A 138615-nucleotide genomic window follows, 5' to 3' on the forward strand; every position below is an offset into this window, starting at 1 on the left:
CACATTTGTATTTGTATTTATTTTTTTTTAACCTTACCTCAGCTCACCTTGTATCCATTTGCATCTATTTTAGATGTGGCAGGTATAAACCTGAGCGGTCGAACGTACAGCCTGAGATTGCGAGGCTCTCTTATCAAATCTAGTGGAGGGGAAGGCGATTGAGTGGCACCATCTGCCCGCTCGACGCTGGCACTCTTGACGACCCCAACTTTAAGAGTGGGAGAGAGTGTTACTGGCATCCTGACAAGGACTAGGTAAATGTGTGTGTGTGTGTGAGTGGCTCATAACGATAAGCTATGAGTCACCCTCTGATAGCTAGAAGGAAGGAGTCGTGGCAAATGGAGACCTGCAGACAGAGTTTACTCAAGATCTGCAGCTGAACTCCTCCTCTCCTTGTGCCTTCGAATAAACAGTTTTCTCTTTCTTGTTTTCATTCCACACGTCCGTACACTGTTGCCTTCCTTCATTACAGTCTCACTTTTGTAACCAGCTCACACGAGTTTTAAAGGACCGCAACACAACATTTTTATCTCTTGAAATGTTTTTCTTGTGCTTTCTCAGATCAGAAGCACAGCAAGATGCAAAAAAAACAAAAAAAACAAAACACGTGCTTGTCACATTCATGCACTCAAACACACATGCACAATCTTTAAATAGACCTATGTGATCACAGAGCACCACATTGTAATTTTTGTGTCCTACTCTCCATCTCACAGCTGAGGAGAGTTCAGGCTTTAACTGATACTTGTGCAACCTAATTCAATTCAACTCTTTTAATTTGTCGAGCTTTGACATTGAATTTTCTACATGGTCGTTTGGGAGCTTTAGTTTGTTGTAAAGTACGACTTCATGAAGGTGGCAAATCTCATTTCTCGCTTCCAGCTAGATAAATATTGGTATCCATTTCTACACGCTTATCACAGGGTTGTGCCCTTTCTTGTTTATGCTCTGTAGATGATTGTTGTAATAAATCTGATGGCAGTAAAGAAGAACTGCAAATATCTAGAATGCAATCTGCTGCTGATCATGATGATTTTTTTTGTATAGCAACCTTAAAATAATATCTGAAATATCTTCAATCTGAAGAGTCACAGAAGTGATTCAGAAAAATATATCGGGACAAAAAGTGTAGTTTGTCTGTGAAATGTAGCGTAGTGGTTTTATATGTGGAGCGGTCGGGTATTGTACTACAACTTGAACAAGAATGAAAGGACGACTCACCCGTGTTGTTTACACGTGCGTCCGTGCAACAAACTACTATGTAGGAGAGAGACGATAGGACACAAAAACAGCACCGTGAAAGGCAGAATGGAGCAAATGTTACAACAAAGTAGCAGTCTGAGCAAACTGAAGCACTCCCAAGATGGCTCGTTTCAGTTTGACTGATGCGAGAGCTGAGTGAATGACTGGCAAGCAGTGAGTCCTCCATAATTACATCTGTGATTAGGAGGATTATGTGCTCCCACAGGAAAAGGCTATATGCACAGACCTTACACTGCACGTGAGGCCACAGTCCGTAGATTCATCCAAAGGATATGAAGTAATCCATAAACACGACAGGATCATTTTGATTCGCGTTTGGGGATGTTTGACCACCGTGTTTAGAGAAAAATGATACTGATGGATGCTCTGTAACTATTTTCACTTACAACTGATAAAAAATCCCCCCCAGACAACTAGGGAATCAATGAGGAGTAAACATCTCGCTGTGTTTCAAAAATACTCACAGGGAAAATATCTTCTCACCTCAAAGAGTTTAAAAGGGATTCCAACGCTTTTCTATTTTTATTTTTCATCCGTCGACTGATGAAAGATGTGTGTGCAGACAAGCCTGTGAGACTCTGCTCAGATATGACACTTTTGTTTCAGTTGGAATTTGAGGGGAAATTACTTCAGAGCATTAGTATTCAAATGTTTTCAGCCTGTCTGATTGCTCTGATTTGGCATCAGCGGCTGAGTGAAAAGAGTGGAGCTCTTCTACGGGCAAAACTTTCACCGTGTAAATCTGATGTTCATTACCAGAGGACATAAAGGATCCCTCTGAGCAGAAGATGTCTGGGTAAATCCTCTGCAGCAGATTTTTTTTTTTTTTTTTTTTTTCATCGTGATGGTGACCACCTGACTACCATCAGGATTAGGAGAAGAAAAGGTTTGGGATATTTTACTGTGTTTGTGCTTGTTCATGCATAGGTTATCCTTCATCACGCCAACAACGGCCTTCAAGGGTTTTTCCTCAAACTGAGTAAACACTGTTAACACCGGCTAAACCCCTACACCTGTTCATACACAGAGCACACACACACACACACACACACACACACACACACACACACACTTCAGTTGAAAGTCTCTAGTGAATTGATTTGAATAGAGAAATATAAGAATTATTATAATATATTTATTATTTTTGGACTTATTATAATGTACGCTTCCTGACCTGACTTCCAATGTTATGTGCAAATGACTAACTTAACTTTGAACCTTAAAAACTAAAAGATGAATAATTATCACATTATAGGAGAGGAGCAGAATGTCAGCACCGTTTCATTTATCTTTTATCTTTTTGGTGTAAATGACAATATCAGAACAATCACAATAATGTTTATGAATGCTGAATTTACATTATCACTATCACTGCTGTGCTTAATGATCACACACTACTTTTAATCACAAAATTATGTTCACATGTCCGAATCTTTAAGAAACTGTCAGAGGGGGGGGCGGGGGATCATTCTTGGCTTTAGCTGCTCATAAAATACGTCAACAAAAAGGCTGTAATCTGTGATGAGGGAACACAAGTCCCCCACTGCACCAATTTAATGGGGCAAAAGTCAACAACGTTGTGAACCGCTGCTCCAACCCGCAACTGTGTCCTCTGCTGAAGGATGTGGGGAGTGATGACATGGTTCAAGTCTGACTCAGAGCTTAATAACAGCCCTTCTCTCTATCACTGTTCAAAGTGTGGTCTCTGCAGAGGCATTTGGCACTGGCCTCTCATCCCGATTCGCCGGGGAGAACAGCTTGCTGACACTTGTGCCCTCACTGCCAGCCGCTCGCCCCAGAAGAACCCTCTGACTCATGGGGATGTGCCGCTGCTGGCATCTGCATGTGAGAAAATGGCGCATTACTAAAATGTATTTTAGATGGGGGGGGGGGTGCTGTGGTCTGCTGGCCTCAGGCCCGGTGTCGCTGATAGACTCACCTCGGCTGAGGTTTGGCAACATGTTGTGGCCCAAGCTCCTCTACTTACTCCTCCTTTATTGCTCAGGTCAGCAAGACATCAATGAATCAGTCCATTTGCAGGCAGCTGAGACAGAAAGGTGAAGAGATGTAGAGGTGGCTCCATAGTCATGTTGCCAGGTTGTATTTTTCCCTGATATTATCTGCTCCGGCTGCAGGGGATTTGTTACAGTTCTTGTCAGCTGTCCTATTTTTATTTATTTACCTGCACCAGCTTTGTTTTAAACGCTATTAACAAACAAACTCCCTCAAAAATGTGACATAAACAGCTTATTTGTGCAAATAAATCAGGTTTCAAATAAAGATAAATCCTCATAAACCGGGCGTTTCTGCATGCACAGATCTTTGAATTAACGTTTCACATCGCCCCAAATTTTACAACCTTCCCCAATCTCCACACACTCTGCTTCAGCTGGGATGACAGGACCTTTAAAACGTACACATGGAGGTCGCTGTTCATTGTGGTTATTAAGCCTGAGCCCTCATCTGAGCAGGAGGCAGGCTCCAGCTCATAAGCCACACTCCCCGCTGCATGTTAAGATTGACAGATGGTCCTCACCGTGTTGGTGGAATTGTTGAAGGCTGTTCCTGTGTAAACCCAAAAACCGGCTGCATTTTTGGCGATGTGTCACTCGAAACTCATTTTGAACTTGCGATGTCATGTGTAACCACAAGCACACTTTTTTTTCATGACTCAGCTCTGCAGAACGTTTTAAGCGGTCTGTAATTTTAGCTTTGGTTCATTCTCACAGCTCTGATCGCACTAAAAAAAGTTGTGAATTTGGAACCTACATTAGATAGAAACAGCTCAACGTCAGCGCTAGCATTGCTCTGCCTGCAGGACGTATGAACAGCGGCTTACGTAAATGCTCATTTCATCAATTCTTCAAAAGATCGCAATATGTTTGGACTGATTTTCATTCACGTCTGCATTAAGGTCACAGCCTTCAAGGCCTCACCCTCGTTCTGCCGCCACATCACGTTACCTTCCTGTCTCATTAATTATCGTGAATGTCTTTTCCTTTTTGGGGGAATATCCAACATTAAGAATTATGGAATTAATTAGAAAACATGGTTTTTTTCCCCTCTATTAAGATAAGCAAAATAATTGTATTTGTTAACTCCAGGCTATTCACGGTAAGTTGTAATTCCTTCTGCTTTGCGATAACAAAGCCTAAACGCTAAATAAGCCTTGTTTCAGCTCGGCCAGTTGCACTTTAATTTGCTGTTAGTGTAGCCACTGCACCGATGAGACCGATGAGTGGTGTAAGCGAGACGGCGGCTATTTAAAGGCGTCTCGAGCCATCAGGGGATGTGGTGAGGAACAGCACCGTTGAAGCACAGTGAGTCAGACACTGAGCAACAAACCTGAAGTCCTTCCAATCACACAAACATGGCCGAGTGTTTTCTTTGAATGCAGCTGTGAGTCACGTTGAGAGAATTCCTCATCTAAACAGAGGGCTGATATACTAAACAGAGAGAGAGAGTGTGTGTGTGTGTGTATTTGTACATACGTGGGCGTCATCAGCTTACTTTTCTTTCGATTGGATGGAAAAGGTGAAACATACAACCACCAACCTGCAGAGAAGAACCACATGAGTATTTGATATCTCCCGTTCCTTTGTCTTCTTGAGTTATTGTGGCGTCCGGGTGCAGCTCCCCATCTTCTCTGCTGTCCACGTTTTTGTGATTATGTCTGAAAAATGACTTCCAGCAGAGCTGTTGCATGATGGTTATAGTGGAGGATACTACCAAATGATTTTCAGATTAATTCTAATCTTATACAGTATTTTTTAAGCGTTTTTAAGTTTTTGAAAGAGTTACACAATCACACTTCAGAGGGAACAACACACCATTGCTTCACCCAACTCACGCAGGGTTTTTGCTGCCAGGGCCAGATTCTGTCTGCTACATCTTGTTTTGTTCAACTCAAAGTCTGCTGCTCAGAGGGGATGATTAATCCATAATCAGAGTGCTCTTAAGTTATTTTTCTGTCCATTGACTAATTATTTCAGCTGTAAATATACAAATGGTTTGACTACACGTGTAAAATGAGAGTAAACACTCAGAGGCATGTTTGTTGGCTTACCGCTGATGTCTTGAAGTTGCAGCCTGTTAGATTTTTCTGATTGGGCAGCACCTGTGGATAAAAACACACAATGTTTAAGAGGCTCGCTGAGCAGCTGCTTTTTGTGTGTCCATCTACTGTGCAGGCAACAAAAACTGATTGTTGTTGTTGTTGTTAACGCTCATAAAAATTGTCAATCAAAAATAACTTCAGCCATCGTGGTAGGTCATGCTGCCAACCAAACCATATTGACAAACATTGGTTTTCACAGCAAAAGCCGCGCTGTTTGAATGTGTTGAATCCATTTATTTATTTATTTATTTATTTATTTAGTTCAAGCAGCTTATATGACAGCCAATGCCAACATTAGCTACACAAACTGCTGATCTTACAAGGCCAACAATGGTTGTATAACTTGCTTTGAACTGATCCAGTTCAAGAAATTAGTTCACGGTAACTGATGAAATACATTTGGATCTATTTTGAAATGCTTTTTAGATTTTTAACTGTCATTTACCGATTTGTATCAATGTGACAACTCTGAGGGAATGGCAGACTGTACCAAAGCCCTTTGCAGGGCAGATTAAAAAAAAAAAAATCTGGATCATCATCCATGCTTCACCGAAATACATATAACTTCAGAAGTTCGTCTGATAGGCTGTAAAGAATTAGCCAGTTCGATGAATACGAGGGTCATCTTAACATTAGTCTGAGTCTGAACATAAGACAACGACCTAATTAGTCTTCATTCAGATGTTTCATGTGTGTTGAAAGCTCAGTCAGTAACGTTACCGAGCAGGCACAGTTTACTTGACGTTGACAATGATGAGCAAACAACGCCAGGCAGAAGAAATGTTTTTCTTCTATTTACGGATTAAGTGCAAGATTCAGATGGACAATCCTCAAAAACTAAGTTTGCTTCACCACTTTGTGAAGCAGTATTCTGTATTGGAGGAGCGTCTCTGCAATCCACAGCATGTCGTATGATACAGTAAAAATCACCCACAATGCATTGCTTTCGAATTCTAATGAGAAACGGTATGTTACTGCCAAAGTTTTTTTTATTTTATTTTATTTTTACAGCCATTTGTAACTAATTCCTAACACCCACAGCTGGGTGCTAATGCGACTGGGATCCGTTTCTGCAGACTAAGCAATGTTTAATCTTCTAATCACCTAAAGTTTTTATTTGTATTTTTTTTTTTTTTTTTTTTATACCTTCTGTGAGAACACACAGTCACTTGACTGGTATTTAAGGTCCACACAAATACTGGAGGGTCAAACTAAGGTGATTACCTGAGAGTGAGCATTGCAGTTTTACTTTTTAACCACTTTCTCACCATATTAAAATAATGTTTACCTCATGTCGTCTTGGGGTACTCTAACAGTGAGGTTAACTGCTGGTTAATGGCTCTCCATGAAAGGTCAGAAAGAAACACTGGAAAAAACATGAAACGTCTATTCAAGCACAGACTGATCATGCTGTGCAAAGACTTTGCACAACTTGGCTTTTAGAAACGACCCCATTCAAAATAAATGAATGTTTGATGCTTGACCTTAATGGAGGAAAGCCTGTGCCTGAATGTGCTTTACTTAAATGGATGGTTCCTTTTAATGGACTTCTCCTTTGGCAGATGCTCATAATTTAAATACTGCGTGGCTAGTTGACAGAAAATGATTATGCTTTTTTTTTTTTTGTTTGGTTTTCCGGACAATCAATCAATCAATCAACAGAGCAGGTAGGCTGTGGATTCTGTTTTCACTGATATAAGAGGAACTAAAGTCTTTTCTTTCCTACCACAGAGAAACTTAATTGAACACTCTCTCTCTTACCCCCCCTCCCCGTTTCTGTTTCTCTCTCCCTCTCACCCCTCCCTATCTCACTCTCCCCTCTCCTCCCCCTCCCCCCTCCTTCTCTCTCCCCCTCCTTCTCTCTCTCTCTCTCTCCCCCCTCCTTCTCTCTCTCTCTCTCCCTCCTCTCTCTCTCTCTCTCTCTCTCTCTCTCTCCCCCCCTCTCTCACCTCCTCTCTCTCCCCTCCTTCTCTCCCTCTCTCCCCCCTCCTTCTCCCTCCCTCTCCCCTCCTTCTCCCTCCCTCTCTCTCCCCCCCCTCTCTCTCCCCCTCCTTCTCTCTCTCTCTCCCCCTCTCTCCCCCCCTCTCTCACCTCCTCTCTCTCCCCTCCTTCTCTCCCTCTCTCCCCCCTCCTTCTCCCTCCCTCTCCCCTCCTTCTCCCTCCCTCTCTCTCCCCCCCTCTCTCTCCCCCCCTCTCTCTCTCCCCCCTCCTTCTCTCTCTCTCTCCCCCTCTCTCCCCCTCCTCTCTCTCCCCCCCCTCTCTCTCCCCCCCTCTCTCTCCCCCCCTCCTCTCTTTCTCCCCCCCCCTCTCTCTCTCTCTCCCCTCCTTCTCTCCCTCTCTCTCTCCCCTCCTCTCTTTCTCTCCCCTCCTTCTCTCCCTCTCTCTCTCCCCTCCTCTCTTTCTCTCCCCTCCTTCTCTCCCTCTCTCTCTCCCCTCCTCTCTTTCCCCCCCCCCCTCTCTCCCCCCTTCCCCCCCCCTCTCTCCTTCTCGCTCTCTCTCCCTCTCTCTCCCTCTCTCCCCTCCCCCCCTCTCTCCCCCCCCCTCTCTCTCCCCTCCCTCTCCCCCCCTCTCTCTCCTTCTCTCTCTCCCCTCCCTCTCCCCCCCTCCTTCTCTCTCTCTCCTCTCTCTCTCTCTCTCTCTCCCCCCCTCTCCCCCCCCTCCTTCTCTCTCCCTCTCTCTCTCTCCCCTCCCTCTCCCCCCCTCCTTCTCTCTCCCTCTCTCTCCCTCTCCCCCCCCCCTCTCTCCTTCCCTCTCTCCCCTCCCTCTCCCCCCCTCCTCTCTCTCTCTCTCTCCCCTCCTCTCTCTCTCTCTCTTCTCTCTCTCTCTCTCTCTCTCTCTCTCTCTCTCTCTCTCTCTCTCCCCCCTCTGGGCTCCACAGTCCGGGATCTGGATCACAGGATTTGTGGCGGAGGCGGAGGCGGTGAAGGAGTCTCCTCAACACAACAGCTCAGGTTGTCAGCTGCAGCAGTCCCGCACCGGCGGATCCCGCATGGAGATACCACCGACCCCGCAAACATGCACCTCTGAACGCCTGCAGACGCTGTCTTTTGTGTTTGTAGCCTGAGGGGGGGGGGCAAAAAGTCTGCTAGATCACTTTCCTGTTTCCCTGCTCCGCCGAGGTGAGCCGAGCGTCTAAGGATCCCCCCTCCCTGCTCTTCTGCTTCTTTCGGCCAGCCTGTGTTTTTTTTTTTATTTTATTTTATTTTTACATTTTTATTTTTTTTTTTATCTTCCGCCTCTCGGTGCTTTTTTTTTTTTTTTTTTTTTTGGACTTTCCTCCCAGTCAACCTGCTCTCCCAGCACCCATGAATTCAGATAAAAATGTGTACCTCGGCAGAGACAAAGGCATCATGCGGAAGAGAGCGTTGCTCCTTCGGAAAGGTTGCAGCTTCGAGATCACCAGGTAGGTCTCCTCTTTTCTGATGTTTGTCTGGGACAAGAAGGGCCGATTCCCCCCCTCCCAAAAAAAAAAATACTAAATAAAAATGGCCATACCATCCCTTCACAAACTGCACCCTCCCGCACCAGAAGTGGCACTTTACGTGAGGCCGAGCGGTGAGTTTGCATTGGGCGTCTTTCACCTTGTGGATTGGTCATTAATCCGGGATCTGGATCTCTTTGTGTATCCCTAATAGAAGGCAGTCACCCAATTCCCAACAAGATCCTGATTTCTTTGTTCATCTTATCTGTTTATTGTGCGTTCACATCTCTGATTGTAGTGTGTGTGTGTGTGTGTGTGTGTGTGTTGGGGGCTCGTTACGCACGGATCGTCTGCACCTGCAGTGTTGACAGGGCTGCTTCATGGTTGTCAATCATGCTTTTACAACCAGAGTCAAGTGTTGATTGGGCACAAAACCCCAGAGCTGCCCAATCCTGTGCAATGCAGTGTTTAATTTGTGAAATTTCACCCCCCCCCCCTCACCAAAAAAGAAATACAAAAACCCAAAAGGATCACCTGCTGGTGTGTCTTGCCATCAGAGCACCTGTGAGTTCACGCAAAACACACAAACATCCTGGAAGGCTTTTTGGTAGAAGGTGGACCACACAATGTGCAGCTGAGGCGACCTCTGTCTGGGGCTCAGTTGGTTGTTGGTAACCCCCCCCCCCCACCAAGTGTTCACCTCCAGCATGTGGGTGCTTCACCCGCTGAGCTCCCTGCGTGCTTCCTCCATCACAAGTTTGTGCACTGTGGTTTGGTAAAGTAAATATTTGGTAAAGGCTTTTACTTACCTACTGATGTCACACCGCTTCCTCCTCCTTTGAACAACCATCAAAAGATTTCTGGATTATACGCCTACAATTTCTCTAATGAAGAGGACCTTTGATAATCTTAGAGGTGCTTCTGATTCATGTGTCGCTTACTGTCTACTCAATGAATTACCTGTGAAACACGCACTATGTTTTATTGTTGGTGGTATAAGCATTTTATTTAGTTAGTGTTGTTTGTTTGTTTTTTTTTTTAGCTTTTGCTGTCATGGCTGTGTTATTTTGGACATTTACCAATTAATTTGTGACAGGTTTAAGATAAAAATTGAGCCTCAGCCTAACATTGGGTTATAATTATTTTAGTTTGGCTGGAGAACAACATTAATACAAAAATAACTAGTCAGGTTAAAGGTACAGGTGAAAAATGTCCATTCGTAGAGCACAATGTGACATTAAACCCCAGCAGTGGATGATGGAAGTCGTTATAATTAATTTTTATTCTAGTAACTCATGATTGATGCCGAGCTTGATTTTTGCATTGTATTGGCTGTCCTTTCCATGAATTCCTGCTCTAGTCAGATTAGCTTCTCCTTCTCACCTCCACTCTAATTTCCTGCTATTTCAGACAATCTACGGAGTTTTGCAGAAGCGCAAATTTACTCATGAGTCTTGCGTCATTACTCTGTTGATCACTTTGTCCCAGCACGTTTGTGTGTGTGTGCGACGGTGATGTCCTCTTTAGACTGCCAGGTCTCCCTTTCCAAACCCTAACCCTGTATTCAGAGTGCATGGTGCAGTTTAGTGCCAAGCACTTACTTTCAAGTTACACATCTTATCTAATTTGCTTGATCTGGCCTGTGCAGCGAGGGGAGGTCTGTGCTGTGGGCCCAGACTCACATCGCCAGGCTTCCTGGCAGACTGTCTCTCAGACACTAACAGTTGAACAGACAATCAATCTGAGCCGGGCCTGAAGTGCTGCTGCGTGGGGAAATAGATTCTCCACTATACTGAGGAGATATGAAAGACACTCAGCTAAAGGGCTGCTACTGAGGAGGCAGTGCTGCAGTGAGGCATGGCCACACAGACCTAACACATTTGGACAGCTTCATAAGGACACACACTGTATGTTAGAAGGCGGCTTCCACGTGCATATGTGCACACACACGCACACACAATGGCTGGAGTGTTCCCATATGTTTGCCTGTGGAGGTATGTCATGAGGTGGTGTTCATATGGTTATTGATCTGCCCCCTTTTCTTCCTCAAGGCTCCAGACACAGAATGCGTTCTCTCTAAGGGAAGTGAATTGATTCATCTTTTCATCTATAAAATGTTAGATTACAAAATATGTGCCAAATGCTAACATCTTCAAATGTCACGTTTGAACCAACTTGCCGCTTAAAACCACGGAAGACAAATGTATTCTCACAAATGAGATGCTGGAACAAAGAATTGCTGTATAATGAACTTTAATTACTTTTGCATCAATGGCTTCAACAATTTATTGTTAGAGCTCGCAGACAAAGACCAGAATCTATTAGTGAAATCCAAAACCTTAGGCCAAAATGAATCAGGCTGATCTATCGCAACCTCCTTTAAGGCTTAGCAGTGAATGTGCTTTAGGTCAACACATCACATCACATTAGTATTTCTGACCATGTTTTGGATGCCGTTTTGTTGTGGCTAAGTCTTATCTGACAGAGTCAGCAGCCTGCCAGTTGGAAGATATTCTCAGTGACAGCAGAGCTGCGAGTGAAAGCAGAAAAGTTGAACAAACCACTAGAGCTTATTGTTGGGCAACTTCCCTGCTGGTTACAGATGCTTGGTGATCGCAGGTGGTTGCACGTTTGTTCATGATTTGTAGCTGATGTGGCCTACATATTTATTTGTCTATGAAGCTACGTCTACGTTGTTTTGGGTGTGTGTCTGCGTTTGCCAGTTTTGCACATCAGAGTGTGTTTACAGGTGCGGCACAAACCTCCGAAGCCTGCTCTGGATCTGTGCCTGAGGCTGCGTACGTACAGTCCTAATGTAACAGGCAAACCTCCAAATGAACTGTCAGTGTTCAAGCTGCGTTGTGGGTGAGGAACTTTTTGACAGGCAAGAAGAAAGCATGTAATTAAAAAAACAATAGAAACGAGTGGGGCATTCTTTGAGTTTATTGTGATGTTGCATAAGGATGTGCACACACCTCTGAAGCTCTTCGCCCTGGAGTCTTGATAGAAGTAAGTTTGAGTGCCCTCCAGGGGCAACAAATCCAAACCTATTTAGTGTCCTTTTCCATTATTTTCCCCAACTATTGAGGCATCTTTCTCCATCAACTCTTCCTGTCACTGAACTCTTGGCTCTGGCTCTGGTCTCAGACCTCGTCCAGTCAGCCTTGGTTAATTGTGTGTGAATAAGATTAATCTACACTGTGACACTTGAAGGAGCCAAAAAAGAATTGGCTTGTCTTTGACTGCGTGCTGGCAGAGCAAACATAAGTATGAGAGACGGAGCCAGAGAGTCAAGAAGAGGGAGAACCATGTGAATGGATGCTCCTACCGGGCATTTCGGCGTACCGGCGAACTCACAAAACCCCTGACCAACGGAGGAGGACGTCTCCTCACTCCCAGTATCAGAAATTACAAGAGGTCAGCAGCAAGCTTTCTATGAATCCAGCATCAGCAGATTCTGCTGCGGTGGAAACTAACCTCATTGTGTGGAATCTTTCGAGCACGCTTGTCAGTACATAACAGAACATTTGTAGTTCATTTAAGGAAAGGCATGCACTGGCAGGGAGGAATTGCCACGAGAGAGAGAGAGAGAGAGAGAGGGCGAGAAAAGGCCAATTTCTCATCATGCTAAAGCGGGGCAGAGTGTGATTAGAGCATGTCGCTGCCGTTTGACTTTGTGGCTCAAAATGAACAAACGTGTTCAGATAAAGAGCCTGTTTACAAATTAGGAAGGCAAGATAAGGTTTGACAGCGTGGATTAATCAGGTTTGATTAATGTGTGCTGCTCATTAATCAGTCCACTGCGTTTACCAATGTAATCCAGCTCCTCCCTCTTTTTTTTTTTTTTTTTTACCATCTGTACCTCCGTTCACCTGCTGAAGAAGAAGGAAAAAAAAAAAAGTTCCAACTTCCTCCTGCAACCTCAGCCACACTAGCAGAGAAAAAAAAATGGATCCTTGACACGCTGCAGCCTCTGAAACTGACAGTCCTCTCTCATGCTCTTTTCTGCCCTGAACGTCTCACTTCAGAGGTGCTTTGAGTGCCTTTCCTTTGAAACGCTATCAGCGTCTTCATTGACCTCGCCCTGCTGCCAAACCCACAATGTTTTGTGACTACAGTTGCCAGGGGTTGTGCTGTAGCTTGCCGCTTGTTTGATTGGCAAAAGACTGGTTCCAGATGTGAATGAAGGGCACTGTGCTTTGTAAACAAATGGATCAGGCAGTATTGAATGTATGTCTTTAAAGTTAAAAGAAAAAAGAAAAGAAGGAAATATGTACCAGGGTTGTGGTTTCCTGGTGAGCCTTTTACAGTAAGCTTCAAAGCATTGCTTGTATGAAGAGCATGTGTTTTCGATGTCAGACATGTTTTTTTGTGTTTTGAGAGCTAAGGATGGACTGACTGACTGTACATGTAGCGATGGGCTCTCTAACAAACAGTGAAAGTAGTTGCGATAGGCTGAGCTGCTGGGGTCTCCCCCTGTGTTACAGTCTGCCATAAAGCTTCCAGCAGCGAGCTGAAATGATGGACCAGCTGACATCTTTGCTGACTCAAGGTGCTTGTCTGCTTTGCAGAGAGTGAAAACATACATTAGGGACAGATCTTCTTTACTGGACGGGAGGACTTTCAACGTTGTGAATGCAACATATCTGGGATTTGGACTTGGTTTATACACTGAATGGCCGATAAAATCGTTAAAGAAATAGTTTATAGGTTCATCTGAAATGAAAACGGTCATTAATCTTTTCTTTTAGTTATTATGTTAAACATTCTTCTGTGTCAAAACTCTCCACCCAGGAAAACTGAGTTTGATATGAAAAATGTCTTCCTTTTAAAATGATTAAATGATGATCACAATAATTCCACTGTGATTTACCGTAAGTCGACTGATCTAATAGGTTCACAGATTGCTTTCACATTGATGGTGCAATATTCACTTGTCTGATTTCCATAGAAGGTTGTAGCTGGGAAATTGAAATAAGGGGCACAAGGCCGGTTCTGCTCTGCTCAGCCGTACAGTGAGTCCCCTCAGTGAGGTCTGATAAACACTGGAGTGTAATCACTCCCATATGTGGCTGCATAGCTCAGCACAACCCGGCACAGTTCAGCCATGCGCACAACGCAGCACACCAGGCTCATTTAGACAGAAAAATAGACTCAAATTACGAGAAGAAAAAAAGAAATGCCAAAAAAAAAAATCCCTTGCTTGATTACAGCCCTATGTAAACTTTTACTCTTGGAGGGGAACATCTGCTTCCATTTAGGGCTTTAAGACACATACCTACACATTAAGATGCACTGTGCACTGCTTCAGGAAAACTTTGCTGGCTGGAAAAATATTCCCCATTATAGTCGCCTGGAATAAACCCAGCACAGTGTACTTAAAGCTGGGCATTGGTTGTGATGCAGCCTGCTCGAGCTCGGCCGCAAGCCATATACATACAAGACTCAGATTTACAGAAGTGAATGTGTGTGTTGACGTGAAGAGGAAAGGTGCAGGGTATGAAAAGCTCAAAGGAACGCCGCACAGTGTGGGCACCATTTGTGTGTACACTGTGAGTAGCTTCACACCAGCCCACTGCCCCCGTCATAACCCTTAAAGAGCCATCCGGAAGAGACAGAGGAGGAAATGGAGTCTGTGAAGGGTTACTGTTGTACATTTTTACCCTGTGGTTTTCAGGGAGGCCGGCCAAAACCTCGTCTTGGTTAAAGGGTGAGCAAGAGAAAGAAATGATGAACGAGATGGTAGAGCTGTTTGAAAGTACAAGTGGAAGCATCTAAGATGGCCATTTTTTTCACCGGGGGTTCTTAAGATGTGGCTCAAATGAAATAGTCTACATCATTTTCATTTCGGAGACTTTTTGGTATGTTTTGGTTCAGATGGAGAGACAGTTCCGTCACCCCGAGCACACTGATAAACAGTTTCCAACTGTGAGTGAAAGGCCTGACTTAGATGCACAGAGACATCAGGAAGTCTTTTTGATCCTCATTTATAAATACTAATATTTTTATAGATTGTAATGTCTCGGGATATGTTTGTGATGCTTCAAAGGACGCGCTGAAGTGTAACGGCGCGTTTAGTTTAGGAACAGCCTTTCAGAAAACAGAGTGACGTTTGACAGGGTGGTCAGAAAAACAAAAGTTCACCACCTCTGTGAGTGCATGCTGCCACACATCGGTGCTAAACACTGAAGCCGGCGTGCTAACTGAGGTAGAGTTGCATGGTGATAGTAAGCAGCTCTAATCTTCAATCTTTTACCTTCTTGGCACGCTAACGTGTGCTAATTGGCACTAAACACAACGTGCAGCTGATGGGAATATGATTAGTTTTGCGGTCTTGTACAAATGAATTGGAACATGTCTGACCCTGATTTCAATCAAGCCAACCATCAATCAAATGGAGACAACAAGTAAGAGACAGGGAATCACCCGGGGGTCATCATCTGGGGTGATATCATATCATATATAGTAACAAAACATCTCTGACAGTTTATGCTGTTGACAGTTTTTGAAACTCTTATGAGACTGAATTATAAATTTGATGTTGAGTCGCTCATGTCCCTCTCATTTAATTGTGATGAAATTTATAACCACAAGAGGGCAGACTCTCCCTGTATAAACACTGTTGTAGCCAGTTAGTGGGAATTTAACTGATGAGTTCACATTTGTTATCTTTTCATATGTATCGGTTTACTTTGATTGAGAAATCTGATGGGCCGAAGTGATTGTCGAAAAATTGACAGTAAGCAGTTAAAAGTGAAGAATTGGCAGGCCTTGTATGTTGGTCATTCACGTTTCCTCTACGAGGACTGAGTGCATTAAGCAGCAGTGACATTTATGTGGAGAGCAGGTGGGCTAAGCTGTGAGTTTCATTCAGACACACACAACAAGCTCGCTGTGTCGTGTATAACAATACACAACGTGGTCATAGTGCACAAATACAAGCGTATCCCTTCATCAGCACTCATATAAAAACAGTAATCAGGACTGAAGTGCATTGTCCCAAAAAAGTGCACGTAAGCACGCACACGTAGCCTGAGGGCCAAGGGGCAGAGTGGTGTCCAGGGCCGGTCTGATCGTTACACATGAAAGGTTAATTGGCCTGATCGCTTTTAATGAGAGCACCATCATAAATCGCTGCAGCCTGACATGGTGACATTTCACAGAGGCCACATGGTGACCTGCTGGCATTTGGGATGCTCTAGAAACAAAGCAGCCAAGGTCTGAATCCAAATCATCCGCATGTGCTTGTGCGTGTATTTGAATTCATGTGATCGTGTGCGTAAAGGAAAACATGTGAGCTCGAACTAACAAAGAACAGAAACAGCAGATTGATTCTTGTGAAAATGTCTCTTCACGGTGATTTGAGAAGTCTCTGGTCTCTATAGGATCATTATTTGGATTAGTTATTTTTAGCTGAAGCGTTCACAGCTAACTACAACTGATGTAAAAAGCCCACAAATAAACAATAGTTGAGTTATTACTTCGCCAAATGAAGCCTTCCGTCGTTAGTGCTTCCTCTCACAGGTTACATAGACGGGGACAAAGCCTCTGGCATCATATCAGGTCTATGGATTTGCATGTCATACTGAATGTGTGTGACTGATGGAGCTCCTGTTGGAGTATGTGGAACATTTTGCATCCTGCCGTTTGCATTATTGTCCGTATGTGTTCTTGCTCATTTCCATACATCCATACGCAGATAAATGATTCCCATTGGACTCGGGCTGATCTGGAGTCAGAAAGTGCACGTCTAATGACGCTGCACCCTTTAACACACACAGAGTACTGTTTATGCTGCGCGTGGGAAAGGCGCCATGGTGAGACTAAAGGGTCGGCGTGCCAGCTGTCCAGAGAGAAGGCGCCGTATAGCTCTGAGGGATTAGCAAAAAATATTGACTGGAGAGCTCCTGATCTGCATCATGAGCTGAGGATATCCCTGTGAGTGCTCATGCATACACACAAAGACTTTGTGTACCTGGGCAACACAACCACCAAGCAACGTGGACTGTAAACCCACACACCTACATTTATAGCCTGTTCTTTGAAGATGCATCTGTCTGGGGAATGCAGAGCCTGGGATAGTTGATCACGGTCAGGTCCCACACACAAAAACGCACACAGGTTGAAGATTGACACTTTTAGATTGTACTTCACTTCCTAATTGAGCGCTGAAGCAGAAACTATGAACTCATCGGCTTTGTTTTAGCAGCACTCAGCAAGATGGTGACACCCAAATGAGGTGTTTGGGAATATCATGACACACACTGCAGTCTGAATTGAGTTCATACGTGAGCAAATGGCACAGCGGTGGGAATAAAAAGACTACATTCAGCCTCATTAGTATTTGGATTATTGTGAATACAGCTGGATCACTAAACTGGTGGAGTAAAAAATTACTCCACACAAAGATGCCGTCAACTGTCATTTCTTTCTTTTGAAGTCAGGGCTGCGTTCTCTGTTTCACGTCACATCATAAATTAAAATATCTGCTTATATTCATCATCAAACTTCAGTGGATTTTATTTCATAAAACATTTGCAGATAGGATTTTTATGGTGCAGTGATGATCTCCATGTTTACCAGCAGCCTTCTACGTTCTTGCCTTTAATGGTGAAGTCGTGACACGCTATGCAGTCACCAAATTACTGTTTACTGGAAGTTTAATGGCTAAACATGATACAAACAAAACCGGGCCCCCATTTAAAATAGCACCACTAGTGGTGACACGCTCCACAGGGCACCTTTTTGAATTTTAAAATAGCTTTCGCAATCCTTCAATGTTTTATCATATTTCTTCTTGTGAATACCAGTTGTCATTCCAGGTTACAGTTTCAGATTTACAGCATTTTACCACACTTAAAAAAAAAAAAAAAAAAATCCACAATGAAACATCAGATCCAGGCAGAGCTGTAAGAATTAATTCAGGTCAGTTCAATCTATCTGTGCCTCAGGGGGCAATTCCAGGTCTATGAAGCACACATAAACAACTCACCTGCACTTTTAAAAAGAGATCTATAACAGTCACCGAACCACAGCTGGTCAACAATGTCCAACAAGAGAAAGATTCATATAGTGAATTTTCTTTTTAGTTTCAAACTTAGTCAAATAATCTGTTAGTTACCAGAGAATTCTTAAAAAAGAAGAAAAAAAAGTTCACGCTAAATTCTGAATAGGCTGTTTTTATGATAGTAAATTATTGATATATGTTTGGATTTTGAACTGTCAGAGTAAAATAACAGTTGAAGCCAAATAAAATTATCTAAATGGTCTTCAGATGTGGTGATTTGACTCGAGGCACCAGGGAAGACACAAACAGATGCAAACACAACCGCCCCGTCTACATTTTTGGAAGCAGTAGCTTTGTAAGAAATCGGTGTATTATATTCATCCCCTGCAGCGGACTGTTGTTACATTACATCAGTTCTTTCTCTCATAATGCTTTCACATTGATAGCTCAGAAACAGGAAGTCGTCCCCATTTGTACTTCCCTTGTTACATCCAGAATTAACAATCGGCCGTTGATAAAAGCGAGAAGCACTTATGCAAAGGCAGCGGAGGCCAAAGTGTGACAAGGCGCGTGTGTGTGACAAAGTTGTGTTAATGCAACATGTATGAATGTGTGTGTGTGTGTGAGATCAGCCACAGGGGTCTAATTAGAGGTGGGAGTGTTCAGATATCTCAGGTTGGACGGTGGTAACTCGATGCTTGGATGCGAGAAAACAAAGGTTTTTATTTTCAGTGGTGTTTCTCTCGCTTCGGGCTGCTGCAGATTCCAGCTGCAGAGCTATATTTAAAGGCACATCCACATTCAGACAGAAAATGAAAGAAAATACTACGTCTGTTAGTAGCTTTAGGTGTTTTCCTGTGGTGTGGCGTGCCACAGAGGGGGGTTTCTACTGATTAAAAATGGATGAGCAGCTGAGTGTCGTGTAGCATGGGCTGAGCATTCCTGCACTCTTTCATGCTGTGTGTGTGTGTGTGTGTGTGTGTGTAGGCTGAGCTGGAGACACAGGCTTTGGCTGGGCTATTGTGAAGGTATCAGATTTGCCTAAGCTCATGTATCACCTGCTATTCTGTGCATGTGAGCAGAGTCTGAAGAGCTACAGGCCCTTCCTGACATGTTTTTTGCCATATTCCTGTTTTCTTCACATGCTCATCGCTGCTCACTGCACAAATTGACAAGTGACAAATGCTGTCTTTCTGGTTTTCCTTCCCTTTCCACTGCCCCCGGTATTCAGATCCTCTAAAGAATATGGCAGCGGGGTAATAAATGCTGCTCTCAGATCTCGGCATGTGTTGCTGTTTCGCCCGGGACTGACCAGAACGTTCAATAACGCTGGGAGCTAATCAATAGAAGGTAGAAAAGTGCATTTTGAAGACATAAAAAAGGAGACATGGCGCAGGGAGGTTGGGTGAATGAATGAATGACCTCATCTCTGCCGTGACCTCGCGTTGAGTGGGATTATGGGTAGACCCTCGAGAGCGCATAAGAGCGATTGATTGGCGAGGATATGAGAGGCCAAAGAAACACAAAGATAATTTTCCTTTGAGGCGAATGATGTTAAATTAGCACGCTTTAATCACCATTTGTACAGGCAGTGTAAAGTGTAACTAATTGCTTCAATCATTTCCCAATGCTTCATAGAGCAGTTGCAATCCATTAGAGCACCATTTGGGTTGCCATGTTGTGGAAGGATGCCTGATTGGAGTGTCGGACCAAAATCAATCAAACAAAACAATGTATTAATATTTACAATTACAGACTCAATGGCTCGGTAACTTACCAACACCGCTAAGATCAGAGTTGATTACAAAAGTGTTAAACAGATGAGTTCACTCTTGAATTAGCAGCCTTTATTAATATGGGGCTGTTAAGAGGCAATAAACACCAACATGGCAAACCCCCAAACTGCTATTATCAAAGTGTTATTATTGATCAATTTAGGATTCATTGATGTTTTGCCAGTCAAACATCAGTTATATCTTATAAAGAGGTAATTTAGGAGCGATTTTTAAATAAATCAACACACACACACACACACACACACACATTATGATAATTGGACCTTGAACGCATCCTGACATCACTTTACACTCCGGGATACTGTCACTGTCCAGCAGCTTCCCGTAATTTAAGGTGATGCAACAGCAAACTAGAGGAAAACAAGGCGATGGGAATAATCTGAATGGTGCCTTTTGCTGTAGCTAAAAAGTGTGTGACTTGAAATGCACGACTGTGTGTGTGTGTGTGTGTGTGTGTGTGTGAGAGAGAGGGGGGGAGAGAGAGAGAGAGAGAGAGAGGGAGGAGGGGACTTAGAGCACAGTAAACACAGCTCCTATGGCAGAGCAGCTCCGCTTCACCATCATGTTGTGACCAGTTGCGCGCATCCAGAGCAAAAAAAAAAAAAAAAAAAGAAGAGCCGGATCTCCAACCGGGCTCAGATCAGCTGCTGGTGTCGGACTTTGCGCCGCAGTGATGCTCCTGAGCTCGTAGCCGGAGGAGAAACAGACGGGTGGCGGAGGAGGAGAGGAAATAAAACAAAACAGAAGAGGAGGAAAAAGACGCCGGCTCGTTGTTGTCGCCTTGTCCGCCGGACTGACATCGCATGGGGACATGAACAGTGCGGATCCAGCCTCTAACAAACTGTTGACTTTCAATCAGCGGTAAAAAAAAACAAAAAAACAAAACAACAACAACCAAACAAACAAAAAACTAAACAAACACAAACAAATCCTACCTGTTACCTGTGTTTTGTGCATGCCAACCTGTCATCTGTTGAATGCGTGGCTCCCTTGCAGCACACCTGCTGTGCTGTCTGAAACAATCGAGCGCTTTTCATACTTCAGTCCAGCTTATCTTGTGTATCAAGTGCACGGCTTCATTTGTGTCTGTGCTGCGTTTGTTCTGAATCCACAAGTCTCCGGTGTGGAAGTGTTGACGCTCCTCAGCGGACTCTTTGAGCCACATCAGCTTTTAATTAATGAAAGCACAGCTCTGGGTTTATTGTGTTTCATCAGACTGGGTGGTTCATCCCTTGATTATTAATTGAGCTTTCTTTTTTTTCACCTCTCTCTCTGAGAGGACACACATTTACAGTATACACACGGAAGGTGGTGAATTATTCATGTCATGTCTCTCAGTTCAATGTAGACTGTGTTGGGGGGGGGGGGTGGACATGCAGCTCTTGGCAGTGTGTGACAGGACTGATGTGGCCGTGCTGAAGGCTAGTATTTGGCTTCAAGTGTGCAGCTGAGTTCAGATGTGGTGCAAGGTTACTCTGTGGTAGCTCATTTCCAGCCTCTCGCTGTCGATGTGTCCAAAAAATGCCACCGCTGCAGCAGCTGCAGCCAGTTTTGAGGCATCGCTGGGAGCATGGAGCTGCAGTGACACTTGAGATCATATAGTAAACATACAGCTCATATGCCACAGGCACCCTGTCTGTGTTGGAGAGATTGGGAACACAGAGAGAGAGAGGTGGGATGAAAGGGTGATTTCATTAACCGTCCCTTTGTCATATTGCTGTTATGGCTTGTTATGGCATGAATTGCCCCCCCCCCCCATTTATCACTGTAGCAAAATGGCTGTGACTTATTAGTGAATGAGAAGCTGCGGTGGAGAAGTGTTTGATAGCTCGGTGTTTGTTTGTGTGTGCCGTGCATGCAGTTCACCGAGCTACACATGTAACATCTGTTTGTTATTTTCTTGCAAATCAGCCTCGGTGCCTGCATACAAAGAGTTCAGAAGTTTTCAAGCTGAACCTGTTATTCATGGAGGAAAAATGTTGCAAGATCAACTCAAATATCATTTGAAATGTAAATCTCACGACTGTGAAGTAGGAGCCACTGCTGAAAATGGTTGACTGACATTTAAATAATTCAGATGTAGTTGCCACATGTGGATGTGCTCATACATTGGAGCGTTTCTGCCTTTTTTATGCTTTTTATTTGCACTCCCAACAGTTTAGCGTTTGCTCTTGCTTCTACACCTTCTAGCGTTAAAGGTTTTTTAGGAGTATTTTTCCTTTCTGTCGAACAAGATTTCAAAGAGAGCCACTTTATGGAATGATTTAATTCTATAAAAACTCACACATCATGTGATGTAACAGATAAAATGCCCTTTTTTTTCCTTGAGCAGCACAAGGAGGATTTGTATGACTGCAGGCAGTTTGATTTATACTTCACATTTTACTGTATGGAGCCTTTCAGTGGCCACTGTCCATTGCCTTGTGACAGAAACCACAATTTGTAACCTTTCCTGTACTCCATTACTGAGGGCAGCAAGTTGAGTAATGAATATCCATTTTAGCTATTTCTCTTTGGTCCAAGCTTTCAAAGTCATTTTTCTTTGGCTAAGAGCCATTATGCTACTGGAAAGTGGATATCTGAGCAGTCGGGGTGCATAGTTCAAGTTATGATTTCCAAACACAAGGACAGCTTTGAATGCTGGATAATGGCTTCATCTGTATATCTTAAAACACGTCGGTGTCAGCGTGCATTATAAGGGCATGCTTGTCTATACATAGTTATTATCGCGACAGGAAAGAGGCTGCAGCGTGGCTGTAGTTTGGTACAGCTTTGGGCTGACTGCTGAAGTTGATTCGTCCTCTGGGAAACACCAATGGCTAAGCCAAATTAAATGGCAGTCTAACTAGTAGTTGTGGAGACATTTCAGTGTGGGCTTATGTGGTAGACTGAACAATGACACCATCTCCTAGGGCCATATAGTTAACATATTTATAACATGATATGAAATCAAAATCTAAAAACAAGCAACTCATTTTACTCCTTCAATTTAGTGTCAAAGTGGAATCTTTAACAGGACAACCACTGATTTCACTCTAAAGATGATATGTTTTTTGTTGATATTGTTGCTTTGACTCCTTGTACACATTGTACTTGAAATCTGGATGTGTGGCTCGGTTGTTTCTCAGCAGACTTGAGGCACGGTACTCCCTTGGCCCGTTTCACCTCTTTAATAGGTGTCAGCATCGCTTGAATTTTGCAAATCCATTTGGTTTGACAGAAACCACCCTGCATTGCAAACGGCTCTTAGTTCACCACAGACTACACCTCCCACATGTGTTAAAATATCTTTCATTTCAAAAAGAGAAAAAGCTAAAATTGGACATTGAACAGTTCCCCATGTAAACAAAGAAAAATTCTCACCCTGGCAGCAACACTTTTCCTTTGGGTATTATCCAGCCAAGTGTTGAAGTCTTGGGAAAAAAAAATTGTGTGCACCAAAGTGACTACTTCGATTCAGATATTAACTCCAGCCAGAAAGAGGAAATCATTTAAAATCAAGTCTATTCAACAAAACATCTCTCTTGAACCACAGCCACTTGAGATTTGCTACCAGTGATATCTACAATGCTATGAGAAAAAGCACTTAAAATCTATTTAATTCATGTGCCATTTTTTTTCTTTTCAAATATATATATAAACCTTTTATTGAATGACATTAGCTTCACTTGGAGATGGAGTGATTTTCATTAGGCAGGTGGGTGGGATGGGTGTCACATAATTACCCCCTTACCATCTACGATCCTTCTCATGAGCAAGGAAAGGTGAAGGCTAGAGAAGATGGTGTTCTGGGTGCCGGGATGCAAAAAGTGTTTAAGTTAGGACCTGTGATGGAGTATGTGTTGGGAAGGTGATCACAACAGAACCCGACCCAGCCGCCAAAGTAAGCAAGCAAACAAGCGGGAGGAAATGGTGATGGATGGGCTACCTTGTTCTACAGATGCACTTTAAAACGTCCTTTAAGCTTGAGTGTACATGTATGTGTTAACAGTCCCGCTTTTCCTTCATCATTTGCTCTCCAGAGAGAGAGAGAGAGAGAGAGAGAGAGAGAAGGCTGACCATAGAGGGAAGGGTTTGGGGGACGACGGAAGAAGAGTAGGGGTTGTGGTCTGGAGAGAATGAGGAAGCAAAAAAAACACACAAGTCGTATTACCACTCAGACGATTATACTGATACTAGATGTTCTCGGTGTATTCCAGTAACTTCCCCTTAACCGTCCCTTTAAACAGATGCTACATCAAATGCTCTGCAACACAAGGGTTGACACCACGAGCTAGCATGCCGCACAGATGACACAGCCTCGGTTTTCACGCAGCTGCAGTGTGACAACCAAATGAAATGCACACAAAATTTCGGTGCTGTGGTCTTTTGTCGCACACAGATGTGCAAGGTGCCATATCTGCTCCATTGTGAGTGTTCTCTGTGCACTTGTGGAGATATAACCTCGCATTTTGATTTGGGAACAGTAGCATACAGCCACCTGTATGGCACTAGTCTCATCTTTCATTTCCAGTGTTCCCACATAAATGACTCTTACCTTACCTTGGCACTTAGCAATGGCAAGACTTTTGCTTCTCTTATGACTTGTTCTTTAATAGGATTTAAGCAGATTCATCTTACATTTTGTCTCCCAAAGAAATCAGATCCTATTAAACGAGCGCTCTGAAGACGCTGCTGTTGTCCCTGGCTGTGTGTTAGTCAGATTAATTGATCATTTTAGAATAATACCCCAGCTTCTTCTCTCTGTTTAATTTAACTCTGACTTTAGGCCTTTCACAATCCTATCAAGTGATTCTTGCATATGGATCGGGCCGGATCGATAGTAATATGATTATCGTGACTGAAGATAAGGAGTGATACATGGATTGGTGGTGATACATTGGCCAATTCCCCGCCAGTACATCGAAACAGAGTCTCCAACAAAGTTCTCGCTGGGTCATTGCACTGCAATTAGCAATGCATAGCCTACCGTAGAGGCTGATGGAAGCAGCTACAGTAGCAGGGTTCTGTCTGAAGATGTCAAAATGCTCATTCAAAAAAAAAAAAAAAAATCGACTCCTGACTGTAACTCTATAATTTATGGTCAGACATGAGAGAGGTGTTGCTCTTAAAATTTGATACATTCAGGATACGTTCAAATTTTCTGTATCTACAGTTATTTTATCAGACACCTGAGAACATTCAGAGAAAACATTTTCAGCTGTCCTGCTAACTCTCATTTTCTGTGTTTCTGTCTGCTGCGTGCGTGTCACTTTCTTTTATATATGCACTAGTCTCTCTACTCTGTTCCTGCATTTGACTATTTGACCAGTAGTCAGCTCTCCCAGACAGTCTCCATCTATCACTCGGGTCTAATTCAATCAGGAACCAACATCTCAATCAGAACTGGGTTCCTGCTCCCAGCAAGTCGCCAATGCCACACCGCCAGTCCCGTCACACCATCTGAGACACAGACAGGAGGAGGCAGAGAAAGAAAGAAAGAAAGAAAGGGCAAGAGCAAAAAAAAAAAAAAAGAAAAAGAAAAAACAACAGTTTTAACAAAGTGTCCATGAAGAAGAAGACAAAGTGAGATAAGGAGACTTCCGGAAAGCAGATGCTGCCCCTTATATATGAGTGACGTGACCGCTTATGTGCATTTGTGTAGTGTGATGGAGGACAAAAAGGCCGTTTGCCTGACCATGTGTTTGTGTTACAGCTCTGCCTCGGAGGACCTCGGCTGCAGGCGTGGAGACTTCAGCAGGAAACACTATGGTTCGGTCGAGCTGGTGAGTCCCACCCACAAGGCACTCATCTGTTTGCTGCTTTCTTTGTGTTATCTGTGTGTGCTTCTCCTCATCCCCCCTCTTCTTTTCGTTACCCCCCCCCCCCCCCCCCCCCCACTCGCTGACTCTTTTCCTCCTCTCTGTTGGCATGGATGGACAGCAGAAGGGGGGCTGATGAGTCATGACGTATTGGGTGTGGTCCAATGATTTGCCTATGCCAGCGTGGATCACGCTGGGTGCTCCACTCGCAGTGATGCACGACTGGGGGACAGCTGCCTGTTCAGCCTCCAAAGTTCATTTGTTTTGTTTTGACACTGCTGGTGTAAAGCTGCTGCACAGCGTGTGTCTTGGTGGTTGATTACTAAGCTGTTGAGTCATTGTTGCTTTGAGAGAGTATTTGTGAGTGTGCATCCCTCCGCTGTGAGCCTGTGCATCCCGATAGCCCAGGGCGACAGGAAGTCCTCGAGTTTCGCACTGCGATCGTACTTCCTACCAGAGGCATGTTGTGGGTTTGTCCATAAGTGCTGCACACCACGCGTGTGACTGATTAGTGTTGAGGAGAAACCACAGGCCACCTATCAGCACTGACAGACTGATACTACGCACAATACCTCGGCGTGTGTCTGCGACTGTGCGATGTGTGGTGTGTGTTTGGAAAAAGGGAAAAAGTAGTAACCAAACATTGTGGTGGGCCGGAATGAGGTCACTTATTGCCTTGATACTCAAAGCGTCCTCGTCAGGGAGCAAATGTTCCTCTTTTGCACTTCTCGTGATGAGTTGTTATATCAGGTCAGCTGTGTCTTCTCACCTTCATCATCTCTCGGTAGTTTTGCTGTACAGCTGTACGATGCTATAAGAACAGAAATCACATATATCGCATTTCTTCTTCCTGCAAATACCAGAATGCTAAGCAAAGCTAACTGAAAGGTGCAATTGACATCGACTCAGAAACCACAACCGCTTTTATTTTAACTAAAAATAAAACCTTTCTAATATGAGTCTGCTTTTTTTTTTTGGGGGGGGGGGGGGGGTTGTAGGCTTTGTGGTCTGTTTGACAAAGGAGTTGAAAATGAATGACAGACCTCGGTAAACCCAGTTTGATCCTCAGAAATAACCGCAGGGAAGATAAGCACATAATGCCAAGCTTACATTTTAATAATTATCTTTGTTCTTGTCAATTCTGCGATTCGTGCTGTCAAAAGCTTTGTGTTTCTGTGGGAGGCTTTTTTTTGTTTGTTTGTTTGTTTGTTTGTTTGTTTTTTCAAAGGTTGAGGAAAGAGTCTGTGGAAATTCAGGTCTAGATGCTCACTTCAACGCAAACCATCATCTTGAACTAAGCCTAACCCAAACCTTAGTTTTATTTTTAAATCATAAACAATTTGAGCAAACAATCAAATTTGTGGTTTGGATTGTGTGACGTTCGACTCATGCTGGTGCTTCGGCCTCACGCATGGTGACCGTGGTAGTGTGATGTTAGTGAGCAGAGCGATATCTAACAGAGATAACTCTGCTGAGGTCAAAGCTCTCGGGCATAGAGGTGGTTTAACCTTCAGCGGCTAAAACTGCAACTCGTCCGATTTCATTGCCCTACTTAATAGGACATCCAAATGTAGTTTTTCATCTGTTTAGTTTTAGTTTTCTTGCATATAGTTTTTCATGTATTTTCGATTATAATGCAAGTCAATGCACTCAGAAAACCAAGCCAATGGGACACTTGTAACTTTGTGATGTCACAACAAACAAGTCCTTATCTGCAAATATTTTTTTTAATTAGAGCACTAAAATTACACTGAGGTACTTTTTGGTACCTGAAACTGTAAATACGTTTGCTTTTATTTATTTAAATAAAAACAGCCAAAGTGTTGACTATCTTCTTATATTAATATTTAAATAAAATCTGACACATACCAGAGCTGGTGTGAAAAAAGCTCAATTTATATATTAGGCGTGAAGAGAAATAGGAAACTAAATCCAGGAAAAAGCAGAAGACACAGCTTATCATTTTCATACTTCACCTTTCCGATTTCACACACCGCCTATAAAGAAAAGTTAACAACCACAGCAACCCACCCAGTTCTTTATTCCAACTTCACTTGGCTCTTATTTGTGTCGTAAGTTTGATTCCAGTTTATTCCAGAACATGTTTTTTAAAGTCTCGGCACACGTTGGACACTCTGATTTGAAGCAGGGTCGCCCTAATAAGAGAGACCAGCAAAAGCAAAGTCGTGACTCATCTTGTCTGTTTGTTTTATTTTTGGCAACATGGAAGCAGCGGCGGCAGTTACCAATAAAGATCAGGCTCCTCCACAAATGGCACTGTGGCCATGATTCACTTTGGTCCACACATACACAAAAAGCAGCTACTTTTGACGTTGTAAGAGCTGTGTAGATTGAAGTTGCACTTAAATCCACTCATATAGAGCTGCCAGACTGTTTAAGGTTTTAAACAAATTTAATAATCAGTCATACTAAAAAGTTAGTAATTAGACTTAATTGTCTCTCACAGAGTTATCTATCTGTTAATAGGCAAGGTGTGTGCCGTATTCACATTTTGTTGCCATGTCAACATTTGCTAATTAGCAAGACGAGAGATAATGACAGTAGCTTTGGAGGAGTTTTGACGCGATGATGATGTTGCGATGTTTGAATTTTTACAGTTCATTGTTCATCTTCTACAGATCATGACTGTTATTAAACCAAAATGAAAGTACTTGCAGTGAAGGAATCATCATATTTGATTAAAGTGGGAATCAAACGTTAAGGCTAAGTTAACTGTTTTGTAGGATAAGTGAGAACAATGGCCTGTTGGTGTTATGAGAGGAAAATGCACCTTTACTGGTAGAAAATCACACACCAATCCAAGCTAATGTCAACCTTTTTGTGATGTGGGATGAAAAGTTAAAAAGGTTGATCCTCTGACTTACTCCTCTTCACTCCACACCCAGTAATTGCTGAGATATTTTAATTTAGTTTACATAATATGTTACTTAAACGTACCTTAGCATCATCAGCGGCTCAGGCTGCTCATGCACTCACAATCTGATATTTTCAGGACAAAGAAAGTGAGAGGGGAGAGTCAGTGATGTTTGTGTGTGTCTGTGATGTTGTCTTGTAAGTGCCGGAGGGCCCTCTTGTTACATGGAAAAAAATAAGAGACAAAGCAGGAAGTTTAATTCACTAAATACACCAAGGACTAAAGAAAATCAATACCATGCTGCTGTTACCAGACAAACACACACACACACACACACACACACACACACACTGACCATCAGTCCGTATTACATGCACAAAGGCACTCCAGTCAACACATGTGAGGTTCCTATTAACCTCTGTCCGTCCCAGCTCACACACACACAGACTCGTCTGCACAAATGAGCAAACAAATACTCATTGATGGCATGTCCATATACAAATAGAGACAAACATCGCAAACGCAAAGGCATCTCCCTCCCCGTCTCATCACTTTATCCAGTGACAAAGTCCGTGGTCCATTTTCAAAAGCTTGTGTGTTGTGCATTAAAGCTGAGGCCGACAACAATTAAACCCATTTCATCCTGACAATACAGTTTGGAGAGCGCCGCGCTGATTTTCCAGTCATTTGAATCGTCCTTATTTGAGGCCAGGCGATGAAGGCGGTGACGGTTCGTGGAGACGTGGATGCTGCCTGTCTCCAGAGGTGTGTGTTTCCCGCACCGCACGGGAAAATAACATGTTGGAGGCATCGAGTATGAGGCCCCAGTTCGCGTGTTGATGTGTGTGGGCAGGTGCATTTGTCTCACTCTGTGCTGCTTGGTGCACTGCAGTTCACAGAAATGACTGCAAACAGGACTACTGTCAGACACGGTGTGTGTGTCTGTGTGTGTGTGTGTGTGTGAGATGAACACTGCTGAGAGGTTAGCTGTCAGTCCTACACAGTAACTGGTGAGCAGACGTCTCCACTCCCAGCTGCCCACCAGTGTTACTGTCGCTACCTCGGAGGCTTCTTACAGCTCCGTCACACTGAATTTATTCCCGCTCTCAGCGTGTGTTCATCTCGCTCCGTGTGTTACGTTAAAACCAGACTATGTAACTTTGACCGATGTCGTTTAAGTCACGAAGGGGAACAGCCAGTTTCTGTGTTTATCTGCTGCGGGACTGTCAGCTCCACATCAGCAACATGTACATAGCCAAGATCTAAAGCTGAACCAGGAAAGCCTCTGAGTGAAAGGCCTTTGACACGTAAAGGTATGATTGTACTATGACGCCATGACAATGACAGAGAATGGTCGACAACTTGGACAGTTTGATCATCAGTTCATCAATTCTCTGGCAGTCGTGTTTCTCATCTTGGCTTTGGAACATTTTTAGCCTGATGTTATACTATTTTCGAGGAAGCCAAACAACAAGCGGCAGTGGAGTAAATAATTGGCATACTAAATTATATTCAGTGATAAAATGATAGTTAGTCAAAGTCAGAAATTTGCATATGTGCCTCATCCATCCAGAATTTACTGCTCCAGTGATTTCAAGGCGTGTGGACACACGTTTTCTGAAATGTTGCTGGTTTGAACAGTAATACACACAGACGATTGTTTCAGTGTGTTGTGCAGATATTATTAGTTGCCCAGATGCACGCAGAGACACACACTTTCAAACTTCAGCACAATTTAGCAAACTCTCCCAGAAGCTGCTGATGAAATTAGCTCACGTCTGCCTCTGTTTACTGTCTCCGTGACTAATGATCATATAGTTTTCGGAGAGACTGTCTTTGCGGAAATCTCTCTTGGCCACACTTCTTCCACACATGGATTGTTTTCTGATGAACTTGATGGTTTGTGTTTGCTGAGGTTGTAGGAGTCAGTCACAGCTTAAATCTGCTCCATCATTACTTGATTTAAGTTTTCCTTTTTTTTGTGTGTGTTATTTTTATGAAAACGCAGATATCTTGGTGACATCTGTGCTACCACCTCTGTCTTACTGTCCGTTAAGGTCTAACCAAAAAAAAAGTACAGTGTCACATTGGAGGTTTGCAGCATCAGTCAACTTTGTAAAAGTAATTTTGAAAGACCTTGGAGTTTTATGTCACAGTGGGTGCTTATCCAAACAACCTAAGATAAAGCTCTCTCTCTCTCTATCTCTAGCGCTTGTCTCTCCATCTGTTCCTCCTCCTCCTCCTCCTAATTTCTCAGATACATAACTAATCGTCTATTAAGGCAGCTGATGCATGGTAGTCTGCCGCTGTGATCCGAAGCCTCGCTGCAGCATCTCCACACTCTTTAGGGCCCTCATAGCTGCTGCACCCTAACAGCGAGACGTCTGGGTGGGTGGGTGGCCCGGTGCCTTCAGTTTCAGTCGTTAGATTAGTCATCACCACTGTTGCTGTGGTATAAATAGGCAGATATTGATGTGTTGCTGTTGTTGCTGGATGGCTGTGGCTAGATTCGCCCTAGCCACAGGCGTTGTTAATGCTAATCAGGTGCAGCGAAAGGCTGCATGGCAAAAAGCCACCTTAGAAAAGTTGTTTGATTTACATTTTCACCTCTGATTTTCCCCTTGACAGGTACTTGGATGTAATTTCCCATCACCAGCAATATCATGCACTGTACAATATTATCATTGTACTGCATGAGAGGTCTTTTCCACATATGTGCTGTGCAGTTCCATGTTACATTTACTTATCTAATCACACCAAATTTATCCATTTGGTCCAAGTGGTATCACTGAGGAATAAATTCATTCAAGTATTAAGATTATTATTCATTTTCTGTGTGTGTCAGTGTAGTGTCAGTAAATTGCAAAATAAGACTCACAACCTTCAGCAAAATGATCCAACTGGCAATAATAGTCTTAGTGTCCAAATCCTGATATAGCTTGTTCTTCTGTGCCAAAGAGCCCCATTCTTATCCAAAAAAAAAATTAAAAACACAATGGACGTTGGTGCACAGAGGAATCAGGGCTTTGATACACAGTCAATATTTGTCTTCTCATGGGATTTCTGAAGAAGAAATAAAATGCAGAACATCATCATCAGGCATCTTTTTTTGAGCAGAGTTCAGTTTAGGTTCCCTGTTGACATCAACAAAATGAGGTTCCTGTAAATCTAAACTCAAATAAAAGCAAACATTTTACAACCGTGTGCTCACCACCAGAAATAGTGTGTGTGTGTGTGTGTGTGTGGGCTTCATAATCCACGAGTGAATGAAATGCCATCCCACATAGAAAATAATTGGAAGAGGCAGAAAGCAGAAAAGGAAGACGGTGTTTTGTATTTGCTTCTCACACGCAGAGATTTCAACTGACACGCTGACACATCCTTGTCTAAATTCAGCCAATGTAGTATTTCGGTCCTGGACTGTCTGAGTCATTGAGTAGCCTGTGAGACACACAGACATTTTCGTTCATCCAACACTCAATTTCTCTTTTCTATCAGCACAGCCTTTAATGCTAACTCTCCTGAACTCATGTTACACCCCCCACCTGAACAAGTGGACGCACACAGATACTGTATTGCACATCGTGTCTGTCTTAAACAAAACACATATGGTATATTTGTCACTCTAAATTCATTTTGGTTCTACAACTCGGTAGCATTGAACAAAAATAAGCCTTTAGTTTTTACTGGACACCTGTCACTCATTTATTAATCTGCTGTACCCATAATAACCTTTTTAAGGTCCTGTGGCCAAAGTAAAGCTTTGCTGTGAGAATGTTAGAAGAGCAAGCTTGCACATTTCTTTCTTTATTTTTCAAGGAGACCAAAAGTGTCTATTTGAGTGCATTTGCTAAGCTTCTGTACTGATGATTTGGAGATTCACGCTGATCCGAGCTGAGTCACAGAATCACGTCCGTGTCCCTTTTAAATGCTTACTCGTTCCTTTTTCCTGTTCTGGTTCTCAAACACTTTCTGCCTGCTCTTCTCCTCCCATCTTAACTTTGTCCGTCATTCATACGTTCCCTCTGACCGTGCACCTGCCTCTCTTTACCTCCAACACCCCCTCCGCTGCTTTCCTCCTCACCGTCTGCTGCTTCTTCTCCCGCAACGCAGCCCACGCCTCCTGAGCTTTGCCTTCCTGCAGGATTGTGAGCGTGCATGAACGAACCCACTGATGACATCAATTATCTATCAGCATTCACAAAAGTATTGATTTAATACCTCAATACACACACACACACACACACACACAGGCCTCTCTGCACTGCGGTGCTCCTTTGTCCTGTGAGCCTCAGGGAAAAGCGGAGCTCTCTGAGTGTGCCCTGAGCTTGATTGTGTTTGTGAAATGTTAAAGTCATGCCCTAAAATGGGAGCTGTTTAAGTATGTGTATAAGAGTGTGTGTGTGTGTGTGTGCGCGCGCTCCGTTTATAAAGCTCCAGAGTCTCGGCCCGGTGCTCTTCCCGTGGGCTTACGCATAGTGGAGCCGGCTATTATTCTTTTATCATTTGGCTTTTCGCTGTCATTACACATCGCTCTCTGCCTCTCTCCCCCAGTGGCCTCATCCCTCATTCTGTCCCTCTCTCTATACATTTGATGTCCCCTCTCTCTCTCTTTTTTTTTTTTTTTTTTTTCTCTGCCTCATCCCTCCAGTGGTGAGGTGTTTTATGGGCTGTTTGTTTAAGTGCGGAGACATAGCAGGCTCCCCCCTTCTCCCCTGCTTCGCCGCCCACAGGGAATCGCCGGAGTGCAGCTTTTCCCTCTTTGCACCTCTTCTGTTGCATGATTTAGAAGAAGTGGCTACGTGATGCATACATGTGTGTATGCAGACACGCACACACACACACACACACACACACACACACACACACACTCCCCTGAGCGCTTAATCCATCCCTTCTCCTGCCATTTTTCATTGCTTCACCCCCAAAACAGGAAAAAGTGTATTCGCACACAGCAACACTTACCTAAACGTGCATTTAATACTAAGTGGCACCCCCCCCCCCCTTTTCTCACTTGCTGACACACACACACACACACACATGTACAAGGAAGGCAGAGCATTGCTGTGTCTGAACGCCGCATTGGTTTCCCCTCTGTTATCCTGCGATTGGACGGTTAATGTTGCAGGAGGCAAGAGAAATGGAGGGAGATAGAGGCCTGTAGCTTCAACGTTCTGCACACACACGCTGTGATCTTAACGGATTAGCACAGCCCATTCACTCACACATGAACACATGCACATACAAGCTCCACACCACCACATCAGCAAGCGTGCAGGAAAATATGTGTTTTCAGGGCCATTAATATGCATATGAAAGGAAGAGCAGAGAGAATTTTCCTAAGACGCAGCCAATTACTGCGCCGAAACCTCTGTCGTTTATCAGAGCTTCACACCTGCAGTAAACATGCTCGGCTCTCTAACCTCTGGACTGTGTTATCTCATTATATACAGTGTACCTCGGGGAGAAGGTGCAATTGCTTTACTTGTGAGCATATTTGGGCTGGAATATTTTCACAATATTGATGTTTTATGTAACAGTATTGTTCAATCGAATGACGTGTGTTTAAAACGATGTTTTACGGCAGAGAAAAATCACTTTGCTGTTGAATTTTAAATGCATTGTGCATGGAATATGAACAGGATAACTGCATTTTGTCTTCTCAAAAATAAGATCCCACTGAAGGCCAATTCAATCTCTGATATGATCAATTAGCCAATCGACTGAGAAATAAGGTGCAACTGTTTTGTCAATCAATTATTGTTATTTAAAGTTGATGTGATGTCAGGATTTCTTCCTCTCCGTATATTGGGGGACTTTGTTTATTTATCGGAGTAGCATTCTGGCAAAACAAGACATTTTAAATGCAAAATACACATTTTAAAAGCCAGTTCTTGCCAGGAATTAGTCAGGTAATAAGTAACAGGGGAGTCGGTGAACGGAAAGCGTCAGGTGGCTGAGAGGAGGGAAGAGCTGGAGCTACTGGAGTGCAGGAGGGGGTGGCACGGTCTGATCTGACAAAAGGGTTTGTAACGTGATTAATTTTCTTTTTTTTTCAACAAAAACACAAAGGCATTTGGAGAAATATAATTAAATTATATTCCAGAACACCATGTGCTGTGTTCTCCATTGATTTTTATTTTTTTTAAGAAACTGCTGAGAGGAAAGAACAGACGTATGGACTAAATGAAAATGGAGCATATTTATGCGTGACAAGGTCTCAACATGAAGTTAATGTATGTGCCCGTTTGACCAGTGACCGGATCCACGCAGCACTTCTAATCCCGCAGCAACAGGAATGCCTATCAGATTTAATTTAGAATGAAAAATGAAGTCACTGCGACAGTTATTAATGATTTTAGTCAGAGTGAAAAGCTCTTGCCTTACATCCTCATTCAGCCACAGGAATGCTTTGAATGGACTTTTACCCCCCCCCCCCCCCCCCCCCCCATGATGAGCACACTCTCATCCCTCGCTCACTCTCTCTCTGTACTGTCTGACATGATCTAATGAGTTTTCTGAAGTAGGCCACGCCACCCACTCTTCAAATAAACAAACGCTGGTCCCCTGTTCAGACAGCCATTCACAATATGATTTTAATTATCTATCATTGTCCGGAGCCTCCATTCTAACTCAGTTTATCTATCAGGGATAATGAGCATGTTTACATAGATGGTTATCTCATCTCTGTATCACCTGTATTACCTCAACATTTACTGAGGTCAGACTTCACCTTTTATCATAAAGCAGATTGTTACATATATATATATATATATATATGCAATGCAATAATATATATATGCAATAATATATATATATATATATATATATTATTGCATCATCAGATAACTGAATTTTCTTCAGTATTATTATTTTTCATTGTCTTTCACAGATGAAATACTGCAAAACGAAATGACAGAGAATGACTAAAAAGTCTAATAAATCACGCCAGCCTGCTTTTCCTGTCTCCAATAAAGGTTTATTTGCGTTTCTAAAATCACGGTGGTTGTTGTCAGCCTCTCAGATACGTGATTTCCTGCTTTGTGTCTCTTAGATCATCATAAACTGAACGTCATTGCGTCAGACAAAAAAAGATGAATGTGACCCTGGGACATAAGAAACTGGGATGGGCATCGCTATTTTCGAATATTTTATGGACTGAATGATTTATTGCTAATGAAAGTAGTCATTAGTTAGTTTTATTGTGTCTGATTGAACATCTTGGAGGTCAGTCCCTCTTTCTCCCAGGAGCTTCCTTTTTTTTTTTTTTTTATCCGCCTCTTGCTTGGCTCCTACAAGCCTTTGTATGCCATCTGGACGCGTCACAGTGTGTGAAAGGACACACAGAGCCCTTTTCTAAATTTACACATCGATGAAGCAGAGATGCCCCATCGCTGAGGGGAGCAAAATACAGTACAACAGTGAAGAGGTGGTCAAAGAGCGAAGGGCAAGGATGCTGAGGGGAAGAGGTAGAAGTGTGAAAAGATGAAAATGGGAGGGGAGATGGTGTTTTGTTGCCAGGCAACAAAATCACTCAGTGTGATGATGCTGGGGGTTAAAGGGGAAAAGAGGATGATGAGGAATAGACTGAAGAAGGTTCTGCAGCCACTTTAAGGAAGAAAATAAGATGATAAATAAATCAGTCAGAAACATTTAACTCATTGTTTGTGTTGAGAAATCAATATCACATGTGACATATTTAACTGTACTGTTCATTCATTCTTCTTCTACCACTTCTGTTTCTGGGACACGGGGGGTTCTGGAGTCATTCCCAGCTCACACTAGGCGAGGGCGGGGTCACCCTGGACAGGCCGCCAGTCCATCACAGGGCCAACACACAGAGACAGACAGAGACCAACAACCACTCAGACCTACGGACAATTTAGAGTCATCAATTATCCCAAACATGATGTCTTTGGACGGTGGGAGGAAACCCACGCAAACACAGGGAGAACATGCAAACTCCACAGAAAGGCCCCAGGCCGGGAACTGAACTCTTAATTTTCCTGTTGTACGCGCACCACCTAGAAAGATGAAAGTTGTAAAAAAAAAAAAAAAGTAAAAACACACCACTTCCCCATCCGCCACATGTTAACATGAATCATTCGTCAATTAAACCAAGATTTAAAAAAAAATATCTGTGTGGCCTCAACATTTACAGGTCTACAGTATGAATATGTAACTTCTCTTATTTCCGGCATATTGCACACCTCCACCAAATGCAGTTAATGAAAATGAAGGGAATAGTTGGACATTTGAGTGTATCAGAGATAAATGAGAGCATTAAAATCATCCTTGTCCCTGTCTGATAAATATTAGGCGTAGCTTCAAGTCTGGAAACGGCTAACCTGGCTCTGTGAATTACTCCGAGATTCTGTGACCTGGAAAGATGACGTGTTTTCTGCGAGGCAAAACCTGGATTTAAATCCAATAAATCCAGCAGTTGCATTTCAGCATAATTTCAACCTGCAGTACCTTTTAAAGACACAAACTTCAGCCTGATAACGAGGAGATGATGAGAGGTGAGGGCTCGCCAAAGTTACTGTAATTCCCCTGAAGTGGTGAAGTAAAATATCAGTACAGACTAATTTGCAGAGGATTGCTGAGCTCAGAAGAGTTCTTTCCTCTTTCTTGTCAAACTGTAAGCAAGGAAGCGGGTGAGCGTGCGCAGCCCTCCCCCAAAATATGGAAGCATTTCTTGTCGAAGTTGTACGCAGTTGCACAAGATCGACTCCGCTCACCTCGCTTGCCCTCTCTTGTTTCGCTCGCTCTCCCCCTATCATTAACTGTCCCATTTCACTCTCCTCCAGTGCTGTGGTACAGAGGTGAGTCAGCAAGAGACAGATAATTGGAGCGATAAGTAGAGGGTGGCAGATGAGAGAGTGAAAAAGAACATTCAAGAGATTTTTACAGGAAGAGGAATTGAAGAAGTCATTACACAGACTTAAATAATTATTGATGTTAAAAAAAAAATGCAGAGCTGTTGGTAAAGCATGCTGCTGTTGTCACATGGATGTGATGTGTCTGCCACGGTTCCCCTTTTGTGTGTGATGGCAGCCAACTCTAACGTACGTATGACCTGCTTATTATTGTCTGCCACAAGTCATGGTTTGTCAGGTGTCCAATTTTAAACATGCCCCCCCCCCCGCTGGTCTTTCTTTCTCTGTCTCCCTCTCAGCTGATTTCCAGTGACGCAGATGGGGCTATTCAGAGGGCAGGACGCTTCAGGGTGGAGAATGGCTCATCAGATGAGGTACGCAATATAATATAATACACTTTTCTTCACACTCATCCGCTCAGCCCTGTCTTACTCTGACTAACTTCAGAAAATAGAGAGCGAATGATGCACAGGCATGTTTTACCCCCCCCCCCACGCCTCTTTCTTTGAGATCGGTCCAAAAAACTGAAAGCTTCTGTAAAATTGGTTTTGTTAAATCATAATAACAAATTAGTCATTTTTAAGGCTACAATAAGTTATTGTTCTGTATTTTATGTTGATGAATGCCACAATATGGTTGTCTGCAGCAGCTCGCAAAGGTGCAACTGATTGTTGTAATAATAAGAGAAGTTGTAAATAATGTACAATATTTTAAGTTAAGTTTAAAGATGATTCATGTCTGTTTCAGCCCCTTTCCCAAAGATACAGTGATACACATCCTAGCATTTACTTCCTCCAGAACTACTTACATTATGATATTTGATAACATGTGAGAGTAGCTCACAGTGCCACTGCTTTGTACAGTGTCTGACTCCCTGCACTGTATATTAATCTGTACGACTGCATTGTGTAGCAGCATTCTGCAGAGAAAGCTGCTGCGACTCAAGCTGTGACCATTGTGTTGATTTTTGTGTGTGTGTGTGTGACAAACAGACTTCAGACTACACTCCAGGAACCTGGAGGAGAACCGATGTCCATCTGGAGAATCCAGAGTACCACACCAGATGGTTCTTTAAATACTTCCTTGGAAAAGGTCAGTGCTACTCTGCTGTGCTCTGTTAAAAAACAAAAAAACAAAACACACACACACACATGACTTGGTGTGAGACGGAGAGATAAACTGAAGGGGTGAGGGCGAGGAAGAGCATTTAAACTGGCTCTTAGATGCTGCAGAAATAAAATATCTTCTCCATTTATTCCCCAGTCCACAGGATACTTCTTATCTTATGAAGTCAGCCTCGTTTTCATGCTGCACTGCTCTTTATTCAAGGCCAAAACTCGTTAGCATCCAGCCATATCCCCACTGAGAGTCTCAACGACACTCTAATCCCATACACCACCAAGGGAGGAAGCCCGTGGAGGACACAGCCTCAACACACAGAGCAAAGCTTTGCCTCCAACAGATAGCACATTTAAGATTGGACAACGGGCTTCTGAGATGAGCCCGGCGCTGTGCGGCATGCTAGCAGGAGCCAGAGATTGTTCAAATATACATCAGAATTCGTCACCTGTTCTTTAATTTCTAACCATCATCATTTTATGGTCCTCATTAGCACCCTGTCGGTTCTCAGACTCACAGCCAGGTTTCCTTTTCTGTGGCTCAAAATCAGAAAGAGACCCCTCAGCTGAAAGGTTGAGATAAAGCAGGGAGTCTGACATGGATGTGAAAGAAAGTTAGACAGCAAAAAGCCAGCGATGGGAAGAAAAGAAATGCATTTTCTCCTCTAGCCAGGGTCATGTTCTAATCATGCTATAGCATGGGCAGTTTAAAATGAGCCATGTCTCCAGAAATTTGGCTCAGATCTGTTTGGACTGCAGCTGAGCCATCTGTGTCTCACAGCCGGAGCAGGCCTGACTGCATCGCGTAACACAACACATGATGAACTCCGGGGCCAGTTATCCTAATATGAGTGCTTCCTGTCTGACAAAGCAGCCAATACAATCACTTGAAATCTGAATTTCCTCATGATTAGGTGAATAATAATGAAATATTTCATTCTTGTTTGTTTCCATGTTGTCTTGCATTAGGCACAAAAGTAATTCCTGATTATAGACACTTAGCATGCGCTTTCTACTTGTATGGAGAAAAAGCTGAAGGTGACTAAACTAATAAGTATGTAAATGCAACCCAGTCATGCCGATTGCTGCACTGAAGCATAAAAGCAGGTAATGGAGTAATGGAAACCAAATGGAGAAAGAGATTGCGGAATAAAGAAAGCATAAGACGAAAAGAAAGAATTAGATGAGGACAAAGGAAGGGACGGCAATGCAGGCAGAGATCCTGCACCTAATTGGGTTTGCAGGTCTGTTGAGCATTATTTTCTGAGGATGTTTCCCTGTCAACCAAAGAGGCAAAGGCAGGAATGTGCAGTTCTGCTGCGGTGTTGTCAGGAGATCTTTGTGCCCATGTTCAAGACCTGGAGATGTGGGGGATAAATGAAGAGCAGACAGAGAATAATGAAGGACAGAGGGGGGAGGCGGAGAAAGACATGACCTGACGGAAAGGATGAAATAGACTGTTAACAAACAAACGCTGTAGAGAGAACGGGTGCAGAAGGGAAAAAACAGCGACGGTTTCCCCAGTCGTCTGATGTTTTGTCTTTGACATCCACACATTAAATATTGAATATAAAACGTGTGTGCTTCCCTCAGTCCACCAGAACTACGTGGGCACAGATGCAGAGAAGAATCCTTTCTACCTATCAGTCGTCCTCTCAGACCAGAACAACCAGCGGGTCCCCCAGTACAGAGCCATCCTCTGGAGGAAGACGGTGAGTTCACCAGCTGCGCCCGGTGCTAGAAACAGATCCTTTACTGAAGCAGAAATAACAACACAATCATGTAAAAAAACACAAAAAAACAAACTGCATTACAAGAAAAAGCTCTGCTTTAGGAACGGCATTCAAAGTTTTTCTGCAGAGCTTTTGACCTCTACTAGCATATTATGCATAATTTGTGTGTCCTAGCTTTATTTATCTCACGCATGTGCAGGAGTGTAAGAACCACAGGTATCCACAGCACAGTGTAGTTAATGGCTTCACAGTAAAAGAGCTGGTTATGTAAGAAAATGGCTTCTGAGACTGGAATATTATTAGATATTACTTTTAAAGCACTGCTAATTCTAATGCATCAACTCGTCAGGATGGAGTAAATAAAATCCTTCGTTGTTTCTCTTTGGGCATCAAAATGAAAGCATGTGAGAGACAATGCGCTATTTCTGTGGTACCCACCGGCTACTGGGGAATTTATTGTCTATTGTGTTTTATTTTTGTGAAATCTTAATCTCAAAAATGATTTGAGTATAGTTTTCAAATGAACGCTGGCGGGAAGGAATATAGCCATCCATGAGTTGGAGTTGGAGTTGAGCAGAAGTGCAAAGTAGCATGAAATGGAAACATACAAGCGAAGTAGATGCGTCTGACTGTACTGTTCTGTACTGTGCATTCATTGTTTACAGTTTAGCTTAATCAACTAAAGAGCAAATCTGTTTCTCTGGTGTCATCAAAGGTGGATATAATATATCCTACGTTGTTGTCTTTTCTGGTCTTTGAAATGAATGTGGTAGGCTCATTAACTTTTGTGTCGTAGCTTTAATGCTAAAAACATTCATTCGTTGAGCGGACACTTGTGCTTATGTGGGAAAAGCTAAAGGTGGATCTTTTAAAAGGGGCAGCCAGTTCTTGACTGTGCTATGAAGGAAAATACCATAAATCCTGTCAGCAGCAGTTTTAACGTGGCGCAGGAGGGAATTCTTCCGCAATCAAAGAAGCTGCTGCTGAAGCCTTATTTACACACGGCCACAGATTCATCACACAGTTGTAGGTGACACTCACTCTGCGATCTGAAAATGAGAAGGCACAAGATGGCATCTTCAGGGAGTATGCTACTCCACTTTTGACTCACTCTGTGTGTGTGTGTGTGTGTGTGTGTGTGTGTGTGTGTGTGTGTGTGTGTGTGTGTGCGTGTGCGTGCGCAAGAGAGAGAGAGTGCGATGCATGTTCATTATTGTGTGTTTATGGTGTGGTGACTCAGCTTCATGGCCAAGATAGCCCAGATCTAATTTTGGCCTGACTGGCTGATTAGGGAGGTGCACCTCCGCTGCCTGATCACATTGATTTGTCTTGTTTCTGTCAGACTCTTTAACTGGTACAGGATGTTGTTGTTGCTGTTGTTGAACAGAACAAGTTTAATTTGGTTCCCTGTAATTATTTCATGAGTAACTGAAAAATATCCCGAGTGCTGTGAGCCTCCTCAACAATTATACAGAGTGCGCGACTTTGTGGAGAGTTTGCAGATGAGCAATTTACAACCAAGACATCATATGTAAGACGTGTTGAAAAGAGATTTCTGATCAAGCGAGGCCTCAAAAGAAGCTGTGCTAACGGTGTGTAATCCCTGATCTATGTCATTCTCATTCGCTCAGGGCACTCTGAAGATCAGCCTTCCCTACAGCCCGACCAAAACACTATCAGTCAAGTCCATTCTCAGGTGAGAGGTGCAGCCTGCAGCAGTTAGTTCACTTTCTCCAGTACATTTATGAGAATGAATTCTGCTGGTTATCTTATGACAGCACTGGAACATTAATCCTTTCATACAATGCGTGTGTCACCCAGACACATCGATACAGTATGTCATTAAATAACAGTGTTTGCAACAAGATGATGGTGTGTTTGCTATTTTAATCATTATATATAATGATTTAATGATTTAATGATTTAATAATTATATAAATCACACTTATATAAGGAGTTGAAAGACTTGGGTTTTTTTTTTTTTTTTCCATAAATAGTCTCCAAGCAGTTTGGTCTCAAAATATGTACAACATGGATGTATGTGTTTCTGTTAGCAGAGTGCACTTGATGATATCTGAATTCTTCCAAATCCTTCGTGAATTATTTTTAGGTTGTTTGTTTACTGAAGAATTAAGGCTGTTTGGGTTTTTTTGTTTTTTTTTTACCTTTCTTTATAACAAATAAAATAAATAAATAAATAAATAAATAAAAAAGAAGACGTAGTTTGGCGAAGTGTATGTAACACCGGACCATACAGAAGGTGTTTAAAGTTACCAAGGCTGGACCGTAGCAGGATATAATGAGATGCATGAAAGAGGAGCCTGGAGATCATACATTACAGTCCTCAGGGTGAACAGCATCACAGAATGAGTGCAAATGGTACAAACAGGATGAGAAATCCCCTGTATCAGGTCTCCTTTTTCTCTCCAACCCTTCGGGCTATTTGTCTTCCATTAATCCTACACGTCGATATCTTTTTGTTCATCACGACTTCCTCCACTCTCCCCTTTCCTCCTCTTCCTCCTGTCCTTTCTCCCAGTGCAATGAACATGGACAGGTTTGAGAAAGGCCCCAGGGAGATCCTGAACCCGGAGATTCAGAAGGTGAGAGCAACACCGGAGCTTTGGTCCGCTCTTTATGAAAAACACAGGTCTATTTCATGGCAGGCACCTGAACTCTCTGGTATCCTCAGGCTGTGTCTGTCTTCCTGCAGTGCTTATCAGTGTGAATAATAATAATAATAATAATAATAATTATAATGATGTCCGCTTTCCTCAGGATCTGCTGGTGCTGGAGGAACAAGAGGTATGAGATGATGATGCTTTCTGCGCAGCAAAGTTGAAGCTACTTATTTTAAGCCCCTTTGTCAGGTTTTGTTTTGTGTCGCTTTCCAACTGCCTTCACACACCCACATATCACAACAGATAGCCACTTGTTTGGTTCTGTGTTGTGTTTTTATCTGTATTGTTTTTATAGGAACTGCAGATGTGACATATTTAACCACATTTGTTGTTTTGCTGTAATTGTCATTATTCTCTGGACATATCTTGTCTTATTCTTAGGGAACTTGCAATAGCTATTAGAACATGATATAAAATGCATTCACTGTCATTAAATCATAATTTTTAATCAAATGCAACTTTTTTTTTTTTTTAGGGTTCTGTCAACTTTAAATTTGGGGTCCTGTATGCCAAAGATGGGCAGCTCACAGATGACGAGATGTTTAGCAACGGTAAATCTGTGTTTTTTGGCCGTTTTCTATGTCCAAAGGGGCTAGTTTGAAATGGTGAGCTAGATGACAGCATCAAGACAACGCTCACCACTGTCTGTTCAAAATGTAGCTGCAACCACGAGAACATTAGCTTAGCATGCAGGCAGGAAACTGAAGGAAACGGCTCTTGGCTCCAAATTTATGTTGATCGGACAGATGTGAGACTGTTTTCCAAAGTGTCCCTTTCCCTAAAGAACACATAACAATACACAACTGTGTGTGTGTCTTTCAGAGATGGGGAGTGAGAGCTTTGAAAAGTTCCTCAATCTGCTCGGTGACACCATCACGCTGCAGGGATGGGCGGGATACCGTGGAGGGCTAGACACCAGGAGTAAGAGAGCGCTCGTCTGCTGAATCACATTATATTTGCATCATTTTTAAAAATGCATGCAGTCAAATATACCAACGTTCTTTCTCTCCCTACTTGTGTTTCTGTCCGTTTTGATCTGCAGATGACACTACAGGAATCAAGTCCATCTACACAGTGTATCAGGGCCATGAACTCATGTTCCATGTGTCCACCATGTTACCCTACTCTAAAGAGAACAAACAGCAGGTGGGCGGCCGTGTAGCTGTGCAATGTCCCATTCATTGTTTTTACTCTTTCAAATATTTTGTCATTAACTAAAGCAGGTGGGCAAACTTTGGGCACGATATCACTAGAAGATGGAAAAATAGTAATGCAGTAGATGTCATCACTTTTCAAAATGTTTCTGTAAAATCTTGACGCCTTCTTGCAAACACAGACGTGATGTGTCCGTCATCATTGTAGTTTAACATGTCATAGAGAGTGATACAAAGAATTTAAAGCTGACATTAAATGTTGCCGTTATCGAAAGATGAAATAACTGTAACGTGGAATGAACCCACACATAAATATCACCCTTTTCACTCAGCTTTATGGAGCTTTTCAATAATAAAACCAACTCATTGTTTTGTTTTCACCCCTTGCAACATTAGTGCTGCAGCTCACTCTCACTGCAGGAAGCAGTCTGGGGAAAAAGCTCAGATAAACACACTGAGCACTTCCCTCCCAGGGCCGGACATAGTCAGCAGCGAGCTTTAGGAGTTAAACGGCAACATATTTCTTTCAGTTGTTCTAAGACAAACTGTGGCTGCTTGATGGAAGAGGACAGGTGAAGGCAGGCTAACTGATATTATCTGTGAAACTGTAACAACATATACTCAGTCTTGTGTGATCAGGTGGCGAGACAATGAACAGTGAAAGCAAAATGACCCAGATACGTTATACAAAACTGTTTACAAATACATTCACCCTAACAACTCTGTTAGTGGTGAGAAGTGGCCGTGAGCTGCGGCGAAAGAAATTCCTTTAATCCTGGGGTAGCTGTCTGTTTTTCCTCCTTACTCTTTGTCTCTCCTTTGTGTTGTCCAGGTGGAACGAAAAAGGCACATTGGAAATGACATTGTTACCATAGTATTCCAGGAAGGGGATGACGCATCGTCGTCCTTCAAACCGTCAATGATCCGATCCCACTTCACCCGTATCCTTCACATGGACAGTGACTGTCAGAGAGATGAAGTGGTAATCAGCGACATGAGCTATGCCCAGAGAACGTGCACGTCAGCCCTATAAGACAGAAGGCATCTGGACGTCTCTTCTATATAACCAAAGTTTCCTTTACTTTGACTTTCAGATATTTTTGCATTAGTTAGGTATAATAGCCAGAATGACAGTTACAGGTAAGTGGTGTCATAAAACTCAAAAATAAAACTCACTTTAAATGCTTTTGAGATTCCACTGAAGTTACTTTTCCATGATGTGTAATGTGTAAATGTTTTTTTTATCTCTGCTCTCTGTCACAGGTTGAAGATTTTCTCAGAGGAGAGTGTTCCACTGTTTGGACCTCCTCTTCCTTCTCCGCCTGTATTTACTGATCACCACGAATTCAGGGACTTTTTATTAGTCAAATGTAAGGATAGTTGGAAAGAAAAACTGCATGTGAAAATGGTCAAGAGACTGTGTTTCAGATCAGTGTGTTTCCTGAACCAGTTTTTTTTTTTTTCATCTCCACCAGTAATCAATGGAGAGAAAGCCACACTGGAGACGCCAACGTTTGCCCAGAAGCGTCAGCGGACTCTTGACATGTTGATCCGCTCGCTTTACCAAGACCTCATGCCTGACCTGCACAAGGTACAGCTTCAGACTTCTTTTAGTTTTTGGCCTTCCAAAAAAATACATAGCACTTAGTTCTCCTCCACCTCCTCCTGGTCACCACAGTCACTGGCAGCGACTGTAGACACTGCTGAGCTTTGCTCTGCTGTGTTCCACTGCAGCCCTCGGTCTGCCTCTGCATACTGCACCACACTGACTGGATGCTACTGCAATGCTGACTTTCTCAGCAGGACTCTCTCTCCTCACATCACTTTTGTTCTCATTTCTCTTTATTTTTTTTTGTTTTGTTTTGTTTTGTTTGTTTTTTTTTCCCCTCCTTTCACTGTTGCTTCTAACACAATGTATTTCTAAATGAGTTTCACTCGTGCTGTTGTTACCCCCTGCCAGGGTCAGTCTCTAAGACCCCTTTCTGCTTTCTTTTTGCCTCCATTTGTGTGTGTGTGTGTGTGTGTGTGTGTATGAATGCAACATTTTGGCTGTTTGTGTTCCATGTTTAGGTTCCATTTTCTCCCCAGAACATGTTAAACCGGCGGTCCTTCAGCGACGTGCTGCCAGAGTCTCCGAAATCAGCGCGGAAGAAGGAGGAGGCGCGGCAGGCTGAATTCGTCAGAATAGGGCAGGTAAAGACAACAACAACAACACACACACACACTCACCAAATTCAGACCCCAAACAAACAAGAGCTCTGCAGCAAACAGCCCAAAATACTATACCCAGCTACACGCGCCGACAAAGGTGGGCGTGGACACACACAAACATCATGGACAAACACACTTCATCACCTTGGAAGCACACATGTACAGTTAACAGATTACTGGCACAACTGGGCAAAGTAGCACATATTATATAAATAACCAGTGAGGGATGTTAGAAAAAAATGGTCATATCTTTTATAAAATATCTGTATTGTGACCCTCTTACTGTACACAGACCTTCAAATGTACTAAACTACAAACAGCAGTGTACCATCTTTCCCTCTGTGGGATAATATTAACTATAAATTTAAGACAAATACAGAATGCACAGCCTTGGATGGTGTTTAGAATCTCTAGCAAAAAGATCGGGCAGTCTGCTCGTGGCCTGAAAGGGAAACTCACCCACTGCTGCTACCTGTAAGGTTGTTGCTTTGAGTGCACGGCGATAGCTGAAGGTGACCCAGATGGGTGGATCAAAATTTTTATCGCCTCAGATCCTCTCTCATCTGGAAGGTGTCAGCTGGACAGAGAGACTTCAGTGAGCCAATCTGCCTGAGATTATGAGGATGAGCGAAAAGAGAAAAGGGGAAGTGTACAGTTTGAATTTGAACAGCAAGTCAAAAAAATGTAACATTGAAGAGAAATAACAGGAAAAACTCTGTTGGATGCCCACATTATAATATTTACATTACAATCAAACTATCAAATACAGATACTCACGATCTGTGAAGCAGTACCCCCTACAGACTAACCTAAATCATCAAATGAGCTTTAATGAAAGCAGTTTTTGTTTGCTGTTTTTTTTGTTTTGATTTTATATATATATATATAAGATAATAGAAACAAGGAGTAGAAGAATGAGAAAAACATAAAGTGACAGTGATAATGATAAAGTGGAATGTAAATGTAATTAGCCCAGAGTGCAGATTTTTTTTGCAGCGACAGAAATGTGTTGTGCAGTCTGATAGCTGCTGGAATGAATGACCTGCAGTAGCACTCCTTCTTGCACCGCGGATGCAGCAGTCTGTCACTGAAGGAGCTGTGCAGTTCACCCACTGTGTCCTGAAGCGGGTGGGAGTGGTTGTCCGTGATGGATGCCAGTTTGGCCAACATCCTCCTCAATGGAGTCCAGAGAGCCGTCCGGGACAGGTCCGGCTCTTCTGACCAGCTTGTTGAGCCTCTTCCTGTCCCTCTCTGAACTTCCAATGCTCCAGTAAACCACTGCATAATAGATGGCAGGGGCCACCACAGAGTCGCAGAAAGTCCTTAGCAGAGGCCTGCACACTCCAAATACATATATACATATATATTTCCGTACTTTATTGCACATGTTGGAGGGGTCACAGAGTTCGGTGTGAGGTGTACAAATTACTTCATAGTCCAAGTAGTCATATAATTCCCTCTAGACTGACAGAATTGATCAGCTTCTATTGTGGCAGACACTTAAGATTTCAGCTCTAATCGGGATCTAAATTCACAGCAAGACACATTCCATGGATTTCCTGTCCACGCTGAAGTACAGCACGGTGCTGTGAGACTTTCACACAGACTTATCAGCGGCAGTGCATTTCTACAATTTTGACACACCACTTAGCAAAAGTGGAGTAAGTGTGGTGGCAGGAGAAGCTGCAGCCACCTTTGGGGGGGGGGGGAGAAAAGAAAAAAAAAAACTCTTTCATTGGTGAGTCAGATCCATGATGAAGTCATTCAACAGCTATAACGCCCGTCAGACAGTCAAGTGAACTGGACACCGTGATGCAATGATAAGAACAGGCCTTGGAGTCCAGCAGTCATTACCGGGCTGATGTAATTGCCATTACACTTCTGCTCTGTGTGCTGATGTAACAATTATATAATCATACAGGAACGAAGTCTGAAAACAGATGAGAAAAGAATAGCTCATAAAGCATCCGTGGTGCCGAACCTCGAGGATCTCTGGCATTTTGGAAGCAATTTCTGTCAGGCTGGTTGGGAGATACTGGACGGTCTTCAAGTTTCCAGATTCACATTGACTAAAATTTTGCAACATCCTACCTGCGTGTCAAACCTCCTGTCAGAACGTCTTTGGTCTGTAAGAAGGGCCCCAAATACTGGCAGAAGAAATTGGGTCAGCAATGTGTGTCCTTTTACAGAATGAGTCCTAAAGATGCACGTTTATGGCGCTAAAGTAATTCCGTCTCGTCCTTCCTTTATTTGTTATCTTTGTTTGCCAACCCTCCTCCTTCCTCATGTTCCTGCCTGTCTATTCCGCATAGCTTCTGTTGTTTCTGCTATTCTGTGCTCATAAATACAAAGCCAAGGCATCGACACATTGTGCTGTAAAGCATGAAAACAAAGGAAGCCATACATGTCGAGCCATTGATTATCCAGTTTTGTAGAGACGAGGCTTTCATCCTCAACTGCACCGGCTCTGTGTGCGCTCACTCATTGTGTGATGCGCATTATACACTGTGGTTTCATGTCCTCGTGGATGCCTGATAGGTCAAATATGTTATTTTCTGATGCTTTTTTTTTTTTTTATTTTGCTGAAGGAGGCGTAGAGCACTAAAAAGCTGTTGTACTTTACAGGTCTATAGATTTTATTATCTTAAGGCTGACTGTGCAATTTGGATCAGAACTGCCAACCTGATCAGATAGTCGCTGATTGAACATTAGTGTAGCTATCTATTCCTTATTTTATAATTTCATTTTACAATTAATTAATAGTGACACTTTTACTCCACCTACAGCAGCTGCAGCAGTAATATTAACAATATAATATCATACACACTGATGTTTTCATGGACAGAGAGAGAATTTGTACTTTTTGCTCTGAATGCAGGACCTTTAACTCAACGGTTTAAAGCACATTTTTTTGGTGTCTTTACTTAAAAAATACAAACCCAGATGCCATTTCCTTCTGTAGGCTCTGAAGCTGAAGACCATCGTCAGAGGAGATGCCCCAACCAGCCTTGTCACCACCGGCCTGTGCAGAAAAGAGGCGAGTTTCCAGCAAATCTTCCTCTTCACAAGTCATTTAATCTTTTAGTGAACCCCGAAAATCGTATTTTTTAAATTCATTATTTAAAGTATTCACACAGCTGCTGCTGAACCAAGCAACATCAGGCCAATACCAGATTTTTGGGTCAATCAAATCAATATGTTAAGATATCAACAACAACAATATATCAGCCAATTTTCTTGTATATTTTTCCCACAGACACAATTTTAAGATATCAATACCATGCACAGAGAACCAAGTGTTGATTAACTCTGTATGCATGACTTGCCATTCTCATTTAATACTATGTTTTTGTTTTATTTATGTCGGAGCTGATGGATAAATGAAATATCCATGTCTATGTCTAAACCTACATGTCCCTGTGTGTGATGCAGCCATGGGAGTCCCAGTCCTTCTGCAGCACGTTCCCCTATGAGATTGTGTGCGCCGACTCGTGGGGTCAGTCTCTGCTGGTCGCCACCGACACAACAGGGGTCATGCTGCTGGATGGTGAGGTCATCCTAATCGATATCTCCCCATGTCCTCTAAAATAAAGCCACCCATCCATGTCCATGTCAATACTGAGCTCAGCAGAATGCCAAGGCCACCAGCTAACATGATGATGATAATGATGTTGTCCACATTTCAGGCCCTGATCCAGCTTTAGCCAACGCTGGTGAGTGCCACGCAATATGCTTGCTTCTTTACAAATGTTTCAACCTGAGTTTAATCTTTCTCCAATTTAATTAGTCTTCTTATTCAGATGTGCGTGTCATATTTCAGAGGCGCAGACGCTTCCTCCAGTGCATGTGTTTGACAAAACCATGGCGGTGAAGCAGATGCACGTTCTCGAGCCTCAGGACCTGCTTATCACCAGGGCCGACAAAGGTAGACCGAGACCACGAGATCCAACACCACATCCCATTCAGTCTATTTTTGCTGCAGAGCTGTGTTTGGCGTAAACGGTCTTCCTTGTTATTCCTCATCCTTGCTTTTATTTCATTTCTGTCATTTCTCTGTGCACCCTTTCTTCCTCCATTAGTCTGGTGAGCACATTGATCACTCGCTGCAAGCTAAGGAAGTTGACCTATAGGGAGCCGATTCCCCGCCGAGGTTGTTTGTGCGGGCCATGACAATGAGCTCGACAATGAGAGCGGAGACTCAGATGTGCAGGCAGACAGATAAAGAATGAAAAAGACACAAAGAGCACATTCGAGGAAGTTTCTGTGTACAAACAAGCCACTGTAGGATTTGCCTCATGTTTGCTCCAACCATGAGAGCATGTAATTAATTAGCCTGTTCAGACGATTAGCTAACTCTAACATTGACAAACATGGTTGACTCGGTTTTGATAGTGATTATGGGATGCCAGTAGAAACATTTGTCATGACTTTGTGTGGGCTTTGATAAAGCTTCTGAGAGAGTATGAGCCCTAAGAAGCCTCTTAGTATCCTCCTGCTGTGAGAGACTGTTGTCTGGCCATGGGAAGAAGTTTAAAAAAAGAAACTGCTAATTAACCTTAATGCAAAACCATTTTTTTGTTTTGTTTTGTTTTGTTTCCAGGAAAGGACGCTCGGATCTATGTGTTCAGACTCAGCATGCTCAAAAGAGGCCTGGAGGAAAGGCAGCTGGTCAGAAGCAAGTGTGACAGTCGGGAAAATAAACTGGAGAAAACTAAAGGTACAACACGAGACATGCAACAGTGCAAAGAGGGTTGCACTCGCATTATTTCTGACAACGTACAAGCACAAGGCAAGATGTCCAGAAATCCACAAAAAAAAAATTAAATTTAAGTCTCTTTTAAAAGCTCCGTGGTCAAACAAGCCAAGCAAGCAAGTGCCAAATGCAGTTCTTTGAATGGCCACTTGAGTGGCGTTAACTCCCATAACTCAAAATGCTCAAAATGTTAAAATGCTCAACTTAGCAGCAGAAATAAAAAAATAACAAAACCAGTTACTGAAATAACTTTCATTATCTAATGCAAATCGTGAATGACAGGAAGACGTTTTTGTTTGGTCAGAAGATAATAACATTTAATTAGCCTAAAGTAGGACATTGTGACATCAATTAAAGTGGCTTTTACAGTCCAAATGCACGACCTTTGACCCCGCTGCTGGTATCATGCCAGCTGTTTGTGGCTGCATTGATCTGTGGGACAATGCCAGGGAACAGCACCTGCTGCACAACACATGTCTAATGTACTGTACATCGTTTTCATTCTCTGCGCCTGCTCTCTCTCTCTCTCCCAACCCAACCCCCCCGCCACCTCCTCCGCCACCTCCTCCTCCTTTCTGTCTCAGGCTGTCATTTGTACTCTATCAACACCCACCACGGCTCAGAGCTGAGGATAGTAGCAGCCATCAGGAACAAACTCCTCCTCATCACCAGGAAGCAGCCGCGTTTTGAAGGCTTAAGCGCCGTCGCTCCGGGAGCAGACTCACCGGTGGAGGAGTTTCAGTACATACGGGTACAATAAACTGCTTTCTACATTTCACCTTATTCCTTTCTTCACTTTTAAGACATTTAACGGTTTTCTACACTTCCAGGATTCCCTTTTTGGCCACTATGACCCTGTGGTGTAATGTCAAAATGCAGTGAACTTTGGGTAATCCAATCAGGCCTAACAGACTCACCGGGAACACCCTTAAAAGGCTAAATCTCTGATTGAGCACACTGGGACTGGGCCACAGCAACATGTCCCAAAGCATTATGGGAGATGTAGATCCAAAATTGACTGAATGAAAGTGAAAGACTACACTGAAACATCCTTTCTGGAAATATGTCCGCTAAATTAATTAAACTAACGTGTGAGCACTGAGGTTATCGACTGTCATCCATTCAATAGGAGATCTGTCTGTGCGACCCTCCGGTGGTGATGGCGCTGGTAGACGGCCCGACGGGGGAAAATGACAATATAATCTGCGTGGCCTACAAACATCAGTTTGACCTGATCAATGAGAGCACTGGCGATGCCTACCGGCTACATCATGTCGACGCCAACAGGGTGAGGCACACGTGCGCACGCATACGCTCATGCAAACCCTGGTTGTGGGATTTTCTATTATTATTGTTTTGTTTTGTTTATTTTTTTGGGGGTGGGGTTTGCTTCCATTGATGCTGAACACAACTAAAACCTTGAGCTGACCCAGTTAGTGGCTTTATTTACCTCTCTGATTACCAAGCGGCTTCAGTGAATCAACACGTTGTCATTCGCAGCCACCAGCTGGGGAGGAGAGGGAGGATAGACGAGAAGTGCACAGGCTGGGAAATGAACAGCTGTTTTAACAAGCCATCTTATTCTGCTTTAACAATTTGTTCTTCCAAAGATTAACCACAGCGAGTAACAAACTGTTGCAGAAACATATATTGTCTCTATGGTTACCTGCTACCGTATGTGGCCTGACATTTGTTAAAATAAAAAAAAAAAAAAAAGTCTCTTGTGTCTGACCTTTAGATTGAGTCCACTAAACTGACCTGTTCTTGTCTGCAGGTAAATTTTGTAGCAGCCATTGATGTGTATGAAGACGGGGAGGCAGGTCTGCTGTTGTGTTACAACTGTGAGTCTTCCGTTAACTCTGAGCATTTCGGATATTATCTGATTCAGGTCTGTCCGTGATGTCAAAGCCGAGCCCTAACACAATGCTCCAGAATATTAAGAACAAAATATCCATCTAATTCATCTTTTGTCTGTATTTTTTATTTTAATGTCTGAATAGTAGGACAAATAGCTAGTTACAATTAAATTATCTTATTCACATTTCCTTTGCATCTTTTGCAGACATTTGTTACTATAAGAAAGTTTGTCCGTTTAACGGCTCCACGCCGATGATCCAGTCCAACACCTCCGACTTCCACTTCAGCTGGAACCAGATGCCCAATGCAATTGGTAGGTTACCACGGCAACAATGCTCGAACCCCGCCCTGCCCATGCTGCTGGCCTGGCCAGAGCTTGCTGTTGCCATGGAAACACCATGCCTAGCTACAAGCATCCAGTTAGCCTGTGTGATTACTTCTGTTTGTATTTATGTGTGTGTGTGTGTGTGTGTGTGTGTGTGTGTGTCTGTGCATGTCATGATTAATGCAGAAGGTGATGAAGAGAAAAAACAATTGGCCCCTCGCCTCAGTGATAACGACACACTGTTAAGCTGCCATGCATCCAGTAATTCGCTCTGTTTAAACACACACACACACCAAAACAAGCAATAACGAAGAATCAAATAAAAAATAAGGCTCGGTGAAAATAAAACAACACGGTCACAGATCAGTGTTGCCTAGTTTTCTATTGAAAGTATTAAAACCCATTCATGAGGTGAAGCTGTTTACTCTCCGGCCTTCGTTGTGGTTACAATAAAAGAGGTTATACCACCTTTATTTTGGTTGCTGCTGTGACTCAGTATCAGAAAGTCATGAAAGTCAGCTAGCTGGTTGCTAAAGTTAAATAGAAAAAGAGACATAATGGAGACTGACAGTTAACATTTGGTATTTCTTTCCACCTCTGAGGATACCTTGGTAGAAATGAGATGTGATGCTGAACTTTGATGTTTTTTTTCTACACTGCCAAGTAGACAGCTAATAATGCTAATGAAAGAAACGAATTCAGCCTAAACGGATTAAGTTGCATTATCTATTATTACTTTTCAAAGCCCAGGCCCATAGCTCAGTGGTAGAGCTGAATGCTGTGCATGCAGAAGCCCCCGGGTTCAAACCCCAGCCACAGCCAGTTCTTAGTCCAGATAAATGTGGAGGGTTGTGACAGGCTGTGCCACAATAATCATGCAAGTCATGGAGATGACTTTCTGTTGTGACCCTGAACAGGGGAAAAACCAAAAGAGGAGAAAAAAAATAAAAAATCCATTGCTTTTCAAGTTTATTATCGCTGACATTAACTCAATTTCATTTTATGAATGCTGTTGTATAAACTAACCTGTGATGAGATTAATAGAGATGATCTAGACACTGGAATAACGGCTGTGTATTTTAATTAAAAAAAAATCTAATTTAAATCCAATCCAAACCAATTCATTTAGAGCAGCAACAACAAAAAAAAATGTGGTTCATTAATTGTTTGTCATGCACATTCATATGCCCTCTACATTTCAGTCTGCTTGCTGATTGTCCTCCTTTCTCCATTAAAACACTTTCCTGATCAACATTATGAGATGATTTTGTGTAAATATTGTGCTCATAATTTATTACACTGCCCTCATGTGGCCAAAAATGCATGCATGCTAATTAAAGTTTTGATATTTGCAGAATAGATTAAGCAATCATTTCCATATTCAGCCATGATTTCACTTCAGTCCTGCACAGTCAGCCAAAGCGTATTATTCAGCAGCTCTTCGGGCTTTTATTGGCACATTCATATCCGCTCTATCAGGTGCAAGTTGTCTTTTTTCACTCTGAGTGCAAATGCCAGATTTTCTTCTACTTCCTCCCACCCTGTGCCACAAACTACTGTTGCCTCGGACGGGTATCTAGAGGCCCTCGGAGAGAAGCTGTTTTTGCTGCAAACGTCATCGGCTAATGATGACATTTCTAAATGCCATATTCTGCCAAACTGTTAAATGTCTCGTTTTGAGGGAGTTGAGCAATTTTTAAAATGCGTAAAGTGGCCTGTTCGTCCAGGTGGACTCACCATAGTCTGCTCTCGTGATCGGTTGCTGCCTCGTTTGTCATATGTGTCCGTGTTTGTGTGTCTTTGCAGTGTGTGCATTCCCTTACATCTTGGCCTTTACAACGGACTCCATTGAGATCCGACTGGTGGTCAATGGTAACCTTGTGTACACAGCAGTGGTCCCAGAGCTGCAGCTGGCAGCTTCACGGGTCAGTATGATTGCCATCTAGCACAATATCATGTACATGCCCTTCTTTTGTCAACAATGTAAACTGCAACTTTTGTCAATAACCCATTTCCTTCATGTTTTATTGTTCCATGCCCGAAGCTGGTGAGAGGCTGATAATTGTGTTGTAGAAATGCGTTATTTGTGTACCTACAGTGCACTAGTGTTCACTATAGCAGGAGCCCCTCCAGGTTGAGAGTGTTGTCAGTGCTTTCAGGCCACGCTGCGTTATAGAAGTAGCTGTCTCAGCGCTCTCATTTCAATCAATCTTTATTACCCCAGTGGGAAATATGGCTGGCAATATGCATGGCTACAAAGCAATAATGCACTCATAAATCATACGCATAGATAATTTAAAACAGACCACAGTGCACCTAGCGTCAAATAAATACATCTTCATCCACTGTTCTTATTCAATCTCTTCAGCCCCCCCTCCTTTTTTTTCTCCTTTTCATCTTTTACCTCCTTCCATACTTTCTGCCTCTTCCTTCCTAATCGTTCCTGAAATGATCTAATTCCCTCTGGTATCTCCTGTTTGTTTGTTTTTTTTTCCCACCCACAGTCAGACATCTATTTTGTTTCGTCAGCTCCGGTGAGCTCAGCCTCAAACTGCAGTTCAAGAGACACCAGTTCCCACAGTTCCCCACAGACGCCCACTGGCTATGAGATGCCCGTGTTCCCTTCGCCACTTGGTGATGGTAAGCCTTAAGGAGCAAATGTGCTTCAGATGGTGATGGTGTCAATACCGAAGGTTTTTAAAATGTCAGTATTGCCAGCAGACCTGTTTGACATTGGGTGCTTTTGCTCGCCCAGAGTTTGAGCTCCATTTACAAAGATCTTGCTTCAGCAGAATGGATCATTGAAGCCTTTCACCTTCATTGTTATTGGTTAGTTTTCCAGAGTTGAATTATGTGTTTATGTTTAACGACTCCTCAATGAATGTTACCTTAGGTTTTCAGACAGCTGCACCATTCGTTATCGCTGATTCTTTTCCAAAGCCTCCAGATTAATATGGAGCCTTTATATGCAGCTTTTTGCCTCCATTTATTTCGGTGCAGAGTGAAAATCAACTTGCAAATGCCAATTTCCTCTATAACCTTAGAGATTATAGTCATTCATCACTATCAACAATCCAAAGCCACAAAGAAATGTCCAGACGTTGACAACAAAGAAACAAAATTGTCAAATGAGGAAGCCATGTCTGTTATAACTTTGGCACAGAAGTTTGCATAAATACAGGATTAAGGAAGCTAGTTTAACTTTGAAGAGGAAGTAACATTTAATTGCTTCTGTTTTATCCTCATTGTCAGTTTGCACATCAAAGTCGTTTAGATAATTTATAAATTGTTGGAGATTAGATACATGATAGAGAAACATGCAATATCCACATCAGTCAGCAAAGCCTGATATCCATTTGTCCGTCCCTCCGTATTTTCTGATGTCCCACAGCCTATTTGTGGCTTCCTGATATTAACATGCAATGCTGTTTTTAAATGGCTAAAACGGGTGGACGTTGTGCCGAAGCAAATGTTACTCAAAAAATCATTCAGTGATGGATTATTACACGGGCTGTCCTCTGGTGAGCAGGACAGTGTATGTGGGATTACTTTATGTTCGTTCATTCATTCATACACATGAAGGAGAATGTCAACCGGAGTATCAGAGCAGCCCGCCGGTACGTTTTTAACAGTTTTTAAACAACAATGGAACTCCAGGGCAAAGACGAGCAAGCTGCTATCAGACTGTGGATACAGAGACAGTATTTATTATTATTTATGATTTCTTTGGCTGAAACATGCAAAAACATTATTATGATCTTTTAGATTATTAACTTAACAGCAAAGTACAAGAAGAGGCACCAACTCATCACTTATATGTCTCTTCACCTCCACTGCTACCACCGTGGAGGAGACAATACTCGTCTTCAGAGGACACGGAAAGCTTTCGAGAACGATAAAGGATCAATATGAGCCCCTCCCTTCCACCTTCCAACAACACTTAGCTCCCCTCCTCCATCTTTGCTTGTATATTTGACCATTCAGAGTAACCCCCTCCTCCACGACTGACCTCTTCCAGAATTGAAACAAGTGTCTGAATGCACAGCTGTTGCTTATGTCGTCAGTGACTTTCGGGTTTGTCACTCGGCGTGAACCAACAGAACGACGGCCGATGGCAATGTCACTTTCTCTTTGTGCGTTACACTTTTTGTAGCTGTTAAAAAAATGACACAAAGTCGAGCTCAGATGCATCCCGGCAATTCTGACAACTGCAGCAAAGGACAAAGCTAGAAGAAAACAATTCTCTTGCTCTTAGGGCTGGTCTGGGTAATCGTGTCCCCGCGAAGGGAATATCATTTTCTTCAGATGCTGCAGATGCAGATGCTGCTTTGTGTGTGCGATCCTACATGTGTGTACTGTGTGCGTGTGTGTGTGTGTAACCCTGTTCTTCATCCCTGGTTCAGATTCTATACGGATCCCCTATGGTACCAAGCTTTCCCTGTACATGTCTAAGGATGCCGAAGGTACTGCAGGATTTTCCCACAACTCAAGTCCATGAAAAACGCTCATAACGGCGCCTCACTAACATGCACGTGCTCCCAGAGTGTATCACCCTGTCTGCTCCAAGGCGGCATGTTGACTTGAACGTTGGTTGAATGTTAAGTGAACATTATGTCTTCCCCATCCCCCGTTCTGTCTTAGATAATTAAAGCACTAGGGCAAGCAGAGGATGAGGGGTTGGTGGGGGAGTTGGTGTGCTGGAGTGTAAAGTTAAAAAGTGGGGAAGAGGGAATAACGGATCAAGGATCAAGGATAGAGGGTTTTGTTTTTTTTTTTTTCATTTATCGGAGGAGGAGATGCAGAAGAGGTTTGCATGAGCATGACAGAGAAGGGAGGGGTTGTGTACAAGCTGGAGGTTGGGAGAGAAGGAGGGGGGGGGAAAGGGAAAGAGGGAAGGAGAAGACACGTCTGCCGCAGCATGATTTACAGATTGCACTGTCGCCATGGAGACTTTTGTCAGCCCTCTCTTCGATCCAAAGTGGTTGTCCAAACAGCACTGCCACAATCCGAGGGTGAGGGAGGGGGGAGGTTGGGGAAGAAGGTGCTGACAAAAATCCCATCCTCTTAACTGCCTGTGCACCTGGTGTATCTGCTCCTCGGGGAGGGCTTCATCTGACGTAATCGCATCAGTAATGTGAACAAGAACCTGTTACTGATGTGGCTGTTAGCCGCCACCTACATCCACTGGCTTCAAATTCAACTTCAATTAGCGCTGAAAACACCCCCTCATATTCATATTTATTTCCTCCGCCAGTGTGATGGAGCATGACACTTCCCCAGGTCCAGAAACGCATGTGGAATGTATCGATCTCTGTGATTATGTATTCCACATGACTGCATGCTTTGCCACATTTATTGCCCTTTTTTTTTTTCTTTTTTAACTTGTTTTTTGTTTTATTTTGTTTTGCTGTATGACAATGCAGGTACAGGAAGTGAGGATCTGTAACAACACTGACACAGTGTACCTGTCAAACATCAGCAGTGGCCCTCTGTTTTTCCTCCGTGGCTCTTTACTTACCTCTCACCTGCTGACATTTCAGATGAGAGTGTCGTCTTTGTGCAGCGCAGCCTTCACAATGATTTCAGTCTCATCCATGACACCACCAGCCTGCCTCAATGGAGCGGAGTGTGGCCGCAAAACCGCAATACTGCTCCCCGGTGGCACGGCTGGAGAGCTGCAGCTCTGCCTGCAGATTGCGCCCTTTTGAAAAACTCCAAACGCTCATTTAATGTTATGTAAAACAGACTTTAAGCGTTTTCAGTCTCCACTGAATAATAGATGGTTTTCTCTAAACGGCTACAACTCAACGGTTGTATTGCATTAGCTTTCTGTAGTAAGGATGATTAAGTTTTAGATCAGATGCTGTTGCAGTAAATAGGACTATTAATCACTTTAGAGCGTGTTTGTTTGAATATGGGGGGTTTGAGTCTATTGTATCAGGTCATCAACTCCCATATTTGTCCCAGAAATTCCGTTGAGTGTGTGTGAATGAGGGAGATTTAGGGCTGATATAAAGTCAGGATGTTTTCTTATTTCAGTTCAGTCACACATTTTAAGGCATCTATTTTCCAATTTATTCTTATTACAGCTGTGGAAGATGATGCTGTTGCAAACATATCTGTTTTAAAATCTTTCTTTGCTGGTGCATTCAAGGACTTTTCTTTTTCAATGACAAACCTACTTCACAATAACCTGAGATGTTTGCTTGCTGTTTGTGTTGCAAGTTTGATTTTCTGAGATAGCAGTCAGGCACATGAGAGCAAAGCTTCGATTGTAAGGTCCTCGAATGCACCACGAGAGGAATAGTTTGACATTCTGGGAAACGTTCTTGCTGAGATTTGTGAGAAGACTGAGCACCACTGTTGTGTCTGTACACTACATATGAACATAGAGGTTGTGCTTGAGTTTATCTTGGAATAAAGACTGGAAACAGCAAACCTGCTGTGGCCTAAAGGACCCTAACAAAATTCATCTGCCAGCAAAGCTTATTAATGATCATGTTCTCTGATCCATACATAAACTAAAGTGTTTTGTTGTTTTGTTTTTTTTTTTACTGAGTTTTAGTGCTGGTAGCTGTATTTTCTCAAATTTGGGGCAAAGCCAGCCTACTTTTAGTTTTCGTGCTAAGCTAAGCTAACCCCCTGCTGGGCCCAGTTTCATATGAAGCATATGGACCAGCAGGAATGCTATACCTCCAAGTCTCAGCAGCAAACGTTGGCGCATGACCATATTTCCAAAATATCAAACTATTTCTATAAGAATTTACGAAATTCAAACTGCATTGGCATAGTTTAAAAAAAATACAGCGATGACAATGTTCAGTTGCTGCAACGAAAGCCTGAAGATAAGATTTACATTAGATCCATTTTTGGCTAATACTTGTAAAGACGCCGGTGCTTCGGGCCGTACATTTCCCATTCACTGCCCTCCTCTCCCCTTTTCTTTGTCTCCTTTCCCACGTTCATTCCTGACTTTACTCCCCTACTTTCTCCCTTTTCCCATATCTTCCTCACAGGTGAAGCAGCGTGTAAACACATCTTCAAGATCCCTCTGTCTAACTTGGTGGGCCGCAGCATCGAAAGACCCCTCAAGTCCCCTCTGGTGAACAAGGTTCTGACGGCGCCGGCCCCCGCCATTGTGCCCCCGACTCCTCTCATCTCTGCAACACATTCGCTTTCCCTGTCCCGCATGGAGATCAAGGAGATCGCCAGTCGCACGCGGAAGGAGCTGCTTGGTAAACTGGAACATCCAATAATAATTTACTTTGTTTTAGTTTTAAAGTAATCGGCGGACGCTGTGCCCGCTTTGTTGCTTTCAGTCATATCAGAAGATCTAGAAGGTCTGCATGCTAAATACAAGGCTGTTTCCAGTAAAAATTTAGCTGAGCCGAGCATAAAGATTGAATGTATGTAAAGGTAACAGAGGCCCTTCCAGCACTATCACCTCCAAAGCCCACCAATCAGCAGATTGTACACGAGGCCATACCTGGATGGAGAAGCAGGAAGTCCAGGAAGCTTCTGCTCCCGTTCAAGGTTTCTTGTGCTTACAGTCTTAGCAAACTGACTGCCAGCTAAGTGTGCTAAGCTAAGAGTGCTAAAAAAGAAGGGAAGTGCTTTTTCCAGATATCAAAAATATTCCTTTAAGTCATGCCCAATTCTGTTATCTCATCCAATTGAAGGCTTGACAGAGGAACCAAGTGGAAAGTCAGACAGTGGAACAGTGAAACAGAGGAGGATGAGCAAGAAGAACACTGAAGAAGAGCCCAAGGCGCGAGTACTGACGTCAACAAACAGCGACAGGTGACCGTAGCAGATTCGACAGCAGCGGCACATCTGACTGTTGTAAAGTGTTGCAACCTAATTTAGCAGGAATCCTACATCCTGTATTATCTTTCTGTCCACTGCAGGTTAGCCTCAGAGTCTATCGACGTTGACCTGGACGTCCAGCTGCAATGTTCGTCCAGTTCGGAGGCCGAGCCAGAGAAGGTGATGCTGCGAGCGGAGAGCCCGCCCCTCGCCAGCGCGTTTGCCCTCACAACATCCTTTGAAGAAGATGTCCTGGACCTAAAGTGAAGACAATCCCATCGTGCACTTCTCTGCCCACCCACTCCTGTACTGTCACCATTACTTTATAGTTTGGGTTGGTTTGTTTTTAAGTTGTTGTTTGTTGGATCCTTTTTTCCTCCATTGTCCTTTCTTTTTTTTTTTTAAATATCCTTGTATCTTGGGTCTCTCCATTCATCGTACTAGATGGGTGCAGTGGGAGTTCGAGGCCGTGTCTGTGTGCGTGTGTGTTTTCCGTGAGCAGTCCCTCAGCCACTGTGTGTTGGGTGTTTGTGTTGCCCCCGCAGCAAATAACCCAAAGAGGCGATGAGGTTGTGTAAGATGCCGTGGTTTATTCAGAGTTCTGCAACAGCTTCCAGAAAAAGCTATTGGTTTGATCCCAAACCACAAACTGAATGTAAATCTACACACCGAGGCACGACTAAAGTCTCTGCGTTCACGATGCCCTCGGAAGTTGCCAGAGCTGAATGTGTTGTATATTATGTGATTATTTCCAGTCCACACTCAAATGTTGTATTATATGCATATGTATGTGTACATCTGTTTATACATGAAGATGCATACACAGCGACAGGCGTGTATGCTTGTCATGCCTGTGATGCATATTTATAGATATATTATAAAAATCCATTCCCACATTTAGTAAAAGTATGATGTTTTCTGCTCTCTGCACATATTAGTCCTTATTCCTCTCCTTATTCACAGTACACAGGCAGACAGGGCTGGAGGCAAAGTCTCCCACAAGTGCCATTTCCCAGCATCCTCCACTGAACCACACCTCGAACAGCCACCGTACTCTGGTGTCTGACAGTAGCAGCCATGATTGTAGTACACGTTAGATTACTATGACGACCCACAGCTCCTTTTTATTTTGGATAAAATCACTTAATGGAGGCAAGCTCGCAAAGCCACTAAACCTTTTCAGCCCATGTGAATGAGCCGACCTTAAATCTGCATGACCCGCCTTCGCTAAATGTAGTGTCTTCTGCGCCAAAAATAGCTTCTCTGGAAACCATGAGGTCTGCGACATCATACCAAACATAACAGCATAACGCAAACCACAATCATGACAGAATTTTGGGGGGAAAAATCCTTTATTTTTTATTTTATTTTATTTTATTTTTTTACTTTTTTCTTTTTATTTTTTACTAGACTGATATGTGTGATCAAGTATGATGGCACAGAAAGGCAGTTAGAAATAAAACCCACAAGTTTTAAGTGAAGACTAAAGTTGAGATACAGTATATTGTCATAAACTGAAATGGTTAAAGCATAATTTTGTCAAAAACTACTACTCACTATACACTAAAATAAAATTAAGTGTGAAATAATTTTAGTTTTTGTCTCTTTCTGTATGTGGAAGGTGCAGAAAGACAGTGAACTGGTTGCAACGATTGAACCATTAACATAAAAGTAAAAAAAAAAAAGAAAGTATTAATGTAAGTAAATGATTTCAAATAAACACACAAAACACTTGCACCTTTAGAAAAATGTAAAATTAAAATTGAAACCAAGAGTAACTGAAAGCCAAAAAGTGGAAAATTGAAATCAACTGGGAAAAAACTAAATTAAGTAGTGAGTTAGGAATTCAGGGTGAGCTACTTTCAAAAAAATAAATGTTTTCTTTGAAATCGTAGTCCTGCTGTGACTGAAGGGTGAACCAATCAGCCATTTCATTGTAGTGAAGTGACTCTCCAGTCTTCCTTCATCCAAGTTTTAGCACCAAGCAATTCATGACTTCAAAAACCAACACTGGGACAAATCATTAAATTTACTGATAAATAAACAGACAGGTTTTTTGGTCTGGACCCTGAAGTGGTCATTGTTATTTAAAATGGGTCTAGAAAAGCAAATCGGCTGCTGCCCCTGAAACGCTGCCATCTATTAAGGCCATTATGTAAATTTGAACAGTTTCAAACCTTATAAATAATCACTATTCTTCTCCCCAAAGAGACACAAGTGACACATTAAAGAGAGAGACGAAAGGGTAAAAGGGTATCAGCACAGGCTGAGATGGCATACGTTTCCCATAATGCAGTTCAGTTACATTTTTCACTTGACCCTCCTCCCCCACCTCCTCAATGCCCACTTTATTCCACACTTCTTTCTTCCCAGAGTGTGATGCAGGATATCTGCTAAAAAGGTTTAATGCTGCGTTCATGTCTTATCAGAGTCATTGTAATTGTGTGAGTTTTTGTTTATTAAAAGTATTCACATCAACATCCAAGTCATAGTCATGACTCATCACAAATATATATATATATATATATATATATATATATATATATTCATATATATGTATGAATTGGCATTCATTAATATGTACGTTTGTGAAATCCAAAACAAATATGGATGCCTCAGATCACCTAAAGACCATTGCTCCATGTAATTAAACTCATATTTAATGGACAAGGTCTTCACTTCTGTTGTGTCGAATCTGAATGGCTTTTCACCAATTTATATTATCTCCAGACTGATGTGGATGCCCCCCCCCCCCCCCCCCAGATTCCCCTAATTACAATATAAACATGTGATGTGATAACAGAGATAACTCTGGTGATTCAGGTTGTTTTCTTTGACTTTAGGAAACTCTTTCTGCAGCCACACAAAAGATAATCCAACTTTTGAGTGTCTCATTGCAGTGTCCTCTTGACCTGAGCAGGTAAAACTGAGTGCAGGAGAATTTCTACATGTAAACGCTTGGCGATAACAAAGAGCCCGGCTGTTAAGAGTTTTCCCCTCTCGAGTCAGTGCTGCAGGTTGAAGCCGTCAGCTGGCAGGACCTGGGCTCTGATGAAGCAGCTGTGTGGCTCAGAGGTTTGGTTAAAAAAACACATAAACAGTGAATATTCAGTTTCCAAACTGATCACATAAAGACACTTTTTCTTTACTGAAAATATTAAATGACGCACGTGAGTCGGTGCAAAAGCTGAATTTATCATGGAATAGGGAAAATGTTTAGAGTCCAGAGCAGAAGCCAAAGGAGAAAGTTGTGGTGGTGGTGGGGGGGGGGGGGTGACCACACTGTGCTGCTGTCGGTATGAGAGCGCCTCTCTGTGGTGGTTTCCCAGCACAGCAGCAGCCTCCTCCTGGCTGTCTCAGTGTGAGCACCTCCAACAACTCAAAGGTGAAGAAGAAGAAGGGGGTGGGGGGGTTACAAATATCCCACTGAAGTGTTTATTTCTCTGGATGAGTGTGGATGACTGTGGGGGGGGGGGGGGGGGGGGGGGGGGGGTGCTGCTTCTTCCACCTCTGCTGTATTCCTCTTTCTTCTGTATTTCTTGTCAAGTATTCTTAATTTTCTACCTCCCTCGTTGGCATTTTCACTTTTTTTTTTCTTTGTTTGTTGTTTTATTGTTTTGGTTTTTTTTTTGTATTTGAATCTATATTTACTGTTTAGACTGTTGCTGAACCTCTCTGTGATATCAAAACGAAAGAAAATTAACAAAAAAAACACCAAGTGTCTTAAAATATTGTATTGCCATCGTTTTTAATGCCAAGTACTACTTGTACATGTTTGTGTATCAAATGTGGCCTCAAATGAAACTGAACTATATTATTATTATGATTATATTATTATTATTATTATTTGAGCAGTTATTTTAAAGAAGTGCTGTAGACCACTGCTGTGAAAGTAGTTGATTCTGTTCATTGATATGTAATAAATATTTATGAAATTTGAAAGGTTTGGCGGTTTATTTGTTTACATGGGGAATTTCCCAGAAATGTTGGTGTGTCTTTTGTTTTTGTTTTTTTTTATTTATAAACGTTATATGGCCAGATAAGCAAAAACCGTCTGTGGTGTCTCAAGAGGTGTTTGAGAGTCTTTGATAAATAAATCAAACAGCAGCACAGATTTGTTTCTGTGAGACGTTTCTCTTCATTACCAAAATAGGCAGCGCCATTAATGCCCTCCCATCTCAGCATGTGTACATTTCCTCTCTGCAGCGTCGTCAATCCTCTGTTGGCAGGACTTCTTCTCACTACATCTACGTCTCCCTATATGGGCATGAGGTTGGCTTCCAATCGACCTTGGAAGATTTTACAGACCAAACTGTTCCAGATTCCACAAGGTGTGCTTTCCCAATCTTACTATTTCATCACAGTGGTGATGAAACCTTCATTAGCAGCCCCCTGAGTCAATGATGCATCTCGTTGACTAGTACAGCCTGATGATGGCGCTGGATGACAAGTCAGGAGATCACCAGAGTTCATGAAATGAGAAATAAGAATGTCTGCTCCATCCATGAGATGCTTCGCTTTAAAACACGTGCAGAATCACCATCGGCCTTCCTTTGTGCTGAAACGTCTCACAGATTGTTGAAAACTGGCGCTGGCAGGAAGGTTTAGGGTTTCAATGTGATCAGTTGTTAGAATATATATTTAAAAAAACAGAAAACATGGATCCCTGAAAAAAAAAGGGTAGATGTTGAAAGATTTAACCAAAGTGCCAAACAGAGAAACATCTAGTGTCACCATCCATGACTTCTCACTAAAATACCATGAAACATTTTAACAGCACCTGCTGATGATGATTGAACTTCTCCTCTGTTATATGCCATCATCTATTCATTTTTTATAGCTGGAAGGTTTGACGTGATGGGGGATTTCTCAGCACACTCACGCCGCTATTTTCCCAACATTTTCTCCCAAATCAAAGCATGTCTGCCTCTTAAATATACACTCTATTTACACAAAGATAAAGCGCGGAATAAAAGAGTGATTTCCACGTAAGCTTATGAGTGTGGGTGTGATTCCACACAATGTGCTCCTGCAGGTGAAAAGGTTAACCACCTGTTTGTCCACGCTGTCTGTTTGTGGCTGAGTAATTATTTAGCTGAAGTTTGACAAAATACATTCATGCTTTTCCTTTTTTTTTTTTTTTGCCAGTTTTCCACTTCCTCCGTTCTCATTACAGGATCCAGACGAGCCCAAAGCCCCCTGAACAATAGGCCACCTAGTCCAACATAAACTGATGAGCTGAGCCAATCGGGGCCAATAAAGGAGCTTTTGTAAGAGTTATCACTTCATGAAGCATTAAATGTGTAGTTACTCAGCACATTTTACTACATTATGAGCTGTGATTTGTGTGCGTGTGTGTGGGGGGATCAGCTCCCTGTGAGTTCATCGGCTGTAATAGTGAGCTGGCAAACAGAGGAAATGAAAGGAAGACAGGATGGAGGGCATGTGTTTTGTTTCTTTTTACCCCAAAGGCTCGCAGACAGGTTGAGACAACCTCACCCGTGACGCATTCAAAAGACACAGACACACCCCTGTCCCTGGTATGTTGGTAGCTTTATGTTTCACCTGGATTATATATATTATTACAACCGATTAATTCACAGAAAAGGATTTTCCGCCACTTCCCTGCTCTCTGGGTTGTTTTTTTTTTTTTTTCTTTTGTTGAGCAAATGAAAACTGCCATCGCCAAATATTCCTGTTTTGTAATTTCAAGCTGAGTCATGAGTCATTCCTGTCAGGAAAATAACTGGAAGTGGGTTTACTGGGATTACATCATGTTGGAATATATCACCTCGAAGCCACACGTGAGAGAGGAGGAGCCCTGGTCAAAGGGAAGGGAAAATGGAGTGTTTTGCTCCTGATGCAGCAAGTGATTTGCACCAATTGACCCACAAACGCACACCAACTCACACGTACAGACCTCACATGCTGTAATCAGTGAGGCCTCTCAGCTCTCTGTCTGGCCTCCCACAGGATATGACTTACATAATAGGTGAAGGAATGCTGCAGACTTCTGGATCATGTCACTCTCACACACAAAATGAGGCCCCGTCCCCTTCACGATATGAACACTGTGTGTCTCTGCATCAGCAGGGAAGGTGAACAATGGGCCCGTGAATGAAGCACTGAATCGAGAAATCGTGCTCACCAGCGCGTCACGTTCAAGTACAACAACAGTCAGTTTGGTTGTGGTTTTTTTTTATTGCCTACAAAAAAAAAAAAAAAAGTGTCCAGGGAGTGAAAAACAACCTGAATAATAAATTATTACAATACTTTAAAAATGGTTCTGCAATGTGTCTTCACAGATAAAAATTAAATATAACACATAATATATCTCTCTCTGCAGATCGTTGTAAGGTTTATTTCTCAGTCTAAAACTCCCACCTTCTTCTCATGAAGAAACTCGAGAGATCATTCTCTCTAAAGCATGAATTCCATGGTACTAAAAAATTTTAACGCATTTTCAGTCATCCTGCTGGTATCCATTATGTTTCCGCTGAAGGTAGCATGCAAACAAATGTTAACACAACAGATGGACTGTCCACACAGGAAGCACATGAAGCCACGGTGGATACAACACCACATGAATGGTGGTCTGTGTTGTGTGTAAACACATGCCGGGAACATGGATCAACACTGTGGACAGTGCACAGCTGGAGAATGTCCTCAAGTGGTTTAAGGCAAATGTCTAAAACTGTCAGTCAGCGAGTTTTAAAATCCACCAGGAAAAACAAATTAACAAACAAAAAAACAATTAAAAAAAAAATGAAATGAGAAACAACCTTCATTTGCATTTTAAAATTCACATATACAGTACAAATTGTCAACTTCAATTAACTTTTAAGACGTCGTCACATTTGCAAATAAAACTATAAAAAACAAATACTGACAAACTCTCACAAAACCCAGCTTTGGTGTAATCACACACCTTGCATTGTATTGCACTCCCACTGACATTCTGGTCTCTCTCGCTCCCCCTCTCTGGAGGCCCCTCTGGATCCTCCTCCTGCCTTCTTTCTGAAAACAGGCCGCAAATAATAACTGACACTTTTGTGAACCAGAGGCCCCGCTCCAACTTCAATGTTTAGGCGTATGCTGCAACTGCGATGAGGATTTGCAGAGCCATGGAGACGCAGGGTATCTGTGCCACGATGTAGGCCATGGAGCGGGTCGGCGCTTTCAGGGCGAACAGGTAGGCGACAGTATGCAGCACGCGGCCCAGGAAGAAGACAACAAAGTGGAGGCGGGCGACAGACAGTGAAGGTCCAGTCAGGGAGTAGATGGCACCCAGGAAGAGGAAAGGGAGGATGTTCTCCAGGTCGTTGACATGAGCTCTGCAGGGATGGAGAAGAACCACTCGGGCTTATTTTCAACAGACACATGTCGGATTGCAATGTCATGACTAAGCGAGGCGATGACAACCTCCATCATTTCAGTTGCTCATTAAAAATTTGGGGAATGAGACATTGGTTGTCTGAAGGGTGACAACACCTGAAAGTGAGTCAGTCTACTGTTGTTATACCTGCTCATTGCACATGCATCATCCAGCAGCAGACGTCTGTGACCGTGTTGGGGACAGTTGCAAGTAAAAACAATATAGAAGACAGGCAACTACCACTATGAAGTGAGGAGGAAGGGCTCAGAGGAGTTAATGGTAAACTATCAATTCACATACTTTCTGACTGCAGCACAGTTATAATGCTATCAGCCGTGCCATTCTGCCACTTCCTCCCCACCCAAAGGGTTCAACTTTAGAATAATATGAGGAACCTGCTCTCTTAGCAGTTCTCACAGAAATAGTGCACTATCAAAAGAGATAATCAGGCTTAAAAGCTGTTTGAGTACATAATGACAGATTTTTTTTTCTCTCAGATAAATCTCTGATTCTGTCACTTAATGAGTTATTTTCCACCTCAAGTTAATTGATGGTCCAGGAAAACAAAAGGAATTATTTTGCATTTTCCTCACTACTGTCACGGATCACAGCAAGTTAAAACAAATCGAAGTTGAACTAGTGCAGTCTAACAACAGACAAACGTGGGTGCACCAAAGCAGCAGCAGTTTGTGAATGGAAAAAATTTCACTGTGTGGAGAAAATGTGGATATAATTACAGGGGAACAGGGGAATTGGTATTTACGAGAACTGCTAAAGTGAGAGCTGTTGCTTTAATAGTTTTTGACATTTGGCATGTAAAAAATTTAAATAAAAAATACCACAGCCACAGGAATCTCAGAGGCCTCAACAAGGCCGACGAATAAGGGTGAGAGTGACAGTTATAGTCACCTTTTATGAGGTTTTCCTATACAGATACACAATTATTTTCATTTTAGAAATGCCCTAATGCAGAAAGTGTAGAGAAATAAATTAACGGGAATTTCTCTCTACTTCACAAATGAACATTGTACACATGATGTGGTCAGAAGTATGGCAGCATCAGCATCAAAAATCCACTGATAATCCAATAATATAGCTACCATGATGTTTTTCTCAAGAGACGTTTTCTGGGATGTAGGATGGACATTATTTGTAATTTTATTTATTATGATTTAGATCTGAATACTTCCTCCAGTAGTGCCACAAAAAGTGTGGGATCTTCTTCATTTTCTTTTTGTTTTTTTCCCTTAGTGATAGTCAGTAAATATTTCTTTTAAAGTAAAAGCATGTCGTGACAGGGTCCGACTTGGTGCTCTCACCTCCGGCATCTTTCCACATATGGATCGTCTCTGTAATACTGTAACCCTCCGTGTCTCAGCGCGTCCTCAGGGTTGGCAAAAGCCTTTAGGAAAAGGAAAAAATGAAAATTAATAATTAAAAAAAAAAAAAAAAAAACTTTCATCAGTGAGCTATATCCCGGTCCTTCATTTCCCAATCTTGGACTCACCTTTTTGCGCAGCCGCACTTGCCCTGTTATTATCGCTATAATGTACATTTTGACCACCAGCAGCACACCGTAGAAAACGAAACAGGAGAAAACTTCGTTTCTCATCACGGATGCCATCGCAGTTTTGGGTAGTATAATCTGAGAGGTGGGTGCTGGCGGAGGAGCAGCTGAAAGTGAGAGTGACTCCGAGGGGGAAGCGCTTTTGTGCCGTTCAGCCTCCACCCCCTGATTTTATGAAACCATCGTGCGTCAAAGTGATTCCCCGAGGTTGAGCTTACAGTTACAGAGTAATAGTTGCAACGAAATAAAATTTCCCATTATGCCTCAGTGCCTTTCACTTTTTCCCCACTTTTTTTTTTTTTTTGGATCTAATCTGTTTTGCTGCCCTAAGGCGTGTCAGCATCAATTTATTGTCACGGATGGCACAAATCTTAAGGTTTGTTATGTAGAACCATAATCTGAAAAGTTAGAAAGTAAATGTATGTGAATATTGGAGTGATAGGTACAACATTCCCACCTGAATTGTAAAAATATAGGAGCAGGCTGTTTTACAGCTGTATCCTAATTGGCCAAATTATTCAGTCTGAGGCTTCCCTCAACCTTTCTTTTTTGGGAAAATCAATGAAATGACTAAAAAGCTGTGTAAAACACAAAGTGACACAAAACAACTTAAAAGATACCAAACAACCATGAAGAGATGCCTTTTAGCATGAAAACACTTTAGGTCAGATTGACATCTGGTCCAAAATCCTCTTGATAAATTAAATCAGTGAAGTGTGTGGAGTAGCATGTTTGACTTCCAAACACCTTTAAAAACTAGATCAATTTGACATTGTTGCATTGATACGTTTATTTGATGAGAATATTTCTGCCACCACTGGACGCCAATGTAAAAAAAAAAAATAAAAAAATAAAAATCAACTCATGCAAAAAGATCAATCAGTAATAATAATAATAAAAGCAACGAAGATCACTGACACCCTGTTTCTCTTTAACACCAGTCAGCACATTTATTGCACATGTTCTGTGTTTCACTGTGTTATTTTACATGTACACATTAGAAAGGTCAGCCATCTGTCCCCTGAGCCTGCCAGTCCAGGGTGAGAGAGCTGCCCGAGCTGGTGTCGTCGCAGCAGTCCTCTGCGTCGGAGAAGGAGGACATGTAGTGGAGGCCCGTCACCCTGTGGTAGCCCCCCTGCAGAAGCTGTGGGTAAGTGGTGAGCTCCATGGCCCTGCGGCCCGTCCGGCTGGCTCTCACAGTCCACATGTCGACCAGCTGCGAGCACATGGCACAGCCCATGGTGTGTGCAAACAGCTCTGGAGACGGATTATACAGGTGCTCACAGCTACTCTACGAGCTCACACATTTATTTCACCCCCACACACACCTACTGCGGGGAGGTACATTTTCAACACTGAGCTGAATGTAACTGCAAGATGTCACAGCAAGCATCGATTATTAGTGTTTCAAACATTGTTAAATGTGACCACCATACTCCTTTTAGATTTTTTCAATATTTATGTATCTATTTTAAATTGGGCATTTGAACTTGATAAAAAAATGCCCTATAAATAAATTATTCTTCTTATTTAAGGGTAAATTATTGTTGAATATAAGCAAATTGGTTTAATATATTCGTTTGATGCTCGTGTTTTTAAGAAAGGGAAAGAGAGTTTGAGAGTTTTGAGACAACACTGACTGATCTCATGCGAGTGACTGTGATTAAGCGTTTCCTTGCTATATGTTTATAAGGTTTTCCCCTTTTTATAAAGACAAGCAGGGAAAGGGAGGTGAAGCACAAGGTACCACAACACAAAGCGTGCAGCCAGCGATCAAGTTCTGTCCTGTTTTTAAAAACACCACAGTAGTTTTACATCCAGCCCTGCCTGTAGGGCCCAACGAGGGTAACCCAGAGTTAAAAGTTCAGGAAGTCACAACCGATCAGTCTGTCTCAAGGTAATCTCTGTCTCTCGGAGCTGCCAGACATGGCATGTAAATATTTACAGCAATTGGTTTGTGCAAAAAAAAAAAAAAAAATCACTGAGCTGGAGTTCAAAGAAAGAGTTGAATCAGTGTGGAACAAACTCTTCAGTCCAACTCGCTCCTCTGAAAATCCTGCAGCTCTTTTATTTGACCCCAGAGCCTGTTTTTATTGTGGCCCAATCCACTTTGATTAATGAATCACTTCCGCCGTCATGTTACTCACGCTCGTTTCCCGTGCCTGTTGAATGAAATAGATGGGATGTTAGTAAGTGAAAAATGAATGTGGAGATTTCACAGTTACTTTTCAACACCATTCACAGAATGTTGTTCCGTTAGTATCACTCAGTCAGTTAATCAGTCAAACTTTAATTATGTATATCAGCTTTCATGCAAAACAAATAGCACGCCTAATGCAACGGGCTTACTGAGCCTTGGTTGCCTTGGTTACAATAGTAACAGTTGTGGCTTGGTTAGGTGTGGGTGTCAGATCTATTCTACTTGGTTAGTTTTAAGACAAGAAGCGGATTTGATCTGAAATAAGTTCTTCTTCAGTCTTTGTTGTCATGGCTACAACAATAACAATGTGAGCAATAAGACAATACAAATGCACAAGACTATTAGCAAAGAAAAAATATGAAAGATAAAAGAAGAGAGCAAATAAATAATAATATATTACTATATAATAATGTGTTTTAAAGCACGAAGCAAGAATATGTAAAAGATGAAATAAGACAAGGTGAAACAGTCAAGGCTGATTTTAGGACAGTGAGATTTTGAGGTACTGCAAGCAAGTCAGTCATGTGGGGCTCCGCGAGACCACTAAGTGCTGTATAGGCAGGCAAAATCATTTCAGAAACAATGTGTGCCAGTGCTTAAAAGGAGAGCAGCAAATCAGCCTTCCCTGTTTCAAAGCACTTGTGGCAAACACCTAAATCGACCTTACGAAACGCAGCAAGGGCGTAGTAACTGCCTCACCGAACCCACTCAAGTGTGCATAATTTTGGGATATTAAAAATGTATGTATGAACCAGGCAGAAGCCAGTTGGCTCTGACAGGGGCAGCAATAAGCAGAGACAGCCTCCCTCAAGAGTTATTTTAGCTGATAGCAGTTACACTAATGCTTCCATGTGGTGGACAACTGGAGATGCTGTGTTGCTCTGTGCAATCGGTCAACATGTTTGAAGCTGTTCTAAAGCTTCAAGGGGAATGTAGGCAACTGATTTCACCTTTCTGAGTGGGCGTTCTTGTTCTGGCACACATTTCTACGGTAATTATTAGCCAGTTAATTAATTCGGGTCACCGCCTGCCCTTCACCATGTAAAGCACATGAGGGAATGTAAATGACTTCATTGATGAGGATGGAAAAGGGAATGTCTTCTGCTGCTACTTGCCACACCCATCACATCCCAGAGCATGGACACAGCAGGGGCGACCCTGTCCTGCAGTCTCACTGTACCCTGGTGTTATCTGCTGATTTATCATTCACCGGTCAGTACAACCACTGCTACAGGATATTCAATTATTCATCCATGTATCCGTTATCTTGTGAAATGCCTCGTCTTTACTGCAACCTTCGTGTGATCAGTCTATCACTGTGTGTTCGCCTCCAAGCTCAGATACACAAGCAGCACAGGAAACATGCCAGTATGTTTTTTTTTTTTTTAGATGATGTTGCGGATGCATGTGTGTGTGTGTGTGTGTGTATGAGTGTGCATGTTAAGGTCCCCTGACAGTTTTCATTTTGTTTTTGTCTCTTACCTGAAATATACAGCATGTCAATACTCCTGTCTTCAAGAAGGATCAGTGTGTGCATCATGTCCTCTGAGCAGCCGGTGTGCTTTTCCTCTCAGTCTGCCTCTGTCTGGGCTGGATGCAGCTCAGCATACGTATGGGACTCGAGATGACATCACAGCTGCTCACTTAAGAGATGTTCTCTCTCTCTCTCTCTCTCTCTCTCTCTCTCAGTCTCTCTCTCCTAAATTAAAACTAAAATGTATAGTTACCTGCTTTTGTTCAGATGACGGCATATTCCCGCCTCTAAACTTCCTTTAAATCAAAACTATTATTATAAATAGTCCTAATGCTGATGTCAGACGTCTTACTGATTAAACTGTAGTAAAACGTGAATCAGTGTGATTTAAACCTGGGCATATCTAAAAATAACAGCATGTTAAAAGGTTGTATAGCAGCAATAGGAGAGTCGCATAAATTGGGAGAAGAGTGGAGAATATTCTGTTTTAATACCCAGCTGCTTTAACAGCTGCTCCCCAATGAGCCCCCCGTTCCCTCCTTCTCTGTCTATATACAGTTTTCACATGCTTGGACATATATCATATCCAGACACACACTAATTTAGCAGTGTGCACAATGAGAGTACAGCATGAGCCAAAAATAACGAAGGGCCTAAAACTAGAGTTTGACCCAAGGACACCTGATGACGCAGTGCCTGAAGACCAGGTAGTAAAGCTGCAGTGGATGTTGTGCTTTTATGGGGAATATTAATCTTGGCAGTTTGGGGCCTCTGTCTGTAGTCCTGCTTTCTGACCTGGGTGTAGATAGAGAAAGATAAAAAGCAGGACACCATATTCTCACAGTGCACGCAATAGTTCATCACTTTCCCCTCACTACATCCTTTCCAGTGGAATAGTCTTCTTTTTTCTTTTTGCAGTTGGATGAAAGGATCAACTAAACATGTAGCTGAGGCCTGTTAGCTTAGCATAAAGGCTAGAAACTGGCAAACACAAGAAGGTAAATATGTCTCCATTTGGATTTTTATACAGATTCAAGCAAGTGTTTTCTTAACTTCAGACAAAACCAGACTGTTTTTCTATCTACTGCCTGACTCATTGGATGACAGCTAATAAACATCTGATGATCACTGAAGTGTGGTTTTAAATATTTATCTTAAGTCCTTTTTCAGGGTTTGTCGGCTCAAGTTAGGCTTTGAGTTTTTTTTTTTTTTTTTTAAATAAAACACCTGAAAATCAAAGACCAGGCAATTTTTAATCATTCAACCAGTCATGATTAATTACATCAGCTATACAGACATTAAGACATCCCATTGAATTGAGGTCAACCACTTAATTTCCCAAGATTCAAAGCATCACCATTATCATGACCACAAAAACCACACACACTAAAACGCAGGGAAAACATGAGCGAGTGAAATCCTGTTGTGCTGCGTGCAGGCTGATATTACTGATGAATGAGTTCAACCACAGCAATGCAATAGATTTTCCACTCAAATGGAAAACTCACACGCATAGCTACGAGTTGTAACACAAGCAAACACACTCACAGGTGGGGATAAGTAATTACCACTCAACGCTGCAACAAAATTAGCTGCACGGCCCCATTTTACTGTCAGCTGTTCAAACATTTATGTTTGATGGCCGTCCCGAATGTCTCTTTGATAACAGAGTGAAGATTGCACAAAGTTTTGTCTTTTGTCATTGCACTTGCTCCCCCATAGAGGTATCTAAACACAGCGCACACATACCCACGGTAGGTCTATTATTATTATTACCTGTTATAGATAAAGTCTAGACACGAGTGGAAAACAAAACCGACTCCATAAAATTGCTCTCTTATTAAAATTAACAAAGTGCTCTTTGGATGCATCAGCAAACAAAAGAGAGAGGCATTGATGGCGACAGGGTCCAGACATGGCAGATGTTTGAAACATCATGGATGGCAAATTTATGTGAAATGAATAATAATTCTCATTTAGTTTTTAATAATTTGAGTTCCGTTAGATTCTGTTGGATATGAGCTGCAGCGACTGCATTTAAGCATTCCACGTCCTGATGAAAAAACGGTCAGGAGGCTGTAGGAATGTACGCTGTGTGACTGTTAGACTTAAAGCCAGCATGACTGATGTTTTTGTAATAGTTAAAAACAACGTCTGAATGTCGGAAACTGCGGCTTTTACAGCAAGTCGAATGTTGAATGAAAAATTGCGTGCAATTAACACTTGTTTAAAATCCCTCAGCCGCCTTCCCTCCTCTTAAGTGCTCTGCTTTCCAGCTAAATTGCTTAATTACAATGTTATATTCATTACAGCAACCTGTCATGGTATCAGTCACGCCTGTGCTTCTTCTGCGATGACAAACCAAAATATCTGTAGTTGGAAGTCTATTAAAACACAATTCTGTGTTTACACACTTCTGATTGCCTAATTGTTGCTCTCCTAATAATTATAATTAAATATTATTTGATGAAAATATGTCCTGGACTCTTAGTGGTTCATGACACATAATGAAAACAACTGATGTAATTTCAAGTGAATAATGTAACACAGAATCCATGTAGAACATAAATAAGTTCTCTTCTTTAAGAGCGGAGCTTTTTTATGTATCTGCACTTCTTATTGTGTTTTTTGTGTGTTATTTTTATTATCTTTATTATTACTTTTTGGCTGGATTGCATTTTTGTCTGTGTTCATATTTCTATGGCATAATGATTTTTTCTTTTTTATTTTATCTTTACTGGACAGGCATGAGAGTGGCATCTAACTTTCAGAAAGCGAGAAGGGTCAAGCAATTCCTTTAAAAACGACAACTTTCAATAAATTAAATTAATGGGCACCTTCAGTGACTGAGCTCATGTTCATTTCTGTCATTCCCCTCCTTTCAATGTGTCATGTACTTAAATGAGCAACATCACCTTTTTTTGGGTGATATTAAAGGTGATATAGAGCTGGGATTGTTTTAACACAATTAAAAACATTTTGGAAACCTCAATTTGTAGAATTATGACTTCTGCATATCATAAACATGATGAACTTACAAAAAACTATAGGAAAACATCAAGAGCATTTTCTTATTGTGAATGCAGCGGATTTCTGCACTTTAAGTATAAGTTAAGGTTAATGAAAATTTACTGCAGCCCCTGTGCAACTACACAAGTGTTTTCACCTCTTGTGCTCAGGTTGAAGCTGACCAGTTAAGCTGAGAATTTCTAAGCGAAAATTTAACATCGAAAACTAGTTACTATATTAAATTTATACATTATCCTTCCTACTCTACCTGTACTAGCAGTGGAGTCAGGGAAATGCCAGTCAGGTGTTGTCTGTACATGCCTGCACCATCGTAACCAGGCAAAATATGTAATGTGTGGGTCAGCTGCATTGAAGGAGTACACTGGCCTGAAGGCACTGTATTCCAAGTCTGTGTGACTCTATTACAGAACATCACATATTAAATGATCGTTTGCTTCAAATTTGAGCTCATCGTTCACATTTCTATATTTCACATTAAATTCTGATGGTACGACCAAAAAAAAAAAACAACAGGTAGAACTAATGTTTCTTTACGTCCTCAGCACGGCATTTAAAGATGCGTTCAGTACATTTGGCATTAAAAACTACAGGTTTTTGAATCTTATCTGTGTAAAAACAGACTTCAAGATGTTTAGCTGTCACACATTTGTATTTATCAACTTGTTTTGAGGCTGTTTAGACAGTTTAAAGAGTGCGACTGCGACTGCTAAGTAATAATTTTGATAATCAAAAAGAATTAAAACTCATTAAATATTGTACAATGTAATATGGCTTATGGGAGTCGACCATCTAACGGTGAATGTAAAACTTCACACAGACACCTGAGAAAGCAGGAATACCTTATATCATTGTTAGTGTTGTTGTATTGTTCTGTAACACTCTCTCACAACGCAAGGCCACGACTGCTTAAAGTGTGGAGGCAAATTTTAATGCAGCATGTACTGGAAAATTTAAGACAACCAACACAACAACAGGCAATGTCTCAATTGATGTTTCAGATTAAAATTTAGTTGCAGCAATCAACTAAAACCAAGCAACTCTTCCCTTCAACTGCTTCAAGGAGTCGCCACAAGTTGTGTGTTGGCAGTTGTGTGAACTGTCTCAATGTTATAAAATTGCACTACACGCATTTTTTTTATCTTATGCGTGCATGATTTAAAAAAAAGAAAGCAAGATACACAAAATAAGATTTGAATCTATTTCTCTGAAATAGAAAGCCGAGGTCAGGGGTTCATTTTGTTCTCTCACTTCCTGTGTGAGCGTTTCAATGATACAATTTGTAGATACAATCCTGATGATGGGACGCAGACATATTTCTCTCATCACCGGATAACTCAACATGCCCCATGATAGCATTATGCACGTTATGGATTTACTGCTGTTACAGGTCGAATTTTATGCACCTTGTGCTAATATGTGCATCTTACTAAAATATAATAATGTTGGAAAAAAACATGCCATTTAACACCGCCCCCTCTTGGTTGGATGTTACACTGCATTAAACCTCTTTGAAGAACTGAGTCTAAAGAATACAGGTAAACCTGATACTGTTTTATCGCACATTCTCAGTAAGACAAATAACTACCCTCACACTTATCTCCTGAACCTTCATCGTGGCCTTAAATGTTGAAAATCATATCCATTTATCAACAAGTACACATTTTTGATTGAGTGTTCTAGGGAAAAAATTAAAAAACCAAATATTAACTCACTCTGTCAGGGAAACATCCTTCCTAGGACAAAAAAAAAAAGGAGTTATAGATACATGCATTGAAGCTGACCCTGAACATTTTTTCCAGTTTTTTGAAACCCCATACATGCACACGCTCTGTGGTAGATGCAACCCAGCTGCTCTTCCTTAATCTAATCAATTTGCTTTGTTACACAAACAAGTCCTTCGTTCCTGAGGGCTCAGCGTATGCGCATTTAAGGTTGGAGGTCCAAAACTATGATTAATGCTATAGCTCTCACTTGATGTCTGAACTTTGTAACTACTTAACAGGCAAACAACAGAAAGTTTGTTGACGTCTCTTGGTCGTTGTTTCCAATGTAGAAGAAAAGTCCTAAAACCAACCATTGTGCTGTGGTTCTCCTCTCCTCAGCCTTTTGGTTCTCGACGCCAGCAGCTATCTGCTACCCGCCACAGCCAGCTTAGCGGTACATGACACCTAATGTCACTACAGCAGCCACAGAAACACCATAGCTACCAAAAACAGCTCCAGAGATGTGACGTGAACTCTTAATTTTACACCTTAACACCAAGGAGTTATTCAATAAATAAACTACGTGATATTTAAGTACCGTTTCAGCTTCCTGCAACACGGCTTCGGCATATTATGTTGCTACATTTACAAAGTGCTCACAACGAGGCTTCTTCACCAAGGTGCAAATTCCTCATCTTCTTGTGAGGGCAGGAGCAGAAAAGGGAATCAGAGGACCTGGGGATAGTAGAAGTTGAGAACAAAGTGACTCTTAATGGGCCTTCAGCTTAAACAAGTCTAGATTGAATTCGCAGCTGTGTGCTAGCTGGATGTAGGTCCTCAGTTATTCTTGACTAGATGTTTATAGAGTTCACTCTCCACTGGCCAAAAGGAATTTATGAGGTTATGTGGCTGACGTCAGCATATTGGCTGGAAATGATGCTTCACCCGATGATTCCAGGACCAGTCACCAGATCCAAGAACACAGCTTGCAGTAAAGTATTACAGAATACCTGAATTATTCTCTGTCTCTGTTTTTTCAGAGTTAGTTGAAGAGTTCTGTGATTTAAAAGTATAAGCAATAAACAGGAATTCAGAAAAAGAAATGGTTCTAACCTGTTTTCTTCTCAAAGTGCTCTGGTCTCTGCCTCGATTTTCCTCTCTCCGTGAAGGCTGTCGGGGTCGGCCGGGGCTACTGTCTGTCTCACTGCGATCTCAGGCCCTCCACCATAGATGCCCAACAAGTACTGCCATGTTTCCTCTGAGATTTGACCATAGTCTGCACCTGAGGAGGGGGAAAGTCATTAAAAACTTACTGACCACCTGCATTCCTCATCTCCACCTTAACATCTTCCCCGGCTTGTACTGATGTTTACCCTGCTTGAGTTGTATGTGTCCTCCCTTCATGACACCAATTTTACTGTTGTCGATGGGACCAGGCGGCTCTGAGGAAACAGATTGTAACAAATATTAGAAGTAAGAAAGATGAACAACTTAAATGGGGTGCTGTATTTGACTTACTGCAGCTGCATACCATTGTCTTTGCCCTTTACAAAGCTCTCCCACTCTCTAAACCACTGCATGCTGATACACAGGATCACTGTTGGAGCCTCCTCAGCCTGAAACTCTTTGTTCAACTAGAGACGAGGAGAATTGATGACTGCTCATTCAACGTCCAGCACAGAGCAGTAAGACATAATGCATTTACACATGGATTAACGCTTTCAGAATGCAGGCTTTCACCTTGATAAAGGTGTCTATCTCCATCTTCCTGCGTTTAGCCAGAGCTTCGATCTCCACCTGGCAGATGGTGCACGTGTAGAGGTGGTTGACTGCAGGCCCGCCTCCAAAACTGAAGACAGAGACGCCGACATTGAACAGCAATGCACAGGGTGAAGACAGGCTGACTCAACAGAAATAATCTCAAAGGCAAACAAGGAAAATTCACACCCTTTTAACACAATATGATACTGTTCAGTCGCCGGCTGTGGTTAAATAATTATCACATCAATTAAATAAAAATTACTTTTTACTATGCTGCTATTTGGTCGCTTTCCAACTGCTAATTTTTCGCAAGATATTGGAAAAAAGATGAGCGAGACGATTCAGTAGCTTCAGTTTGACAGTGTTGTGTTGAAAGCCGTGCTGTTTGGCAACCACATTGTCGCTTTCTCTGTTCACACACCTTCGCAATGAACAGCAGCAACAAAATTTCCAACAACAGCTGACTCTCCACATCAACCAGGGACACCCATGTGGATTAAAGAGTGAATAGATGGACACCAGCGTAGGTTTCACATCCTTAACTAGTGCTATTTATAACACCCACATTTCCCTCTGTGTTGAAAAATGCTTAAACATTACATGAGAAAACAAATAGAGGACATCCCCATTTCAGGAACCGGAGATGATGAACAGGGGTAAAAACGGCAAACAAGACAAAAATTTGTCCTTTTCAACTCAGCACTTTCTTGAAATGTACAACTTTCAAACTTAATGTCTTCAGGCACTCTGTTTACCTGTTGTAAAGGTACTCCCACACATTCTGGGGAACTATCACAACCAGGTCGTCTATGTAGTGGTATTTATTAGGTGGGATTCCTGCAGAGAGATAAAATACGTCATGTTGTAACAGATGAGTCCATGACCTTTTCTGGCCTGTAAAGAGAGCCAGACAGAACGCTAAAGCCTGCAGTGCATATTGACCTCCTACACACGATTCCCACTCATCCCATGTCTTCTGTTGCTCAACTAAACGTGTACAAATCCAACAAAAACAATCAGCTAAGGAGTCACTTTAATTTGGAATATAGTGGTGGAATCACAGATTGGTGCTCTGCTTTTGAATGGCGAGCAGGAACGATCGGCTCTTGTCGATGACCGTCAGGAGATGCCAGCAGATTCTGACAACAGAAAACCACCCCTTTAACTCTTTGGACAAAAAGACACGGTATAACACACACCTCCATGCTGGCAAAGAAACGTGTGGTTGCTGATGGGGCCTGGTTCAGCGAAGGTGTTGAACTTGTTGAGCCATTCTCTGGAGATGTAAAACTGCAGAAGGCTGGGCTCTTTCATATTGGCCAGAGCCACCACCTTCTGCCTCTCCCTCACTGACTCCTCACTGCTCTTCCTGCACATGTTCAATAAAAATGTCTCATATATCAGGGCAGTCTCCAAATAAATGTTTGACATTCCGAGGTCTCCCCATACTCACCTATAAAATAACACATAGGCCTCCGCGTTCTGCACCACCGTCTCGTGGACTTCTGTCACATACTGATCATCAAACTCATACCACTGGCCATTGATCACATTCTGACAGTAGGCTATGTAATGTCCGCCTGCAGCACCGTGAAAAAGGTGAGAGAGGAGATTTTGATGAAAAAAAAAAAGTCTTAAAACAGCAGTAAAAGCATAAAGTCCTAATCTGGAGATATGTGAACTATTAAGGAAATAACATCTGGCATGTCGTTATCTAAAGGAAATCAATCGACTCCTACTTCCAGCAGTGCCATGATGACAGATGACTGACAGCAGATCATATGTAGTGACTTGGGATGGACTCTCTTTAGCAAGGAAAGGTCGCATGTCGAGGCCCTCCAACGGGAAAGACACGTGGCTGCTTATCTTGAACGAATACATGACCTCATGCCGGAAACGTTTCAAGTGAATGCATAAAATCTGCACAAAAAATTGGGGAAACAAAAATAGTCAGTAACAATTTGCGGGGGCCAGCCACAAGCAAAACAATGCATGTTATCGGGAGAGCGATCAGTCATACCTCTGGAAGTCGGAGCACTTTGCAATATTTGACCCCATTTCTCAACCTGTAGGACAAAATCCACTGTAAATCTATAAATGCACATAGAAAATATGAAGATGAATGTTTCAATCTGGATTTAAGATGCTACTCACTTTTTACATCTCTCACAGCTGTACATGTTGTCCCCTGAAAAGAGAGGGAGGGGAAGTGTCATTTCTGACAGGAGCTTTCGACTTCCACACTGGAGCTTTTGAAAATTACGTTTTGTGTGAAAATATTTTACCTTTGAGTTCGTCTGCAGCAAAAAAGGCAGCAAGGCAGTCCTCTAGTGTTACCATGGGCCCCCAAAACCAACTGGGGATACATGACACTACAAACCTGACACAACACAAACAGATACAGTCACATCTTTACAGAGATCTTACTGACATCTTACTGACAAAAAAGTCATTCATGTGGGTCAGCAACATGGCTGGCAATGATGCTGATGAGAAGAGAACCGTAAGATTGAACCTTGAAAATCTAAAAGCAGTGTAATCCCTGGAATTGAGGCTAGCTCAATTAAGTTGCTTAGTAAAAGCATGACCATTCTTCTAATCATTTTGATTTACAGGAACTGCTGGAATGACAACAAATGGCTTGCAGGAGCTTGTCTCTGCTTTGGATGCTTTTCTGATGTCTGATATCTAAGATGATAAATGCTCAGGAAACTTACCGGATGTGTGTGGTACATAGTAACCCACAGCTATGCTGACAGTAAATAACTACAGTTTTCTCCACTATTAAAACATTTTGCAGCCCATTAAACATATCACATCAGCCAAGATGCCCACTTCTTTTCCAGGAGCTCTTGATCAAGCATTTCAGAGCCCTCCTCAATCTACATAATCTCTCCCAGCAATCAGTCCTGGACTGACTCCCAGTATTCACCCAGGACCTTTCACAGGATGAATCAAGCCAGCTTTAATTTCATGAGGTCAGGTATTTGCATATTGAGGTACTTTCACTGGTAATGAAAGGCAAAGGAAGTCGAAGGAAGGAAGGTGTAGCATACTGATTCACTTCAGAACATGACAGCTCAAGTCCAGATCTAATACCAAGGGAAAAGATATCTCATGTTTTACTCTTCTAAATCCAGGAGAAATGCATCACTCCTGTCTCTTATTTGACCTACAGTCATCACATGCATTATTTGTCAACTTCAGCTGCTCAAAGTGTAGTTTACTCAACAACAAACAGTCTGACAATGAAAATAAAGTCAAGATCACACTTGCCTAATTTCTCTGTTAAGATTAATCAACTCCATTTACATGGTTAGGTTCAAGATAATTTTCTCTGGAACACACACTCACTCACTCTTTCCTGAACAGTCACAGTTATCTGTGATCTAACTGACCGGCGTATGGAGTCCATGATGTAGGAAATCCAGCCCTGTGAGCCGTAAGTGTCAGGACACACGCCTGTCTTGACTGGAAGGTTTTGATGGATGGAAGAGTGGAGCTTGGCCAAGTCCTCTTTGCCGGGAATTGGTAAGGACAAGTCTTGGAAGGTTTCCACTGTGTTAGAGACCTGTTGCAAATTCAGACAAGAAAATATGAATATAATCTGTGGCATAACTTGAACAATAACAATCACAACAGATATTAAAACATATTGATACACATAAGGGAATTATACAAACGAAAGGTTTACCTTTGCTTATAAAACATTGTATTCACATTTAAAATACTCTACTAGTAAAATTAAATAATGACTATACATGCTATACTTTCTTTTAAACCCCACAGAAAAACATAATGTATTTCAGTGAGTAATATACTCCAGTTTTTCTATTAAGTCTCAGTAGCTTCCCCTGGTGTTCAAACATGAAAAGTACCGCTCACCCTATCACAGGTTAAACACTGGACCAGACTGAGAATAGAGCCATCAAAGATGTCAGAGATCACACTGCGATAGTGGGACTGTTTCTTCTTCCTGGCACTGAGAAGCAGCTGAGCTGAAAGACATGTGACAGCAAGGTGTTTTTTAAAGGACAAACTTATTATTATTTGAGAGTTTTAGTGATGGGGGCTTAACTGCACATGTTGCTATGGTACAAATGTTAATGTAAGTGCTCATGGCAGAGGTTGATCTAACTAAACCCCGTGGAGGTTCCTTACCTTTTTTGAAGGAGTAGGCAGGTCCTGCAGAGCGAAGCGGGCTGGAGCGAGGTGGACTGGAGGAGACTTTGGGATGTAGCTCCTGGAGGGTTCGTACAGGACTGCAGGGGGTGGACTGCGGTTGGGTCATTGATGCTTCATTGTCTGGCTCTAGAAAAGAAATCATACAAATATTCTATGTGATATTCTCATAAAGAAAAGACACTATAAAAGTGGCTTTATAAGTTGCAGTTTGTAAATTATCTGAGGAATGTTTGTAATGCCACAGAGTTTATACCTAAGGTGTTGTTGCTCTGGCCTGGTCCCGGCCCAGTGTTAGATGTCTGGTTGTTTTCCTGGTTCTGGACCTCAGAGTTGGGAGTTGGCGTTACCTCCTCTTCCTCTCCCCTGTCAGGAGCCTCCTCCTCAGCCGCTGTATCCACATCAGCATCTTCATCCATTTCTTGGGAGCCTCCACGGAGGGATGAGCCAGACACCCTTCGTTCTTTCAGCCTCTCCTTCTCTGAGATCACCCCACCAGGACTGACAGCCATCATCCCCACTGCTGGTGACCGGACCCCGTCGCACTCGTCCTGCATGAGCAGCTCGCTGTCAGCTGTACCTCCACCTTCCCCGCGGTCACTACTGGAGCCAGAGTCACAGGACAAGAATTCATCCTCAGATGGAGAGCGGTCGCCGTCTCTTCTCTCCTCGCCATCACTTCCCTCCCCGCTCATGCTGCACTCTGTCAGTGGCTCCTTCAGCTCCTCGTGTAACTGGTCCATCAGACAGCGCAAGAACTCCTGAGTGTCCTGTTGCAAGAGAAGCACATTACAATAAGTCAAAAGGAGGCTGCATAATGTGGCTACATACACAGAGACATGGGGTTTGCAGAAAAGAGATACATGTCAATGGGTGTCAGATAAACAGGTGCAAAACTGACTATTTAAAAACAAGGAGATAGAAAGATAAATGTGTTGAAAATGCTGTCTGCTTGTCTACCATAAGAAAACATTTTGCGCATCCGTAAGAAGTGATGCAAGGTGATATCTATTAATGACTAAAAACACATTTATGGGAATCAAGACCAAACAAACCCAGAGAATACGCTTCTAATAAAACATGCACTTTACCTGAACCAAATATGAAAACTGAATTGTAATTTCATGGGATAATTCAGTGTATGGGTTGATTTTACTATTTGTCTTACTTCTCCGGAGTGAAAGTGAAGTCACAGCATTCAGTATGAATGCAGCTGGATGACATTACTTGGCCATAGCGTAGCCTGTCTTAGCTAATTTATAAGCTTAGTTATAATAATTCAGCATTCTCTGAAATACATTTATTACTAGTTGATGGTTAGATAAAATTATAGACAACACTTTTGTATCCTTTTGCCTAAATTTGAAGCTATAGCCAAAAGATTATTATCTCAGCATAGCATAAAGATTGGAAACAGGAGCAATTAGGTAGCCTATAAGTTGCAGTTTGTGAATTATCTGAGGAATGCTGCTCTACAAGAGTGGATAAATGTTGAGCTATTCGTAAACCTAGTTGGCAGGAGTAATAAATAAATATTATCGCATAACTTATTAACATTGTTATTTCCAAAGAAATAAAATAACATCCCTTTCTTTCAGTCATTTTAATCCTGCCTTCCACAAAGAGAAACAAAGATTTGACTTCCCTCTGGAGATTCAAGCAAATTGTAAAATTCACCAAAAACTCGTTCTGCCAACCCAAATGTGCAAACAAATAAAGAAATCAAAACAAGCCTTTTACTCTTAAAAACAAAAGGTAATTATTAATAGCAAAAAGTTAAAATGATTTTAGGGAATGCGTTAAACGCAAGACAAGGCAGTGTCAAGCGTCAAGTGTCAGTGTCAAGAGTGATGCCAGGCGTAGTTACCTGCTGGGTGCTTGCCCCTACCTGCTGAGCGTAACCACGAAACATGGGGTTTACTAGTTTGATGCCATGAGACAGACTGGTAGGGACAACATAGCTGGGCCTGAGAGAGCAGCAGACGTGAGAAACATTGCATTGCTGAGATTTTCATATGACTGAATGATTGGCATACCATTAAATTTATATAAATGTAGCTGCCAATTTGAAAAGCTTAATACCGTTTTTTATGCCAGAGTTCTGAGATGAGTTTCTGGTAGCTCTTACAGAGGGCAGGCTTCTTATCAGTCCGCACCAAGCCACTACAGTCCAGGAAGAACTGAGTGAGAGGAGGACTGGTAAGAAAAGAGAGGATAAATCATGTTTATACACATTCTTAAGACAATAACACATTCATGAACATCGAAGAAGACACGCACATCCCCAGTGAATGACCAAATGTAATCCTCACCAGTTGGACAGGGCTTGAAGAGCTGCATTCATGTAGCAAGAGTTTCCAATATTTTTCATTCCTGTCAATCCTACAAACAACAGCAGAAAAAGAGAAGCATGCCAACATTTGTCTTCCCAGAGTAAAATATTGAAACTAAACAAAGTAGAAATTAACCTCTGATTCTTAGTACATGTCAGACTAATGAGAGATTACCACTGAGGGTTGATTATCATATCTGGTTTTTGTTAAAACAAAAGTGTCTGCTAACTTTAGGCTTCAAAGCAAGAATTCTATTAAACCTGGCATTAATCTACCTCTGATCAATTTTGGTCTACCTCTGGGTTTAAGCTCATCCTCCTCTGACTCTGAACCTTCTTCTTCTGCTACGGCAATAGGTACAGCTTTCAGAGGGTGACCTACTGGCTGAGGAGCCGCTTCCTAGGAAAATAAATAAAAGATACTATAAAAATGAAGATGAGTGAGAAACAGGTTCTTTGAATTTGTAATGTCACTGATAGTTTTTTTTTCCCCTCCCATGTAAATCCACCAAGCACAAAGTGAGAGAAACCAGTGAAGAGATGTGACCTTGTTTGCAGTGAAGCTGTACCTGCTCTGTGGCTTTACAGTGGTAAGGAGCAGCAGCAGCAGGCACCAACGCAGGCCTGTGCTCCAGAAACACTTCCCGCTCACACACATAACACCAGATCCTGAACGTTGTCAGGTTCACGGTCAGGTTGTGCTTCTTAGCCTAACACATACACACACACACACACACAATAATTCGGTGTATTCTTGAAAAATTTTACTTTGACACGTTAACGTGTGGCCCAAAAGCCGATAGGTGTTTCACCTGTGCATGCAGCGTGCTGTGATCAGAGTAGGACTCTCCACAACCAACATACGGGCAATCATTCTACAGAGAAGAAACACTGTATTAGATTTCACCCTATGGCTTCTGAATCCTTTTTTCTATTTTGTAAAAACACAAAAACACAATATCTGTCCATCTATATCAATTGGTGTCAATAAAAAAAAACTATGTTAAAGTAACTACGGTCATTGAGAATAGATCTATGATGTCATATATTGTGTGCCCTTCCACAGGGTGAGGGCAGTGGTGTTTATGTCCAATATCAGCATGAATAATTTAGCCGTCACCTGGTCTTCTCATTGCATATGATCTATGATTAGTGTAGCAGGAGCTCTTTCTTGCAACAGTCATCATTAATGTGACAAACCGGCAGAGGATTTGACTTTACCTGCAGACAGGCCCACAGGTTAGGGCCACCTGCGCCGCACGATTGGCAAGTTCCCTGCAGCCACGGGAGGAGAAGGTGGTCAGAAACGAAAAAAGCGTAATGGATGTGCAGTTTGTCCACATACACAGATTATGGTCACTCATGAATCTCAAAGAAGCACAACACAATAAAAGCTTCTGTAAGGTCCATCTGATATGATTATGACTGATGTTTGGGGGGGGGGCAGCTATATCGACAGTATTACAGCCTGCCAACCTGCACTGGACATCTTTGACATTGTGCACAAAATAGCTTTGTGAATGAATGAAAGCCCACCTTGGATTTCTGCAGGAGGTCCTCTTTGGTTACTTGTCCGATGGAGTCCAGGTGGGGACAAATGTCTTGCTCAGCCATAGCTGCTAACTGCTAATTTTCCAGGGCAGGAACAAAAAAAAATAAAAAATACTGTGGAGATTCTAGATGACACGGTGTTGTAGCTAAAGCTAGCCCTCTGATGTCAACAAGGAAAACATAGAAATCACACGCACTGCATCTCTGACGGATGAGTCAAACATGAGTTGGACATCTGCAGCATCGTTTCAGGCTTCTTTACAGGACAAAAAAGATACACAAACACACACACCTTCTCCCAGAATGTGACAGATCTGCAGATCTGAAAAAGGCCCGATGTTTACCACCCAAAGCCCCAAATTCACATTGCAGCGATGTCAGCAGCTGCGGTGGATGACTCCTGTTTCCCGACACGAGCGGGCGGCTGCAGCGAGAGACGCTAATATTTCATTCCTGCCAAAAAAGATAAGAAATTTAAGAAAAAAAAAAACATGTCATACCAGAGGAGGAAGTAAGCTAGCAAGCTACCGAGGAGCCGAGCAGACAGACGCGATATCCCCGGCCCACCATTCCCAAACAACTCCCCCCTCCCCGGACACACAGCACGGACACGGTGCTCAAGACGCAGGACTGGGGGAGGCAGCTGGGCGACGTCACGGCAGAAGACCGCGCCCACCGGAAACAGCTTTTCTTATGTCTTTTTTTTTATAGCTAGCTAAATAATGAATGGCTGTTTACGGAAGTGACGTAATATTTTACGTGGTTTAAGTGGACATCGAAGCCGCAGTAAAGACGTATAATTTGATTTGATTTGATTTGATTTAATTATCTCAAGCATAAAAAAAAACAAAAAATATACAGCAATCTTTGCTCGGAAAAATAAAAAAAAGAACTTGCTTGAGATCAGTACATCAAAATTCTAACACTGCAGCCAACACCTAAAATTTAATTATAGATGAAAATAAAATAAACTAAAGTTATGGTAAATACTTTTTAAATTTGCAGTCATTTAATTTGAGAGGTTATGAGGTTGATACTGCTGATTTATGTTATTACGAAAGTAAGACCGGCGTTGATTGAAAAACTTAACTTATTTTATCTAACCTCATAATTCAGTAAACATCCCTCCAGTTTAGATCCGTAGAAAGATCAAAATATCTGTTCCAGTGTCATCTGCATTATTATTCACAATACAATTAGATCTAAACCGCACTTCCCGTCCCAATACTACTGCCTGTCATAAGCACAAATATAATAATAAAAAATAAATACGTATATAAGAAAAAAAAATCACAATTATTATTCAATAAAATATATCTACATACACTGAGTGTGACGTATATTAAATCCGTTTATTTCCATTGTAACACTGACCCCAAATCGGTGTCCGAACCGTTAAAACTGTGCAGCTGGAGAGACGAGACGCAACGAGATCTGACCCCAGATCGGTAGTCACGTCGGAAACCTCGCGGTATTTACGCTACCCAGAATGCCTCGGTCTTCCTTTCTGCCTGAACCGACATGGTGGGTACATAGCAGCCTCTTCTGAGGGAAAATCCAAGCTGTTCAATCTGATTGCATCTTCGACTGCGTGCTTGTTTTTGTATATTGAACTGCATCTATGTGTTCCGCGGAGACTGGTCGTGACTATAATGTCGATATTTCGCGTCGATGTTGAAGTATTTTAGGATTGAAATGGGAGATTACCCGACACCGGTAGCTAGTAGCGTCTGAGGCTAAAGCTAGCTGTGGAGAACACGCTTTGGTTTCTGAAGCCGTGCTGTTTTTAAGTTTGCTCCTTTTCTGCTTATATAATTTGTATCAGTACCTTTTCTGCTTGTTTAAGTTAATGGTGTAATACATGTAATAAACCTGGATGTGTGTCCGGTTGGTTTACCCGGTAGCGTTAGCTGAATGGGCCTCTGCTGCGATGCTGCAAGTCCACGTTTGTGCTGTTTTGTAGTTGCCTGATTCAAGTCTTATTTATAAATACGACCATTTCAAAGCAAACAGTTGAGGTCTGTAGTGAGGGTTTGTATGGCACGTCTGTCATAGCGGTGAAGATCATCCAGCGTGGAGTTTGCCTGACATATCCACTAATACTTTAGAGCCCCACTCCCATTTTCACCCTTATATCGATGACTACTAATGTTACTTCAGTCTCTTAACACTTTGAGCACTTGGTGTTTGAGTCATTGAAAAGGAGGAGGCCAACCAGGATGTGGTAGCTCAGACATGCTGGAAATTTAGGATAGTGCACAAAGTATGACACGAGATTTAAGTTAAAACCCTGCAGATAGATAACTCTGAGTTCATGAACATGTTCAACACCTCAGCGTTCATTGATTGTTGAAGTTATTGTAAAATACTCTGTGCTAATGTAATCTTCTTTTCAACAGCCTAAGGGAAAGAAGGCTAAGGGGAAGAAGGTGGCACCTGCCCCTTCAGTGGCCAAGAAACATGAGGCCAAGAAAGTAGTCAACCCCCTGTTCGAGAAGAGGCCAAAGAACTTTGGCATCGGTGAGTACCAGCCCTGGCTGGCATCTTAAAAGAAATATTGATGGTAGTGGTGCAGATGATGTAAAAGAATATTTGCTATCTTATCAACACTGAAGACAACTTTCCCACCAAGATCGCTGATGCACTTCATATTCTAAAAAGTGAAAACAAACCAGCCTGCTTCAATTTGTTGGACACTGAACTTTTTTCTTTTTGTCATTCAGGCCAGGATATTCAGCCCAAGCGTGATTTGACACGCTTTGTGAAATGGCCTCGTTATATCCGCCTGCAGAGGCAGCGCTCCATCCTCTACAAGCGTCTTAAGGTTCCCCCTGCAATCAACCAGTTCACCCAGGCTCTGGACCGCCAGACTGGTAAGTTTCAGAGGGTTTTGGCAACAAGGAATGGCATGCTGTATTACCATTATTTAGAGACACCTATTAAGTCCTTAAGCAGTACCAGTCATTGGTTGCAAGTGATGTGAAGAATATTTGCTATCTTAACAATAGTGCTGACATTTTCCACCAAGATCACTGATGCAGCAATCTGAAATACTGCTAGATTCTTTTTAAGGGTTAGGGTTAACCCTAACCCCACTGCTTAAGGAAGTGTTGAGGTTAAATCTGATGTTAAATGCTTTCTTCTCTCTCAGCCACACAGCTGTTCAAGCTGGCCCACAAGTACAGGCCAGAGACCAAGCAGGAGAAGAAGCAGAGGCTGCTGGCTCGTGCTGAGCAGAAGGCTGCTGGAAAGGGAGATACCCCTACCAAGAGGCCCCCTGTCCTCCGTGCAGGTAAGTCTTCCATTAAAACAATAATTGAGAGTTTTCTGAAGCTGTTTTTGTGTTGGTGAATTTCCTAAATGTTAATCTTTGGATAAAGTCACCTAAATGCTTTTATTAATCATCCTATCAATTTAGTAATGCTGTTTTACCTCAACTTGGCCTGGATGCAATGATGTTCTGAATTTCTTCACCTGAAACTGCCTTGATGGTTATTGAGCTTTTTAACCCTGAGCATTGGCCACAACAACTATTTAATTGTGCAAGATGTGTACTGAGCAGATGTTAAGCACGTATTTCTTCCACGCAGGCGTGAACACTGTCACCTCCCTTGTGGAGAACAAGAAGGCCCAGCTGGTCATCATTGCCCATGATGTGGATCCAATTGAGGTGAGTTAACGCAAACTATGTTGGCTATGGTTAGACTTAATTGGGCACAGTTTCAATTAAAAAGTGGTCACTGGCAATGATGTCTGAATTTCTTCACCTGAAACATCTGTGTTGATCAAACATACGAGCTTTTTAACCCTGAGCAGTGACCACAAAACAAGAACAGGATTTGAGTACATAATTTAGTTCTTTGTCATAAAATGAATGTATTTAATACAACACTGAAAAACAAGTGTTCTGATTTCCCTGCAGCTTGTTGTCTTCCTGCCAGCTCTGTGCCGCAAGATGGGTGTGCCATACTGCATTGTCAAGGGCAAGGCTAGACTGGGCAGACTTGTGCACAGAAAGACATGCACTTCAGTCGCCTTCACACAGATTAACCCGTAAGTATGCTCAAACTGCACATCCTCAAGTGAATTCTCCAATACTTTGACTATCAACACAATTGTCGCTGCATGGCAATTAATTTGGAGAGTTGTAACATTTCGTACCTCCAAAATCCTTAAAGTTAGCATTGTTGTAGTTTCAGCAGAAGATGGTCCTGATAGCTACCCACTTGTTTCAACATTGGCAGCTTGAGCCATGATTTTGCAATGAAAACTTTGTGTAAAGTGACACCACATTAGAAAATAGGAAAGGTTCTATTTTCTAAAGTTCAGCTTTTTTTGCACCAATAAATCATATTTTCAGAGTTTAATGAATTCCTAATGCAGTGCCATCTCTAAATACTCTCAGTAATGTTGTCTGGTTTTGCTCTTTCCTAGTGAGGATAAAGGTGCACTTGCCAAGCTTGTGGAAGCCATCAAGACCAACTACAATGACAGATATGAAGAGGTATGTAGAATCTCCACGAGATTAATTAAATGAAGTATTGGAAACTGTGCTGCATCAATATAATTAATTTCAAACTTGTATTCCAGATCCGTCGTCACTGGGGAGGCGGCATCATGGGCCCCAAGTCCACAGCCCGCATCACTAAGCTGGAGAAGGCTAAGGCCAAGGAACTGGCCACCAAGCTTGGTTAAATTGTTTGGAATAAAAAAAGGTGTATGTCCTAACAGTGTTTTGTTTTTTATTATTTGAACAGCATCTGTGTATAAATGGATGAAAAATGATGATGTATTTGGGTGTTGACTACGGGCTGTAAGCTGATGCCATGGCAGAAATTTGTAGAAAACACAAAGCAAAATTGAAAACTGACAAAAGATCTACCGTTAGCATCTGAGATGTTTGAGACATTTTTGGAAGAAACTTCACATAAGCTCAGTGACCCAAAGACTAAGTCTGAGTTGGGCCATTCCAATCAATTTTACTGAATGATGTTATTGTTACACATTAAAAAAGGATCCAAAAGTTTCATTTATATTAATTTATTCTGACATTTCAAGGGAACAATCCACAGCTATTTACATATATGGGAATACTACCAGTAAACTGGAGCTGATTGACTGCTGTACATTTCAGACAGCATCCGAGTGTGATTTGACAGCTATTAGATCACATGATCTTCTTGATGAATTTTGCATACCACATGTAGGAAGTAGCTGCACACAAGCCGTACCTGAAAACAAAACAGGTTTCAACAAAAGTAACATTTACCATTTATGTTAACATTAACATTTATGTTACTTAGAGCGGTGTCATTTCTGCACCTACCATGTAACGATGTACTGCATGTGCTCGTTCCTGAGTGTGACTCTGGTTTGTCCACCTATTGGTCCACCGGGAATGGTGCTCCCTGAACAAACAACATTTATAAAAGTTGACTTGGCCACTCTCATATATATATATATATATATATATATATATTTTACCTGCATCATGCGAATAAAAACATGGAATATATCGTTCCTGCGACTTTACCAAAGTCGGCGTCAATGAAGATGGGCTCAGCTCCAGTGACTTGGGACATGGCTTCCAGGTCACGGAAATGCCAACGGTTTCTCTCCGGATCATTGTTGGGAATGAAAGGTTTCCGAGTCTCTGTGAGCCTGACTACCCCGACCACTTCCTGCTCACCTTCCACCTGCACGGACATAACATTTATATTTTATACTACAGTATAAATATTTTACCTGACTACGGGATCATAACCTGAAGAGCTGTGGTCCTCAGTGCTCTGCATGTTGGTCTTTACATGCTTACTATCCATCTGAAAAACAAACCTGTCCTTTCGCTCTGGTCTCTGGCCTTATCTTCTGCTTTGGGACATATCCTCTGTTCACCAGGATTGTGATACTGCCGGTGAACAAAGCAGACAGACATCAGTCACAGCTGAATACAGTGTGAGGTTAATGTTTACAACTGCAGGGTTACACCTGTTCTGCTTTATGTGGCTTGTTACCCGAGGTCGGTGCAGTGGAATGGGGTGATGACATTAGCTCCGGTCTCTCCACTTGAAGACAGCCTTCCCGCCTCTCTGGCCTCTTTCTCTGGGTCCACAGGTGAGCGGGGCAGAATGTACAGCTCCCGTGAGTGATCGTACTGCCCACGCACTCTCACCCTCCTGTATTCTAGTGCTTTCAGCTCATTGGGACTAAGATCCAGGGAGAAAAATGTATTACTCCAGTATGCGCTAAAATATTCTCATATAAACCCAAATTTAGTGGATTCAAGTAAAATAAAACAACTTGATTTTTTTTTTCCAATCAATCAACATATGAATCATGTAAAATGCCTGATCTGCTTCAGTCTCTCTTATAAATAGGAGAGGTGTGTGTGACAAAAACACATGCTCACATGGGGCAACTAATTATTATGATTATAACAGATTAATCTGCCAGATGTTTATAAAGCATCCAAAAATAGAGAACATCTTCAAAACATCCAGGAGCACAAAAACCAGAGAATATTTTCCTTGAAAATCAAATTAAGGGTGAATCACTGGTCCACATAATTTTGTATTCTTTAATTATCTGTCAGTGGATTGATGGATTATTTATTCTAGCTCTAGTATCTACGGTGTACTCACTCAAGAGGAAGAGGGATGGGTTCTGCACTGATGAGCTTTTCCAGGTCACTAATCAGCTGCATTTTCCACTGACGGCGTTTCACCTTCACAGAAACAAAAGTGTCAACACCAACAACAATAATAATAAACCAAACCTATGTGAGCATCATTAAAAACGATGACTGACGAGCTGTACCTGCCATGTACCGAGGCCGAAGGTGGTCGCAGGGATGAGCAGCAGAAACCATTTGATGAAAGAATCTTCTCCCTTCTCTGCTCCGACTGCTGTGGAGCTGGACTGTCGTCCCAAGTTAATGAACCTGCCTGGAAATCCACAACACATACGAGAAAACAGATTTATTATTGTTCACATGTTCTCGCCTTCCCCTGCACAAAATCCTCAACCTTTACTGGATCCATCATGTTTAATTTGAGTTGACATTATTGACAATGTGTAAATACAACTTATTAGTCAAAGTTCATGCTTTACAAAATATCGACAGGTTTTATATTGATGTCGGAATGTAGTCACATTTTATTACATGATAACTTTAAATCATTTCCCACACATCACAAGAGTTGATCTGATTTGTTAAATAGACAACATTCGGGTAATACTCGAATATTATTCATTTCAAGCACAAATTCTCAATTTTTGATTTCAAGTTTTTAATACATATTTCTCGGCATTTTTGTGTGTGCTATCAAAACCCGAGTGTAAAAAAAAAAAATCTGATGTGCTGTGTCTTCTGCAATATTATTCTTATTTACCGTCTTGTCGTTTGAATGGAGGCTGTCTGGGCGGAAAGAGAGTCCTCCTGATGTAAATGACATTAGTCTGCAATCACACAAAACAACCTTACAGTCAGAAAAAAAAAACATGCAAAGCCACGACGATGACTTTCTCCACACCTGAAAGTGGACAGAAACTCACCTGTTTTCTCAGATTCAACCAGACTCTGGTGGGATAACTTAGCACTGACTTCAGGGAGGCCATGTTGGGGTTAAAACGCGAATAAAGCAGCCTCCAAAACCAAGACACAGCCGGCTTTGGGTAAAAGGCTGCGAAGGCAAAAATAAAAAAGTTAGATAACAGGCGTTTCCGAGCAGAAGGGGGACCGTTTCTGGTGTTGCACCACTTCCGGGTTACTGACGCCCCGCCCCCTGCTTCTGACCCACGTGTGTGCTCGAGTGTGTTGATAATTAAAATGCGCTAAAGTTTCGTGTGTATACATCCATTTTTCAGATATTCTTCTGGATTGAAGCAGACAGCTGCTAACATGGATCTGGCCTCCAGGGACTCGTACATTCAGAAACTCGCAAGTAAAGTGATCTCTCAACAGAAGCAGGAGCCGAAGAAGAGACCGTTTGGTAAAATCAGTCTGCATCAGATCCGCTTTGGGTTGTTACTGAGACACAAATGGGATGATTGTGTGTCAGTGGTTCGTGTTAAAGCCTTTAAAACGTGCATAAGTGTGTTTGTGGTGCTGCAGCTGACCTCAGGAGGCGCCTCGCAGTTTCCTGACACAAATATCTGATTTAGGGCTGAAAAATGAGATGTTAAATTCACTAATTTCCAGCTTTGACATCCAGTTGGATAGTTTATCTTTTGCACATGACTAGAACAAAAAGATAATAAGATTAATCAAGTTTTTTTTTTGTGTGTGTATTCTTGAAACAATCTAGCTTGTATGAAAATGATACAGTGCTGCACTGCATGACTTTCTAAAAGGAAGTGCGGCCCACCGTGTCAAGTATTATTGGGTTTAGCCTCTTAGAAAATGAAACAAGCAACCTAGATAACCATGATCATGTGTTGTTTTGTATTACAAGCAATCATCAGATCCACTCTGACCTAAGGCTTTTGAAAGTTCCTACTCTGTTAACTTTTTACAGTTGATTGAACACAGAAACATGGAAATCATTAAAATAAGCTGCATGCCAATATTTACCATGTATGACTTTAACACATCTGTGTCTGTACTGTTTTTTTTTTTTTTTCCTCTCTCTCTCTCTCTCTCTCTCTCTCTCTCTCTCTCCCTGCAGCTCATTTCAAGGGAAAAGTTGACACTGGTCCTCCAAAGAAGAAGAAAAAGTGCAAAAAGAAGCATTTTAAAGAGAAGGATGTGAGTGAAAAAGGGCCTAAACCCCAACAGAAGACCACCACAGCACAGAAAAGCCCCATCACAGCAAAATCAAGTGGCCCCAAAGCTGAGAATATAAATGGATCTACAACAAAGACACCTAAAGGTGCAAAAACTTGTGCAATCTGTATCTTAAATACATAAATTTTCTCATGTCAGCACATCAACACAGCTTTCTTCTTGAATCACGAGTTCTCTGTTGTTAAGAAAGATTCATGCTTCCTGCTGTCTCATTTCATTCTTCTCTCTATTTTTAAAGGAGGGAAAGTGCAGTCCAACTTCTCCACAGTAGATATTCTACGTCAAAGGCTTCACGAAAAGATCGAAGAGTCCAGAGGCCAGGTAGGCACATATTAAAGTACATAACTTAAAGACACAAACCAGCTGAATGACTTAATATCAGTTGTTGGAAATTTTTACCTCTGTAACCTGACACTAACCATACATCATTTATCAGGGAGCCCCAAAGGATGTATTATCAGAAGCTGTGCAGGCAAAGCGGGCAAAACGAAAGCTGGAACGGGAACGCAAGAAGAAGAAGCGGAAAGAGTTTCAGTTGAAGCAACTGGCAGAAAAAAGTGCCCAGGAAAAGCCACCAGAGATAAAACAGGAAGAACAGAAAGCCCCTGCAGAAAGCAAAAGAAATAAAACAGCAATCATCTTCAACAAGGTGGAGACGGTGGAAGAATGTTATCAGAATGAAATTCAGAAAAAGAAGAAAAAGGAACAGGGCATCAAGGGGAAGTTACTGCCACTGACGGGGAGGAACTACAAGCAGCTGCTCAGTCAAGTGGAAGCACGCAAAGCGAAGCTGGAAGAGCTGAAGGAGAAAGACGAGGGAAAGGCCCACGAGATGGAGAAGAAGATAAAATGGACCAACCTGCTTTACAAAGCAGAGGGCATCAAAATCAAAGATGACGAGAACATGCTGCGCACCTCGCTGAAGAAGAAGGAGAAGCAGCAAGCTCAGAGGAAGAAGAACTGGAACAAGCGCAGCGAGGCCGTCATAGAGAAGATGCAGCAGCGGCAGGACAAGAGACGGAGGAACATCCAGAGGCGCAAGCAGGTCAAAACTGAGAAGAAGAAGGACAAGGCGCGGAAAAAAGGCAGAGTTCTGCCTGAGGACTTGGAAAAAGCTAAGCTGTAGGAGTGCTGTTGAATGATAAAGACACACTCAGTCTAAAAAAAAAAAAAAATCTGTATCTTTTGTAGCAGTGATTTATTAAAGGCCATGAAAGTGCACATACTGGATCTTCCTCTCTGTTAAGGTGTAATATGTGTGTTATGGTAAATAAAATATAATTCTTCTTGGTGAAGAACATGAAAGGAAACCTCTATCAGGATTTGATGTGCCGTTCGATGGGGAAAAAAATGACATTTTTGGGAATCTGTGGATAAATTCATCAGTATAAAGACAGGAAACAGCCACTTTGGCTCTTTCTTATATCTACAGGTATTTATTATAATGCTTTTGTTGGAAAGACAATCCAACCACCAGCAAGACACAAACTGTCTGCAAACAAATATGGAACTAAGAGATGCAAAAAAAGAAAACATGTGAAACACAAGAGACTCAAGCCAGCCTCATGGATAACACAACGCCAACAAAAAAATCACAAAATGGACAGATAGAAACATGTTGATGTTGACAAGGATAAGACAACAGTGAGAATAACTACACAAATGAACACAAAGGTCTACTAAACACAGACAGACTGACTACAAAGACACAAAATGACTACAAAAAACGCTTAATTGTAAGGAGAAATGAAAATGAAGAAAACTGCTAAAAAATAATCATCTAAGTCAAGAGTCAAAATATCCACAAAGATTATTAAAAAAAAAAAAAAAAAACCTAATAAAGAAGACTGTAATGAGTCAAAGAGACCCAAAAACAGGCCAGTGGGCCTTTTCAGCTCCTTCAGTCCACAGTCGCTGTTCATGACGGTCAGATATCGCTCCGCCCATCACGGATCAGCCAGGAAGTAGAAATAAAAACAGAAGGAGGTCGGAGGAAGGACCTGATCAGCTGCTTGCTGTGTCTGATCCGGTCCTCCCGCCTGCAACAGCGGATTTATAAGACCAACCCTGCCGGGTCCGGACCGGCACAGTCGGCGCTCCGTCCATGAGACCTTCCTCTGATGGGAACAATCCGGAATCTGGCCACAAATTTCACTGTAATTCGTCATATTTCAACCAGAAACGTCCATCGAGTGAGAGCATCTTTACATTTTACTTAAAGACAACTTGAAAAATGTGGATTTAAGCTGACAAACGGCGCTTTGGTTACAGATAAACATGTCGAGGCCAGTAAATGCGCGCAGGACGCACGGCGTCGATAAAAATGTTTGGTAAGTGGAAAATGTATCTGAAGGTTTGATTAAATGAGCTCCATGGTGATGATTTCAAAGCTGTTTGCTTCTTCCAAAGCCAGACTTTCCATTACCTCCATTACTCTCCGAGTTATACCTCCCATGTATAACTGCAATTGCAATGTTGCGTTCAAAGGGTCCAACCTAAAGTCGAGCGCCTGTCACTCACAAAATACCTGATCTGATTGCTGATTGCTGGGACATTGGGTTGGGGGGGGCAGGGTTACACACTTTTCTAATGATAAAGTACCTGATTTGTACTTCCAGTCAGCATCAGTGCCACCTGACACTGTGCAACACATCATAAAAATAGGTCCTTCCAAAGCCAGCTGTCAGATTGTGTGACCTTTGCATGTTTCACATTTAGGTGAAAAAAGAGTTACTACAATTTAAAAAAACACCCTTGAAGTCTTATTATATTAAAGTTTTTAATATGATTTTCAAACATTTGATATGAAATGGAGATACACATTTTTTCTACATTATCAGACTTTTTCATTTATGCGTACATATAATAATTATTATAAGATCTGTGTACGTTAGTGTTACATTCATCATGATTTTTCACTCTTCCTATCAGATTTTCTTTTTCTTAAAAAAGGATAATTATCGAACTTTTGGTTGATTAGATCTAGAAGAAGCAATGCAGGGTGCTAACAGCTGTTTTCTACCGACAGGGTTGAATTCACGCAGCTGGTAGCTGAATACAAACCTGTCAACCTTGGACAGGGATTTCCAGATTTCTCCCCTCCTACATTTATGCAGGAGGCTTTTTGTAAAGCTCTGAACGGTGGAACTTCGATGCACCAGTATACCCGAGCCTTCGTAAGTGTAATTTGCCACAACCGCAGATTTGTATGACAAATTAATGTTTAACATGAGAGCCACATGATGTTATCATGTTATTTATCTTCCCCAGGGTCACCCGCGTCTTGTACAAAGTCTGGCTAAATTCTTCAGTAGGATTGTGGGACATGAGATTGACCCGTTTGAAGACATTTTGGTCACAGTTGGAGCTTATCAGGCTCTTTTCTGTGCATTTCAGTCTCTGGTTGATGAAGGAGATGAGGTAGGAAAATGAGTCCAGTCACGTCAAAGTGTTCTACAGTTCGAATACAGAATGAAAAAGCAGCACACGCAGTAGATATTTGCACAAGGATGAATTAAATATTTATTTTACTTCATGTCTTCTAACCACTGGAGCTGTTTATTTGTTTCTGGGGAAAAAAAGAGTAAATTTGTCTTTCAGGTGATAATTATCGAGCCGTTCTTTGACTGCTACCAGTCGATGACAATGATGGCTGGAGGAAAGTCAGTGCATGTGCCTCTGAGGCCGGTGAGTGTGAAAGTATACATACAAGAGCTCTCCAGCATCTTCTGACAATGTCACCTTTGCATTGAGTGACTTTAAATTGTACATTTTCCATGAGGAATTGTTTTCTATTCTTATGTTAAACACAGAAAGTTCAAGGTGGTGCCGTCCTATCAAGTGGAGACTGGATTCTTTCTGCCGAGGAGCTAACCAGTAAAATCACTCCACGCACAAAAGCCATTGTTGTTAACAATCCCAACAATCCAATGGGAAAGGTGAGATCTTGACGACTGGGTCTTATCTGGTTTGGTAATTTTGGTAATGTTGGCTTAAATAACAGCTTTGTTGTGCTTATAGTTTCCACAGTAAAGAATAAAAACTGTGAAAGCAGAAGTCCGTCACACATAAAGCTGCTTTCTTGCGTATAAAATTGTCAACATACATGTTGATATTACAGGTCTACAAGGTTGAGGAGCTCCAAATGATCGCTGATCTGTGCATCAAACATGATTTGCTGTGCATTAGTGACGAGGTGTACGAGTGGCTGACGTATGACGGAGCCAAACACGTAAAGATAGGTGAGATACATTAAAGCCAGAGTCCAGCCGAATGTGTAAAATCATAGCTATACTCTGAATTTGTGCTGTGTTGTCGGCAGCCAGCCTTCCTGGCATGTGGGAGCGAACCATCACCATCGGCAGCGCTGGAAAGAGTTTCAGTGCCACCGGCTGGAAGGTAATACACAGTGATCAACACAGTCATGTAACCTTCTTAGATCCGATGACCTGTATTGTGTTTTCAGGTTGGCTGGGCTATCAGCTCTGGACACATTACCAAACATCTGAAAACCATCCATCAGAACAGCGTTTACCACTGTGCAACAGCTGCTCAGGTAACTCATTAACACTTCTCAGTTGTTGTTATCCAGTAACCACAATAATACTGTATTTTTTTTAGGAATCTTTATTATTGTGGCCATAAAGATGGAACTTTTTTTCTTTGAATTGAAGTTTGCAGCTACTCCGCTACTGTGTGTGTGTCCGTAAGAGTTTTAACTCTTTTGTGACCCTTTATTTTATTTTCTTGTGCTTTATCAAATCTACATATGATCCCAATCATCAGTTTAGACTTCGGTCACATCTGTGCGTCTCTTGTTGGTCTCATTTTGGCAACCCCCCCCAACATGTAACAGGAGGCGGTGGCTCATGGCTTTGAGAGAGAGTACCAGCTGTTTGGGACTCCAGAGAGCTACTTCCAGCAGCTGCCTGCGATGCTGCAGCAAAAGAGGAATAAGATGGTCTCGTGTCTGGAGATCGTGGGTCTTCAGCCCATCGTCCCAGAAGGAGGATATTTCATAGCCACAGATATCTCCTCCCTCAGTCAGTGGCAAATGAGCATCTGAAATTCATTGCTTGAAATAAAAATATTTGAAAAAAAAAAACAAAAATCATTTTATCAGTTCTGCACTGTAATTTGTATTGAGCTCAGCTTTCTTGTCTTTCACAGAGGTGGAGCTGAATGACCAGAGCACAAAGGACGAACCATATGACTACAGATTTGTTAAATGGCTGGTGAAAGAGAAGGTAAAGATGTAGGATGTAATAAAATCTTCATTCCATTAATTCATTCAGAAGATAGATCCATTTCAAAACACAAGAACTGTCTGTTATGTGATTTGTTACTGTCTAATTTTTATTTATTTACCTCTACAGGGCTTAGCAGCAATCCCAGTCTCTGCATTCTACAGTCCAGAGCACAGCAAGGAGTTTGACAAGTACATCAGATTTTGTTTTGTCAAGGTAAACTTAGCCCACTAGATTTAAATGAATGACCCAGACCCTTCCCAGTGTCCCACCCTGTCAGCCCCTCTCACTCACCCTGACTGCTCCTGTCTCAACAGGAGGACTCCACCCTGGAAGCAGCAGAGGACATCTTGAAAAAATGGAGTCAGGGACACTGAAACCATCCATCTCGATTTTACCAAGCTACTCACACCGGCCTGCTCTGCCTCCTCAGTTAGACTGAGTTATATTCAGTCCGTCTGAAAACATCCCCTCTTTCTGTTTGTCCAAATAACACAGCTGTGAAAACTCACACAAAAAATGGTCAGTGTCAATGAAATATTCCTCGCAATGATTGCATGCAAAATATTGTAAATTGAATATTTCCATATTTTAAAGTTTTATTTTATTGAAAAGTTTTGTTGACTTATTTTTGAAGGGAATATTGTTCTACTTTGTGATGTAGAAAAATTATAATACTAACAAATAAAAAATATTCGTAACAAAGCTTTTAATGATAATCATATATCTGTTTACCACTATATTTTTCCTTCTAAGTAAGTGTGTGTATCGCAGCCGTTGGGTGTCTGTGTGAAACAAAAGGAAGATTTTACTCCTAAGAGCCCAACAATAACTGAGGAATGTAATTAAATTAGTGTCTCATTTCTTATCATTGAAACAACCTGACCATCATCATGCAAACCTCTCCTACTATGATGCACTGTTAATATTCAAATAGCTTGAATTTCCTTTAAGTTGAACAAATGTAAATTTTAAGCTCTTTAATGAGTACAGTGGGAGGAAAGGTTTTTGGAAAACATATCTTTGAAGTGATGTTAAAGTCTTACCTTTTTTTTTTTTTTTTATGCGGCACTGAGAGACATTTATTTTGAAAAGTGGATGGCAACCCGGAAGTAAATAAACTTCACGTGTTGGTTCTGGTAAAAATGTCCGCCGGTGCTGCAGCGAAAAGACCCCAAATATTCTCCTCCAAGGTGATGTGTCTGCTCTCAGTCCCCCAAAATAAACCCCGAAGTCGGTTCTACACGATGTGACGAGTTTCATTTTGTTTTATTTCATTTTTTCAGCTGGAGGAGAAAGTCGACTGGAAGAGGAGAAAAGCTGACAGTGAGTATGAATGTGGCAAAACCAGCTGTTGGTCCTTCAAACACAAAAATGTGGCTCGTTTTATTGAATATTAAATATATTATTGAATTTCTTTGAATATTAATCGGCTGCTCTGTGTCTGGTAAGTGTTGGGACTTTTTAAAAGACGTCAGATGGCAGCCTCGTCTTTCTGATGATGAGGAAGTAGGTTTCCTTTATAGAATGGACTTTTCAATGACAGTAAAATCAGGAAAAGTGGATTTGCCACTGACTGAAGAGGCAGAATGGGCTCAGGTGTTCCTCATTCCACCTTAAAACAACCTGATGCGTTTTAGCATTGTGCTCAGTGTTTCAGTTGTTAACAGCAATATCTTGCTGTTATCAATGTGGTGAATGAGGAAGGAAGATGAAGATAAAAAAACACAATCTTATTTCTAAATGTGGCTAATCAAGCTCAGTCTGTATCATCTGAACAGGAGTTACGAATTTAAACTGTTCAAACTGATTTTTGTTTATTTATTTATTTATTTATTTATTTATCATTTAGGCATCGTCTTGTTTTGTTGTCCGTTTTAGTTCTTATGTCTTCTGCCATGGTAAAAAAATTCTTGTACAAAACAGATCTTAGTCTGAATTCAGCATCTAAACTACTTATTTAGATCATCAACCTGCATATTGTGTGTGTGTGTGTGTAGTAGCTTCCAATTTACTTACTGATTTCACTGATTCTTCCTCCTTAACAGTAAAGGAGTCCAAGAAAAAAAGGAAAGAGGCCAAGCTCATTAAACAGCTGGAAAAGCAGAAAGAGAACGAGGATGCAGAGAGAGCGAAACTTGAAGAAAGCCAGGAGAAAAAAGGTAATTAAATGGTTGTCTGATGGTGTTGGTTGATTACATAACAGGAGGCTGTAGCCTATCGTCTGTCTCTTAGGTCGGGCCTACACGGTGAGCGTGGCCCTGCCTGGCTCCGTCCTGGACAACGCTCAGTCCGCTGAACTTCGTACATACTTGGCTGGACAGATCGCTCGAGCCTGCGTCGTGTTCTGTGTTGATGAGATCATTGTGTTTGATGAACAAGGGGAAGATGTCAAGTAAGTCCACATAGGAATGCAAAATGTTAAACATACTCTTAGGACGATAAGAAGACAAACGTTTTTGCTTTTTGGCTTCGTTCCACAGGAGTGTTGAGGGAGAGTTTAAAGGAGTCGGGAAGAAAGGGCACGCCTGTATTCAGCTTGCCAGAATACTTCAGTATCTTGAATGTCCACAGTAAGTCGAACACATTATAATATGATCACCAATATCAGTCAAATTTAGATTGGAGTTTAATCTATTCTTCTCCATCAGGTACCTGCGCAAGTGGTTTTTCCCAAAACATGAAGATTTACAGTATGCAGGTAATTTGAAATAATCTGACTGTCCTTTTACAAGCATATGTTCTTTTTTTTTTTTTTTTAAGACGTAACTGAACTCCCATTTATCTCCTTCGCTGCCTTCTCTGATAGAATCTATGCAAACGCTATTATATAAAAAAGAAACAATCATTGAAATTGCTTCAGTTGTAAATCTGTGCAATGTGAATTTTGGTTTTGGATAGTTATTTGAATACTGAGTTGTGGGTAAGTCTTTCTGACTACAATGGGGCTTAAAAATGAGCGTGATTGTTCTCCCTCTTTTTTCCTCCCCTGTCTAGGTTTGCTTAACCCTCTAGACAGTCCTCACCACATGAGGATAGATGAGGAGTCAGAATACCGAGAAGGAATTGTCCTTGATAGGCCGGTGAAACAGGGAAAAGGTTCGTTTGTCAACTGTGGAATGAGAAAGGTGAGCCTGTCTTTGCAAAGATTACTAAATGTCAGACAAACACAAATATGAATAAAATGTACTATAATTGGTGACAAAGAAAACCAGACAAGTTCAAAATCAGGAAGTAGGAAGCAGCCACATCCTTATACAAGACTGAACTATATTTATATCCACCTGCAGGAGGTTCGCATCGATAAGCAGCTGCAGACTGGACTAAGAGTCACAGTTCACCTCGACAAGGTGCAGAATCAAGGTACATGTGTCCATAAGACTATGATCTCGTTAGCGTTTTCTCATTCTAGTTGTGCAATTTTTATTACGCTCATGATGATGCTCATTCAGCGAATGTATGTGTCCTTTTCTTTGTCCAACACCCTCAGAGAGCAAAATATACAAAGGTGTGGTGGTGGCTCCTCATGTGCCCAGGACCGAGGGGGGTCTCTACTGGGGTTACACTGTCCGCCTGGCATCTTGTCTCAGTAGGTTTTTCCACTATCTAAAAGAACAATGCAATGTTTTGGAGAGTGATGAGCTTAATCCAGCATCAGACTCTTCTCTATGTCGGCTGCTGCAGCCTCATTGCTGTTGGTTTTCATGTATGCAGGTGCTGTTTTCACGGAAAGTCCATATAAAGGAGGATACGATGTGACAATTGGAACCTCAGAGCGGGGCAGCAGCATGGACCAAACCACGCTGTCACCATTCAAGTAGGTTTGGAGCCAATTAAGACAGAAAGGGATACCATACTTGAATAATAACTCCTTATCTGTTAGTATTTTTTCACATTCTCTTTATTGGAATATTATAATTCAGCTTTCTTAGATTCTGTTTGACTTCTTTCTGCTTTTTAGACATCTTCTGGTAGTTTTTGGAGGTCTTCAGGGATTGGAGGCCAGTGTGGACGCTGACCAAAACCTGGATGTGACTGACCCCAGTGTTTTATTTGACCATTACCTGAATACATGTCCCGGTCAGGGCAGCAGGACCATTCGCACAGAGGTGAGGACTTATCAAATAAAACTGTATCGTCTTTTTGTGTGAGACTGTGTTTCACGAAAAGGGCTTTGGTGTCTTGCCTGAGCTGCTCACCAGTGTGTTTTAAAATCATTCAATTATTTATTGTTCTCCTTTCAACAGGAGGCCATCTTAATTTCCATGGCGGGGCTGAGACAGAAGATCACAGCTGCCTTTTCAGATGTTTCTAGTGGTTCATAAAAGAATACTGACGGAAGAGAGTAAACAAAGATGATGATAATAATAATAATAATAATAATGAGGTCCATAATTGAAACTTTTAGCATTGTTAAATATGAAACAGCCATTGTCTCAAATCTTAGAACGAACACGCATTGATTGCTGTCAGATCTTTTCTTTGTTATTTAGTTGTTCAGTACTTTCTTCTTCTAATGGATCCAACAAATTGTATATATTTAAATACAAAAGTTATTCCATACTTTGCACTGACTTGTGTTGTTTTTTTTTTTTCTTCTTTCTTTCAGATTAGTTTTAACAGTTTTAATGAAAAACATTGTCTTGAGACCCAAACAACATAGACAACAAACAGCACTGAGCCTTCCTCAATAAACACAGAGTCGACTTCAGGTTTCTGAGTGAACAGGTCAGATGTTTGTTTTAATGAAGAGACTGTGACTCATCTGCTTTCAGTAACATCTGAGAATTAGAAGTTTCCAAGACTGCAGGCTGTAAGTACTCTGACTGCCTTCTAAATGCTGTCACATTCCATGCTGCATGCATCTATCCCCAACCCCTTATATTAGTATTTTATTTTTCAGCTCCGAGAGCTAGACATATGTTAATAATGGCAGGACTGGTTAAGGCCTGCAATATTTTTCTGAGTTACTTATAGGAATATCTTTTCTTGATCGGCTTGATATACAGTGTCTGGATCATTTATTTCAGGCTAACTTGTCAATAAATTTAGCAGGCAAGTTAATGTTGATAAAGTACCATAACAGGTGATGCATATTTTCTTTTTCTGTTCATCACTGACCAATATGTTAGTAAACAAATACTGAGCACAGCCACAGGAGCACAGTGCGTGCATCGTAACTGGAGCCTCTCCTGCAGATGGATGAAAATAAGAACGGATGAATTACTTCCAAAATGAGACATAGTGTAAGACATCCCACCTCACCATAATCAGGCACTCCATAGAGCAACATACAAACACACGACACAACCATGATGTGTTTGAACTGAAGCTGCATGCGCTGGTATGCTGTTGAGGTATTAAAAAAAAAAAAAAAAAAAAAAAAAGTAGGTAGGAGTGTAATGATCCAGAAACTACAACAGACCCCACCTCCATTTCACAAACAATGAGACATGTAAACCGCAAAATTATTACTTCACCTGACTATTATTGACTTATTACTTCACGTGACTATTGAGCTCTGAACATCGGTGATCCCACATGGGGTAACAGCTTACTTAAATTCAGCTCATGATAGATAACCCTGAGACTGCAGACACATTCAAGTCAGCAGTGTGGAACATCTAGGTTATTCCCAAAAAACAAGAGAAAAAAAAAAGCTGCACAAAAGGAAGGATCATTACACTCCTAGTAAAAACTATTAAGGTCTGAGGCAACAACTTGATATTCATAGTCTTAATTTTCCTAAAAAAAATTAAACATTAAAATTAATTTGCAGGGCAACTTAAATGTTATGAAATCCCAACTGTCATACTAATCGGTCATCAACTTGTGATGAACAGAGAAGCACAATCTAGAGACCACCTGGAATCTGAATACATACCACACACAAGAATAACTGACCCACTGACTCACCCAAACGGAAGGTACCTCTTTGTCCTTCAGATCAAACAATATTGACGTCTGTGAACCTGGCTGGTCCTGAAATGTGTCCATAGCACCAAGTTGGTGGGAGGGGGGGAGTGTATTGTGAGGTGAGCTGACATTCAGGCCTTGGTCACATTGTTAGTAGTATTTACGTAATACTCTATTTCCTTTAAATATTCAGATGTTATGCATTAATGAAATGTTTGGTTTTCATTTTAAATGGATGATTAAATGCCTATATTATTCAATGTAAGATGTTACTTTTTGGTATCAATTCAGTAACTGTTATAAAAAATAATGTACCCGGCAACATTGCTTATAAGATATAAGCTATATAGATAGAATTAGTGATGTGCTGAATGTCACTGCAATTACTATAGAATCTAATCTACGTATAATGAACAAGAAAGCGATATATATGTGTACTTTGTTGCCACTTACACGTCTATATAGAGTGCTTGCTGATATATCCCCATCCAACATGGGAAACAAGTGCATTTTCAATACATAACAAACCCATTATAAACAGGTAAAAATTCCACTTTATATTCATTTTCTTTGCTATTTACTAAAACACAGATGCACGGCGTGTTTCAGAAATCTCTCAAAAATGTGTTTTTGCATTCCTCTGCAGCAGGAAATATTTCCAACCGTCTTCTCAGTCATGTGATCCAGGCACAGTTTTCTTTCTCCAAAGAGTGTCCTCCATCGTGTGTCTGTTTAAAACACTCAGTTGAGGAAGTTAACGGTGAAATCCAGTCTTCAGTAGTGGCCCAGGCTGTCGTGAGTCCAGTGAGATCTCTTAGAGGTTTTCAGTCTTTTGACCATTTGGGATTAGTGAAGGTGATGTTGTACTGCTTTGCCCAACGTGCAAACACCTGTTTCTCTGTAATAAAGCGATGGTGGTTTCCTCTTCGGCTGCCCTCATTCTGTATGTATGTGATACATTCATCCCCCCCCCTGGGTTTGTAATAGTGATAGGGTAATTTCTTTGATCCAGGTTTTTTTCTGGAAAGAAGAATTAACATGTTTATTTGTGAACTGCAATAATGTGGCCCATGTTGTTGTACAGTCTACGATCTGCACTCACCCGCAGTGATTGGCTGGAACCATCCCATATACTTTGATGTTATCACATATCTCAATGGCTATGACCATGGTGAACCAGCCTGTGCTCAGCCAGGAATGAGATTTTTGCCTAAATAGAAAAACAAACGAGAAATCGCAGGTCGTCAAAGTGATCATTTCCCAAAACCGGACAAAGAGACAATAATGCAATTAGGATTTTACTGCCTCCTTAAATACTCACCTATCTCGGCCAGTCTCCTTATGAAAGAGACTGTCAAACCTGCGCATCTTGCTTGACGTAATGCTGTAAAAAGACAAGTTAGTGTAGGTCATGCTGACTCTCTGGATCAGTCTGTACAAAGTTCCTTTTGCATCTTTCCCAATCTTGTTCGGGGGACCCCAGAAGATGATCGCAGGATCTTTTTCCGTGCAGTGTAAGAATTCGTTCGGCCTTCGGACCACCCTGAACACGCTGGAGTGGGCGACAACCCTCAGAGAAGTCCGGCTTCCTACATCCGTCTCGTACCCCAACGTGGGGGCATCGTTCATACGAATCACACATTCTGTGTGGTCGATCTCCTCTCCTGCTTGAGTCCCCAGGACATGGCTGGAACTAGTCACCAGTGCACAGTTTTGGCAGTGTAAGGTCATACTCTGAGGTGAAAAAAAGACAACATGACACTTTAATACCTTAAAAGTTCTCCAGAAAATTACCAGCGTTAATTAGTAAGGCAGAAATAAAGTGAATGCGTCACATACTTCCTGCACTAACACTGCATTCCTTTTCTAACAGATGCATTTGTACTCTCATATTTGAATTAGATTCAAAAATCCCATATCAGAACTTGCAATCGAAAACATAGTTAACATTAGTCATGTGTAGTATTGTTTGGCTGTTGGCCCGAATTAAGAAAAACAAACTGCCACTTATCTGACAGATGCGTGTGGTGAGAAGGAATGTGCTGTTTTCGATGACTTAACACACATAACAGGAAACAAAGCATTCACTTATTTGCCAGTTTCATTTGCAGCTGTTGTTTCTGTGTTTGTGTGCGAGCTAAATGAAATACCTTGTTCCCGTTAAATGGGACGTAACCATCTTTCCCACCCCACTTCTTCAGGTCCGTGATTTTGAGGGGGTGATTTGTAGCCATGTGGAAGGGAGCGTAGACGACATCGTTGACATTGTTAGAGCCGTACAGGAAGAGGAGAGTCATCAGGATGAAGATGGCCAAAAAGATCACCATCCTGTGGCTCTGTTGGCCCTGCAGTGTAAGCAACAGCTCTAGTTTGTGAGGTACATTATAATGAGCTATTATGATGCGTTACTGTGTGTTAACAGTACTTAATATAATCAACACAAGTAGTCCAGAGATATTTGAGGTTTGAAAAAAAAAAAAAAAAAAGTGGTCTGGAGATGTGTGATTGTGCTCTGAGTAACTGCAATAGCCATTTGTCACTGAGAGTTGAAAAATTAATCTGCAGTCACTTTAAATCTCCCATTTAACGCGTTTAAACAGAATACCAGCATTTAATAAACGGTACACATAATAAATGTAATATAAGGAACGTATTCGTTATAACGGGAAAGCACCAGTAAACGTGTTTAAGTTTTGTCTGGTGCTGAGGATGCCACTGATGAAGATGGTGATGGTGAAGGGCCACACCTTCTCCTGGTATGCTGTCTTACCTTGCCACTGAGCCTGAGCCCCATGATTTCGGATCAGGCCGTGCACCAACACACTGGCTGCGGCACTCTGTCATATCTGACAAGACAGGAAACGAGCAATCAGCCCCACATGCGCTTCACCGAACCGTAAATTCAAGATGCATTTGACATGTAAATAAAACAGCGTCACGATTTTAACCCCGAAAAGCGGAATAGTAAAAAAAACCAAAAAAAACAAAACGCCTGGCTTCATTTACATGTTATATTCGGCGTAAAGATCCAAAGAAATAAAATCGTTGGTTAGACAAGAAAAAAAAAAACCAAACATATATATATATATATATATTTATTTATTTATCATAATTACGCAATACTTTCTCCGTCCACATCTTTGTCGACAATTCTTAAAAAAAAATCATAATATCCAGATGATCGGATCAGGATTTAATCTGACTGGTCGTGTGGCAGGCAGCAGTATTTAATCCGGATATTTACCGTTTCATGGCCTTTGCGGTCCCCCATTTTCCTGCAGCACCAACTCTGACGTCATCGGCACGTCGACAGCTGCAGCGCGAGGGGGGCGATGACGACAATGTTGATGTTTTTGTTGTTGTTGTTGACTTGGATTGGATTTGAGTGTGTAGCTAAAAGCGAACGTTTTACTAAGTTTTTACTGTAGTTTTTCAAATGGTACTAAAGAACAGACAAATGGAGATTTAAAGCTGTCACTGGACTCATTTCCAAACAGATGATGTATTATTACAATAGAAAAGAAATGATTCTGTGGAAGTGAGGGTTCCCTCTATTGTCTTGCACTTGAAGGTTGTTTTGCCCGTCGCTTCCTGTCCAGTTCATCCCAAACCAGGCCCATTTCCTTCACTGCGCCTCCATCATGTGAAGCCAAAGTCTGGTTCTTCTCTTCGAATATTTTCGGTCATTAATGGCTCAACCAACCAGCTTACTTGCCTTTTTTTTTTTTTTGCTATTCTGTTGTCATCAAAATAATGCCATAAAATGTGTGAACAGATTCTCCGCACTGCCTTTTTACAACCAACTTGATCAAAAGTTGAAATTGTTTCATTAGCTTTCAGTTCACCTTATTTTACCTCCGCTGCTCAGGATGGGCATTTTTGAAATATGAAATTTGCATTTTTTTTGTTTAGTCCGATTGTCTTTAGTGTTTTAGGATGAGTGTTAGTCACACACACATATTTAGGCAGACTCCATTGGACAGCACTTTTATTCCTTTTATTTACAGATGACACTCTCTCCCACAGCAGCAGTGGCCAACAGTCAAATTTACATTCAAGTTTTTACTTTGTACATATCACTACAAAAGCATCCTCTCTAAAAAAAAAAAAAAAAAATCATGACTAATCTATTAAAATCAAAACAGCTTATGTCTTTAATCTAGAACACTTTGACACAGTAGTTTGTGCGATAGTGCAAATACTATTACAGTCTTTGGATTTCAATATAATAGAAGCAAAAAGCAGCTGAAAAAGGCAGCACTATAGTTTTCATTGTAAACAGGCAACACAATGTATAGGGTAAACAATATTAAAGTCTATGGTGCCGAACAATGAAAGGGATGGACAGTGGAACTTTAAACATAATCATGTGTAATATGCATGAGTGGAAAGGTGGTGTTGTGTGTCTGTGTAGCATGAGGACACATAAAATGATGTACCACATTAAAATTGATATCACCCTGTTTGGGTTTAATGGCACTCTGGACCTTATGGAAACATCTGAACACTGTTCACATAAAAATGAGCCAATGTGTTGGTTAAACGATGAGCTGATTACTGTAGCACTGAAGCATCACAACACTGCAGCTGGTTGTACTCAGGACAAGTAAACAGCTGAAAGCGTCAGTATCAGTAAGTAGGTGATGAAGCATAAAGTTACAGTTTCAATGTGAATTTGTTAAAAAAACAAACAAAAAAAAAAAAAAAAAACACCGAAGGGAAGAAAATAATGAAATGTGCCACAGTCTAATAACACTTGTTCATGGACAATGGTTTATGTAACATTTGAAATTGATGATTTGAGGGATTGCCACGTTATGAGGCAAAAATACTGACCACATGACAAGAAGGAGGGCAGGAAAAAACAATACTGGAGTGATTACTAAATACTCTCTCATTTACATTTAGGTCATTTTTTTATTCTTTCTAGTTTTATTGTGAATGTTATCATTTTATTGTAACATCAGTTTTATTGTAATGTTAACTTATCTAAGTTTTATTGTGAATGTAATAACTTTTGGTGTTGGGTTACTTTAAAAAAATTTAGGTTGATTTTGATTAACACCAAATAAACATAATAAATAGCTCTAGAGTACTTTGTCTCACAGAGTGAAGGTGCATATTGTAACTTTTAATGACATCAGCCAGATTGCACAACAAAATGACACCAAGGCACTAAAGAAATTCAAAATTGTAAGTTATAGCGTTAATATTCTTTTGTGTAGTTCAGGTGCTTGTTATGTCAGAGTCTATACTGATAGTAACTGATGAAGGTTTTATCATTTAAGTGCTGGTAATTCTTTATATTTTTATAATTGGGGTTCCAGGACAATGAGCCCAGTATCAATATTCTAACGGTCAAATAAAGAAATGTTTGTTTTGCTAAAAAAGAAAAGAAGCCCAAATTAAAGTTGGAGTCTGTGAGTACCATTTTATGTACTTTTATGATAAAGTTCCTCCTCCAGCAACTTTAAAATATCCAGCAGAGAGGATTAGAAGCCAACAAAAGTGAATACCTCTCTGCAGTCAAGGAGCACCTTGGGTCTTTCAGGATCTGCTTCGTCAGAGGCTCCAAGAGGGATGGTTGAACTCAATTTTATGCTGTGTTGCCCATTTGGCATAGATGGCCTTCTCTGTGATGAAGCGATGGCCCCCTCGTTGCGTGTGTTCATGTATTTTATACATCCTGCACTCGTTGATACGGTTTTGTTCGTAGTAGTGGTAGGGAACGACGCTGTGATTGGCCCGGCTGTCAGGAGGAGCAAATAACACAAGTAGGGAGAAATTATGGAAGATATCAAAATAAAAAAGCTGAGATGGAGCTTGGAGTGTGGATCAGACAATGCTGGTATAACTTTTAAATATCTCACTTGCAGTAGTTATCGTCGATCATCCCGTAGACACTGATGGTGTCGCACATATCTACTGCCAGGATCATGGCGAAAAATCCGGTGCTGAGAAACGCTCCTGTTTTCATTCTGAGTGAGAGACACCAAATGTCTGTTCTTAAAAAGCATATTAAAAACTAAAACACAAATGACTAGATTACAAATAAATATATATCTTCAACGTTTCATAGATTCAATTCTATAACAATAATCGGAAGGATTAAATGGCAGTGTAAATAGTCATTAATAGCCTGAATAAAAACTTGAATTTCCTGTGGCTGTGTTGGCTATATAAGCACCACTTTATTGTGATAAGAAAAAGAAACAATGCATCAGGCGAGAGTGGGAAGTTAACTCAAACTGTACCTGTTTTTTCCAGTTTCATTCTGAAACACACTGTCACAGTACTGAATCTTCTCTCTGCTCACAGTGTAGATTCGGACCTTCGGATACTTATTTGCTATTTTCAGGAGAGTGTTAAAGATGCGTCCTTTCCCATCTTGCCTCATGTTCCTCTCAGGACCCCAGAACACATAAGTTGTATTTCTCGAGTGCCGGAAATAATAGCGTTCATTTTTTAGCAACATGGGAACGCTGGTGTGAGACACAACCCGAATACTGGTGCGGCTCCCTACGTCCTTCTCATATCCTTTTGTGGGTGCATTGTTCATCCGGATTACACATTCGATCCTGTCAATCTCTTCACCTAAGCCAGCTCTGATCATCTGACCTGAGCTGGAGACCAAGGCACAGTGGTTGCAGTGCATATCCAGAAACTGTTGACCGAGAAAAGACAAAAGGGCTGTTTTAGGTTATGAATTATGCACAACTAGAATATTATTATAATGGAAAGAAGACGAAGAAGAAGAAAAATAAGTATTTCTCTTGAGCATTGTATGGAGGCAGTATGAGTTATTCATTTTTATCATAGATTTAGTAGATAAAATTGCCCTGCAGCACCCAATGACCTATCATGACGCAAAACTCAACAGCTTTGGGCTTTCTTGGAAAATGTCTGCACAGCCACAAGCTTGAATTTGAGCAAGTTATTCCACTTGGAACCAAAACCTCCTCGGGCCTTCTCTGGGAGACCCCGGCCTCCTGAGGTCCTGCCCCTCACCTGGTCCGTCCTGCCGGGGCTGATCCTGGTGTAGCCCCTCGTCCCGGTGGCCCTGAGCACAGCAGGCGGCGGACCGTCCCGTGTGATCACATGTCCAAACCAAAACAGCAGAAGCAGGCTCAGGCTGATCAGGAAAAGGCAGCGGAGCATCTGTGCAGCAGATAAAGCGGGTCAGGCGGGTTTGCGTGGTGCACGCCGGGATTTGCGCTTAATAATAATAATAAAATCTTACCAGGGATTTCATATCAAGGCCTGTTTGGAGAGCCCCGGTGCACAGGGCCGGACTGATCTCATTTTTCCAGCCGTATAAGTTGAGGCAGAAGAGCCGAGAGAGTCGACCACAGCCAAGGAGGATTCATGTTTATAAATATTTTAACGGATCCTCAGTTCAGGAGAGTGATGTCAAATAAAGGATTTGAAGTTCGCCTCCGGACATTACTCTTATCTTATCTAAAACGTATGTCGATTAACGCTGAAATGGAATCACTTCGCTGTGGTGTCGCACAGTTTGTTAACGTAGCAGCCTTTCAGCTCTTTATAGGCCCTGAATCAGCACTGTGAGTTTATCTGGAGCAAATTTTCCGGTCCGACTTTCACAACAAAGTCACATCCGAGCTAACACTGTGAAAGCCATAACGAAAGTGAAATATGTAGAAGAACCTATAATCATTACGAAATATCGCAATTAACTGTCATAATAAGCAAATGTTATTGGACAGGAATTTATGATGTAATAGACAATTTAAGTTTAAAATGTGCTTTGAAAATGAAAATGATTTTACTGTCATACGGCATTTACCCCCATTTTTTTCATGCAATTAATGCATCGTGAAATAAAATGTTATCCTGGCAAATGTATATTATGAAATAAAAAATATGTCTTAACGCTTAACATAAAAATAAGAAAGGCTTAAATTGTGATTCGTGATAATGATTTGTATTACTATGTTTTTTAATTTCATTTTACATACACACATACATAGATAGATAGAGGAACTATACAGCATTAAGTTTATGTTTGAAGTGAGAGATTTGTTTTTCAATGTTAATTAGACTGATGTTAAAATAGATCTATTAATCCACTCACTGATCTGAACTAAAACCCTGTAATCTAATGTATCCTATCAAATAACTGTCCCATAATAAAGCCCGTTGAGCTTTTACTCTGAAAACGGAATATCAAAACCGGAAGCAATCCTGTCTGATTATTCTAACGGATTAACGGACTGTTGTCATGTTGCCTTCAGTGAAACTCGTAAAACCACTTTTTCACAGTACAAAGTCGTAAAAGTTACCATTTTAAAAACCCAGCTGTGTTCATTTTAAAACAGGAAAGACTCAGCTGTGATAATAAAAACATCACAGTGACAAAAATCCCCCTCGCCTCTATGTCTTGTACTCTTGACCAACCGTCAGAAAACATCGTAGCTGCTTTCTCCTGATTTTTCCTTCTTTTTTTGTTGTTGTTTTTTTTTTTTTATCCTCTCAAGAGAGCGATGCTCTCTGATCTGCGACGCGATTGGCTTGTAAAAGTATTTCCCCCTCCTACCTATCATTCTATTGGCCCATAAAGGAATTCGACCTCTTTGTGTTCCACACCTGATTGGCTAACAGACGTGTCACTCATTTCCGTCACCTTTCGAAAGTACCGCCTCCGAGCAAAAAATCTGGTGTGCGGCTTTTCCCGACTGTGACACCGGAACGTCCTTCCTGCCGCCTCGGATGTGCGCTGTATGTACCCGTTTTTGTGGAGGTTATTTTAATAGATGTGTTGATGGTGTTACTCAAAGCTGGCACTTCTTTGGTGTCCGTTTAAAGCCCCGTTCCGGGTGACCTGGTTGATGCCGTGATGTGAAGGGGCATGTCGGGCTGAGCTAAGCTAACTGAAGGTGCCAGCTAACGTTAGCATTACTCGCCTGTTGGAGCTGCTACCTCTTTACTGGTGCTGATTTTGGTATTAACAGCATTTCTATAAATATTTCTATAAACATCTTCTGCTGCTGGAAAAATGAGTCATTCCATATGTAGGCCCATGTTTTATTGAATTTGAGAAAGTCTACCAGTCTTGTCACCCTGAAGCCAACCCTGCTGTTGATCGTGCAGCACAACTGGCTGCATATCACACATTGTAGATAGATAGTCAGCTGGCACGATGTCAAATTGGTCTGCTGCTTAACACAGTCTAAACCACAAACCCTTGCAAGTTGATTCAGTGTCTGGATCTAGCCATGGAAGCAGAAAAAACTTTTGTAATGCCCATTGTTGTCACAAGGACTTTGCAGTCCAATGCAGCTATGAATATAAGATGCTTGTGCTCTGAGAAAATTTCCCAAACCAATGTCTTATTTGGTGTAGGTTGATGAAACTGCAGTTAGCTGCCTGGACCAGTGTGGAGCGGAAGGTCAGGAGTGAATGACGACACAAGGTTCATCAGCAAGCTCTGAGCTGGCTGATCTCAGAGCAGACAGGAAAACTCATTGAGAGCATATGTGAGGGAGCGCAGGAGGACTGTGGGCTGAAGGCATTTGGATTTCTGAGATGTCAGTCAAGCAAGCAGGCGGGATGTCTGTTGCCCAGGCTTTGGCCATGACTGTGGCAGAGATACCAGTCTTTCTCTATTCCACATTTGGGCAGGTAAGCCACTTTGCAAACAGCCAAGGTTTGCATATTCAAACACAACAGTCCTTTTCACACTCATGAAATGGGAAATAAGTAACAATCAGTAACTTTGTGACTAAGATGACTGCCCATCTTTGCTTTTCCTCCTTCCAGTCCATATTTTCTCAGCTAAAGCTTACCCCAAGCTTGAAAAAGGTGCTCTTTGCCACAGCGCTGGGCAGTGTAGCTCTGGCTCTCACCGCTCATCAGCTCAAAAGGCGTGGGAGAAAAAGGAAACAGGCATCCCAAGGGAAGGAGGGCCAAAAGACCGTGGGAATACCTGAGGCTTTGATGAAGACAGGAAGACCCTCATCATTAAAGAGAGGTGTGTGCATTTTTGTTGAAGGTTATGAAAGGCTGACTTTTGCTTAGACATGTTCAAACGAGAATATTCCTATTTGTCTGTACAGGTCCATTCATTGGACGACAGATGATGAGCCCAAGCAGCAGGAGCAACGACACCCTGAGTGGAATTTCTTCCCTGGCTCCCAGTAAACACTCAAGTTCCTCTCACAGCCTGGCATCAGTAAGTTTCATACTCCACCTTTTCTTTATTCTTGGCTTGCTTGTTTACCTCTTCCCTTATTCCTCATTGTCTTTTTATTTTGTATTGAATGTGTCTTTTTTTTTTTCACAGATGAGGGTACCAAGCTCCCCAAATCAGTCTGCCAATCCCTCCACCCCCTGGGAAGCAGAGCCTGTGGTGGAAGAGTCGGGGGCAGTAGAGGATGCTAATGCAGAGAATCTGTATTTAATGGGTAGGCATTTTCAATTACTTTAAGTTTCAGTAAAATGCGACATACAAACTGTAATTGAAATAAGATGGATATTGGGGGTTTTTGTTTTTGTTTTTTTTTTTTTGTCTACTAAGCTATAATACAAAGGGTAGGTAGAGAAGCCCTACTTTTCCTTTGCTGTAAGTGCTTTTTAATTAGAAATAACTAATTATAGTACTACCCATAGCTACCCATAATTATAAACGAGCCTTTCCCAAAATGTGCAAAGGGAGTTTCAACCTGCTACTGCATTGCAGAACAATTGGATATAATCAGGTATTTGCTGGACCTTTGGACCCATAGTGCTGTTCTTGAACATTTGGATTATCCCGCATAAACTCTTTGAATTCCATCATTCTGGCAAATTGAATCTGTAAAGACTCAGGGTTTTTGATAAAGTCCTAATTGTACCAGGACTGACACCAGTGGCTGCAGGTCACTGCATGACCACTTTTGGCCCATTGTCTTGTCCTTCTGTGAACAAGTCTATATTTTTCCTTTTTTTCTGCCAGGAATGGAGCTGTTTGAGGAGGCTCTGAAAAAGTGGGAACAGGCCCTTAATCTTCGCCCTCACACCCACTCCACCTCCAGCAACAACAGCCTCGCTCTGCAGGGGGCAATGTCTGGAGACTATCCCATGGTAACCATAGCACAGCCATTACCAGCCCTCTATTTATACCCCTTTCCAAATAGTGTTCACTCTGGTATTTCATGGTGGAATTTCATTCATTTTCACTGAGATGTTATTGGTTTGGCCATAGGTAACAAGGTGCCACAACAATATAAGTGAAATAGGTTACGTTAATCCTGAAATCCTGAGTTTTTAATTGCATAACATTAGATCAACTTTGGGAGTCCTTAATTTTCTTTTTCTTCATTATAGACCGAAGCCCGTAATAAAGTGTTTGCTGAAAAGTTAGAGACATTGTTGCACAGGGCATATCACCTACAAGAAGATTTTGGCAGCAGCATCCCAACAGACAGTGTCCTAGCAGACTTTGGTAAGAGTTATGTGGATCTGTATTTGACCTTTTGTAAAAGAGGATAATAAGTTTACTTATGAAGGAGAAAATGGTGCTGAAGTCTGAGGAATGAGGAGCTCTGCACTGCGAGAATTTGGCAATGAAAGAGGATTGCATTTTAAATGTTGGCTTTACAGTGAGAACCTACATTTCATATCTCTTTGTGTTGTTCTTTTGTCAGAGAGTGAAGGGACTCTTATCCTGCCTCAAGTGGAGAGTTTCAGTAGACTGCGAGATGATGATGCGACTACTGTCACATCTGAGGACTCCTTCTTCTCGGCTGCAGAGGTGAGTTTCTCTTCTCTGCTCTCTGATGGGGAAACAAGATCAATTAGAGCAGGGACAGACTTCCTCTCGCCCCCCCACGTAATTTGAACACATTCAAGTGCACCTAGTAGGTCTAACTATTCTGTCTGCTGCATGTAATGTACCTGGACTGTGTATTGAGGTATATTGTGTTTTTTTTCCATGCAGCTGTTTGATGCTATGGCTGTCGAAGAAGTCTACCACCCACTTAAACCTGCAGCCCTTTATGAAGAAGCCTTGTCTTTGGTCCGGGAGAATAAAGTGACCTATAGGTCCCTGAGGTAACTGTTAAACTCAACATCCTCGCCTAAAGCTGTGATGACTACGTGTTATTCCAAAGAAATCATTCTTTGACACACACAAAAAGTTATCTTGATGAAATAGTTTGTTTTACATTCCTCAACCTAACTGTTTTGGTTCACCTTCACTGTTGTGCAACACCAAATGATAAACGGCATGTAAACATAGTGGAGCATTTAGCAAGTAAAATGCCAGATATCTGCCTTCAGCAAAACAGAGACAGAAGAAACAATCAGGCTTTGATTCACCAACATACCTGTGTTCTTCTGTGACGGTAGTGCATGTCAATAATAAGCAGTTTACTAATGTGTGGCCAAATCAACATTGAATTTCCTCTCCATCTGTCTCTCTCTTTTTTTTTTTTTTTAACCAGGACTGAATTACTTGAATGTTACGGTGATCAAGAATTTCTTGCCAAACTTCACTGTGTGAGACAAGCATTCCAGGTCTGTTTCAGCTCATATCGCATAGATCTTTTTCTCTGGATGAGAAAACCCCACCACCTTTATTATTTTGAGGCATTCAAACCAATTCCTAATCTATACTGCAGTTGGAGAACTTATAGGCCCCATTCAAACACTTTAAGGACCTGCCCTTCAAAACATTGCTGTGTTGCAAAGCCAGCTGAAATTTTCTTGCTCTTTTTCCAGAGTCCTCTGGCAGGAAAGCTGTCAATGTTTGCAAAGAAGAAAAAGCTTGTGCAGAGCAGGTTATGACAATAGAGATGATGCAATTAAAAAGTTTTTATTAGGTTAATCTCTGTCAATTTCAACAAGGCGTTGGTTCTGGTGTAAGATGGTTGTCCAATTTTGTGTGTGTGTGTGTCTGTGTCTTTTTCTTTTTGCTGGATTCATCATCTCAGTTTTCATACAGTGTAACAAACCAATAATAGAAAACTTGCGGCAAACTCCAACAAACTTGAGAAGAAATATGCCGCCTCTGTGCCGGTGCCAGAGGCAGCAAGTTAGGTTTCTTTGTTTCAGCAACATCCAGCCAAAAGCTATGAGGTTGCTCCATGATGGTTTTTATAGCACTATTTTTCATTGATCAGTCCCTCTTGGCTCCTCTTGAGAAAAATGAGTAATTTAAGTTCACAGTGGAGCTGAATGTGGTTTGGATGCCTCATCAGTACTATATTACACTTTAAAACAAGTCTGTGCTGTGATGAAACCTGATCTCCATTTTATAACTTTAGCAATTTGTTCAAGAAGTTGTGGTCACAAAATGATTGATTTCTTTTATTCTTCTCCTCCCCCCTTTTAGGTCCTTTTGTTAGATGAAACTCATCGAACATTTTTTATGGAGACTGGGAAGCAAATGATTACAGGGTTAATGGTAAAAGCAAACAAGGTAAAATAAACTATTCATTCCGATCCCCTGTAGTTTTCATGCGTAACTTGGATAAACAGGACAAGGTTTTGTTCATGGGGTAATACTGGCACAGCTCTAACTACTATATCCTGTGTTCTTCATTTTATTTTATTTTATTTTTTGTTTGCTGAAACACAGAGTCCCAAAGCCTTCCTAGAGAGCTATCAGGACATGCTGCTCTACACTCAGAGAGAGGAAACTTGGCCCATCACCAAGATGGAGCTGGAGGGCCGAGGGGTAAATAATGCTGTCCTACCTGTCGTGCCATCTAATCTATTTTATTTTTAAGCAAGTGTCGATGAAAGTAACCCAATGTAGGTGCAAGTGTAAGACTGTACATGGCTGAAAAATGTATTAGATCATACAGAATAATAGTGCTTCAGGATATTCACCGAACAACATTTAGCTTTACACATCTAACAGCATTGCTCTAAATGTATTGGTCTATTGGTTTATTTATAGTCATTCCAGCAGTTTGCATGAACCCGAGAAACCCTATGATTGCTCTGAATTACACTTTAATTTAAGTGCACCCCACAGTCTCAGTCTTAGTTGTAAAGCTCCTTTTTGAGGTCATGCAGTAGTTGAATGGGTAATCCATCTTTTAGGTTTAGGTTTAGTTCATTCTGTTTGCATCACTTTCATGTTTCACACAATGCCCTGTTGGGTTCTATGCTTCATCATCTCTGCAGGTTGTGTGTATGAACTTTTTCGACATAGTGTTGGACTTCATCCTGATGGATGCGTTCGAAGACCTGGAGAGCCCTCCCTCTTCCGTCGTGGCTGTGCTGAGGAATCGCTGGCTGTCTGACAGCTTTAAAGAGACAGTAAATCTTCACTCCTGCACGCACACACACAAAACAACACAAACAAAAGTGAGCTTTAACTTAAACAGTTTTGTGTTTCTCTGTCAGGCTCTGGCAACTGCTTGCTGGTCTGTGCTAAAAGCAAAAAGGCGTCTGCTCATGGTGAGTTTGAACCAGATATAAATACGTTTTCAAAGCACAGTCACACGTTCAGCTTTGGTGTTGACAGACCTTTTTCTACTGTTCGCAGGTCCCTGATGGTTTTATCTCCCACTTCTATTCCATATCAGAACATGTGAGCCCAGTTTTAGCTTTTGGATTTTTGGGACCCAGGCAGCACTTAAGTGAGGTGTGCACCATCTTTAAGGTGAGAACATGCAGTGTGTTGCAAAATTTAATAACTAGAGCAACACAGAAAATGTCTGGGGGGTGGGGGGGCAAGTGTTTATGGCAAGTCTCGCTCTTATCAATCTATATCAATCACCTCTGCTTTTTTGAGTGTGTTACATTTAATTCTGCTATTAATCCATTTATGGGATTATGGCCTATTTGTCATCTTCATGTGTTAAATCAGTAGATAACCAGCCCTTTAAGCTTAAAGTCAACATTGTATTTTATTTGTCTCTCCTCTGCAGCAACAAATTGTACAGTACCTTAAGGATATGTTTGACCACGACAAGGTCCGCTTCACTTCTGCTCAGTGCTTGGCTGAAGACATCTTGAAACTTTCCCATCGCCGGAGTGAGATTTTACTGGGATATCTGGGAATTGATAGCCTTCAAGAGCTCAATGGTGCCCTGCCCGATGACACTTCAAGGCCCAACTTGGATGACTAGCATCCCTAAGGGCTCCACCTGAGTTTGTACAGGCCAAATGCAGTGGGCTGACCCACAGGGAAGAGAAAGGAGTCTCAACTCAACACCTATTCATTCAGACTGGATAAAATCGTGCTCCTGTGATACACTGTGAACCAGAATTAATCATTCAGTCATCTGTGTTCGTCAAACACGACTACCATAAGAGGATATATTTTCACTAGGTCAACAGTACCACTGCTACTGAACGAAGGAGGATCATGTGATTCTACCTCTCCCTTGTTATCAGCTGCTGTGTTGTTTTTGGATGATGTCCAGCGTAGTCATGTAATCACAGATGTGTAAGGACCTGTCTCTGCCTCATTGGGTGATAAAGATACTCCTCGTCGAAACAACACCTGGCAGAAGTGCTCCCAACCAACGAAGACCGGACCTTCTACTTCACATGGAGCCAGTGTCTTGGGAGAACCTGGTCCCGCATTGTAACCTTCCCTTCATCTGACTGGTGAATCAGATGGGGATATAATAGTCATCATTATTATGTGAAAAGAAATGTGTCTGTGATCTTTTCTGTTTCATCTTAAAAGGGGCAAGGATATTCGTCAAAGACGTGGGAGTTCTTGACAACCTTGGCCGGCTAAAGATTTGGGCTGCATGATGGCGGATGTAATAAGTTTCTGATGATACTTAAATCCTTTATAATAATAAAAAAAAAGAAATATTTATTCCAGTTTGTTTTAATCAAGCAGGCTAAGATGTCATGACATATCAGACAGTTTGTGTTAAATGCAAAAAGACATCATGGAGAAGTAGTGTAGGTGCTAACATGTTAATCCTATAGATATTTGATTGTCCCTGAGCTGTAGTCTGACTTCTGTCATTGTCTTTTCGGCTGGAGTGGACAAAGTAGTGATCCAGTCAAGGTGCAAAGGATGATGTCACAGCAATTCCTCACATTTTATCTGGCAATTCATTGATTGGTGATTATCAATTTTTAAATGGCACAGAGAAAAAAAAAACTGCAAATAACACAAATGATAAAGATTATTACCAGTTATGCAGTGTAAGGAAAACCAAATCACTTGAGAGATGAACATGAAATTAGTATTGGATGATGCATTTTTATTTATTTATTTTTTTTAATGCTTACAGTTAATCAGTTTATTAATGTCATGATTCACTTGACCTGCTTTCAAATGTGAGCGCCTAAATTGTTCAACTAGCTAATTTTTATTCTCCAAACATAAGAAAAAAACAATAGTGAGATTCTTGTACAAGTTGTATGACCATATAAATCTGTATCTCAGAGTACAGTTGTTTTTGAACTCATTTTAGTTATTTATTATAAGTGAAGTAAGACATGAAGTGAGTGCATTCGAAAAGAATTTTCTTATTTTTCACAGCCCATTTGTCATAGAAGGAAAAGCACAAGTGTTTAAGTCTGAGTCCAAGTCAGTCATGTCAGCATTGGTGGAAAGTTTCCAAGTTTATTTAAGTTGTGTAGTCTGACGTAATGGAATTTTTGTTTTTCATTTTATTCCACTTAGTACTTCACTCTTCTACTGACATAACTACTTGTTAGTCCTCACGTATACGTGGCAGCTTTATTTACTTCCTATTCCTTTATATTCCCTATCATAATCCCTTATGATGAAACCTGTTAATCCTTCATCATTGTCATTATCATTTTCATCAACTTAAGTTTCATCTCGATTTTTTTTTTTTCTTTGTAACAGTGCTGTTTATTTTCAGTGCAGTTTCAATTTCCTAAAAAATTAATTTTGTCTTATTTACCAATCTGCCTCGTTCTGTCTCACTGCAAACACATGTTGAAAGAAATGCAATAGTCGAACTGTGACATGTATTTTTTCACCTGCATTAAGAGAATATTTTTTAAAATGTAAAATCAGTTTTTGAATGCAAGCCATTCACTTGTAAAGAACTATTTACATTGTGGCATTTAATCTTGTGTTAAAGTAAAGGATCTGAGTAGTTTTTCCACCGCTGCAGGACAGTCAATCTCTCATTAAGCTCTCATTTTATCATTAAGAATCAGAGTCAGAAATCCTGTTTGAATTCCCGGGGGGGAAATGTGGTCATTCTCACCTGTGCTTTTCCGACTGTGTCAGAATGTCTTCTGTGAAAAAGGGCAATGTGAACAGGTGTAACAAAGTGCACACATTGAATACAATTTTAACACCTTAATAGGAAAAAAAAAAAAAAAAAGACATTGTAATTTGCTTTACAATGTTACTTGCCCTCCTCGCTGCCCATTTTAAAATTGACACGGCCTTTCAGTAAAACAGTGCCATCTACTGTAGTAGTCTTCGCAAAGATGATGTTTTTATTTCTAATTCCATGAAGGCATTGTACAGTCTGACTGTAACCTCTGCAAGTGCACCGATGATAACCTCCTGAGTACTCTTTGTTTTCCTGTGAGCTGGCTGGAGCACTGAGACACTAAAGGGGTACTAAGATGCCAAGTTAAAAAGAGTCTTCTTCAGCAATCTTTAAAGGGAAAACTCCACTAGATGCAGGATGTAATGTATTGTTTAAGAATCTGTCAAAAGTGTAATTAATAAAATATGAAGGAAACTTTGCTAAGTATTTATAGTAGACGCACAGGTTGTGTGTTTGTGGTTGCCTGCTAAAATGATTTCTGATCAGTCTGTGATTTGTAGTTCTTGAGCAATTGTTAATCCTGCAAAATAAGAGGCGTCAGTTCTTCGTCATTCATAATCATTTATGTGTGTTTATGGTCTTGATGATCCAAATCCTGCTCTTGTTGCAACACGCCTCTGACAATCAGAGCTCAGAAATGTGTTTTTGGCTTGTTTGCTGTGATGTAATACCTGTGTTGAGTGTCTGCGTTGTTATTATTTTTATTTCTGTCAACCATGGACCAGAGCATCCAAATGTAAATAGTCTTTAAAGAAAATTACTGACAGTTGTGCAGCTTTTTGTTTTTAAGCATTTTGCACTTTACAACAAAAGCAGACAGATACAAGAATGTCCCACAGCTCTTTCTCAGTTTTAGAGTTTGACAATACAAACTATGATTATTGCATCATAGAACAGATATATTATTGATAACATAGAACATACACTGTTTAGCAAAGAAATTCTATTTCCCAGAAAACTATATTATTGAAATTGTTTATTCTGGTTACTGTCTTAACTTTGTTTTTGTCTGAATGTTCTCCAATTTTAAGTTAACTGTGTGTGGTCCAATCCCTGATGAACTGCTTTAAACACTTGTTTTAATCCTGTTATTGTATCCGCATTGTGTGTCATGAAGGTAAATACAATTATGCAAAAATGCTAATATTTAGATATGTAGTCTTGTGTTAAAGGAATGGTCTGATTTTTCCATGCTACAAGAGTAGATGATCAGAGATTTATTCCTCCAGCAGCCTTTGCATGTTAACAGTGTAGGTCTTTTGAAACATTTAGAACCAGGCTCAGCCCAATTTACTGTTAGTTAGGTTAAAAAAAAAAACCTTTGGAAATGAACTGAAGAAAACATTTACGATCTTAGAGTTATTTGACAGTGAAAATGCAGGCATGGACTCTCCTCTGTAGCAAACATCCAATGAGATAGAGTTTTACAAGGGTTTCAGATGGCCAAAATATGAAAAGTGATTTTTGGTTGATTCTTCTTTTTGAAAGTCACTGCTTACAAGTGTCCTATTCATGCCTTTTGTCTTTTCTATTGTTAAACTACAATGCCAGCACAAACTGTAAACTAATTTTGATCCTCCACATTAAATGTTATTTTTTGTTATTAAACACTGTGTTTATTACACATATTTCCCATCAGACAATGCTTTGTAGAATTTTTTCTATTAGGAAAGTCAAAGTGTTTTTGTCATTGCCATGTCCTGTCATTAAACTTTAATACATTTTAGCCAAAGTGACTAACAATACTGACTGAGTAATACTTTAACAGAGCACAGTCTGTTCTGCGGACTGGCCATTTTTTGTTTATATTTAGAAAGCTTTTACAGTGACAGCAGATGAATGAAAGACTGAAAAATCAATTATCCTGAGTTGGCAGAAACGGTGAATGGTGTTACTGGAGTTTTGTTTAATATGGAGAATTCATTGACTAAAGATCCCAGTTCCCTCGGCCCACACAGCTGAAACTGTAGTCCGGGACGCTCCAACCGAACGATGCGCCTTCAACTGGCGCAGGCGCAGTTGATCAGGAGGACTGGATGGCGCTGTTGGTGGATGATGGTTGGTGTTGCAGGAGCTGTTTGGGGGCGTGGCTTAGCACACACTCATGAACACCACTGGGAATGGCTTTTGCAGTTTTATGCGTTTCTGTATTCAGTTCTTCGGGAATCGAACCCAGTCTCCTTGCTACCGAGCCCCTAAAGTCCCAAAAGTAGGTTTTTTTTTTTTTTATCTTGTGTGCACAAGTTCTTATCTTGAGGGAATAAGTTATTTTATGCGTACAAGATAATCATCTTGAGGGAACAAAATATTACCTTTTGGGACTTTGGGGGTTCCTTACCTCGCTATTAAACACATACGCTATTCACTGCTTCGTGACTCCGCCTTGAAACATTGAAGATGTTGACTCTGTGTCTAAGTTTGATATTGGAACCTGTCAAAGCAATAAAAAAGTGTCCATGCAACTTTTTTAATTACTTGCATTGTTGCAGTGTTACACAATGTTCAGGTGGTGTTCCCCTGCGGTGTAAGGTGTGTCTATTTTATTATGTATTATGTATTAAGTCTAACAGTCCTACCTTTCATGAAGCTTATAAAAAGCTGTTTTAGAGCTATGGCCCTAGACTGTTGTTGGTTTTACGGTTATTTGAATGTCTTCATTATTCTAGAAGGATGGTTTTGTTAATTAGACCAATTCTCTGACATTTGTGTGGATAAATAACTGATGTCTGCCGCTTTTTGTCATAGAAGGAACAGATTTATCAGTTCAAAGTTTTGATTTGAGGACATGGTAGCTAAGGGTAAAGCGTTTTGTGTTATCTGTGGTGGGCTGCCCATGTAGACTTGTTTCCTTGCTTTGTTTTTGTTTGTTTGTTTTATTTTTTTCTGCAATAAACATAATAAAATCCCCTTTAAATGCATAATCTGATTTTCGAGGCATTACTCAGACACCAAAGCGTTTGAAGTGATTTATAGCAGCTATAAATTCACGAAGCGATTAAAATCCTCCACTTTATTTAATCAAATTATTGTATTTTATTTATTTATTAATTTTTGAATGGACAGTCTTTAATTTGGAGTGGTTTGATGTTTTTGTTTGTCCCCCCCCCCCTTTCATTCAATAATTCTCCTCTATGGGCAGAAGAGCTCCTCTCCGGTGTGCCGCCGGGATTGGCCGGCTCTCCGGCTGCCGGGGCCCGTTTGAACGCGGAGCTCCGTCCCTCATTGGTCGGACACGTGTCTGGGGCGTTCCGCTGGGGGCCGCCCGGTTGTGTCCGGGTAAGATGGCGTTGGAAGAGCAGTGCTCGGCACCACCTCGATGGCGGCCCGTATCCCTGACACACGTAGAGTTCCCGGACGGTATGTAAGCTCCGCTTTTCCCCGCAGCCCGCCCGGAAGCTCCGTCCTCCGGCGGCCGCTTCGTGGTTTTCGGCCGGCGGGGCCGTTTTCTGCTTACTGAATGGACACGGCCGTCGGCGATGCTGCCAAATTGTGAGACGCCGTGAAAAACCCCGAGCGCGACTTGCAACGCGAGCCGGACTGCGAAATTGTGAGACGGCGCCGCATGCGCAGTAGGCGACAGTGCCCACAATGAGGGCTAGCTAGCCTGCTAACCTGTCTTAATATCGACTTTAGCATAATTTATAGGGATTTGGCGAACAGTCCTCGTCATGTGACAATTATTCAGCGAAATTCCGGCAAGAACAACAACAAACTGTGATTCATAACAGTAGCAGAAGAACCTAGCCACCCCCCACCCCCCCGTAGCATTTTAGCCAACACTAATGCTAACGCAGTAGCTAGCCCTTTGGCCTAATGCTGATTAGTATAACTAGCGTTAGCCTCATTTTCAGCGAGTTGTGTGTGTCATCCAAATGTAAAGATCGTGCTTTGACAAACGTATGATGCCATTTCTTCTCTGCCAGAGTATCTTTTCCGGCAGTGTCAGTCATCCGGGTTCACTGAGGATCATGACAGTGTCACTCACACTGGGCTTTATATGTCTTAACAACCAGCACTGTGTCTCCACGTTTCAGGTGATCTGACGGGACAAGTGCTGGCCTACACCAGCCTCCTGCCCATCGCAATCCTTGTGGGCTTTGTCACACTCATAGTGTTTAAACGGGAGCTGCACACGGTGAGTCCCTGCACATGCACCCGCAGTTGTGTTTGCAGAAAAAAAGAGCATTCCTTCACATTTAAAGCTCTTTAGCTGCCTGACAACAGTCTCAGCAAAGCCATGACATCATATGCCACACGTTTGCGAATGGTTGCATGTCTTAATTAATTAATTAATTAATTTTTTTATTGATGGTAAATCAGATTTCCTTCTTTGGTGGGCTCATCCTGAATGAGGGGGTGAACTGGGTGCTAAAGCACATACTCAGAGAGCCACGCCCGTGCGCAGGTGAGTGAAGTCTTGATGTGTAGTTGACAGAGTTGGCCAATCCTGCAACTAAAGCATCACAAAAGGATGTTTCATGTCAATCCTGTGATCAGAGGCTGGCACGCCTATGTACCACGTATTTTCAATTAAAACCTGTGCCCCGAATAATAGTCAGGTAACAAGAATAACAAAAGAGAAGCTTCGATGGCCAAAGTATAATCTCATTTATATTTCATTGTCTGTTCCTTGAAGAAATATTTAAATAATGTTTTTAATCATTTTATTCTCCTCCCCCCTTCAGGGGCTCACTCGACTGTGTTCGCAGAGTATGGGATGCCCTCCAATCATTCCCAGTTTATCTGGTTCTTTGTTGTTTACTTCTTTCTTTTCCTTTATTTAAGGTGAGTTTTTTCTTTATTATTATTCCTGTATTTGGGGCTTTAACGTTAGAACTGTGTGGCTGTGAACTTGACAGAAGATTAGTTATTAACTCAAATTGAATTGCCAAAAACTAATAACATTTATTTATTTGCTTATTTTTCACTACCAGTTTTTTATTTTTTATTTATTAACAGTTATTTATTTTTTTGCAGCAATTTAGAGCAGCCTCCAACAGAATGGAATAATTGTTATGCATGTACGCATTGTACCCGTAAGGATTGTGTTATATTTTTGTTAAACAAGCGTATTATTTGCAGTAATATTATTTGATGTGCTTATTTTAGGGCATATTTTAAAATTTTCATGCGAATGTTTTTGATGATAAAGCATTTGATGCTCTTGTTTCCCCAGAATGCATCAAACGAACAACGCTCGGTGTGTGGACCTGCTGTGGAGACACATACTGTCCATCATCCTGTTGGGCATGGCCTTATCAGTCTCGTACAGCAGGTAAGGGACTGACCTCTCCTGCACCATCATTATGAGGTGGAGGAGGTTAAGACTGTGGTTATATGCAGTGTGGCGTTAATGAGTATGACTTATTTCTTGAATTGTGCTTTGCATGAAAAATTTCTGTGCAGTTACTTTTTTGTCATTTTTGGAAACTGAATCTGATCTGATGCTTTTTCCCAAAAGGCAAATTAAATATTTAGCTTTTTGAATGTAGCACACCTTTGTTTCTACAAGCCTCTTAATCTAATGTGCTTTTTCAAAACTATAAAACTGATCATTTTAAATTATTGATGAGATATGAATTAAGGGTGCTACTCTTGAGACAGATGTGATGTGAGCTACTAGATTCTCTGACAACATCTAGCAGTAAAAGAAAAAACAAAGCTGCGGTCATTCAAAGTAATATTAATCAGCACCATTTGATGTGATCTGCTGCTCATCAGTTTTCCTGGCAAACTGGTGATGGTCAAACAGGAGACACTGCTGTATAAACATTTTGCATAAATCTCTTATCTAAGAAGAAAGCTAGAGAGGAGTTTACAGATGCATTTAGAGCTTAACCAGCCTGAGTATTTTGTTGGCCTTGGTTTTGTGGACTGTTTTGAGAATGGGTATTTAATTGCTACCTGTATTGCATCATGTTGTCATATCTCTGGTTTGAAAACATCTCACCAAAAGAAAGACATTCAAATTCATTAGCTGGTTAAAAACGCTGACAGTTCTCTATCATGTGCGACTAATAATAATAAATATTATTTATATTGCACTTTATATTTTACAAGAAAATCTGCTACAAAAGCAATAAAAGTGAGTCAAAAACAATTTACAAAAATAAAACAACAAAAGTCACACTATTAACATACCTTTATAAATTTTTTCCACAATAAGCAATACAGTTACATTCACCTGCACTGTGCAGCCCAGTTGAAAACTGCACTGCAAAATTAGCAGGCTGAGGTAGATAAAACACAGAGTCCAGTAAAGGTAAAATTCAACATTTAATTTTGTTGTTTTAGCTGGAAAATGTCACTAAGCACACTATTGCTTAACAGTACCCTTGTACTTGAGGCAGGTGGATCAGAACATTGTTTGGCTGACCAGCTTACTCCAATCACATTGTATTTCCTTTTACGTTTGATACCGTTTACATTTATTCTCCCCTTCGGTCTCATTCTTAGAGTTTACCTGGTGTATCACACATGGAGCCAGGTCGTCTATGGCGGAGTGGCCGGCTGTACGATTGGCATACTCTGGTTCTTTATCACGCAAGAGGTGCTGACACCGTTATTCCCCAAAATAGCAGCATGGTAAGTAGTACGCTATTTTTTTCTGCCTCCTTCAGGTGTCACAGGGGAAGACGACTTCATCTTCAGCCTGAATAAGCGGATGAAACTGGATCGTTGTGGTTTCTCTGATGTTCTGTCAATTTCTTTTTTCTTTTTTTTTTATATCTCATAGGCCAATATCAGAGTACTTCCTGGTGCGAGACACAAGCCTAATCCCGAACATCTTATGGTTTGAGTATACAGTAACCAGATCAGAGGCAAGGTACGGATTTGTCTTTGAGATGTAATCTTCCACTGTGTTAGCTTGTCGCCATTAAAGCCCATTTAACCCAGAAGGTGGCACCGTGACGTTTCCCTACATGTCCTGGAGAGGTGACAAAGGACAAGGAGTTAAAAATGGTTGAAGATTTAAATAATGTGATTTTTGTTGGGTTTTGTAACAAAAACATTTTTTTAAATCACAAGAATGTGATTTCTAGACCTAATTTTGATAACGCAACGCTTATGGTGCTAACAATGCACAACAATGTAGTGACTCCTTTTACCTAGAAAATAATTGCAGCTCTGGAGATGATGATATGATACAGCCAGTAAATGGCTAACATGCTAGTGCTAATCAGCCACTTTAGACCTGCTAGTTCTACTCAGCTCATTTTCTAATGACGTGTTCGCAAGGTTTACTTATAAGAAGTATTAGTGACATAACATTTTCTAAGCTATGTCCATGTCCAAGTGATGGTGGGTCAAAGTGCATTGTTTTTGTCAATTCACAACTTTCTGTTGTGAATTGACAAAAAATGCAAATCCACCAAGGTTAAGCTAAAAGCAGATTTGCATCGATTTCCTTTCCTCTTTGGTGAATCTTCCGCTTGCTGCAGTTTACTCTGAAATGATCACAAAGTTTTGGTGTTTCTCAGATGCTGGTTTAACCACGACCTCAGCATCGTATCTTTGACTTTTGTAGTTGTAGCATGGCTCAAGTCTTTTTCTCTGTTTTTCTTCTAGGAACAGACAACGAAAGCTTGGAACAAAACTTCAGTGATCTACACAGTTCTTTTGTGAAACTGAGTTTAAGACCACACACACACACACACAAACACAAACAAACAGCACACAGTCACAAACACACACACACAAGCAAATGCTCACTCAGAAAAAAACACACTGGAGAACCATCTTTTGGACTGACATGGTTGCAAGGAGTAAAGGGCAAAAACCGTTTACAGGTGGCGAAAGAGTGCCTGGACCTGGCCCGGAGCCTACAGCCTGAGCAAGTCCGTCCACACGCCTCTCCTTCTTGTACAGCTTGCCTAAAATGCTCTTCTGTGCATGCAAGACTGTGCAAGAGGCGTACTATTTAATGATAGATTAATATATAGATTTTAACTATAAACGCACGCTGACAGTAACAGTGTACTGTAAGAGATTCGAGGAGCCAAGAAAGAGGCTTTGGTCAAGTTTCAAACCAACTGGTGGGCGTCATTGCAGCATGTATCTAGTGATTTCTTTTATTTTCCTTTTTTTTTCCTTTCTCTTTTTTAATATTCTGATGAATAGCTGATGGGACACAGCGGGTGGGGGGTTGGTTATGACTAGGTTGAGGGGTATGTGGAATTAACCATTTTTCATTGTTATATAATAGAAAACGAACAATTTCTAAAAATTGGTTATGTGTAATATAAATGAAAATTTGCACTTTGTGAAATTTACAAGTCAAAAAAAATACTAACACTAGTTATATGTTAAGACCCTCTTCCTCTTTTTCCTCATCAGTCTCTGCTTTGTGTCTTTGACTGTCACTCCTAAAATATTAGACTTCAACAAAGCTGATCTGCAAGCAATGTAAATTTAATATACCTTCTCTGCTATGGAGCGAGCTTGTGGTTCCTGTTCATATCCACATTTGAGGATACTGAGACTGAATCGCAGCAGCGGGTTTCAGTTTTGTTTTTGTTTTGTTTTTTAAGCACACTTTGGACTGAGGTGGTGTTTTCTTAATGCCTCATACAGTAGCAGCCTGGGAATAGACTTCTGGGAATCAATTTCTTTTATTTTTTTTTTTATTTATTATAATTTTTTTTTTTTTTTTTTACATTTAAAAAAAAAAAAGTTTTTTCTCCTGTTTTCTGGAGTTGCAGAGAACAGTTTTCTTCTTAACGACAGTCTAAGATGACAATCCATATCATGTAGTAAGAAAACATACATAATGGTTGCTGAGGGGATATGCTTTCTTTTTGTATTATTTTTGAAGAACGGAAAAAAAAAATAAGCCTCAGGTCAGTCGTAGCATGTGATTATGCTTAATTCCTCACAGCCCACGGCAGCTAATGTCGAAAGCTGTCTGGTGGGGATCTGAAGCTGATTTTAAAACTGTCATATCATTAGCTCCACAAAGGGAAGTAGTTCTCTTAGAATATAATTTTTTTCCATGTGTAACCTATATCAGGCTGAATAAAAATGTGTTTATGTACAATAGATAGTTCTGGTGTCTTTATACTTGATAATCTGATTGTCTGTTCACTGCGTTTTCCACTCCTGTGCTCTTTTAGAGCAACTAGCCTGTCGTCCTACTGCAGCACCTTCATTTGCCACTGACACCGACTCCAAAAAAGGAGGCAGATAAACTGATGAAAAGACACAAATTCTAATTGTTCAGCAGATATAAGTGTAGTGTACAGTGAAACTGAAAAGCTCTTTAGTTTTGATTTAATTGGGCTAACGTGTTTCTTGATGGCTTTAATGTTCGCCATGTTCACTATATCTTTGTGCAGCAATTAGTGTTTTTGCATTTGCTCCATGCAAAACATATTTCAGACTGAATCAAAGCAGTGAACTGTGGCAGATGGACACTGGCGTCAAGACAGACTACTAGTGTGGGTAAAAACAGTCCTGAAGGAATACTAAAAAAAAAATAATGACATTTGGTGCCTAGTACGATACTCAACCATTTTCTTTCCAGAGACAAACAATTGTGGAAAATGTGGAGTGCGTGTCTTTAAGTATGTATTTGGGTTAGTGTAGATGACAAAGGAAAAAACAGCCTGTTCAGTTCAAATAATGAACAAGCTCCTTGTCTTGTCATGTGTTTCTTTCCCTGCACTCTATTCCCCACTGTTACTTCTGAGCACTGTTGGAGAAAATACTCCAGGCCTGCCCTCCCAACTCACAGAGAGCAAAAGAAAAAGCTCTTATTTAACCGACCCATTCCATTTTTGATACACTTTGCAGGTCTAACCTCAGGCTGTCCCCAAACAGCTGCCAGGAGCTGGCGTAGCCTAGATAAAAAAACGATGAAGCCTTCGACCTATTTCTGTTTCTCTAAGCGCTTTTCTCTGACCTGGACTGTTTGGATGAGCAGTGAGCACTCCAGCAGAAACCTTTTGGATGTGAATCAGAGATGGTGGAGAGCAAAACGCTCCCCCTCCTTCACACACACAGTCAGATATGTCTTTACTGAGCTGAGCCTGACAGTCTGGAAAGGTTTAATTCTGGTTTCCTGGTTATGAAAAGGCATTTTGGAAATTACACATGTGGAGACTAATTTGAACTGTCCTGAGCACAGAGAGAGAGAGAAAAAAACCTTTAAGGCCTCAACTCCTCTTGATGAATCTTGTTGTACTATATATGTTGCGATCGTGGCAAAACTTAAATGCACATAAGCTTAGGCTGACATAGAAAAAGCCGAAAACATGCTTTCCAAACATGTAATCAGTCCGCGGCTTTAGTGTGTGAATAATTTCTCTCTAACAAGTAAGAGATAATAAATATGTAATGAGCAGCAATAAATATTACAGATGTGATGTCTGTTGAACACAGTACAGCAGCACCACATAAGGCCTGAAGAGAAAAGCTGCTTGTCACACATTAATGATTTGGCCCAACATTACTGAGATAACATGGGGCAGGTGAGATTAGGATGGCTCTAAGGGAAACATTAGACTTTTAAATATAGAATCTGTATTATAGTTTCTCAGTATTTGAGGTATTGTTTATAGTGATTTGTTGTTGTGGTCTACATACAGTGGCACAAAAAAGTGGGGTCTCCATCACTACACTTAATTTACTCTGATGACGGAGGTGGATTTGTTTGCTTGTCTCTTTATTTGGGTTTCAGGGCCACATACAAGGCCTTGCAGTATTTTTTTAATTTCTTTTTTGAGTGTTAAACTCGCATTAAATGAAAGATAAGGATGTTTTTCCCAATCTTGAACTTTAATTGTTGCTCCATTTGGTTACAAATATTTGATGTTATGGAAAAATACTTCTAAAACATGTAGGCAGTATTATTATACTGTAGTTTCTAATGCTTTTGGATGCTCTGTTTCGTTTGTTTCACACAGGCCTGTTATGTTTGTTTTGATGACGATGGTGAACTCTTCCTCAGGTATTAGACTGGGTCAAAATCCGACTGCAAAGACATCAGCGTTTGAATGACCTCATTTCCATCTTCATCAAACCCCGGAGTGAGCCCTTCTGCCCTGTGGGTGGCAGCATTAACATCCTGGTAAGAGAACAATCTCATCAGGACAGAAATGTTTCATCATAAAAGAGAATCACCTTGGTCTGAAATGGAGATATTGCACTGCGCGGTCATGTCACACGGGGAGATATTTCATTGTATCATCTGAAGCATCTGCATGTTTCTGTGCTAATGAAGTCAGGACTCTTCGTATGTGGTGTGTTATGATTAAAACATCTTAAAAGACTCAAAAAAAAGAAGAATACTAATGATATTCACTCACGCTCACCCTCTTGAGCTGGCTGACGTTTCCTTTCATTGTACTTAACTGTTGCTCTGAAGTTGATCAGGTTGAGAAATGTTCAGTTTCTTGCCATTTCATTCACTTTTGCTAAAACCTAGAGCGCCATTAAATCTGCTCCAGGAATTCACTGTGCTTCTTTGAAAAGCAAAACTATGTTTTTAAATGTCTAGAATTTCAAATCAAAACACTGGTTTAGCTGGGAAGTCAGAAGGACTTTTTTAAGTCTTTAAATGTTTTTTTTTTTTCCATTCCTGTCAGAAAAATTTTGGAATAACATCAGCCTATTCTATATTTTTTTAAAACTGTATTTTTCATGAGATGGATGCCGTTCACCTAATGATGCTCGCTTTAATTTGTTCCACTGGGAACAAATTAAATTGCTAATCAAACGGCAGCCCCAGTTTAACAAGCTGCTGTCTGACTTCAGCTCCTCCACACTGGACTTGTTTATCTGCAGCCTGTGCACCATGTTAATCACTCAGCAGTTGGCTGAGATTTTTGTGTCCTCTCAGGTTTCGCATTTTTTAGCCCTGTATTTGTTATGTAACAGCAGATAATGACGGATGACAGTTTCTCATCCTCAGGTTTTGTGCTTTAAATCTAAACTGCAACGATTAGAAAATGCGCCACCAACGCTGACGAGACCATCATTTACTGTCAAGCTGCTCACACATGGAGAGCATTTTGATGCAGTAACAGACTAGAGATGTCAACAAGTTAATTTATGTAATATTCTGTTGCTTGTGCCGCCTGAACATAATTAAAAAGGGTTTCATCAAAGTTATTTAAGTGACATTTTGGATGTATAGTGTCAATATCAAGTGAAAGATTTTGACGTGATCTATTTGATGGCGTAAAACAACCTGTTACTTGTATTCCTTGAGTCCCATGGTCTGTCCTGTGAAGCTCAGCCAAGTCTTCGAAATGAATTTTTGAAGACAACCTGACCCAACATTTATTACAACAAACACCAAACTTGTCTCTCTCATTTAGACTGACTGTCAGATTTTTACAGACAGGAAAGTAAAAACTTCTGCCAGCAGACTTTGGCAGGAATTTCAGAGAGTAATCTCACAGGACGCCTTCAGCTGCAGGAGCTTTGAGTGTGTTGAATCTCAGAAATGGAATCTGTTCAATGTCTCTTCTCAAAGGTAGGGCACACATGGAGAACACAAATACCGTAAGCATTTGGTAGATTTACATGAAGTCATATTGCCACAAGATTTTAATTGTCAAAAATTAGGCCGACCAAAATAGCATCTATTCTTTTTCTTCTTTCTACAGTTAAGTGATATTTCCGTCTTCCCTTTTTAACTCTGCAGCCACTCCAACATCAATCGTCGTCACAATCGACAATTCATCACCGTGATGGTGAGTGGGTTTTTCTCTAATCCAGTCAGTTTGGGGGCAAAAAAAAAGAAAACAAACCCAACTTTTCAACCAGTTTGAACTGGGGCCACTAGATGGCATCGATTTTACACATGCAGCAGGGAGCGAAATGAGATTAGCACAGATTTGTTCAGGACCTTTCACTGGGTAATACAGCACCGGCTTACTGTAATTCATACCACCGACCAAAACACAAGCACACCATCAACATGCACATTAGAGTCTGTGACCTTTGCCATACTGCTTTCAAGCCTTTAATGGTCCTTGCTGCTGTTTCGAGTTTCATATTTGATTTGTAATATATACAGTATAAAAGATTAGTTGTTGAGTTTTCAGATCCTGACTGACTTAAATCAAAAATAATGATGTGAATAGATGCTCCCGAACATTAAACCATACCGTTAAATAAAAAAGTTAATTAATGGTAAAGGTGAAATTGCTGACAGCAGTTTTTACCTTCAACCTCAATTATTTAATATAAAAACGTATACGCTGCTGTCAATATGAGAAAACTAATGTTGCTCCATGTAAGGCATGCTTGAGTGGACATCCTATCTGTTTGACCATTAAAAAAAAAAAAACAAAAAAACGATAATGGTGTACATGTTAATGTACTGAGAACAATGTCCAACACAACCCAATAAAGGTGCAAATCAACACTTACACCTACTTCCTCCAGTCCAACCTTCCGTTCCCTAATGTTGTGACAAATTTCTCAAAAAGCACATAAGTGCATA

General features: G+C 41.4%; 12 protein-coding genes and 4 non-coding genes across 25 annotated transcripts; 11 read left to right on the plus strand and 5 right to left on the minus strand.

Annotated features, from left to right (window-relative positions):
- The first annotated feature begins 8657 nt into the window (after positions 1 to 8657).
- garnl3 (GTPase activating Rap/RanGAP domain like 3) lies at positions 8658 to 64242 on the plus strand. Of its 4 annotated transcripts, none has more exons than XM_029516303.1 (31): positions 8658 to 8783; positions 25300 to 25369; positions 37459 to 37533; positions 38152 to 38251; positions 39871 to 39989; positions 41642 to 41706; positions 42550 to 42613; positions 42789 to 42815; positions 43167 to 43242; positions 43514 to 43612; positions 43734 to 43837; positions 44678 to 44786; positions 44940 to 44985; positions 45109 to 45215; positions 45321 to 45436; positions 45934 to 46038; positions 49019 to 49093; positions 49489 to 49603; positions 49743 to 49769; positions 49877 to 49981; positions 50657 to 50773; positions 51394 to 51560; positions 51939 to 52097; positions 52584 to 52650; positions 52872 to 52979; positions 54798 to 54916; positions 55496 to 55631; positions 57395 to 57454; positions 60008 to 60226; positions 60671 to 60791; positions 60899 to 64242. In XM_029516303.1, the coding sequence occupies exons 1-31, from the start codon at positions 8686 to 8688 to the stop codon at positions 61062 to 61064; spliced, it is 3141 nt and encodes a 1046-aa protein (XP_029372163.1). In that variant the 5' UTR covers positions 8658 to 8685; the 3' UTR covers positions 61065 to 64242. The 4 variants fall into 4 exon arrangements, with proteins under 4 accessions (XP_029372163.1, XP_029372165.1, XP_029372162.1 ...); XM_029516302.1 differs by having other exon boundaries at positions 8686 to 8783; positions 45916 to 46038; XM_029516304.1 differs by lacking the exon at positions 8658 to 8783 and adding an exon at positions 20214 to 20465 and having other exon boundaries at positions 45916 to 46038.
- Positions 64243 to 67013: 2771 nt separating this feature from the next.
- On the minus strand, positions 67014 to 69910 carry ptges (prostaglandin E synthase). Its single transcript, XM_029516204.1, has 3 exons — positions 69680 to 69910; positions 69492 to 69574; positions 67014 to 68131 (listed from the first exon to the last, which is right to left on the minus strand). The coding sequence occupies exons 1-3, from the start codon at positions 69794 to 69796 to the stop codon at positions 67882 to 67884; spliced, it is 450 nt and encodes a 149-aa protein (XP_029372064.1). The 5' UTR covers positions 69797 to 69910; the 3' UTR covers positions 67014 to 67881.
- A 4701-nt stretch (positions 69911 to 74611) lies between these two features.
- usp20 (ubiquitin specific peptidase 20) lies at positions 74612 to 88563 on the minus strand. Of its 4 annotated transcripts, XM_029515646.1 has the most exons (26): positions 88501 to 88563; positions 88170 to 88425; positions 87958 to 88047; positions 87643 to 87696; positions 87234 to 87296; positions 86991 to 87131; positions 86719 to 86821; positions 86402 to 86471; positions 86172 to 86285; positions 85957 to 86056; positions 84346 to 84859; positions 84069 to 84218; positions 83793 to 83905; positions 83306 to 83478; positions 82193 to 82287; positions 82062 to 82095; positions 81928 to 81973; positions 81647 to 81827; positions 81361 to 81487; positions 81107 to 81276; positions 80663 to 80744; positions 79887 to 79995; positions 79678 to 79780; positions 79520 to 79588; positions 79260 to 79428; positions 74612 to 78881 (listed from the first exon to the last, which is right to left on the minus strand). In XM_029515646.1, the coding sequence occupies exons 2-25, from the start codon at positions 88194 to 88196 to the stop codon at positions 79271 to 79273; spliced, it is 2886 nt and encodes a 961-aa protein (XP_029371506.1). In that variant the 5' UTR covers positions 88197 to 88425; positions 88501 to 88563; the 3' UTR covers positions 74612 to 78881; positions 79260 to 79270. The 4 variants fall into 4 exon arrangements, with proteins under 4 accessions (XP_029371506.1, XP_029371509.1, XP_029371507.1 ...); XM_029515649.1 differs by having other exon boundaries at positions 88265 to 88529; XM_029515647.1 differs by having other exon boundaries at positions 87958 to 88044; positions 88170 to 88529.
- A 1796-nt stretch (positions 88564 to 90359) lies between these two features.
- rpl7a (ribosomal protein L7a) lies at positions 90360 to 92700 on the plus strand (the record flags this gene model as incomplete). The annotated part of the gene is made up of 7 exons (XM_029516450.1): positions 90360 to 90492; positions 90696 to 90845; positions 91124 to 91264; positions 91563 to 91642; positions 91895 to 92025; positions 92407 to 92476; positions 92563 to 92700. Coding segments are annotated over 7 exons (810 nt in total), but the record flags the coding sequence as incomplete, so codon positions are not given.
- LOC115052500 (small nucleolar RNA SNORD24) lies at positions 90543 to 90616 on the plus strand. The gene has a single exon (XR_003841369.1). It is a non-coding gene; the product is annotated as a small nucleolar RNA SNORD24 (small nucleolar RNA).
- LOC115052501 (small nucleolar RNA SNORD24) lies at positions 90942 to 91012 on the plus strand. Its single transcript, XR_003841370.1, has one exon. It is a non-coding gene; the product is annotated as a small nucleolar RNA SNORD24 (small nucleolar RNA).
- LOC115052499 (small nucleolar RNA SNORD36) lies at positions 91420 to 91491 on the plus strand. The gene has a single exon (XR_003841368.1). It is a non-coding gene; the product is annotated as a small nucleolar RNA SNORD36 (small nucleolar RNA).
- On the plus strand, positions 91714 to 91789 carry LOC115052493 (small nucleolar RNA SNORD36). Its single transcript, XR_003841363.1, has one exon. It is a non-coding gene; the product is annotated as a small nucleolar RNA SNORD36 (small nucleolar RNA).
- Positions 92701 to 92962: 262 nt separating the features above from the next.
- Positions 92963 to 95750, minus strand: surf1 (SURF1 cytochrome c oxidase assembly factor). The gene is made up of 9 exons (XM_029515294.1): positions 95527 to 95750; positions 95364 to 95430; positions 94789 to 94916; positions 94614 to 94696; positions 93987 to 94178; positions 93808 to 93880; positions 93506 to 93668; positions 93299 to 93380; positions 92963 to 93203 (listed from the first exon to the last, which is right to left on the minus strand). Exons 1-9 carry the CDS (start codon positions 95587 to 95589, stop codon positions 93140 to 93142), a joined length of 915 nt encoding a protein of 304 aa, XP_029371154.1. The 5' UTR covers positions 95590 to 95750; the 3' UTR covers positions 92963 to 93139.
- On the plus strand, positions 95750 to 97978 carry surf6 (surfeit 6). The gene is made up of 4 exons (XM_029515293.1): positions 95750 to 95963; positions 96639 to 96842; positions 96996 to 97078; positions 97194 to 97978. The coding sequence occupies exons 1-4, from the start codon at positions 95873 to 95875 to the stop codon at positions 97881 to 97883; spliced, it is 1068 nt and encodes a 355-aa protein (XP_029371153.1). The 5' UTR covers positions 95750 to 95872; the 3' UTR covers positions 97884 to 97978.
- A 774-nt stretch (positions 97979 to 98752) lies between these two features.
- kyat1 (kynurenine aminotransferase 1) lies at positions 98753 to 103029 on the plus strand. The gene is made up of 13 exons (XM_029515292.1): positions 98753 to 98949; positions 99029 to 99087; positions 99786 to 99933; positions 100028 to 100177; positions 100358 to 100444; positions 100570 to 100695; positions 100878 to 100998; positions 101079 to 101155; positions 101223 to 101312; positions 101613 to 101799; positions 101927 to 102003; positions 102133 to 102219; positions 102321 to 103029. Exons 1-13 carry the CDS (start codon positions 98878 to 98880, stop codon positions 102378 to 102380), a joined length of 1341 nt encoding a protein of 446 aa, XP_029371152.1. The 5' UTR covers positions 98753 to 98877; the 3' UTR covers positions 102381 to 103029.
- Positions 103030 to 103139: 110 nt separating this feature from the next.
- spout1 (SPOUT domain containing methyltransferase 1) lies at positions 103140 to 106550 on the plus strand. Its single transcript, XM_029516275.1, has 12 exons — positions 103140 to 103196; positions 103290 to 103329; positions 104052 to 104165; positions 104239 to 104398; positions 104487 to 104576; positions 104655 to 104704; positions 105001 to 105131; positions 105294 to 105366; positions 105494 to 105592; positions 105718 to 105820; positions 105965 to 106112; positions 106251 to 106550. Exons 1-12 carry the CDS (start codon positions 103149 to 103151, stop codon positions 106326 to 106328), a joined length of 1134 nt encoding a protein of 377 aa, XP_029372135.1. The 5' UTR covers positions 103140 to 103148; the 3' UTR covers positions 106329 to 106550.
- Positions 106551 to 107380: 830 nt separating this feature from the next.
- On the minus strand, positions 107381 to 111220 carry st6galnac6 (ST6 (alpha-N-acetyl-neuraminyl-2,3-beta-galactosyl-1,3)-N-acetylgalactosaminide alpha-2,6-sialyltransferase 6). 2 transcript variants are annotated; one of them, XM_029515203.1, is made up of 6 exons: positions 111164 to 111220; positions 110690 to 110765; positions 110070 to 110264; positions 109241 to 109653; positions 109022 to 109129; positions 107381 to 108939 (listed from the first exon to the last, which is right to left on the minus strand). In XM_029515203.1, the coding sequence occupies exons 2-6, from the start codon at positions 110711 to 110713 to the stop codon at positions 108744 to 108746; spliced, it is 936 nt and encodes a 311-aa protein (XP_029371063.1). In that variant the 5' UTR covers positions 110714 to 110765; positions 111164 to 111220; the 3' UTR covers positions 107381 to 108743. The 2 variants fall into 2 exon arrangements, with proteins under 2 accessions (XP_029371063.1, XP_029371064.1); XM_029515204.1 differs by lacking the exon at positions 111164 to 111220 and adding an exon at positions 111043 to 111134.
- Positions 111221 to 111919: 699 nt separating this feature from the next.
- Positions 111920 to 115453, minus strand: st6galnac4 (ST6 (alpha-N-acetyl-neuraminyl-2,3-beta-galactosyl-1,3)-N-acetylgalactosaminide alpha-2,6-sialyltransferase 4). 2 transcript variants are annotated; one of them, XM_029515205.1, is made up of 5 exons: positions 115160 to 115453; positions 114928 to 115077; positions 114174 to 114583; positions 113790 to 113897; positions 111920 to 113668 (listed from the first exon to the last, which is right to left on the minus strand). In XM_029515205.1, exons 1-5 carry the CDS (start codon positions 115169 to 115171, stop codon positions 113482 to 113484), a joined length of 867 nt encoding a protein of 288 aa, XP_029371065.1. In that variant the 5' UTR covers positions 115172 to 115453; the 3' UTR covers positions 111920 to 113481. The 2 variants fall into 2 exon arrangements, with proteins under 2 accessions (XP_029371065.1, XP_029371066.1); XM_029515206.1 differs by lacking the exon at positions 114928 to 115077.
- A 1136-nt stretch (positions 115454 to 116589) lies between these two features.
- On the plus strand, positions 116590 to 125262 carry miga2 (mitoguardin 2). The gene is made up of 16 exons (XM_029515202.1): positions 116590 to 116658; positions 117283 to 117561; positions 117700 to 117910; positions 117996 to 118111; positions 118223 to 118343; positions 118874 to 119001; positions 119245 to 119362; positions 119565 to 119671; positions 119858 to 119970; positions 120363 to 120435; positions 121253 to 121339; positions 121499 to 121597; positions 122053 to 122187; positions 122275 to 122328; positions 122417 to 122533; positions 122802 to 125262. Exons 2-16 carry the CDS (start codon positions 117466 to 117468, stop codon positions 123000 to 123002), a joined length of 1776 nt encoding a protein of 591 aa, XP_029371062.1. The 5' UTR covers positions 116590 to 116658; positions 117283 to 117465; the 3' UTR covers positions 123003 to 125262.
- Positions 125263 to 128419: 3157 nt separating this feature from the next.
- dolpp1 (dolichyldiphosphatase 1) lies at positions 128420 to 134195 on the plus strand. 2 transcript variants are annotated; one of them, XM_029516067.1, is made up of 8 exons: positions 128420 to 128519; positions 129197 to 129297; positions 129483 to 129567; positions 129848 to 129947; positions 130339 to 130437; positions 131619 to 131747; positions 131899 to 131988; positions 132732 to 134195. In XM_029516067.1, exons 1-8 carry the CDS (start codon positions 128444 to 128446, stop codon positions 132766 to 132768), a joined length of 717 nt encoding a protein of 238 aa, XP_029371927.1. In that variant the 5' UTR covers positions 128420 to 128443; the 3' UTR covers positions 132769 to 134195. The 2 variants fall into 2 exon arrangements, with proteins under 2 accessions (XP_029371927.1, XP_029371928.1); XM_029516068.1 differs by lacking the exon at positions 131619 to 131747.
- Positions 134196 to 138615: the final 4420 nt, after the last annotated feature.

The sequence above is a fragment of the Echeneis naucrates genome, chromosome 12, assembly GCF_900963305.1.
Source record: "Echeneis naucrates chromosome 12, fEcheNa1.1, whole genome shotgun sequence".
Classification (NCBI taxonomy): Eukaryota; Metazoa; Chordata; class Actinopteri; order Carangiformes; family Echeneidae; genus Echeneis; species Echeneis naucrates.

Coding starts and splice junctions, on each gene's coding strand:
- kyat1 (XM_029515292.1), top strand. CDS start 98,878: ATGGGAACAATCCGGAATCTGGCCACAAATTTCACTGTAATTCGTCAT. Junction 98,950..99,028: donor CAACCAGAAACGTCCATCGA/GTGAGAGCATCT, acceptor CTTTGGTTACAG/ATAAACATGTCGAGGCCAGT. Junction 102,220..102,320: donor TCAGATTTTGTTTTGTCAAG/GTAAACTTAGCC, acceptor CTGTCTCAACAG/GAGGACTCCACCCTGGAAGC.
- garnl3 (XM_029516302.1), top strand. CDS start 8,686: ATGAATTCAGATAAAAATGTGTACCTCGGCAGAGACAAAGGCATCATG. Junction 25,370..37,458: donor ACTATGGTTCGGTCGAGCTG/GTGAGTCCCACC, acceptor TCTCCCTCTCAG/CTGATTTCCAGTGACGCAGA. Junction 43,613..43,733: donor TGGAGGGCTAGACACCAGGA/GTAAGAGAGCGC, acceptor TTTGATCTGCAG/ATGACACTACAGGAATCAAG.
- st6galnac6 (XM_029515203.1), bottom strand. CDS start 110,713: ATGGGGCTCAGGCTCAGTGGCAAG. Junction 110,265..110,689: donor GGCTCAGGCTCAGTGGCAAG/GTAAGACAGCAT, acceptor CTTACACTGCAG/GGCCAACAGAGCCACAGGAT. Junction 109,130..109,240: donor AAGGAGACTGGCCGAGATAG/GTGAGTATTTAA, acceptor TTTTCTATTTAG/GCAAAAATCTCATTCCTGGC.
- miga2 (XM_029515202.1), top strand. CDS start 117,466: ATGTCAGTCAAGCAAGCAGGCGGGATGTCTGTTGCCCAGGCTTTGGCC. Junction 119,002..119,244: donor TGTCTGGAGACTATCCCATG/GTAACCATAGCA, acceptor TCTTCATTATAG/ACCGAAGCCCGTAATAAAGT. Junction 119,672..119,857: donor CCTTCTTCTCGGCTGCAGAG/GTGAGTTTCTCT, acceptor TTTTCCATGCAG/CTGTTTGATGCTATGGCTGT.
- dolpp1 (XM_029516067.1), top strand. CDS start 128,444: ATGGCGTTGGAAGAGCAGTGCTCGGCACCACCTCGATGGCGGCCCGTA. Junction 130,438..131,618: donor TTATCAGTCTCGTACAGCAG/GTAAGGGACTGA, acceptor TCTCATTCTTAG/AGTTTACCTGGTGTATCACA. Junction 131,989..132,731: donor GTAACCAGATCAGAGGCAAG/GTACGGATTTGT, acceptor TTTTTCTTCTAG/GAACAGACAACGAAAGCTTG.
- st6galnac4 (XM_029515205.1), bottom strand. Junction 114,584..114,927: donor GCCCCGGCAGGACGGACCAG/GTGAGGGGCAGG, acceptor CTCGGTCAACAG/TTTCTGGATATGCACTGCAA. Junction 113,669..113,789: donor ATCGACGATAACTACTGCAA/GTGAGATATTTA, acceptor TCCTCCTGACAG/CCGGGCCAATCACAGCGTCG.
- usp20 (XM_029515646.1), bottom strand. CDS start 88,196: ATGTTTGACTCATCCGTCAGAGATGCA. Junction 84,219..84,345: donor CCAGAGCAACAACACCTTAG/GTATAAACTCTG, acceptor TTTCTTTTCTAG/AGCCAGACAATGAAGCATCA. Junction 79,429..79,519: donor ACACATACAACTCAAGCAGG/GTAAACATCAGT, acceptor CCCCCTCCTCAG/GTGCAGACTATGGTCAAATC.
- spout1 (XM_029516275.1), top strand. CDS start 103,149: ATGTCCGCCGGTGCTGCAGCGAAAAGACCCCAAATATTCTCCTCCAAG. Junction 105,367..105,493: donor CGACAAGGTGCAGAATCAAG/GTACATGTGTCC, acceptor CAACACCCTCAG/AGAGCAAAATATACAAAGGT. Junction 106,113..106,250: donor GCAGGACCATTCGCACAGAG/GTGAGGACTTAT, acceptor TCCTTTCAACAG/GAGGCCATCTTAATTTCCAT.
- ptges (XM_029516204.1), bottom strand. CDS start 69,796: ATGGCATCCGTGATGAGAAACGAAGTTTTCTCCTGTTTCGTTTTCTAC. Junction 69,575..69,679: donor AAGTGCGGCTGCGCAAAAAG/GTGAGTCCAAGA, acceptor CTTTTCCTAAAG/GCTTTTGCCAACCCTGAGGA. Junction 68,132..69,491: donor TATGTGGAAAGATGCCGGAG/GTGAGAGCACCA, acceptor CCATCCCTGCAG/AGCTCATGTCAACGACCTGG.
- surf6 (XM_029515293.1), top strand. CDS start 95,873: ATGGATCTGGCCTCCAGGGACTCGTACATTCAGAAACTCGCAAGTAAA. Junction 95,964..96,638: donor GCCGAAGAAGAGACCGTTTG/GTAAAATCAGTC, acceptor CTCTCCCTGCAG/CTCATTTCAAGGGAAAAGTT. Junction 96,843..96,995: donor TACAACAAAGACACCTAAAG/GTGCAAAAACTT, acceptor CTATTTTTAAAG/GAGGGAAAGTGCAGTCCAAC.
- surf1 (XM_029515294.1), bottom strand. CDS start 95,589: ATGGCCTCCCTGAAGTCAGTGCTAAGTTATCCCACCAGAGTCTGGTTG. Junction 95,431..95,526: donor GGTTGAATCTGAGAAAACAG/GTGAGTTTCTGT, acceptor GTGTGATTGCAG/ACTAATGTCATTTACATCAG. Junction 93,881..93,986: donor TTCCACTGCACCGACCTCGG/GTAACAAGCCAC, acceptor GTTCACCGGCAG/TATCACAATCCTGGTGAACA.